The sequence below is a fragment of the Taudactylus pleione genome, unplaced genomic scaffold, assembly GCF_031769625.1.
Source record: "Taudactylus pleione unplaced genomic scaffold, aTauple2 ptg000145l, whole genome shotgun sequence".
In the NCBI taxonomy this organism is placed as follows: domain Eukaryota; kingdom Metazoa; phylum Chordata; class Amphibia; order Anura; family Myobatrachidae; genus Taudactylus; species Taudactylus pleione.
The window spans coordinates 3232010-3376188 of NW_028284547.1; the positions used below are offsets into that span (position 1 = coordinate 3232010).

Consider the following 144179-nt stretch of genomic DNA (forward strand, 5'->3'; position numbering starts at 1 on the left):
AGTAAAACTTCTAAGGATCCTGTGTTATCCTCACACACAGCTCTCAGAATCTGAGGTGTCATCTGAGGTGGCAGAAGATGATGATCTCTCCAACACTGACACCCCCCCTCTGGGGGAGGAAGAGAGTCAGTCAAAAATGAATATTCCTGCTTTGGTGCGAGCTATTAGATCTATCTTACTAATAGAAGATGACAAACCAGACCCTGAATCAAAGCTCCCACTGTTTAAACCAAAGAAAATGGCTTCAGCAGAATTCCCTCTATCGGATCAACTAGCTGAACTCATGGCAGCAGCCTGGTAATCGCCTGGTAAGAGGTTTCAGCCCCAAAAATGTCTGATCTCCTGTTATCCATTTCCTACGGCTCATTGTTCAAAATGGGAGACTTCTCCTGTGGTGGATTCCCATGTTACGCAATTAAGAGCGCTACATTGCCTATCCCTGCAGTACCCTCTCTGAAGGACCCTACGGATGGAAAGGTTGAAATTTGCCTTAAATCGATGTACTCTCTTTCAGGGGCTGTTGCTCATCCGACCATAGGTAGCTAAAGCAATAGAGAGCTGGGTTGATGCACTTGAAGACTCTTTTCCTTCAGACGCATCTAGGGATCAGATGTCTTTCATAGCTCACATATGAGATGCAGCTTCCTATATTGGAGAAGCAACAATGGATGCCAGTCTCCTAACTTCAAGAGTCTCAGCCACGGCGCTGTCTGCCCACCATACCCTGTGGCTACGCTCATGGAAGGCTGATGCGGATTCTAAGAAGGGCTTGGAGATCTTGTTTGGGCCAGATCTTGACAAGATTGTAACCACATTGGCGGCATCAAAAACTGCATTTCTGCCTTCAGCGACTGCTACTACAAAGCCTCGGACTACAAGGAAAACCTAAAGGTCAGTCCTTTCCTAGGAAGTCGGCTTCTACTAAGGCCCACCAAGCCCAGGACGAAGCAGGCCTGGACCACCAGACGCCATGCTTCAAAATCTGAGGACAAGCCCTCAGCCTGACGGGACGGGCCTCTCCCCTGGGGAACCCCAGAGTAGGAGGCTGACTTCTTCAGTTTGCCCAGTGCTGGTGTCAAACCATCACGGACGCTTGAGTAAGAGAAGTGGTCTCTCATGGGTAAGCCCTCTCATTTATAAGACTGCCATCCCACAAATTTTTCTACACAGGCTCTCTTTCAGACCCAAACAAGGCCCTGCAAATCCAAAAAGCCATACAGGCCTTGCTGCAAGCAGGAGTGATTGTGCCAGTCCCGCTATCTCAGCGAGGGACCAGTTATTATTCTATTCTCTTTCTGGTTCAGAAGCCGAATTGGTCTCATCAGCCGATCCTCAAATCCCTGAACAAATTCCTCAGGGTACCTAGGTTCAGGATGGAAACTCTACACTCTATCATCCTAGCTATAGAGCCTGGGGACTTTATGGTATCTCTGGATATACAGGACGCTTACCTACACGTGCCTATAGCGCCCTCATCAGCGATATCTCCGGTTTGCTATACAACAGCAACGCTTCCAAGTTCAGGCTCTGCCCTATGGACTATCCACAGCTCCACAGGTATTTACCAAATTATGGCTATCAAGGCGGCCCACCTGCGTGGTCAGGGTGTTCGACTGCTACCATATCTGGACGACCTCCTGCTCTTAGCAGGAAACCCAGAGGTGCTTCAACGCCATCTGCAGCTAACCATCGATTTCCTTCAAAGGCACGGATGGTTAATCAACTGGAAAAAGTCGTCCCTGAATCCTTCACAATAATGGTTCAGCTGGGAGCCCTGCTAGATTCTCAGGATCAGAGAATTTTTCTGACATCAGACAAGATCTCCACACTTCAACTACGAGTGCGCAGATTCCTCCACAGTCGCCGAGTGTAAGTCCACTCAGCAATGCAGGTTCTGGGATCCATGGTATCCACCTTCGACATGGTGGGGTCAGTTCCACTCCAGGCCTCTGCAAAGTCTAATCCTCTCCAGGTGGAACGGGTTACCCCACTGGATCAGAGCTCAGACGATAATGCTCTCTCCAGAGGTTCGTCTGTCCCTATCTTAGTGGCTCCAGACATCCCATCTAACCAAGGGTCGCCCCGTTTGGATCCCAGACTGGGTACTCCTAACAATGGACACCAGTCTCCCGGGCTGGGGTGCAGTGACCGGTCGCCACTCCTTCCAGGGCCGTTGGATATCGGTCGAATCAACCCTGCCAATCAACATATTGGAACTTTGAGCTGTCTACAGGGCCTTCATACTAGCCCAGGACATACTGCAAGGAAAACCTGTACAGGTACAGTCTGACAATGCCACAACAGTAGCTTACATCAACCATCAAGGAGGTACCTGAAGTCAGGCAGCAATGACAGAAGTGTCACGCATTCTGACATGGACCGAGGGTCACCTCCCGGCCATCTCTGCGGTGTTCATTCCGGGAGTTCTTGGAAAGCAGACTTCCTCAGCCGTCACAACATGCATACCGGGGAATAGTCTCTTCAACCAGAAGTTTTTCAACTCCTAATGAACAGATGGGGCCCTACCAACGGTGGACCTCATGGCCTGCCGACACAATCACAAATTACCGGTGTACAGGTCCAGAACAAGGGTTGCTGAGGCAACCTTCGTAGATGCATGGTCAGTGAAGTGGACCTTTCAGGTAGCGTACCTATTACCTTCAGTCTCCCTTCTTCCTCGAGTTCTTCAGAAGTTCAAACAAGATGGAGGCACTGGTCTGCTGGTGGTGGCTCCAGCTTTGCCCAGATATTTAGTTGATACTCAGATCTTTGGAGTCTCTCCATCGACACACTGTTACTGCTGCCTCAACGCCCCGACCTGTTGTTTCAGGGTCCTTGCCTTTACCCGGAACTGGGTCGTTTGTCTTTGACGGCGTGGCTCTTGCTACAGCCCTCCAAAGGATTCTCTAGCTCTGTAGTCCAGACTATGCTCAGAGTGCGTAAGCCAGCCTCTGCTCGGATCTACCACAGGAGTGTGGCATACATATTTCCAATGGTCTCGTACCAGAAGCTACGACCCTCAAGTGTTTAGGATTTCCAGAGTCCTGGCCTTGCCTCACTGAAAGTGCATGACTCTGCTCTATCCATTTGGTTCCATCGTAGACTTGCTCCACTACCGGATGTCCGCACCTTCATCCAGGGTGTCCACCATATACAACCTCCCTTTGTCCCTCCAGTGGCTCCATGGGATTTTTCAGTAGTTTTCTGTGCCATCCAGAGTCCTCCGTTTGAACCCCTGGAATCTGTGGAACTCAAGTGGCTCACAGAGACTCTTCTGACTATGGCGTCCTCCAGAAGGGTGTCAGATTTAGGGGCACACTCTCCTGTCTCTCCCCATTTCTGATATTCCCTCAGGACAGGGCTGTGCTTCGGACTCGCCCTGGTTTACTTCCAAAAGTTGTTACTCGTTTCCACATTAATGAGGAAATTGTAGTCCCAGCCTTTCAATCACCAGACCTATCGGCAGGTGAGGCCTCCTTGGTTGTGATCCGTGCCCTCAGGATCTACATGGACCGTACCAGTTCTCTCCTGAAATCAGACTCCTTATTTGAGCTCTATGCATTTCAAAAGAAGGGATGGCCAGCCAACAGGCATAGTCTAGATCAGTGGTTCTCAAACTCGGTCCTCAGGACCCCAAACAGTTCACGTTTTTCCAGGTCACCCAGCAGGTGCACAGATGTATTCATTACTCTTTGACACATTTTAAAACCTCCACAGGTGGCACTAATTATTTTACTTGCGATTCTGTGAGACCTGGAAAACAAGCACTGTTTGGGGTCCTGAGGACCGAGTTTGAGAACCTGTGGTCTAGATGGCTTCGCATGACTTTCTCACAGGCTTACACGCAGGCAGGCCTTCCTGTACCGGCTACTGTTACTGCTCATTCTACTTCCTCGTAGGAAGCCCGCCGTGGCGCCTCAGCTGAACAGTTTTGTAAGGTGGCCACGTGGTCCTCTGTCCATACCTTTCTGAGGTTCTATGCCTTCGATACATTTGCCTCTCAGGATGCTTAATTTGGACGCCGGATCTCCTCTCATCGCAGGAGCGTCCCCGCCCTTGAATAACTGCTTTGGGACATCCCCAAGGTCTCCCAGTGAGGTGCCTCGACTGAGCAGCTTTCGTAGAGAGGCCCTATGATCCTCCGCCCATATGCGTTTCGTGGTGTTTGGACCTGTATGCGTAGGTCGGTTTTATTCTCTTCTACCTCGCTCCTGCCTTGGGCTTGCTAACTTAACTGGCCTGCCTGAGACTGAGGTATGGGGGGGAGCAGGGGCTGCTCGGAGAAGAAGCTTAACTAGTTGGTGCCCATAGTCCTCCTGCTCACCCTATACCCATGGTCTCTGCCTGTGTCTCCTATGGAGTTGGAAGGAAAGTACTTAACCAGGTAAGACATAAGTACTCTTTTTATTAGTCAGTTGTCCTTCCCAAAATTTACTAAATACATTACTGCGGTAGTGTACTCTAATGTAATATAGCGCAAGCTGAGTGCAGTGGCGAGATTTAGGCGATGTAGCTGAGGCATTTAAAGCCTATTTTTTTTTCGAAAGGCAAAATCTGTATACTGAGGGAGAGAAATTAGCAGCCCACAGGTAATGTTTTAGCTAGAAACCTGGTCATTATATGCCATGTACATATACGAGGCTATATATCTGACCCACTGGTGTCTGTCGCCTGCAGGTGGCAGCAGACTAATTATTCAGTGAAGCCGAACATCATTTTATTAAATGTATTGCATTATACCTTTGTGCCTTTTTCAAAAAGAGGAAACATCAGTCAGACATTGAACACCTTAGCAACCCCCTGCTGTCACAGATGGAGCGTTTCAACCTAAGACATCAGGGGCTCTCCAGCTAACGAGCGAATTCGCAGAGGCTCACTAGGGCACGCCCAGAAACTGGTACCGACACGCCTACGTTTTTGTAGCCACCTCCCCAAAGTGCTGATGACCTGTCACTCACTTAGCAAATAAATCCTCACTGTGACCGCTGTCTCTAAGCCACCTCCACACATTGAGGTTTTGGTACACGCGCAGTAGCAAAGAGCAGAAACCACTATGGTTATACAATGGAGCAGGGGAGACCTGTTCCTGAAAACGTGAGGGCACAATCTACCAGATGAGTCAAGCTTGTAAGGATGTAGGAGACAACAGGATTTTTATAGTTATGGTAAATCCTCTCTCTTTGAATCCATTGGGCACACAGAGAGCACTCTAGGGCAGGCATGTCAAACTCAAGATCCCAACCAGGCTGAATATTCAAAGTCAAAAAGGTTCCCATCCACTAGACGATTAAGTTGAGCGACTGAACGTTAACGGTCGTTCAACCATTTGCAAAAAAGTCTAAAACGACCAGCGATGCACATGCCGCTGGTCGTTTAGATGTCTATCATCGTGCAAACATGGTGGTCAACCTGACGATAATGTCAGGTTGAGCATGTTTGCAGACCATTGATGAGCCTGCACTGAACAATTGCTCGTTCAGTGCAGGCTCATCACAGACTGACAAACTACTGCACGATTACAATGTCGTAATCATGCAGTCATTTTCATGTCTGCTAGTGGATGGGCACCTTACGAGTGTGTGGACCGCAAGAAAAAAAAAAAAAAGTCATATGTAATTTCGAAAGGTTTATTATTAAGAAAAAACAGCAAAGTTTAAGCAAAAAGATGTCAAGTATTGGGAAGAAAACAATAACTTTAATGTTTTATTCCCGCTATTTGACATCTTTCTGCTGTCAATCTTATTGGATGTGATGAAAGTCTGTCAATCTCGACCTAGCAGGAGACTTGTTTCTTTTCATTAGTGAGAATAATTGCTCACACTTGTAGGTACTTCTGAACGGGATGTAGTCGAGATCCCGGCACCAGTATCCCGAAGGTACAGTGCATCCGAAAAGTATTCACAACGCTTCACTTTTTCTACATTTTGTTATGTTACAACTTTATTCCAAAATGGGATAAATTAATTTTTGTTGTCAAAATTCTACACACAATACCCCATAATGACAACGTGTAAAAAGTTTTTTTTGCAAATTTAATAAATAAACTAAGAAATCACATGTACATAAGTATTCACAAACTTTGCTCAATACTTTGTTGATGCACCTTGGCAGCAATTACAGCCTCAAGTCTTTTTGAATATGATGCCACAAGCTTGGCACACCTATCTTTGGTCAGTTTCGCCCATTCCTCTTTGCAGCACCTCTCAAGCTCCAATCTGGTTGGATGGGAAGCGTCGGTGCACAGCCATTTTCAGATCTCTCCAGAGATGTTCAATCAGATTCAAGTCTGGGCTCTGGCTGGGCCACTCAAGGACATTGACAGAGTTGTCCTGAAGCCACTCCTTTGATATCTTGGCTGTGTGCTTAGGGCCCTTGTCCTGCTGAAAGATGAACCGTCGCCCCAGTCTGAAGTCGAGCGCTCTGGAGCAGGTTTTCATCCAGGATGTCTCGGTACATTGCTTAATTAATCTTTCTATCCGGACTAGTCTCCCAGTTCCTGCTGCTGAAAAACATCTCCACAGCATGATGCTGCCACCATACTTCACTGTATGGTTGGTATTGGCCTGGTGATGAACGGTGCCTGGTTTCCTCCAAACATAACGCCTGGCATTCATGCCAAAGAGTTCAATCTTTGTCTCAGACAAGAGAGTCCTTCAGGTGCATTTTGGCAAACCCCAGGTGGGCTGCCATGTGCTTTTTACTAAGGAGTGGCTTCTGTCTGGCCACTAATATACAGGCCTGATTGGTGGATTGCTGCAGAGATGGTTGTCCTTCTGGAAGGTTCTCCTCTCTCCACAGAAGAATGCTGTAGCTCTGACAGAGTGACCATCAGGTTCTTGGTCACCTCCCTGACTAGGGCCCTTCTCCCCCGATCGCTCAGTTTAGACGGCCGGCCAAGTCTAGGAAGAGTCCTGGTGGTTCCGAACTTCTTCCTTTTACGGATGATGGAGGCCACTGTGCTCATTGAGACCTTCAAAGCAGCAGATATTTTTCTATACCCTTCCCCAGATTTGTGCCTCGAGACAATCCTGTCTCGGAGGTCTACAGACAATTCCTTGGACTTCATGCTTGATTTGTGCTCTGACATGCACTGTCAAGTGTGGGACCTTAGATGGACAGGTGTATGCCTTTCAAAATCATGTCCAATCAACTGAATTTATCACAGGTGGACTCCAATTAAGCTGTAGGAACATCTCAAGGACAATCAGTGGAAACAGGATGCACCAGAGCTCAATTTTGAGCTTCATGGCAAAGGCCGTACATGTGATATCTTAGTGGGTTTTTTTTTTTTTTAATTAAATTTGCAAAAATCGCAAAAAAACTTTTTACACGTTGTCATTATGGGGTATTGTGTGTATAATTTTGAGGACAAAAATTAAAGTATTCCATTTTGGAATAAGGCTGTAACATAACAAAATGTGGAAAAAGTGAAGCGTTGTGAATACTTTCTGGATGCACTGTAAGTAACGGGGTGTTAGGGGGAGGTTAGGCACTAGGCACCAGGGAGGGGGTGTTAGGTTTAGGGTGTGGGGAGGTTAGGTTTAGGCACAAGGGGGGAGGGTTAGGTTTAGGGTGCGGGGAGGGGGAGCTTAGGCACCTGGGAGGGTTAAGGTAGGGGCTAGAAAAACACTTACCTGTCTTGCCTATTGCTGTCGGGGTGCCACTGTTGGTATTCTGACCAGCGGCATCTCGACAGCCAGGATTTCATACCCAACTCCTTCTGAACATGGAAATAATCTCATATGCGAATTTACGAGAGAACGAATATCCTCCTTCCGTTCCGGAACCCCCCTGCAGTGATGCAGCATCTGCGCCCACCGACATCACTGCCAGAATCAGTGTAATAAGGAGGCAAGAACCGGTATTCGGTGCAGCTCAAAAGGGGTGGGGGAAATGATGATCTGTTCCTCCTACACCACGCTCTGCATCAAAGAGGTTAGGGGGCAGGGCTAGGCACAGGGAGGGAGGGGGGACATCTATTGACACTAGGTGAGGGAGGGTGGTTATGATGAATGTTAAAAATATCTTTGTCTGGTATATAAATAAAATATATGACTATGTAAAGCAACCCATGGGGAGGGGAGAGTGCTAAACTGGGGCCCCATTGTCTCTAGGGGTAAGGGTGTGGGCTCTTAGAGCAGAACTACCACTAGGGGGGTGCCTATATACCTATCCTGTGCCTATATACCTGGTACTACAGTTATAAGAGCCAACAACCCCGGTCTCTGACCCTTAGGTTGTAGTTTATACCCAAGATATGGGCCATACTGCACCGGGGGGGGATTCCGTCCCACGCGATGTCCGGCTGCGCACATTACTGCCCATTACGGGTGACAATCGTTAATCATTTTCCTGAGCTTCTCAATGTGTAAAATTCCAGGCACTGCGACACCCGCAAACTGAATTGAAATTTATTTCCACAAAAGGGGACAGTTACACATAACATAAAGACAAGGGGTGCATTTTATATATTTACACATATACATACATACACATGCTGTTAAAAAAATAACTCTGTTCCCATACGGACGGACAGACGAAAAAAAAAAAAAAAAGTTAAAATGTCCGCCGTGGAGCGAAATCCCCCCGCAAGAGTCTCCGCAGACTATGGCGTGAGACGGCACAGCCCGCTTCCGGACACAGATTTTCTTCTCTACGCGGTGAAAGCAGCTCCGCTCCTGGCACAGTGTTGTTCTGCCAGGAATGGTCAATAATATGGCAGGCCGAAATTCAGAGCTCCCGCCATAGAGTCCATCCCCCCTGGTGCACAGAGACGCTTTGTGCTGAGGTAGATTTTCATGTCTCTGCAGGAGGCGGCAGATTACAGCACAATCCACGTGTAGCGCACGCTGTCTGCCAGCACCTTAAGGGAACAACCTGCAGGAAGAACAGGTGGTCAGATAAAGCAGATCCACATCATTGAGCCCCAACAATGGCTATTACAATAATCTGCTGCATGCACTAAAGGAGATGCAGCTATTGCAGAGGTTCCTTAACTCTGCGCCATTACAGGCCAGGTTTTAAGAATATCCATGCTCCAGTCCAGATGGTTAACTCAAATGGACTGAGGTTCTAAGTTACCTCTGCTCAAGCATGGATATCCTTAAAACCTGGACTGTAATGGCCGAGTTTGGGAACCTCTGGTCTAGACGACTGAATTTTATTTTCTGCAAAAACAGCTTTCATGTGACAGAGTAAAATTAATATTTTTATTTTACAGGTGAAAATAGTAAGAAATAAAACTGCGCCTGTCATCTGCATATAATGGAGACTGACATTTGTGGGGCTGACTTCTGTGCCTCAGTGATGTCCCTGGTTACCAGTGAACGGCTAGGCTTTATTTTATTAATTGTTAGTTGATCCCCCAAAATGGCTGCCTCCGCTGAGTATCACAGGGGCCCATGTTACTCATTAAAAAGCACAAATCTGCCATGTGCAACTCTAAAAGAATTACTTCTACAGCAGAATGATATCTGTACGTTTATCCTGTGCCTTCTGATACGGAATACAGGTTTTGTTGGGTCAATAGGTCAACAAACTACATGGAATGGCAGCGGCCAATGAACACCATCCTGTGTACACCTGGAATGGCAGCGGCCAATGAACACCATCCTGTGTACACATGGAATGGCAGCAGCCAATGAACACCATCCTGTGTACACATGGAATGGCAGCAGCCAATGAACACCATCCTGTGTACACATGGAACGGCAGCAGCCAATGAACACCATCCTGTGTACACATGGAATGGCAGCAGCCAATGAACACCATCCTGTGTACACATGGAATGGCAGCAGCCAATGAACACCATCCTGTGTACACATGGAACGGCAGCGGCCATGAACACCATCCTGTGTACACATGGATTGACAGCAGCCAATGAACACCATCCTTTGTATACATAGAATGACAGCAGCCAATGATCTAACAGTGGGAGCGGTCCTCAGATCAGTAGAACACTCTGTGCTTGGTGTCTTTGTAGCTAGGAAATAATACAGATCGTAGTCAGCTCTTAAGAGTAAGAAGAGATTCTGACAGTGCTGGGTAGAGGCAATATAAGCATGGCGGTTTAAGTACGCCCTCTGAGTATTTCCCCTACCTTTATGTAACGCTTCATTAGTCATACGGTTAACGTATCGTGCGCTGCTCTCCGGAACCAACCACTTCATGACTGTGTCCACGCAGCTTTTCCGGTATGAGCTCCATACGCTGCCACTGTGGAAACATGACATGTTAAACTGGGCGACAGGCAGGGGGGTAGATAGATGTACAGGAGGGTCAGTCTCATTGCTGCAATGACAGTGGTGGTGTTGGTGGTGATACTTGCCTGGTTTGGCCTTTGACCTCAGTCAGGTCACCCACGCTCAGGGTGCTGAAGACTCCGGTGTGCAGATCCCATGCAACTTTTAAGCTGGTGTGTTGAGTCTTCGGCCTACAAGAAAAAGGCAGAGCAGTCTCGGTGAGATCCAGCAAGGGACGGGGTGACATGGATAGCGCTGTGAGGTCACTCACCTGAGCTGCTGAGCATCCTCTTGTGGAGCTGGGAAAGCCAGGAGGAGAAGGCCAATGTTCATTATCACCTGGTTGGTCTCTGGACACATCTGAGGAAAAGAAGACATCTTTACAATCATGTATTTTCCATAACATTCCAGCAATCAAAAAAGAGTTATAAAAAACCATTCCCTTGTCAAAGCATAAAAGTACCCCAGCATCTCCACAGCAAACTAAACAACAAGCTGAATATATGCTATAAGTCATTTCACACAGAGCTGTGCTTCGGGGACCCTGCTCCTTATACTATATAACTCTCAGTCTGTGACTTCCTGCTGCCTCTATTCCCTTCCTCATATCACTACTCTGTGCTGCTGGGGACCCTGCTCCTTATACTATATAACTCTCAGTCTGTGGCTTCCTGCTGCCTCTATTCCCCTTCTCATATCACTACTCTGTGCTGCTGGGGACCCTGCTCCTTATACTATATAACTCTCAGTCTGTGGCTTCCTGCTGCCTCTATTCCCCTTCTCATATCACTACTCTGTGCTGCTGGGGACCCTGCTCCTTCTACTATATAACTCTCAGTCTGTGACTTCCTGCTGCCTCTATTCTCCTCCTCACATCATGACACTAGCCCAGTCCTCATTCATAACAACACGCATGGGTAGGTCACTGCCTCCCAGCAGATCTTCTCTTGCTGCTATTCCTATGATCGGATTAGCTACTAAATATTCTGCTCCACCCACTTCAAAATATGGAACACACAGAAGAGCCCAAGTGACCCTTAAGCGGATTCCGTACCTCGTCAAATGCACCATGAAAAATCACACCGGCAATGTTACATGGAGAAAACTTTGCATAAGTTAATAACGCCATCAATTTATGGGTAAAACATACAAACACGTCATCAGCCACACGCACTGCTCACCTCCAGTATGACAATATCGTAGTCACTGAACGAGCAGAACTGCTGTGACCACGAGGCGTCGTGTCTAATGACTTCATTTATCACATACTCAAAGTCTAGCGTGAGCTGCTCCACACTGAGGTGTTGGCCCTGTGCGGGATGCATAGAGGAGAAGATAAGAGAGTGTTGGAGGTAGCACAGCTAGAAGAAAAGAAAGGACAGCGAAGAACGACGAGTGGGGGGTCTGCACCTGGAAAGAGGCCTTCTCATTCAGTGGCTTCAGGTGTTGCCCCTTCAGGTCGGTGACCAGGAAAGGTAGCGAGATCTTGTCGTCTTCGTATTCTGCCAAGACTCAAAAGAATTAAGACGTGCCCACCCATTCTGGTATCAATTGTACAAAATGAGGCACCCCCCCACCCAAGTTGTTATCCTCCTAAAACCATAATTTACCCCAGCCCCCATTTTCCCTTAATCACCCTCTTCTCGAGGTCCACACCCCAACGCTCTCACCGCTCTCTTGGTCAGTCTCGTTCACCTCCCCTAGGACATATCGAAGTCTTGTGTAGTTGACATAGCTGGGTTCCTCGGTGCGACTGTTGGGCTTTACAGACCCCTCGCTGTTGGTACGGTGCCACGTGGGAGAGTCTGGGTCAGAGGGTTGCTGAGGACTCTGCTTGCTTGGACCAGGTCGCTCTCCCTTGTCTTGTAGCTCCATCCCAGATGCCTCTCGAGCTCTTCGGAATATGCCAGCCACAAACTCTCGTGCGCGAGTAACTGCTGGGGGGGTGCCGGGCGGAGTGGGGGAACAGGGGTCAGAAGAAGGGGGTGAGTGGCTGCTCGGCGAAGAGGCACACGGGCTGTATGAGGAGATGGTGCGAACATCGTGCTGGTTCTGTTTGCTGTACAGAATGCGGCTGGGTTCCGTGTCACCTAAAAAGATTGGACACCACAGTTACCGGTGAAGATGAAATGGAATCGGATAAGCGCGTCTGGACTACACGCAAGGGCGGCCGTGGGATGGGCCACTCGGAGAAGAAGCCCACGCCAAGGTTTACGACGATGCAGATGATGGTAACAATCGGTCACTGGGGTTTAAAAGGGTTCACTCTCTCATGGAAAAGTACCACAAGTACCTTACCTGCTGGATGCACAGATATGGCGCAGGCCACCAGGGAGAAGCTGGTATTCAGTAGGACCACGTGGTCCTTTTTCAGCTGGAACGCTGGCTGGAAGGTGGGGAAGGGATAGACCACCTGATACTTGGTGTGGAGCATGAAGCTGTGCAGCAGGCAGGGATCTAGGAACAGAGAATGGGCCAGCGGTTATAGGTTACAGGGCCCTCTCTGTAGAGCTACCAATATACTTACACCAGAACGTTACCAAACCTCTACCCAATATTAGCACTTTGGTGGTGAAAGATTTATTTCAAAGGGCTGTCCCTTTCTACAGTGTGCCGGCCAACCGCACTGTGCAGGCAGCCATTTATAGCGTTACCCAATGCTCATCTGATTGAGTCACCAGGAACAGGCAGCGTCAGTGGAAGATGAGGCACAAGGAGCCTCGTGCCTCAGTGATGTCACCAGCAACTAGTGATTTCATGGGCTTGGTACACCCTATAAATGGCGGCCTCTGCTGCGTGCAAGTGATTGGTTGTCTTTAATAAAATGCAGCCAAAAGTTTGAGATGGGGAATGTACGAGATCTCCAGAGTCACGATCTGAGGGCTACCAACCAAAAATGGTGCCCGTGACGCAAGCGCTGCTACACGCTCTGGTTGGTAACGGTGCCCTGTGATGTGCCAATGGGCGGTATACAGTATGCTGGTCACTACAGAAGAGGTGGAGGTACACACCTGTTGGTGACTCCCTGCAGTCGGTACAGGGAGATGTTGGGGGTGTAGACACTGTGCTGATATAAATATCCCGATGGTTTTCATCGCTCATCATGTTCATTAACATCGCATTTCCAGACGTGCTGCAAGAATGCAGAGAGAGAGTGCGTTACATGATGCTGAAAGGACAGTCCGGAGACATGAGGACAGGCCGTGCTGTAAATTTACAGATAGGAACCATGAAAGTCAGGCAGGTTTTTGAGCAGTAAGACTGCCTTCCCCTGAAGTAGTAAACAGTGACCTCCCCACTACATTGTAGTTAGGTGTCCTAAATGGATCGAAAACATGTATCAAAAAGGTGGAGCCTGCAGTCATGTGAGCTGCTGTGACATCATTGGTCCTGCCCCTGAAACTTCACAAGCATCATTTAGCTGTGCAATGCATATAGTTTGGTAAATACTCATAAGTAAAGAGAGCTTTACTTTAGGACTCACTTGAAGCCAAACACGATGACTTTGGAGCTATCACTCGGCCACTCGCAGACAGTCAGGAACAGGTCACTATAAATCTCCTCGTCCTGGAAGAGGCGGACTTGACGCACCTGAGAAGACAGGACAGCGGCGTTCCACAGGTGTGAGGGGATATATTGGGAGACCGTCACAAGGCAGATACACCAGCGCTTGTTTTGCATCTGTTCGTTGCCAGAATGCTTTCTAGGCTTTGGTCAGTGGGTAACTGCATCCCCGTTTCCTAAGCAGACCACAAGCTGCAGTGACAAAGTACCACAGGTGCAGAACCAGAGACCAGGTGTAGCTGCCAAGTGTCTCAGAGATGGACACACTAAAGACACGTGACATCAGCTACCAGGCACGCAGTCAGTACTAAAGGCAGGGAGGAAGCCAGGCATGATCGTGGAAAGCGTGAAGTCACTGTACTGCAGGTACATGTTATGCAGATTAACTGAGCAGACAGCACATAACTAAAATATGTTACATGTACTGTGTGCAAATGCTGTATAACTTCTTCTCTAGTCACCAGATTACATGTAGCTAGTCATCTTCTGGGCAGCTATGAATATTCATGGGTATTAATGAGGGAGTGAGCATCCCCTGTACTGGCAGGAGCATGCCCAGTGTGCCCTGAGAAGCATCCTGCGACATCACTCTGCCAGCTCTCGGTACACTGGCGGCCATGATCACATGAGATCAATGTTATGGTCATCTCCTGCCCACTTCTACAGATCTAAAGAAAAAAAAGTGACACCCAAACTAGCAGATCCGTGGTGGTGCCATGCCAGGGGCCCGCAATATGCTGGAGCTCCAACCGCAGCTTGTCCCCTTCAGAGAGGCCTCAGTTGCTACCACAGACACTACATAGAGCCGAAGCTGACTCATCCGCGCCTGGTGCTTGCATTTCAAGTTTCCTGGGTGGGAGAAGCTGGGGTGCTGGTGTAGGGGAGCTGGGAGGGGAACCCCGGGAGGGATGTTTGCCGAATAATAAATAACTGTAGGGTGGAATTAATCATTGTCTGACCCGTTACAGTAGGAAGCACAAGCCGGAGAGGGAGCATCTCCGCTCTACAGTGGATTCTATGGAGGGAACGGTGACTCCAGGACGGTAAGACAGTGTGACAGTGACGTGTGCGAGGCCTCACCAGGCGCAGCTTGCTGTGTACTTGGAACTGCCACCAGTACAGGTGATAGGAGTAGAAGGAGAAGTCGTCATCCAGGACATCGCTGGTGTAGGACAGCACAAAGCGGCCGCACTTGGAGAACCCCAGGAAGATGTGACTGGAGGGGGAGACAAGACACAGCATTCAGATGGGATAAGGGGGAGGGATCATTTATCTATATTATTCTGATCAAACTTTTATATTTTAAAATTACATCTCCAGTAGACAGTAATAGGATATGCATTGTGTTGTTATTCATTTTCTGTTGCCTTTGTCAGAGAAACAAGCCTAACTTAAAAAGTGGTTTCTAACCTATCCACTTGTGAGGTGCAGGTTTCGATTTGTGTGACAGAAGCCAGAACACTCACCCACCCGATAATAATGTATTACTCATTTGCTGTATGTGTATGTGCCTGTATACAGAGGCGATAGAATGAGCACAGGGCTCTCACTAATACCTGTAGGGGGGTCACAGACTATACCATCAGGGCTCTTGTAGCCGACACTCGGGTTTATGTACTAAGGGCCTGATTCAGAGCCGGACACTCTGACCAGAGCGCTCGCTCTGAATCAGGGCCCTCCTACATGAAAATGGAGCGACCTTATGGGTTACCACCCACAGCTTATGCGAGCGTCCATGATGATGGTCGCGATGGTCTTGACCATCGGGCTTGCGACGGAGACCCTGCGGTAGGGTCTCGCTGCCGCAAGCCCTGGAGTGATTTTGGCTCTATCAGAGCTAAAATCACTCCCACTGACATCACTACTGATGTCAGTGGGGCCGGCTTCAGACGGAAGGCGTTCCCATGGGAACGCCTCCGTCTGGCAGCAACGCCCCCGGCACGCCCACCAAAGGGGGCGTGCTGTTAATCAACATCGACAGCACGCCCCCTTTGGTGCGAGACCCGGAGCGACGGCTAACTTTTACTCGCCGTGTTTTGCAACTAAAATCATTGCCCTTTTACAGTTCGGCCATAAACACGATCGGGAGCGTCGGGTTTTAGAGCCCGACCACACACAGCGCCCAATGGTCGCTAGATGCAGTCGCCATCCAATGGGGTTCTACTGGTTCTTTCTTGCAGAACGAACCTGCAAAAAAATCAATCAAGGACCAATCACAAGCCACGACCTCTTGATTGATGCTTGCGATTGGTCCCCTGCTATCTGGAGACGTAAGAGAAGAGCAGCAGCCCCCATTAGAGAAGCGATCACGGTTTCTGACATAAGGTGGTAAACGCATAGAACGTACTGCTTATGCCTGGGACCATGTTATCCTACCGGCTACTTCTGTATTTTATCTATGCTCATCATTCCTATATACAGCATTTACCCCTTTTGCAGAAACTCCTCATCCACGATATTGCGCAGAGACACACAGAGGCGAGGCGGCAGCTTCCGAAACAGGCGCGGGGAAAGTTGCCCAGTGATCTGCAGGAAACAGAGGTCTTTAATAGACAGGGTGACAAAGAATAAACCTCAGGCTCCACAGCGGGATCTTACATTTTGTGGCTAGCATTCACCATATTTTGCTGGGAGCAATCACACTAACACAACACTGTAGGAACACAGGAGAGATACATTCAGAGATAGAGGCTCCTATAATTCTAGTGAGACCTGCCCGAGTGCCGTATGCCAGCGCTGATACCGCAGCACGTGGAGAACATTAGAGATGGCTGCCTGCCAAATGCTGCCGCGCAGTGATCAGGGACGGGGGATACGCAATGTGACTAGCATCTACTGACCGCCGAATACATACACCGCCTATAGTTCCTCCATCGTAACCCACATATTATTGGCATACGGACAATCCAACCACAAGTACAGGCGGTGAGGGGTACAAATCCATATAGAAGCCCATTGTAGATTTATAACCAGAAGGCCTCAAGGAGCTGATAGATTACAAAGTATAATCTTCCCCAAGTTCTTTTTTTTTTGGTTCGTGTGTATATTTATATACGCGAATTTAAAAAGGTTTTATGTATTTTTATATATATAGCGCACACACATTCTGCAGCAATATTGTACATTTTTATGCCCAACGCACTCAATTAAATGTAGTCCTCCACTGATGGTGTTTTTTATATACTGACACCTAAAACAGTTTAATTTTCACTTTTTGTATCTTATTTTGAACTGCTTACATTTAATAACATTATTATTTTAATGTATCTGATCTTCCGTGGTTTTTAGCCAGTAACTTGCTGTAAATAAACCAAAACTCATCATCTTAATATACTCTAATCAACCATAACATTATAGCCACCTTCCTAATATGGTCTAGATCCCCCTGGTGCCGTCAAAACACCTCTGACCAGTCGAGGCATGGACGTTAGCAGCAGATCCTGAAGGTAGCGTGGTGGGGCCTCCATGGTTCAGACTTGTTTTTCTAGCACATCCCACGCCGGGCAACGCTCTGGACCTAGAAAGGGGCACTCCTGCGCGTCTTTAAGACACACTCCCTTTTCATCACTCTTGGGAGCATGACTGGCACTTACGGACATGCCAAGCTGCCCCCAAGCTCTCCTTCTCTGTGAATAGATGCCAGGTTCATGTGCCCGTTATCTATTCACCTGCAGTGATCGCTGCACCGCTATTTTTCCCACCCGCGGGACACTGCGGCTCACAGGTGGGGATGGCACCCGGCAGGTTGTCTTAGCGGGGCGCTGCCACAGATTCTCGATCAGATTGAGATCTGGGGAATTTGGAGGCCAAGTCAACACCTTGAACTCTTGTTCCTCAAACCATCCCTGTACAATGTTTGCAGTGTGGGAGGGCGCATTATCCTGCAGAAAAATGCCACTGCCATCAGGGAATACCGCTACCATGAAGGGGTGAACTTGGTCTGCAACAATGTTTAGATAGCTGGTACGTGTCAAAGTAACATTCACATGAATGCTAGGACCCAAGGATCCCGAAGCATCACACTGCCTTCCTACCATAACGTATCCTGTGCCAGCTCTTACCCATGCACCTGGCTGTCCACATGTAAAATAAACTGATTTATCAGACCAGGCCTCCTCCTTCCATTGCTCCATGGTCCAGTTCTGACACACACACATTAACTTATACAGCAATCTGTGCTACATTAGCTCTTCTGTAGAATCGATCCGGGTGGGCTATAGCCTTCGCTCCCCACGCGCCTACATTTTGGAGATGCTCTGACCCAGTCGTCTAACCATCACAATTCGGCCCTTGGCGAAGTCGCTCAGATCCGTACATCTGCCCATTTTACCTGCTTCCAAAACATCAACTTCAAGAACTGAGTGTTCATTTGTTGCCTAATATATCCTTCTCCCCCCCCCCAGTCAGGTACCAGAGTAAAGAGATAATCAGTGTTATTCACTTCTCGTCAGTGGTTTTAGTTACGGCTAATGGATGTATTGCTTATTCATTACAAATGTGGTGCTATGAATAGATTTTCGTTTTGCCCAGGTGCACACATTGGGCTTGATTCTGAGTTGGGACTAAAGAAAAAACAAGCAGTAACTCTGCACCTGGACAAACCATGTTGCATGCAGGGTAAATACTGGCTGCTTCTGCATGTAGCCCACACATACTGGAGAGTTATTATTACACTATTAAGATTTGCGTTTAGACGCACCCCTCCCAAATCGAAGGCTCTCTGCACATGTTACATCTGCCCCCCACCCCCAACATAGAACTAGACTCCATGGGGAAAATTTACTAAGATGGGAGTTATATTAAGAAGTGATGTTGTCCATAGCAACCAATCAGATTCTACTTCTCATTTATCTAGCACCTTCTCTAGAAGATAATACCTGGAATCTGATTGGTTGCTATGGACAACATCACTTCTTAATAGAACTCCCATCTTAGTAAATTTACCGCCATATCTAGAGACCTTAATATTATAGCCTGCAGTAACTTGTATATATAAATTACGTTTTAGTTCATTTTTATTAATGGTACATGTAATATTGTTAAGGTGCATACGCACGGTCAGATTTGTCAGAGGAACGATTTTACCAAAAGATTGAATGATTTTTGACTGCATTAAAATTAATGGAATCGTCCAAGTCTGACTGCAAACACATCAGATGTCAGATATCGTTATCTGACCATCGGGAACGCGCATCGTTAAGGCATGTCAGATTTTCCTTCAGATATGAACGATTTTTTATATCGTTATCGTTCAGATCTGAAGAAAAATGTGACCGTGTGTATGCACCATTAGTAGTTCTTATTAAAGCAACATTTGTAATCTTTTTCAGAGCAAGATGGAAAAAGTCTCCTGGAGTTAGATAAGTCTGTACACAAGTTATTTCATTTGAATGGATTTGTGAAACATAATTAGAGGAGTGAATATTGGATTGATCTCAGATAGAAGCCCATAATGAATGTAAATTATTAGATTACTATTTTGAGCAGTATAATCTTCATTGAAGTGATCATCTAACACTGATATTATATTTAGTTTATATTACATAGCTGCATTGGGATATCAATTTGGTTATTAAAAGGACACCTCTCTCCCGCTCCATATAAGTACCCCCCAGTCACACCTCTCCCTCATACATGTCGTTACCCACCCACCTCTCTCCCCTCCATGTTATTCCCCCCAGTCACACCTCTCTCCCTACCCCTCCATGTTATTCCCCCCAGTCACACCTCTCCCTACCCCTCCATGTTATTCCCCCCAGTCACACCTCTCCCTACCCCTCCATGTTATTCCCCCCAGTCACACCTCTCCCTACCCCTCCATGTTATTCCCCCCAGTCACACCTCTCCCTACCCCTCCATGTTATTCCCTCCAGTCACACCTCTCCCTACCCCTCCATGTTATTCCCCCCAGTCACACCTCTCCCTACCCCTCCATGTTATTCCCCCCAGTCACACCTCTCCCTACCCCTCCATGTTATTCCCCCAGTCACACCTCTCCCTACCCCTCCATGTTATTCCCCCCAGTCACACCTCTCCCTACCCCTCCATGTTATTCCCCCCAGTCACACCTCTCCCTACCCCTCCATGTTATTCCTCCCAGTCACACCTCTCTCTACCCCATGTTATTACCCCCAGTCACACCTCTCTCTCTACCCCTCCATGTTATTACCCCCCCGGTCACACCTCTCTCCCCCTCCATGTTATTACCCCCCCAGTCACACCTCTCCCTACCCCTCCATGTTATTCCCCCCAGTCACACCTCTCCCTACCCCTCCATGTTATTCCCCCCAGTCACACCTCTCCCTACCCCTCCATGTTATTCCCCCCAGTCACACCTCTCCCTACCCCTCCATGTTATTCCCCCCAGTCACACCTCTCCCTACCCCTCCATGTTATTCCCCCCAGTCACACCTCTCCCTACCCCTCCATGTTATTACCCCCAGTCACACCTCTCCCTACCCCTCCATGTTATTCCTCCCAGTCACACCTCTCCCTACCCCTCCATGTTATTCCTCCCAGTCACACCTCTCTCTACCCCATGTTATTACCCCCAGTCACACCTCTCTCTCTATCCCTCCATGTTATTACCCCCCCGGTCACACCTCTCTCCCCCTCCATGTTATTACCCCCCCAGTCACACCTCTCCTCCATATTATGAGACAGCAGCCCTGATATCACCGCTGTGGGCCGGTACAAGCGGAGGGATTGCCCTTTGCCCATATTAGTTACCTTGACCCGGTCTAGCTGTCGGATCACATGGTCCCTCGGGCCCCACTTCCGGCTCCCGCTCCGGTCCGATTTCGAGCTCGGCGCCATTTCCCCGCCGGTGCCTTCGTTTCCGGCAACAAACCCCGCCCTCCTTTCCGGTGACGCCATGACCGGAGCTGACTGCGCAGCCATTGGTTACAGGCTCCCCTGTGATAGGCGGAGCGCTATATCCTGCAAACATCTGGACCAATCAGCGCGTCAGGGAGGTGGACCACTCCCCCATATCAGGATATTGGAGCCTGTAGTAGACTGAATATTAATCAGAGAGCGCTGCAGCAGCGTCAGTTTTGTCAGTCAGTCTATATATATATATATATTACCTATTACACAGAGAGGTCACACTGCTACCCCACACTCCTCTGTTACACAGAGAGGTCGCACTGCTACCCCACACTCCTCTGTTACACAGAGAGGTCACACTACTACCCCACACTCACCCATTGCACAGGTCACACTACTATACCACTTACCTACCTATTACACAGAGAGGTCGCACTGTTATACCACTTACCTACCTATTACACAGAGAGGTCACACTGCCACCCCACACTACTACCCCCCACTCACCCATTGCACAGGTCACACTGCTATACCACTTACCTACCTATTACACAGAGAGGTCGCACTGCTATACCACTTACCTACCTATTACACAGAGAGGTCACACTGCTATCGCACACTCACCTATTACACAGAGAGGTCACACTACTACCCCACACTCCTCTGTTACACAGAGAGGTCACACTACTATCCCACACTCACCTATTACACAGAGAGGTCACACTGCTATACCACTTACCTACCTATTACAAAGAGAGGTCACAATACTACCCCACACTCACCGATTACACAGAGGTCACACTACTATACCACTTACCTACCTATTACACAGAGAGGTCACGCTACTACCCCACACTCACCTATTACACAGAGAGGTAACACTACTACCCCACACTCACCCATTGCACAGGTCACACTACTATCCGACACTCACCTATTACACAGAGAGGTCACACTGCTATACCACTTACCTACCTATTACACAGAGAGGTCACACTGCTATACCACTTACCTACCTATTACACAGAGAGGTCACACTACTACCTCACACTCACCTATTACACAGAGAGGTCACACTACTACCCCACACTCACCCATTGCACAGGTCACACTGCTACCCCACACTCACCTATTACACAGAGAGGTCACACTACTACCCCACACTCACCCATTGCACAGGTCACACTACTATCCCACACTCACCTATTACACAGAGAGGTCACACTACTATCCCACACTCACCTATTACACAGAGGTCACACTAAACTCACCTACCGACCAGGTCACCCTGATACTATACACTGACCTACCTACCATCACCAAAGAGATTACACTACTACACACATTCACCTAACTATCCTACAAGGAAGTATGAATATATTTAAATTAGGAGGAAGAGTTATCCATGCTTGGAGAGAGATAAAGTACAAAGCAATCAGCTTCCAAAGCCCCGTAAACACCAGGTCAACTTGACGGCCGTCGCGCCGACCAAGCAGCTGATTCAGGTAAGTATACACACTTACCGTACGGGCACTCGACATTTGAATTTGCCCACCCAGCTGTGACATCGCCAGTCCCTGCAAGTGTATGATAGTCCACATACACAGCCAGATGCGCAGATTTATCTGCAGAAATGTCTGCAAATGACTTTGTTCACAGACATATCAGGAGTACATACCCGCCGAGGTCAACGCAATATATCGGCAGAGTGTGTGCCCAGCTTAACTGTCATGGTACAGGCTGTGTTTGACAAATTAGAGGAGCCGATTGGTTGGCACTTTACCTCTCGCCAAGCTTTGATAAATCTCCCCCATAACATGATAAAATGTAATGTAGGAATGTATATTAATAGTTGACATTAATATTGGTTATGTTGGATGTTCAAACTGAGAATTGTTTGTTTTGATAAAGTTGTTGTCTGAGGCTTTGGCTGTGTGTGCGAGAGGCTACGGCAACATCACAGTGTAGCGACTGTTGGAGTCAGAGGGAATATGCTGGCACTGTAGGTAGGAAGGGTTTGCAACCATCGATTGTTTACGACGGATGGCAAGTGTTTTGTTTTTCTTTCAATGGTGCTGCACCATCGATGGTGGCGAGAAAACCACGGCAGCAGCCTGATAGCTGAGGTCTGCGCATGCGGAGCACTTAGCCATCGATGGCTAAACAATCAGTGTTTTTCTGCTGATGGTTTAAACCCATCGATGGTACAGCCTTCGATGGCTATCGGTAATTGTAGGCCTCCGAGGTAACAGGACTGAGGGCCTGATTCAGCAAGCAACGCACGGTGCAATCTGCGCATTTATCGCATTGCGCGTGCGAGAACAAATCGCTGAGTACGGTAAGGGCTCTCTCAAGAGTACGCAGGGAGCCCGCAGAGACCTTCGATGTTGATTGACAGGAAGTGCCATTTGTGGGTGGTGACGGGGTGGTCGGCCGAACGCAGGCGTGCCTGTGCGTTCGCACGCCATAACAGGGGCGTGCATAAATTAATTTTAGTGGCGCCGCACGCAGCCGGGGCCTCTCTGCGTGCAGGAATCTCTGAAGTCCTGCAGCAGAGTCAGGTCTACCCTTAGCTTACACGCACCTTCGATGTTCCCGATGTTTATGCTGTCAATCACGGCATAGGTGGGCTGCTTCATGTTTTGCTGGGTGTCTGTCTGACAGTAGAGATGACCATCGAAGGGTTCAGATTAATGGTGCCATCTGTTCTTTACAGTGGTGGCATGACACCATTTGACTGAGAACTGATGCTGATGTCTACTGTCGGACATGGCAGGCCAGTCTGGGAAGAGGGTGGGGCTAAATGGAGGCCCAATCAGGGAAGGGGAGGAGCTAAGTGCTTTGCCCCACCCTGCGCCAGAGGAGAAAAAAAACATTTCCACATCTCTGCCATCGATGGTGGGGAACCGTCGGACCTCCGCCATTAATGGTCGATCTCCATCCCTAATTCCGAGAAGAAAAAATATAGGCCTGAGTGAGGTGTTGGTATGTGACAGATCAAAATGAAAAAAAAAAAAAAGGGAACTGCGTGCCTATCTTCACGCATTTGCGAACCGCTGTCAGAATTATCTATCGGCACACCACCAGTGGGCTCCCATCGATGGTAAAACTAGCTACACTAGATCTGTCTTTTTTCCATATACTTCCCATGGGTCTGAAATATAAAACGAAATCTAGGAGCAATTTACAGCCTATACCCCTACATGTTATCTTGGTGCTAACTATAGTGTGAACTATGGAACTGGGAAGGGGGCTGAGAAATCAGTCACAGGGCCTAAATATGTCACAAGCCATTGGCATGTTCATGAAGTTGAGCGATTGTTTGCAACTGAGCACGTGTGGAAACTTGTGAAATCTCTTACGGCGCATGCGTTTCACAGAGTGTAGGCAAATCCTTCCATCGGACTCTGCGCTGAATGACCCCGCTGGAAAGTCGGGATTTTTAACCAATGGTGTGAGAGGAATGTGAAGAAATAAATGTTAGTGTTTTCAGTTTAACCAATCAGAGAGTAGGTCTTGTCTGGGGAGATGTGGGGGGAAGCTTGGAGAGCCAAGGTGCGTTATTGGACGGAATACCCAGAACTTGTCCTACCGGATGCGACCCATTGAAACGGAGATAAAATCATCCCTAAACAGATGGGAGAGGTTACTTTGTTATTACGTAGGGAAAATCATGTTAGGTGATACTTAGTATTGTCTGAAGAAAAATGGATTCTGAAATTGGAGAACTTGACGATTTTTTTTTTTTTAAATTCCGTTCTCAAATTGATCAGTGAAAATACAGGAGGGAGCTGCTGATTTTGATTCCCCCTCTTCTAATGCTGGCCCTGGTTCACTATCAATTTCCTCTGCCCCTGGCACGCCCTTCCCTTATCTGTTGGGGCCTCACAAGGCGCGGTTATCGGCCCTCTGCATTTCTCTCTGTGCACCACCTTTCTTGGACCAAATATTCGCTCATTTAGCTCTCCGGACCAGAGAGACCCGTGATTCTCACACGCTGCCTCACCTGACTTCATGACATCACTAAACAGCGTTGAGGCAGCGTGCTCTGGTACCATACAAGCCATTCTGCCGCCCCCTTAGCCTTGCGCCCCGGGCACTGCTGGCACACCCCTCTCTACGGCCCGGATCCAGATTACTCATGTGTTGCGACATCTGGGAAATAAGTCATCTTAAAACAAGACCATCAAACTTGTGTAGAAATATTTTATTGTTGTCTTAACATAGCACTAAGTCAATTTTATCCGTATTGTGTGGATACCAATTTGCACAGGTCTTATTTTAATGATTTTCAGTCTGGTTATAAATAACTGAATGTCGGCAAATGCAAAACAGCGCCACCCGGTGGGCAAAAAAACAACAACAAAAGGTTTCAGAATGCTGGCCTTGGTCTACTGATCATAACGGAGTAAATCAATTCACAAGTAAATACCATAGATATCAAAATAAATATTATATCAGTATAAACTTTCATTAAAAAGGCCCACTAGAACCCCCAAACTGAAATGCTCAGATCTTCTCCCCTGACCCTGTATTGCATAATTACCTTCTGCGCTGAAGGGGGCTGAGATGTAGTGTGCTGGGCCTATCAGCTTATGTATTAACACTAGAGCGATTTCATGTATATTATTCGTCTCAGTAATACACAATGTTTGATATATAATATTAATTAATGCCTTTACTTATCCCTTTAAAAATATCTGTGTTGCAAACAGGTCGAGCTTATAATTTACTGTTGACACTTGCACAAATCATATTATAATCATTCAAGACTGAATGGCTCATATATAGTGTTTGTTTAATGCGTCTACAAGCTCATAGGCTGACACATAACGGATACAGTAGCTACACAATGCATAGTATTTATTAAAAGTGTCAGTCTCCTGCATACAGTGCGAGCGGCCATTTTGTGGTCTGAAACCAATACGCTTGAGAAAGCAGCCTGTGCTCAGGAACCAGTGATACCTGGGGAAAGAGGGAGCCATTTTGTAGGCCGAACCAATGTTGTTGTGAATGCAGCCTGTACTTTCACTAGGTACCAGAAGAAATATTCATAAAATGGAGACTATCCATTCCCTAGGTGCGGCCTCTTTACAAAGTGCCTCATACCTCAGTGATGTCACTGGTTCCAAGTGGCTGGCTACAAATAGCAGGCCACTGACAAAATGGCCGCCCGCACTGTGTGTAGATGACAGAGCTGCATAATGTTCGAGCACTATTTACACATAAACCTATATGTATGTACAATATTCAGCCGAGGTAGCTGGTGAACACAGTGCACACGTTACACGTCATTTGCATGTTAGATGAATCAGCCACACACATACGACATGCGCACAACATTTACACACAAGACTGGTGATGATGTGGATGAAATGATGGCTGCCCTATGGTTTCAGCTCTCTTTTATTGGTCACAGCAGCAGATGATTGCTTACAGCATCATGAATGTTATCCCCATGTAAACACCTGACCAAGTGAGAAGTAACACAGGACGGTCACAGACAATTACTTTGTAGTGTTAGGGTTTGGTGCAGAGACGCCACCTACAGCATGAGGAATGGATTGCAGGACAAGCGCACACTCACAGCCGGTCCTATTGCTAAGTGCATTATCGTAGCCGAGCGTCAGAATCACAGGAAGTGCTGTATAATGTCTGATTGTCAAAACCGATGGGACACTGGCGTACGGGAGCGTGTGGGTGTGAGCAGTAAGGCACGGTGCCCGTCTTCTAAAGGGGGCACGTAAACAAATTGACCCCAAATCTGGAGGCTTCTTCATCTAGACATTTTCAATTTCTGCAGCTGAAGAGAAAACAGGAGGGAGAAAGTGTTGGCAGAGAGGCCCCTAAATCCCCTAATCCCCCCCATCACCACAGCACCAGTCCCAGCTTACACACCTCATTGCCTACAAGGTTCCTCTTGAACAAGGCCTCCTTGGCTGCGTCCTGTGAGGTGAAATAAATGGGTAATGAGTACACCGACGGCGACATCGCATGTTCCGCTCAGTATTATCAGACGCGGCGACAATTCAGGATGTCATGGGAATATAAAGGGGGCTCAATTCAACAGCGCATTTATGCTGACCTATTAGAAGAGACCCATACTCCATATTCTTCAGCCACAAGAGAGACTACTCTTACTGTAAAGAACCCCAACCTATGCTAACAGCGAAGCCCGTCTTCCATTTATTCACAACGGATGACCCAATATTCTCTGTGTGGTTCTAGGTAACCAACAGAATGTCCGCAGTGTGAAGTTCTATTGGTCCCAGCATGAATACTACTGTTCGTATTAATACTTTGAGTTATATTTCCAGTGACTCCATTTAGATATGTTACATTTATAAAAAGCGCTACAATAATAGTTGCGTACAAAGGGCGTGATTCAGAGTCGGACGTAAAGACGATATTTTCGCAGAACAAGCGATTGCTACTGCGCACGTGCAGCGATTGCATTGAGATTAATCTCGCACACAGGAACCTCTCGCAAAGTGAGTGACGGGTGGTCAGTGTTTTTGGGGGGGGTAGAAAAACGCAGGCGTCTGACCGTTTGAACGCCATTTTGTGGGCGTGCATAAATTAGCCATTGCGTTCTCCAGCACACGCTCAGCGGCAAAACTAACAGAGGCTGTGTGACAGGTCTATGCTAGGAATGTCTCAGTGCCACGGCCGCCACCATAAACCACGGTACAACTGATCATCTCATGTCTGCGGGTGTCCAGATCCCAGACGATTTGGCCATTCCCCCCCCCCATCCACTTACCCGATTTCCCTCCTGACCCAGGCGCCGAGCAGAGTCTGAATAAAACTGCAGGTACCGTTCCAGCTGAGAAATGTATTCTGAAAAGGAGGAGGGCAAAGCAGAGCGTTACTGAGAACAGTAAGGAAGTAAATCAAGGATATCTGGAAATGAAGGAAGGATAAGGAAGATGTAGAACGTTAGGATGGCTGCCTCAACCAAGCGGGACATGGCTCAGAATTACTTCTGTAGAAAAAAACTCCCTCCTGCTTTAGCTGGGTACACACCTGTACAATCACACTTCTGAACGTAAGTGAACCGTAAGTAAAATCGCATTGAATGCCCGATCACAGTGCCAATAAGCGCACACACACCCATAAAATATAACTTGCGATCTTCTCCCCCCCATCTGTCCAAAATATCTGCTGAGAAAGACACAAAGATGGCGCTACTGCTGGAGAAGTAATGGGCAGAAGCATCAAACAGCATGGTCAGAAGGGGATCGGTATGAAATACCACCGGACGCTGGAAGACCGTTCTAATCCCGACAGGTAAGTATTTTCCTATTCACTAACCGCCGGACACTGGAAGACCATTCTAATCCCGACAGGTAAGTATTTTCCTATTCACTAACCAACCCCCCCCCCTAACCCTCCATTAGGGGTGCCTAACCCCCCCCCTGTAAGTGCCTAAACCTAATCCCACCCTGCCCCGCAGCCTAAACACAAGTCTCCCGAGGGTGCCTAACCCTCCCCTTCCCCTAGCCTAACCCTCCTGGGGGGTTGCCTAGCTCTAACTCCCGCCTGGGAGCCCCCCCCCCCCCCCTGCGGCTGTCCACGCCTGGCGTACCTTCGATTGGGATACCGGGCGTCGGGCCCCTGGCGTAGGTAAAATGACAGGCGTCAGCATTTCGACGCCTGTCATTACACCCTTGCCGGGATTAGACAGTCAGCATGCCGACGGCCGGCATTTAGACCCTTCCCGGGATTAGACAGCCCTGATGCCGATGGGCGGCATTTAGACCATCGGCATCCCGACTGCATACCGTCTAAGGGGGAGTACACACTTCACTCTTTTGTCCAATCGGATTCAAATTAAACTGCACATAAAACCTGATCATTCGATGCGAACAGTTTTCTTCCGAGAAACACACTCTTAAGATATGGCTTGAACGGGTGGGGAATGGAAAGAAGGGGCCGAGGATTGTACAGGTGTGTACCCATCATGGGTGGTAAGCATCCTGAATACATCTGACAAAAATTTAGTAGGTACTGTATTTTTCCCTACTTTATTATACTGCGGGCTTCCAGCAGGTGGCGCTGACCTTCCAGTTTTGTTAGACAAGTGATTGATAGAGTTAAAGTTTGGCGGAGACAGATGAGGGCAGAAGCACCAGGCACTTGCAGCTTCTGCCCACGGTAATTAGTAAGAGTCTGTGATGGCGTCTCACCAGCTCGGAGAGCAGGTCCTCCCTGGCGCAGCTGCTGTATCTGCTGCTGGCTACGCTGCGTGACATCGTTCATCAGGGTGACGAGGTCCCCGGGAGGTGCTCTGTGCTGCTGTCTGTACTCGTGAATCTGCGGGAAGCGGAGACGTATAAGAGCGGCGTTGGGGGGGTGAGGGGTGATCATGGGGCAGCACTCACAGCAGGACCCTTACCTTCTTCTCCAACTTCTCCTTCTCAAAGGCCAAAACGCTCAGGCTGTGCAGGGTAGTGGGGCTGGAAGAGAGAGGGAGCAGCATGGGGGTGAGAAGAGAGAAGACAGGGACTGTCACGTTACACCGATCGCCTGGTCTCTGTACCCACCTACTGGCTGCAGATTTACTTGGGGTCGGCTGTTTGGGTTTTGGAGCAGGTGCCTGTAAGACAGGAGGACAGAGGTATCAATTCAGGCAGGGGAGCAAATTTAACTTCTGTATGGTCCATGGAAGCAGGAATGTATCCTCTCCTCCTTTCCTGCCCGGATTACGCTAACTCAGGGGTGGGCAATACGTGGCCCTCCAGCTGTTGTTCAACTACAAATCCCAGCATACCTTGCAACAGTTTTAGCATGGCCAAATAGCAAAAATGTGACAGGGCATGCTGGGATGTGTAGTTCTGCAACAGCTGGGGGGCAGCTTATTGCCCACCCCTACTCTTAACCCCTCACAAGCTGCTATCCTATAAGCAGTCTATCATATACAAAGCAGCCAGACCTCTTTGTTTGCATACACAATACAAGATGTAACATCACTGGGGGAGTTACTCGGGGTACTACAGTGCCAGGTACGGGACAGGGTGCCAGTGAGGAGTATTACCGGAGGAAGAGCGGTGGGGTCTACAACCAGCCATTTCTCTGTGCTGCTGCTTAGCTGCTGAGACGTGAAGGGCTCCCTAATTCGTACGCACACCTCCAGTTTTCCCCCTGTGGGTCTGCGGCCCTCCATCACCTAGGAAAGAGATGCGGACTGTGACAAGGGAGGAACATTAGGAGTCCCTGATAGTGATGCTATGGGGTAAGTAGAGGAAAGATAGAGGTCAGCAGAGCTGCAGCCAGAGGGGGGCGGAGGCACAGTGCAGCCAGAGGGGGGCGGAGGCACAGTGCAGCCAGAGGGGGGCGGAGGCACAGTGCAGCCAGAGGGGGGCGGAGGCACAGTGCAGCCAGAGGGGGGCGGAGGCACAGTGCAGCCAGAGGGGGGCGGAGGCACAGTGCAGCCAGAGGGGCACACAGATGAGTGAGGGGAGGAGCGCAGAGCACACAGATTAGTGAGGGGAGGAGTGCAGAGCACACAGATTAGTGAGGGGAGGAGCGCAGAGCACACAGATTAGTAATGGAAGGGAGGAGCACAGAGCACACAGATTAGTAATGGAAGGGAGGAGCACAGAGCACACAGATTAGTAAGGGAGGGGAGGAGCACAGAGCACACAGATTAGTAAGGGGGGGAGGAGCACAGAGCACACAGATTAGTAAGGGAGGGGAGGAGCACAGAGCACACAGATTAGTAAGGGAGGGGAGGAGCGCAGAGCACACAGATTAGTAATGGAAGGGAGGAGCACAGAGCACACAGATTAGTAAGGGAGGGGAGGAGCACAGAGCACACAGATTAGTAAGGGGGGGAGGAGCACAGAGCACACAGATTAGTAAGGGAGGGGAGGAGCACAGAGCACACAGATTAGTAAGGGAGGGGAGGAGCGCAGAGCACACAGATTAGTAAGGGAGGGGAGGAGCGCAGAGCACACAGATTAGTAAGGGAGGGGAGGAGCGCAGAGCACACAGATTAGTGAGGGGAGGAGCGCAGAGCACACAGATTAGTAAGGGAGGGGAGGAGCGCAGAGCACACAGATTAGTAAGGGAGGGGAGGAGCGCAGAGCACACAGATTAGTGAGGGGAGGAGTGCAGAGCACACAGATTAGTGAGGGGAGGAGCGCAGAGCACACAGATTAGTAAGGGAGGGGAGGAGCGCAGAGCACACAGATTAGTGAGGGGAGGAGTGCAGAGCACACAGATTAGTAAGGGAGGGGAGGAGCGCAGAGCACACAGATTAGTGAGGGGAGGAGTGCAGAGCACACAGATTAGTAAGGGAGGGGAGGAGCGCAGAGCACACAGATTAGTGAGGGGAGGAGTGCAGAGCACACAGATTAGTGGGGGGGGAGCACAGAGCACACAGATTAGTAAGGGAGGAGAGGAGCGCAGAGCACACAGATTAGTAAGGGAGGAGAGGAGCGCAGAGCACACAGATTAGTGAGGGAGGGGAGGAGCGCAGAGCATACAGATTAGTAAGGGAGGGGAGGAGCGCAGAGCATACAGATTAGTAAGGGAGGGGAGGAGCGCAGAGCATACAGATTAGTAAGGGAGGGGAGGAGCGCAGAGCATACAGATTAGTAAGGGAGGGGAGGAGCGCAGAGCATACAGATTAGTAAGGGAGGGGAGGAGCGCAGAGCACACAGATTAGTAAGGGAGGGGAGGAGCGCAGAGCACACAGATTAGTAAGGGAGGGGAGGAGCGCAGAGCACATAGATTAGTAAGGGAGGGGAGGAGCGCAGAGCACACAGATTAGTAAGGGAGGGGAGGAGCGCAGAGCACACAGATTAGTGAGGGGAGGAGCGCAGAGCACACAGATTAGTGAGGGGAGGAGTGCAGAGCACACAGATTAGTGAGGGGAGGAGTGCAGAGCACACAGATTAGTAAGGGAGGGGAGGAGCGCAGAGCACACAGATTAGTGAGGGGAGGAGCGCAGAGCACACAGATTAGTGGGGGGGGGAGCACAGAGCACACAGATTAGTGAGGGAGGGGAGGAGCGCAGAGCATACAGATTAGTAAGGGAGGGGAGGAGCGCAGAGCATACAGATTAGTAAGGGAGGGGAGGAGCGCAGAGCATACAGATTAGTAAGGGAGGGGAGGAGCGCAGAGCATACAGATTAGTAAGGGAGGGGAGGAGCGCAGAGCATACAGATTAGTAAGGGAGGGGAGGAGCGCAGAGCATACAGATTAGTAAGGGAGGGGAGGAGCGCAGAGCACACAGATTAGTAAGGGAGGGGAGGAGCGCAGAGCATACAGATTAGTAAGGGAGGGGAGGAGCGCAGAGCACATAGATTAGTAAGGGAGGGGAGGAGCGCAGAGCACACAGATTAGTGAGGGGAGGAGCGCAGAGCACACAGATTAGTAAGGGAGGGGAGGAGCGCAGAGCACACAGATTAGTAAGGGAGGGGAGGAGCGCAGAGCACACAGATTAGTAAGGGAGGGGAGGAGCGCAGAGCACACAGATTAGTAAGGGAGGGGAGGAGCGCAGAGCACACAGATTAGTAAGGGAGGGGAGGAGCGCAGAGCACACAGATTAGTAAGGGAGGGGAGGAGCGCAGAGCATACAGATTAGTAAGGGAGGGGAGGAGCGCAGAGCACACAGATTAGTAAGGGAGGGGAGGAGTGCAGAGCACACAGATTAGTGAGGGAGGGGAGGAGCGCAGAGCACACAGATTAGAGCACACAGATTAGTGAGGGAGGGGAGGAGCGCAGAACAAAACAGAGTTCAGGGTGGATCACCTCTAGAATGTCCCGGATCTCACAGGTGTTCTCCAGAGACTCCAGCTTGAGGTGAGCGGTCCCAACCACACGGTCTGATTTGAAGAGCCCCCTATAAACACCAGGCAGAAAGTGATAATAATTATCATTTATTTATATGGCGCCACAAGTGTTCCGCAGCGCCTTACAAAGTACATAAACAAATAAGTAACCAGTGACTTACAATACTATACAAAGCAGTCCACGGGCATATATAATAAACATTGCTATATAAGCAACCATTACCCCCACATAAGAAGCCAGGTGTTAGTTGTCCTAGTGGGGAGTAAGAGATAAATTAAATTACAGTAAGGAGAAGCACAAGAGGGTAGAGGGCCCAGCTATGCCATGAGAGGAGACAGAAAAGGACCAGTCTGAGAGGTAGGAGGACAGCCAGAAGAGAGCAGTGTCACGTAGACCAAGGGAGTGAAGGATTTGCAGCAGTAGAGGGTGGTCCACAGTGTCAAAAGCAGCAGAGAGGTCAAGGAGCATGAGAAGAGAGTAGTGGCCTTTGGATTTGGCAGCAAGGAGGTCATTGCTGACTTTCGTGAGGGCAGTTTCATTGGAGTGGAGCGAACGGAAGCCACTGAAAAGGATCAAGGAGGGAGTGGGAGGAAAGAGATGTGGTGAGGCGGTTGTAAACAATACGCTCAAGGTGTTTGGAGCAAAAGGGAGGAGAGAGATGGGTTGGTAGTTAGAGAGAATGTTAGGATCAAGTTTAGGTTTTTTAAGAATGGGGGAGACAAGGGCATGCTTGAATGCAGAAGGAACAGTGCCAGAGGAGAGAGAGATTAAGGAGGTGGGCAAGATGGGAGCAGGCAGAAGGAGAGAGGTAGCGGAGGAGGCGGGAGGGGACAGTTACTCTGAGGTGTACTGGTTGGAAGAGGCATATAGCATGAACTTCAAATGAGGAGAATGTAAGGGATGGTTCTGAGGGTATGAGTAACCAGTGGATAGAAGGACCCCAACACCACTAATTACCTACTTATCTGCCATAGCTCATAATACCCCTCATTTACCCTTTCTGGATGACTTCGAATTTAATCCCCTTTGCCTGTATCGCCCTCTTCAGGCCGCGGTGATTGCGATTAATCTGTAGATTGAACTTCTCCTTATACACTGGGGACAGAGAGAGGGACAGTGCAGTGAGACCAAGGCCTACAGACATCTGGCATCACCACAACGCACCACTGAGGCCACCGCACCTGGAGAGTTGGTTCCCTTCAGCACACTGGTTTTATCTCTCTGAGCTTCCTCCTGCAACAGGTAAACAGGGTGATGTATATATATATATATATAGCCAGGACTAGGCCTAATAACGGGAGACGCTGAGCCCTTTGTGATGCCTAGAGGAGGGCCGGCTACAGACAGGGGACTGCGGACTCCCAGCTCCCTGAGGACAGAGCTGCAGTAAGGGTAGGTGCTGGATACATTCTATTGGAGAGTGTATCTAGCAAAGACAGAATAAGGGGACTAATCTCATTTTACCTTCCAGAGAGACCATGTTAACTCACACGCTGGGAGCAAAACATCCCAACTCACATTATGTGCGACGCTCATGTATTAAAACAAAAAGGAAGAATAAAGGTGAAGGGCGCCCCAGTTATGTGAATACACGGCAGCCACTCTCCTCTCCGTCTTACCAGACTGGGATAAGCGAATTCAAAGCGCACGAAGGTATCCATATCGCTGGGAGATGATCCTGCAAACACACAGCGCTGTATCAGAGGAGGTTACGGGAGAGACGAAGCACAGAGGGAATGACGGAAGAGACGATGGGGACTACCTGCGGGGGTGGGTAAATTCACCGCTTTGCTCACAAGCAGCACGAGATCCGTATTGGTCAGGTCTGGAAAGATCCTGCAGGAGACGGAGCAGAGTCAGGATGTGGCTGGGGGAGCCAGGTACAAACCAGCTCACCTTACAGACATACTCACTTCACAACGCTGATCGTCCGCTCCTCATAGTGGCCGCGAGGCACAGGGAGACCCCGTAAGTGAGCCTGCTTCACTATGTCGATGTACTGCATGCATTCCTCCGCTAACTTCTCATACCTATTCCGTTGGGAGAGACCGAAAGAAAGAAATGAAAATATGAATTGCAGTCCTCGGGGTCAGCATTGCAGGGGGGGCACCGGCTGGAGAGGCGCGCTTTCTGAGCGGCTTTACAGCCGTGGGGTGAACCGGGCGGCTGTGGACATAAATTGCATTTAAATCCAGGCGGATCTGCAGTCTGGCTGACGGGTGGTCCGGAGCCAGATCGCCGATCCGCCTGAATTTAAATGCAATTTATGTCCGTGGTCACCCGGTCAGGAACGGATCTCCTTGCCCGGCACTGCGCACCCCTGAGCGGGAGGTGCTGGTTCGTTCCCCTGCCTTGTTAAGTTGTTATAAGCAGTGCCAATGCCAGCAGTAGCACGTAGGCAGCACAGCGAGCACTCACTTTGTGGTCTCCGTGATATTTCCCAGGTGAGTAAATTGCTGAGAAGACGACATACACATCTGAGAAAAGAGGAGACAGGAGAAAGTCATTACACCAACAACGTGAATGTAACTAATAGGATGTTTGGCTATCAGCACACCCCCGGGAAGCACATGGGGTAATCAGATTAGGAGGACGGGTCACTGCAAACCATCAGGGTAGAGAGGTGTCTGAATGAACAGAAAATCTAGAACGAGTGATTGCCAAAGTGATGACGAAGAGGAAAAACATTCTCCAACACTGACCACTAATGAAAGCCACACGCCAAATCCACAAATCAGAGTAATGGGACAGTCATATAATGTTTGTCTTCATTACAGTTGGAGTTACATGTGCAGTACAGCAATATGATCAGCAGAGGGCAGGAGAGCTCTGTAAATCTGCAGATGTGTACCCTCCAAAGACAGATCCCAGCCAGGTCACTACTTTTCCCTAAGGATCATACAAAGTTGCTCTAATACACATGCACCATATTTTACCGATTAGAAATGTCAATGTAGATTAAAAATAACTAAAACAAATAACTTTTGATGGTCATAAAATGCATGCTACAAATAAAAATAAAAAATTACCACATGCAAACATATACAGTATAGTTATAGTATGATGGGAACCTTTACATGAAACTAAACAACAGACAAGATGGCTGCCTGAGCTCAGCTTCTTATTGATGCTGACCCTCCAACGTGACCCATTCCACCCAGTGCAAAATGCTCTGCTCCTGGACTTCCCACCTAATGTATGATTGCTGCCACCTGTGGTGAAACACCTGTCTCATCTATTAACTAGTTCAGCACCGGTGATTGCAATAATAAATTAGGTGGGAAATCCAGGAGCAGAGCAATTTGGAACGTGTCATGTTGGAGGTTAGGTTGTTGTGCGTCTGACACCACGGCCATCTTGCACTGCAAACCTCACACAGCTATTGAGTGTGCCTTCCACTATCTAGATCCCAGTGGCAGATCCAGACAGAGGAAAGATTTTGATTGAGCAGTAATGTGTTATGTGACTAGTCGCGGTAGGAGGGTTTTGGAAAATGCCCACCCCCCTTAAACACAAAGTGTAGTTCTGCCCGTGCTCAGTCTCAGACACTTCCCCGGCCACAAACAGCCCTGACCTCACCAACAAGACTTCAGGTCACTGCCTCACGCGAGATCACACCACTCCTATCCTGAAATATTCTGTGCTGCTGTGAGTATTCTCGTGATTTGATTATAGGCTACAAGCCTGTACTAAAACAGCCCATTTTAAATGGAGGGCAGTTTGTAAAAATGGGAAATGAAGACTGAATACAATAACATGCTCAGACTACTGAAACGCGTCAAAAAAAACAACATGTTTGGGCCTATGAAATAAATATGACTTTTATCCAGGAACCGGGACCAGCGTCCAATTTGATCACACGAGTATAAGAACTGGCCGGGAGGGACATGACAAATCCCAGGATGAAGAACTAGGAATTTTAGTGTAACTCGTTGAGCTGCATCTAAAATTACGTTTTAGGACTTGGGTATTTGGACATAGTTACCCTTTACAAATGATCATTTTTTCCCCACTCAGTGATGTCATTAGTTCCAGTGGAATTGACAGGCTGAGTATTGGTACAGCCCACAGAAAGACTGCCTTTACCAGAGCCGTAACTAGACTTTTTGGTGCCCTGTGCCAGAAAGAGCATTGGCGCCCCCTCATTTTTCAAAGGGACATAATGCACCCAAAAAAGGGCCATGGCTTCATGGGGAAGAGACAGGGGAGGTCAGGAGATGCTGGGGATGAAATAAGAGGAAGCTACAAGCAAGAATGATAAACAGAAATTTGACAGGTCCGAACAGCGCCCCTGACCTGTGGTGCCCTGTGCGATGGCACCGGCCGCACTACCTAGCTACGGCCCTGACCTTTACCATGTTTAGATGAGAAGTACATTTTGCGCCTTTCCCAATATGGCCCCCCTACCTCGTGCTGTTTCTTCAGCTGCTCCATCAGTTTGCTATACTTGTCACTGCTCTGGGCGGGGACGCTCCCTCTACGCTGCTGGTCCAGATTAAAATCCTCCTGGTTTACCGGGGCTGGTGGTACCTGTAAGGACAGTGTGAAGAGTCAGCTCGCGCGCGGAGAGGAGGTTACAGCTAACGTCACCAACGCTCAGCGGCCATGTTTACCTTGGTAATATCTACAGGCAGGCCTCCCCGCGCAGCCTCTATCATGGGGTCCAGGCCTTTGGACTGACGCAAGTACATTTTGGCTCCTTCCATGTCCCGGTGCTGTTTAGCGCGGAGGGCGGCAGCCATTAGCTGCTTCCTTCTCCCTTCCAGAAACTGAAGCTGCTGGGCGGCTGCACAAGATGGTGGATGACAAAGAGAAGGATTGTGGGGGAATAGGCCAGATCAGAGGGGTGGTGGTAGAAAAGAGAAAATATTGGACACAAACCTTTCCCGGACAGTTTGGGGCTCTTTGAGGGAGAGGTCTTGGGTGCTGCTGGCTGCGGCGTTAGTCCTGCGCGAGGGGCGGGCTGTAAGGAAACAGACACCATATAGAGCTTAAAAGCTGTTGTCTACAGACTACAATCAGCCATTTTGTAAGATGACACCTATTCATTTAGTGATGTTACCAGAGAATAGATAATCTACTATCACCAGTATCGGCTCGCCTCCACAAAATGGCTCCCACACAAAAATGTAATCCTACTGGGACATTAATGAAAAGTAATGCAAGGGAAATGGGGATGTGGTTAATATCCCGGACGATCGGGATGCCGGGTGCCAAAATCCCGGCGCATGAATCCTGATCACCGAGAGAACACCGGCGCCGGAATCCCGACATGACTGGGGATGCAGACGCCGAAATCCCGGCAGCCCGATCGTAAGGAGATCGGGGCAAGGTAAGTATCAGCAGCGGGGGAGGATTAGGTTTAGGCACCCCAGGTGAATTTAGGGTTAGGCTCTGGGAGAGGGGAGGTTAGGGTTAGGCTCCAGACAGGGGGGTTACGTTCAAGCACCAGCGGGGCGAGGTTAGGGTTAGGCACTAAGGGGGAGAGTTAGGTTTAGACACTTACCGGGAGGGTTAGGGTGCAGGGTAGAGCGGGTTAGTGTTAGGGTACAAAAAAGGAGGGTTAGGCGGTAAATAGGACAGGGGAACATTACTTACCGTTCCCCTGTCGGGATTTGAACCATCGGGATGTCACTGTCAGTGTACTGACAGCCGGCATCTCCTCCGTCGGTATTCCATACCGATTCCGGGAAATGGTTCTGTATTTCAAAACAATCAGATTAAAGAATACACTAAGCACAAATTATATGCTGGACATCCCTCAGTCCAGGCCACAAACACAGTTAGGGAGCGGTGTCTTTGGCCCCTTTGCCTGCTAGTGTACATGGATGAGAGCCCCTTTAAGGCAAATGTCTGCAGGTGCGAGGCATGGAAGTCAGGTTGCTTAATAGAAATCAGGGAGTTTGGGGTGACCAGCGAGCCGTACCTTCTGCAACCCTGCGGACATTTTCCCTTCATCATCATCGTCGTCATCATCATCGCCACCTCCATCCTGCTGATTGGCCAACTTCATGGCCGTCTCCAATACACCAACCAGGCTTTGCTCTTGCGGAACTTCGTTTGTTCCCTGGATGGGAGGAAAACCTATAAAGAGAGAAGTGGTGATGAGTGGTATGGGACTGCGGAGGGAGGGATAGGCCACTGAGCGCTCCTCCAAGCAATCCCGTTCTCCGATTTACCAGACCTTTCCCCAGTAGCGCCAGATCTTTTGTCCCTACTGACCTGGTGGCACAGGCAATTCTGCCAGATTGACTTGTCTCCCAGCCTTGTGGCTACGGATGGCATCCTGGTATTGCTGCGGGAAGGAGAACAAGCCTATTAAACGTACAGCGTATAACACAGCACAAAGCAACGTTCCAGCATCTGTGTGTAACTGGCAGTCACAGAGCTGTGTAAGCGCACAGTAACTGCGGGTGTGGTCCAGATTCCCGCCTCCCGCTCTCACCTTCACAATGCGTTCATGCATCCGCGCCTTGCGATCGTCTCCCTTCCCCTTCGCCTGCTCGGCGGCACTGCGGTACCTCTCCATCCGCTGCTGCAGAGCATCCAGGGTGTCTTTAGGAGGCGGGGGCGGACCTGCAGGCAGAAGACAACACACGGTTTATGGGAGAGGGAGTTAACGTAAATGCCGTGGTCCTGCTGTAATAATACATAACACAGATATGTGAGACTGACAGTACCACAGTATGGCCAGCAGAGGGGGCACAAAACTTACCTGGGGAAGAGGCAGGTTCCGTGCTCACGGGAGACTGGGGAACCAATGTCTTATTTGGAGTCAACTGATCTGTTGTAGAAATCACACGTGCATGTCGGAAATAAAGAAGATCATTCAAAGATCAATATACTGAACGTTGTCTGTTATACATCACTTCTGCACTAGACAGTGAGATTCCGGCCTAGCTACACAAGTTTCTACTGCCATAGTTTCCACAGGAGGCATTTATAGGATGAAGCTCTGTTCAAATACAATCCAACGAAGAACCTGTGACGCCAAACAGGGACGTCTCACCTGGCGATGGTGGGAGGCTGTTCAAATCCACGGTCTGCCCGGAATCCACAGTGGACAGCATGGGATCCAGAGACTGCAAGAGAGAGGACAGTGAGCGTATAAGCTCAGGGTGGTAGGTTGGAGAAGGGAGTCTGCAGGCCGGAGCCTGGTCATAGCGATAGCACTTGTGGTCACCTTGGCAATGCGGTAATACTTGCTGGCCAGCTCGGAGTCTCCTTGTTGCTTGGAATGCAGAGCTGCCAGCTTGTACTCCCTCTGCCGCTCCAGGACCTGAGCCTTGTTTCCGTCGGATCCTGCAATGACAGACATCACCCAGCTCATAGGCAAACAAGGAGGAGAGAGATGTCACGTTTCACCACTGCTGCGACACACGTGCACGGCTCCAGCTACCTGGGCTAGGAGTGGTTGGAGCAGAGGATCGGGCCGGTGCCGCCGAGGTCACAGCTTGTGGAAGACTCTGAGGCTTCACTGGCACCGGGGGAGGGGCTCTGGCCATTACAGGCGCCTGCTGGACTATGCCGTTCACTGCGGGTGTGGGATCCATGGGAGGACTGGGCGTAATGAGAATAGCAGGCTTGGGTACAGGAGTACTGGTGCCCACAGCTACCGGAGGGGGGATGTCCTCAGGAGACACAGACCCACCCTTCTTGACAGTACGCAACAAGTCCTCCAAAGTCTGGTGGATAGAGAGCAGAAGGTGAGACAAGGAAACTAGTGGTGGGAACATATAGTAGAGGCTGCGGCTCAGCCTACCTTCACGCCTCTCTCGTATCTCCTCACTTTGCTGGACTCTCCGGCCTGTTTGGCATTCGTCAAAGCTTGCTTATAGTTATCCAGACGCTCTGTCAGCGTGCTCTCCATGCCCGTTGCGGATGGGGTGGTCTGAGGGAAAATAGGGAGTTAAGTAAAGCACCATCTATACCCAGTGACAGAACAAGCTGAACCCTAGTTGTCCCATACACCATCCACAGTTCCACCCGGAAACCCGGAGCTGCTAAAAGCACAGAAATCAATAAAGATCACCATCTTTAAATGCCTGCACAGGGAAGGAGGGGGTGGGGCTTTGCGAATTGAGCTGGAGGACCAATCACAGGCCACATGCTCTTGATTGCATCTCCAGATTGGTCCCCATGCTCACGACCCCACCCTCAACTTCCGCCTGTAGCGGTGCTGTATTCAGCCATTACTTCCCGGGGCTCCTCCTGCTAGGCGGAGGGTGGAAATTAATATCTCAACGGTGGTGTCCTTTCACCATGTATGTGCAGTCGGGGATGATTTGTGTGAGCGGGGATGGGGTTTAAGTAAAGGTACAATACTGGATTCCTGGTCATATATGATAGAATGAAGATCTGGGAGAACAATTATACTGAATCTTATTAATGAAACAGTAATCATGAGAATGTATCCATCAATGTATTAGGGACTGGACCCACCACTGGACCCCCCCCCAACCTGTGACAGCAGGACCACATTTTGGAAAGTGTAAATGGAGTATAAGGACCCCAATTACCTGTGTAGGGGGTGATGTCATCTTTGGCTCTTTTTCCTCCCCCAAGACTTCGTCCAACTCTGCCTGTAACGTGGTAACAAGAGCTGACAATTAGTTCTTAGCTTATAGATCAACCCCCCGCCATGTTGGGATGGCCACCTACATAGAACGTCTTCATTACACCAATATCCTCTCTGTTACTTTTCATCTTTGGTACAGGGGGAAACACCTTGTAACTTCTGAAGCCCTTTCTCATAAAATGTGGACATTAAACCACACAATACTTCTTGTTAACCATGAATTTTAAAAACATTTTCATCCTGCATCTTCTACTAAACCAGCGTAATTTCTCTCGCCTCCTGTTTTCTAATTTTGTTTTAAAAAAATACAAATCTGTACCAGGATTGTAGTGGAGCTTTGGTGAAAGACACAGAAACCATCCCCCAAAAACATGCAGTATTTAGTAAACAGAACGGCAAGTACTGTACAAGCCAATAAATTAAGGTTGTCTAAAAGTGGACCCCCCTAATTACACAATAAAACTTTTACGTGGCCTCTCCCGAACATCGAGACCCCCTGTTCTTTCCATCTCTTACCAACAAATCTTCATCATCTTCCAGATTATCCTCATCATCCTCGTCCTCAACGTCTTGCATGCACAGAGCTGCCATCCGCTCCACGTGCTCCATGGGGAGAGGGGCTGAAACGCGTCAAAAAACATTATTAAGTGACAGAAACGCGGTCATCTAGAAATCTCACTGACAATGGCGACATAAGCATGGAGTTATTGTGGGTGACCCAACCATGCATAACACCACATGGAAATAATCAGGTCATCAAATGAGGTCTTCTACAGTGACTATATAATAACAAATAAGATATGGAGAGGACAACTCAGAAAGATAAAAATAACTGAAAAAGTAAAGTATGATATAAAGTTATGAACATACAGTATGTGCCGCCTGGGCAGAGGCTGGCAGGGCCTGTAAGGCTATAGCAACCGGAGGGGTGCACTTTAAAAGATACAATATACTTATAGCACCCACTTTTTCCTTTGGGGGTCCCCTTATTTGCTGCTCTGTTCCCCCCGGTGATAGCCAAGAGCTCTGCTTCCAAATTTCCATCGTCGTCCGAGTCGCCAGCTTCAGGGAAACCCCCCAGAAGGAACGGGGCCTGCGTGAGAGAGAGCACAACGTGAGAAACAAAGAAAGTGGCAATACATGGTGAAAAGGGTTTTGAGCAGGTTCCTCGGGAAAGGGACTGGAAGTGGAGACACCGGTCAAAAGCGTTTACGCACTGGGGCTTATTTCATAAAATGGTGCTAGAACCTGAAGCACCAGATGAGGACCGGATTGTATTCTGAGGTTTATGTGGGCCCCTAGCGGGTGGGCACGAAATGATCCGGATGCAATCCCAGCATGCCTGTGAATTCAGTCAGTAGAGGACCAACGTTACCGTGTGGTCATCTGCTGCTGCATGGACTGGCCGTCATGTGATCGGGCCACCTAGATCTGTGCCCCCTGGCTGACCACAAACTCTTGATACATCTGGGATATATAAATAAGACATCAATTGAAAGAGCCACTAAACAAAAAATAAAATAAACGTTTATTGAGATAACCCTGTATCAAACAACTTATCCTTCCAGCACTTCCCTCCATTGTGCAACCTTGCTGAGAAAACAATATAGGCCATTCCACGTTAGTTCAACCAGGTGTGTCCGTCACCAATCTCAGATTTTTATGAATTTTTTTTTACTTAAGGATGTAAAAAAAAAAAAACTATTTCTGCCATATATCTCGACTGTCTGACCGTTAGTTTCCGAAATATTGATTTACTAATCGCAGCTTATTTATTAATTTGAAGTATCATGGGTGTTTATTAAGGTATCACCATGAAATCTGGACCACTAAGGTTACTTTTCCTCCCGAATCCAAACCAAATTACTTTATCAGCCTTATGTTTTGAATTACATCAAAAATTCAAGATTTTGGAACAGAATTCAAAAACACTAGGTTAAATTAAAATTAGATATCCCAATTTTTTTTTTTTCTTAGGTGCTTGACAAAGGTATACCACCACAAAAAAAAAAAATCAGCATGGTACTCTGGGTCTCATTCAAACCCGCTCGCAAGCGGGTCGATGTAGAGGCCCTGCGCACGAGCAGCAGCCGCACTGCGTGTGCGCAAGCCCCGGAGCGAGAGAGAAATTCTCTCGCTCCGGGGCTTACTACAAAAGGGGCGGCTGTCGATGGTGATCGACAGCTCGCACCGTTTTATAGGCGGGGCGGGGGGGGGGGCTTGCCAAACAAAGGCATTCCTGACGGAATGCCTGCTGTTTGGGGGCGGTCCCACTGACATCACTCGTAATGTCAGTGGTGAGCTTCCGGCTCTAATAGAGCCGAAAGCTCACTGGGGCTTGCGGCAGACGAGACCATACCACAAGGGTCTCGTCGCAAGCCCCGATGGTCGCGACGGCCATCAACCTGGCCGCTCGCTAAAGCTGTGGGTGGCCACCCACAGCCTAGCAAGCGGCCAGGAGGCCGGCTTAGAAAATAGATGCGGCCGCCCTCATTCAGACCTCTGAATGAGGTCCTCTGTTTCATAGAGTAGGAAAAAAAATAATGAAGTTGACGTTCGATTACTGTTGTACCGCATACATCATTTACACGAGAAACCATGAAATTTAATAACTTAAAACATAACTGAAGTTAGGTAAACAATAACATTATTTTCCCCTTGTTTGGAACCTGTTGTAACAGTCTGTAATTGTCCTTAAAGTGTCAGCAGACAGTGTATACTGCCTTCCAGTGCCTCCTTGGATAGTAGGCACTTCCATAATACAGAGGAACTAGTGATTAAATGGAACAAAACACTTATCTCTTGAAGGCCAGAATAACATTTTTGTTGATTGGTTTGGTGCCAGAGTTAATATTTGATATATGATATGATAAGAGTTAATGGCCGCGATTCAATTCAGCGCGAGGGAGCTCCTGGGACGATTCAATTCAACACGCTGTTAAGTCAGAGAATGCCGGTTCTCGAGACTAATCAGTATTCAATTAGGCTATAAATATTTGGGTTCAGGCGTAAGCCTGCCCGTTTGTTTAGGTTGCATACAGAAACAAGTCCTACCATGGCCAAAATGTGCACCACCCACGCAATAGATGCTAATGACATCATAGTCTAGGGGGATATAGTTTATGGTACAGTCCCCAAATTCTCTTGGACAGCTAGACACATGTTACAACCCAATCTGACATTTTATTTTGCCTGTAACCATAATGCCTACCATAGCGGTATGGTATCTGATCTAGGTTGGCTGTTCCTGGATACCAGACGTACAGTATACGCTGCCTTTATTCTTCTATAAAACGTATCACCTATTTTCTACTTCTAGAGGCCGGGGCTAATGGGTCCTAAAGTCAATGGGGAATCTGGATGCTCTTCCTTCTCCATTTCTGGAACGGGAGTAGTAGGTATTACCGCTAGCCGCACTAACCTAATTCTACCCCCTAACCCTCCCTTAGGGGTACCTAAACCTAACCTCCCCGCCAAGTCCCTAACCCCCCCCTAAGTTCCTAAACCTAACCCCCCCTTCCTCGCAGCCTAAACCTAACCCTCCCGGGCGGGTGCCTAACCCTAACCCCGCCCCTTCCCCTAGCCTAGACCTAACCCTCCCGGGCGGGTGCCTAACCCCCAGGAGCCCTAAAACCTAAACTCCCCCCCCCCCGCCGCGGCTGTCTGTGCCCAGCTTATCTACATTCGGTATGCCGGGCGTCGGGCTCCCGGCGTATGGATAATGACAGGCGGCCGTCGGCTTCCTGACTACATCCCTCTGGAACAAGTCACTTAAATCTGCCACCTGCCGAGAAATGTCAAACTTCTGTAAGGTGGTTTATAAACATTTGTCACTGCAATGCTTAAGGATTTCTAATAATGTTTTTGAATAAGAGCATATATGACTGAATATAGGGATTAGTGGCATTAATGATCTTTTGGAATGGGCAACATAATCTATATCATCCACTCAAATGATTTCCAACTATATGCGGAGCTCTAATGCCGACAGATCCATATAATCATCTGGATAGCGGACCCCAAGTGGTTATATATATATATATATATATATATATTATTAGTATAGGTAATTCACAAGCTGCGGCTATCTGCGACTTCCGTGACTTCATTCTCGGTCAGCAGCTCACAGCTAAGAGTCTGATCATTTTTTTCTGTCCTGCAGCATTTGGTCCATTCTATGGCGAACATGTATTATTAGCCCTTCTAAGATCAGACGAGAAGCGCGCTCACTAATGCTCCTACGCTAGGACTGACTTAGGGCCTGATTCAGACCCACTCGCGAGCGGCTGTCCGCTCGCAAGTGGGTCGATGGCGTGCACTGCGCATGCGCACGACGGAGGGAGCTCCGTCATGCGCATGCGCCAGACGCGACGAGCGAAGGACTTTCCTTCGCTCGTTGTGTCTGATCAAAGGGGGCGTGCTGTCGATGTTGATTGACGGGGGCGTTCCCAAGGGAACGCCTCCCGTCAGAAGCCGGCCCACTGACATCACTAGTGATGTCAGTGGGAGTGATTTTGGCTCTGATAGAGCCAAAATCACTCCAGGGCCTTGCGGTTGAGAAACTCAACCGCAGGCTTCTGTACGCAGTGGCGATGGTCGCGATGGTCAAGACCATCGCGGCCATCAATCTGCACGCTCGTATAGGCTGTGGGTGGTGACCCACAGCTATACGAGCGTCCAGGACGACGCTCCATAGTTATGGAGGACGGCCCTCATTCAGAGCGTGCGCTCTGCTCAAAGCGTCCGGCTCTGAATGAGGGCCTTAATGTGCATTGGTTACTGAGAAAATAATACTACACAATGACGTGCTTGGGTTTCAATTTTGTTTTAATCTGTCACTACACCGGTGGGATTTAAAAAAAAAACAAAAGCCCCATTTATAATCTTAACTGTTTTTTTATTTTATTTTTTTACCTATCCTGTGTCACTTGCTCTCGAGAAGATATCCTGTGTTTATTAGCAGCTCCAATAGCTGATAGTTTACTTACTGTGGCTCACTTAGGGCCTGATACAGAGGTGAATGTACCCGCAACTGCGTCGCACCACCGGACATTACAGCAGCCCTAATACCCCTTTTCCACTGGCCAAAATACCCGGGTTATTGCCTTGTCAACCCAGGTAGTGGCTCAGTGTGAAAGGCTCCAAGGAAAAGATCCCGGGATTTGTTCCTGGGTATCGAGCAGGGTATTTAGCGGGTAAAACCCTTATCAGGCTCAGTAGAAATAGGTTACCCGGGTCTTCCGACCAGAGACCCGTTTCCAGCACGGTGATTGGGTGGTATGGGGTAGTGGTCTGTGAGAGAGAGATTACCGCCTCCCTGTATGGTCCGGACCGTTCCGGTTTTTACCCCATCCCCAATTCATATGGGGGGGCTGTAATCTCTCCCTGCCCGTCTCCCTGAAAGAACACCCCCTCCCCTGGTTGCCGGTCCACTCCGGTCTGGCGTTCAGGGGAGAGCTGGAGTTTCCACTTTCCAGCGCTTGGTGATGACATCATCTCCAAGCGCCGGCACCGCACCCGTGTGCAGTGTGAATGGTGTCGACCCGGGATATTTCCAGGTCAGCGCTGCAGTGGAAATGGGGTAAATCCCGGGTCTGACCCGGCTTGGAAACGTGTTGCAAATCCTGGGTCGGACCCAGGATTTTGGTGGAAAAGGGGTATGAGACTGCTCAGAATGTCCGTCGGAAACATGGCCGCCAGTGTAAATGAAAAAAAAGATGCAGTCGCTGTCTGCGGCGCCCCCGCGTTTGGCTAGCCGACCCCTGTTACCACCCAGAAGCGCTCACTGAAATTGTCTCTCTCTGCGTCCAAATTCATTCTGTGGCCCCCGCGGTCACCATCGGGACACGCGCAATGTGGCTTGGACAAAAGCTGACTGAAAACATTGGCGGCTGCACCCACGTCCGAATCAGGCCCTTAGTCCCAAGGAGATCAGACTGCCATGCATCCATCCTACAACACACAGTTCACGATCGGTAACAGCAACAGGCTTTATATAAGCAATGTTTATGAAGTTCCATTTCTATGAGCAAGGGTTACTATTTTTTCTCATGTGGGTACAGGACACAACTCACAGCAAAAGGTGACACAATATATTTATTCCTGGTCAAAGACTTTATAAACACACACTGGGGATGCAATCATGTGGATACACACAATAACACACAGAAAGTCAGATACAAGTGACACATAGGAGACACACAGGTAAATAGACACAATGACTGGTAGGTACAGGATAACAGTGACAAGCAGGTACAGGGTGGCACCGTGACAGGTACAGGGTGGCACAGTGACAAGGCGGGTTCAGGGTGGCACAGTGACAAGGCGGGTTCAGGGTGGCACAGTGACAAGGCGGGTACAGGGTGAGACATGGGCAGGTAGGCACAGTGACAGGCAGGTACAGGGTGACACAGTCACAGGCAGGTACAGAAACAGGTAGGTACAGGGTCAGCCAGTGACACGTAGGTACAGGGTGAGACCTGGGCAGGTAGGTACAGGATAGGACAGTGACAGGTAAGTATAGGGGGAGATCTGGGCTGGTAGGGACAGGACAGTGACAGGTAGGGGTGAGAACTGGGCAGGTAGGTACAGGATAGGACAGTGACAAGTAGGTACAGTGTGAGACCTGGGCAGGTAGGGACAGGATAGTGACAGGTAGGGGTGAGAACTGGGCAGGTAGGTACAGGATAGGACAGTGACAAGTAGGTACAGGGTGATCTCAGGGCAGGTAGGTACAGGAGTGACAGGTATGTACCTGGTGAGACCTGTGTACGTAGGGCCAGGACAGTGACAGGTAGGTGCAGGTTGAGACCTGGGCAGGTAGGTACAGGATAGGGCAGTGACCTGGGCAGGTAGGTACATGGTGAGACCTGGGCAAGTAGGGACAATACAGGTGACAGGTACAGGGTGAGACCTGGGCAGGTAGGTACAGGACAGGTGACAGGTAGGGGTGAGACCTAGGCAGGTAGGTACAGGATGAGATCTGAGCAGGTAGGTACAGGGTAGGACAGTGACAGGTAGGTACAGGGTGATACCTGGGAAAGTAGGTACAGGGTGATACCAGGGTAGGTAGTTACAGAATAGGACAGTGACAGATAGGTACAGGGCAATACCTGGGCAGGTAGGGACGGGACAGTGACAGATAGGTACAGGTTGGACCTGGGCAGGTGTGTACAGGACAGTTACAGGTAGGGGTGAGACCTGGACAGGTAGGTACAGGACAGGATAGTGACAGGTAGGTATAGGGTGAGACCTGGGCAGGTAGGGACAGGACAGTGACGACAGGGACAGGTAAGGGTGAGACCTGGACAGGTAGGTAGAGGATAGGATAGGGACAGGTGAGACTTGTGCAGGTAGGTACAGGATAAGAGTGACAGGTAGGCTCAAGGTGAGATCTGGGCAGGTATGTACAGGATAGGTAGGTACATGGTGAGACCTGGGCAGGTAGGGACAGGACAGTGAAAGGTTGGTACAAGGTGAGACCTGGGCAGGTAGGGACAGGATAGGACAGTAACCTGGGCAGTAGGTACAGGACAGTGACAGGTAGGTACAGGGTGAGACCTGGGCAGTAGGTACAGGACAGTGACAGGTAGGTACAGGGTGAGACCTGGGCAGTAGGTACAGGACAGTGACAGGTAGGTACAGGGTGAGACCTGGGCAAGTAGGGACAGGACAGTGACAGGTAGGGGCGAGACCTGGGCAGGTAGGTACAGGATAGGACAGTGACAGGTAAGTACAGGGTGAGATCTGGGCAGGTAGGTACAGGATAGGCCAGTGACAGGTAGGTACAGGGTGAGATCTGGGCAGGTAGGTACAGGATAGGACAGAGTCAGGCAACACACAGTGTGACTCTCACCCCCTTAGCCGCCGGTCTCCCTCCGCCTCGACCCTCTCTCCGACCGCTCATCCTCAGAACCGAATAACCCGAGAGAAATCACCGGCTACTTCCGCGTCCAGAGTCACGTGACAGGTGCGGGACTACATCTCCCGGCAACCCCCGCGCCGCCTTCTCCCTGTCTCAGCCATTCTGTCGTCATGTGACTGTGACAGGTGACAGGTGACGCGCCGCCGCCCAGGGCGGGAGAGGGAGGATCAGGGATCTGCGCTGACTGGAGGAGAGAGAGAGTGATGTGAGGGTTGGGGGGTTTTGTGTATATATATATATATATATATATATATATTATACCGGGGAGCATACTGCTGCCTGTACTACTGCACGGTCACTGGCAGCTGCCTGATGTCATCACATAGGTGTCTTATTACGTCACACAGGTGTCCTACTACGTCACGTGTCCTGTTATATAACACGCTTCTGATATGGCTTCACACAGGTGTCTTATTACATCGTACGCGTCTTGTAACATCAAACGTGTCATCATGCACATTATGACATCACATGTCATAGCAGCATACACATTATGTCATTCTTATGACATCACATGTGGCATTTAGCAGATCCCCTTACATATCGTCATTCATTCAGGAAGGGGTAATTGGTGTACCCGCATAGAGTATTGGGATCTGAGAATGTAATCTGCACCTCACCCATCAGCACCTCCATTACATTATCCAGGGCCAGGCTGGCAAATGCCAGAAGGGCTGATGGCCTCCGGGCCGGCTTGAGCCGTCACCTTCCGGTTTTTGGAGGTACCCCTGCCGGAGTTCATGGTATGAGCTCAGGGGAAGGGGTGGCGGCAGTGATGGGCAGGTGCGCTCTGCTCGGCCCGGGAAGAGACGGGGGCGCGCAGCGAGGCCAGGCCCCTTTGACTTGTGGCACGCCCACTTTCACACTTAATCACACCCCCTTTGCAAGCACACCTAAGGCGTGCGCACAGGGCGGACTGCCAGGGCTGATCCTCAGCGCCAGTCCCTCCCTGCCCAGTACCCATCACAAAAATGCAGCACTCATTTACACAGCAAGCACTGCACAATGCTTCGGCTCTGCACCCATTCCCCCAATTAGTCAGGCCCACACTACGGTGCTCACCCATCCCTCCGCTTCCAGGAGACCCCTCTGCAGACTAAGCAGTGCGATGAGCTGGGAAAATCAGAAGATGTGCAATAATAACACGTCATGGCGGATGCCAATGCTGCAGCTGTGAACGTGTGGCGAGCCGCTGTGCGAAAAGATGCAGTTGTCGCTGCCGCTGCCCCGAATTTTCACTCTGACATCCACCGGCGGCTTCGGAAATCCAAGCTGCTGCACACAAAGACGCAGATCAGCCGATTATTGGACTTCTGAGTAACCCTATGGTCGTGTGGAATGGCTGCCGGAAGTGAGACGCCGGAGCCATTTTCACTGCGTATGGGATCGCGGATGCAGGAAGAGACACTCAAACCAAAAACGGTTGTGACACGTCTGCGTCTGGGTCTCCGCCTCCCCGGTGCCGGCCATAACCGGTCCCTGCCTGTCAATTTTGCAAATAAGGCCTCACTGCGAGGGACATCGGTAATGTCACATGCTCAGACCACCGATAATCGCTCAACTGTGCAAACACCGGAATTGTGTCCATCTTTGATTCAAGCCCAAAGTCTTATTGCGCTAAATCTCTTTCCTAATATAATTGCTCCTACGTATCTTCATTTATGGATTAAATGCTAGTGAGAGAGGATATTCAGAGTCTATTTTATTACATGTGTGTATGCAGTTTGCTCGAAGTGCGCGTTAAATACTCTTCCCCGCCAAAGTGCAACATGGTAGCGCAAAACTTGTCCCAATAAATATACAGGAACAAACCAGAAGGTCCCCAGCTCTGACCTGGTTCAAAATACATGTGATTTTGTGGTGTGGAAATGGCCACGTGCCCTCCTCGCTGCACGGAACAACCCTTTATATCTCAGGTCAAAGTGCTTAGGTACCCCTATTCCGGGAAGCTGATGGAGGCGACTGTCTAATCCCGGCAAGGGTTAAATGACAGGCATCGAAATCTCGACGCCTGTCATATTACCTACGCTGTGCGCCCGGCATTCCGATCGAAGCTAAACCGGGTGCGGACAGCCACGGGGGGGAGGGTTAGGTTCAGGGCTCCCGGGAGGGTTAGGTTTAGGGAAGGGGGGGTTAGGCGCCCCCCTGGGAGACAGGTTTAGGAGGGGGGGGTCAGGGTTAGGCACTTGAGGGGGAGGTTAGGATTAGGCACCCTAAAGGAGGGTTAGGGGGGGTATTAGGTTATGCGGCCGGCGGTGAATCATACTAATTCCCCTATTCCTCCTGGCTGATAAACTTTTCCACAATCTAGCTCCGTAAACCAATGCTCCTCATCAGAAACCTAGATCCTTCTGCTCAAATCAAGAGACGTGGTAAAGACCTAGTTTTGCAATTGATAAATTGCTTCCTCTGTGGCTGGATGTCTGCGATAAATCACTGAATGCGACAATATCAGTCCTGTATCAGCACTGACTTCCAATGCCAGATTGTATTTTAGTCTGTGATGTCAGCGCTAACAACTGGTGGATGGTTATCTTATCACTGCATAGTTTTATAGGCAGAAATTCTTACCTTCCATTATGAAATACGAATACAAATACTGCCCTAACATCAGGATGTCCGCTGGCCTTTTCTAGCAATGCTGGCAAATGTACATCTATATCGTCCATGAAATGACCTGGAAATTATACAAATACAGACACCGGCTGTCGGTGGGTGTCAGGACTCGTATGTTTATGTTAGGACTAGATTCCACAACTCGGGGGCCACCAGCTGACTAACTTGGGTATAAGGGGCAACTTATCAATTCAAGTTTCTCATTTTTTTCTAGATCTATAAAGCAATGAAGAAGAAAAAGAGGGCGTCAGGTGAGGACATGGATTGCGCAGTGTCACAGCTGTAACCCTGCTTCCTGATTTGTGAATGCAGAGTGACGATATCCTGGCACAGTCCCCCCTCATATAGTTTATTCACAGCAGCTTTTATTCAGAGCATAGGTTACAGAAGCCCTTCCCTCACCTTTACATCTATTTTTTTTTATTCCCTTCAAAACAGCTTTATTTAAAGCTGCAAATGTAGGTCTCATTCCACAATTCTATAGTATGCATGAAAAATCTATATATAGTATAAAGTAAAGTCCCTATTAGGCATCTGGCTGTTTGCACTGTTCTATAGAGCATTTGTGGAGGAAGGTTTAGGTGCATGACATATTAATGTATGACAAAAGGGAGCTGAGCAGTGACGATTTTAGTGAAGCAAGTCAATGAAAAGACGGATATCCGAGCGCTTTCTTGGTTTACGCTGCTTAAACCGTAGAACACCAAACAAGAGAAAGAAAGAAGGGCTTGTTGCTGGGGCACTGTTGACAAAGATATACATAGAATTCATATAAAATATAACTTTTAATATATATAATTAAAATTGGGGGTCAACCACACTACAGATGAATATCAGACATACATTAATAAAATTGCCTAAATATTCTTCCCGGTGTTAAATTTAACACCTATGGGGAGTATGGCGAAAATATTTGTAATCCTGGTATCACTTTGTGATGGTAATACGCTGATGATCTTATCCGATAGATACGCGGAAACAAATTATACAAATGATATGCTGTGTACCACTCTGTCCCAAAAATTCTCCTGCGTGTCTTAACCTACAGCACCTGGTACTTGGATGGGAGACCACCTGGGAATACCAGTTGCTGTACGTTAAGACACGCAGGAGAATTTTTGGGACAGAGTGGTACACAGCGTATAATTTGTTTCCACGTATCTATCAGATAAGATCACCAGCCTATTACCATCAAGAAAGTGATGCAGGGATTACTAATATTTTCGCCATACTCCCCATAGGTGTTAAATTTAACACCTGGAATAATTAATATTTAGGTAATTTTATTCATTTTATTAATGTCTGTCTGATATTCATGTGTAGTGTGGGTGCCCCCCAAATTTTAATCATATATATATATATATATATATATATAAAAAAAATGTAAAAGTGTACTTGGTGTACAGCGACAATAGTGCTTAGATATATAAGGGAGAAAGTAAATAAAATAATATAATAATACAATAGTGGGTATCAATCTAGAAGTGTGCAGTCATCTAATGGAATATAAACAATGATAAGATCAATAAAAACAGGAAAAGGGGGGTTGGAGATAAAGCTGTAATACAAAAATTGTATATATATATTTTTTTTAATATAGAATATTTGTCTTTCTGGTCCATTATACTATTAACGTAAGGCAGCACAGACGGTGTAATGGTTAGCATTACTGCCTCAGCCCTGAGGTCATGGGTTCGATTCCCACCACGGCCCTACCTGTGCGTAGTTTGTATATTCTCCCTGTGCTTGCGTGGGTTTCCTCCCACACTCCAAAAAATATACTGGTAGGTTAATTGGCTCCCAACAAAAATTAACACTAGTGTGTATGTGTGTGTGCATGTGATAGGGAACATAGGGCCGGATTCAGAGCCGGACGCTCTGAACAAGCGCCCGCTCTGAATCAGGGCGTGTTTTTTTTTTTTCCGTCCGGCCTTTTGGACGCTCGCATAGCTGTGGGTTACTACCGCTAGTGATGTCAGTGGGGCCGGACCCAGACGGTAGGCGTTCCCATGGGAACGCCTCCGTCTGGGCAGACACGCCCACGACACGCCCACCAAAGGGGGCTTGCTGTCACTCACCATCGACAGCACGCCCCCTTTGGTGCTAGACCCATAACGACGGCTACCCCGTCGCTATTCGGGTCTCACGCATGCGCACGATGGAGGCGCCTCCGTCGTGCGCATTTGGGCACCATTGACCCGCTTGCGAGCGTACAGCGCTCGCGAGCGGGTCTGAATGAGACCCATAGATTGTAAGCTCCACTGGGGCAGGGACTGATGTGAATGGCCAACTATTCTCTGTAAAGCGCTGCGGAATATGTGTGCGCTATATAAATAACGTAATAAATACTGTCTAGATTGTGTTTGATCCTAAAATACGCATTTTATGTGCATGCACAGAAATTCATGTTTTAAATAACCTTTTTGCACTACTGCACTGACACTTTAGTACACCATTTAACTTTTAGTAATATTTCTACTTCAGGGTCCATAGGGGGTCCACAGGGTTGACCTTGGGGTATAGCTGGATCTGGATCCACGGGCACCACGCAGTTAAAGCTTTGCTGCTCCCAGGATGCACTTGGGTCCGTCCTCCTCTATACCCCGCCCCGGCCACAGGCACCTCAGTTTTAGTTGGTGCCCGGCCGGAGTCGGGTCACCCTGTCGCAGTGGGGCTGCAGGAGCAGCCCCTAAGCTTTATTTTAAAAGAGAAATTTTTTATTTTTTTCTTCTTTTTTTACACTGTTAGAGCGGCAGCATCAGACTGTCCTTTAGGACGTCCACGCTGCCGCTCCTTCTCCCCGCTGGCGCCGCGACGCCAGTACAGCTCTGGGGATCGCGGCGGGACCCCAGAGCCTGTACTAGCCGGGCTCTGGGGACTCCCTTGACTGCTGCCGGACGCGACGGGGATCAGGTAAGCTGCGGGTCGCCGCGTGCGGCGGCCCGCGGATACTTCAATGCAGTCAGGAGCCTCCGGTCTCTGGGGACAGACCGGAGGCGCTAGCGGCGGCGGCGGCGGGCTCCCCCTCAATTGAGGAATACCCCGCGTGTCCGCTAGACCACCAGGGTATCAGGCTGGTAGCGGGACCGGCAACCCGGGGGTTAATTGCTAGCCAGGGGAGGCAGCCTTCCCTGTCTAGCGGCTCCTCCCCTCAGCTCAGCGCGCCTTTCAACTAGGAGTCTGGCGTCGCTGAGCTGCTCTTATCTCTCGGCCACTCCTCCTCTGAGGTCTCCGGCGGCCATCTTTACTGGCACATCGCAGACTCCCAGGCGGTATCAAGTGGACCGGTCCCCCTGTGTACCTCTCCCCTGCTAAAGGACAGTGTACACAGCGCTATAGCCCTCCCAGACACTGAATCTGGGCGGTTGATTGTAGCGGAAGGTGCAGTGAGTATAACTTTTCTGCATTGTATGTGACTATTGCTAGTGCTGCCTGTCTGTGACTTATTCTCCTTTACTGTCAGCTTATACCTATCCCTTTCCTTCTCCTACGGCCCGGCAGGTGTGTGGGGGAAGGGCGTTTTTCTGAGACCCTCACTTATATAAAACACGTATTTGTGGGGTCAGTCACATACTGTTGTGTGCTACACAGTACCATATCTGGGCTGTTGTGTCGCATACTGGTGAGTGCGCGGGTGTTAAAACCGTAATTCCTCTGGTGATACCTGTTTCTTGTGATTTACGGTATCATGTCTGATGAGGAGACTGAGCGCTCTGTGGCTCCTGTGCTATTTTCCTGCAGACGCTGTGCTGCTGGAGTTGATGGGGAGGACTTATCTCAGGATGGTCTGTGCGGGCGGTGCCAGCTGGTACCGGGCCCCTCCAACCCCCCTGTATCACAGGATCCTCCTTGGGCGATGTTTTCACAGGTGCTGGCGTCTATTGCGGATCGGTTATCGGTCCCATCAGCGGTCCCTTCTAGGGCGTTACCGCAGCCCACCATCCCCCATTCCCCGAGGGTTCCACAAATGTTGCGGTCTTCCCCCGGGGCCCAGACTGTGGGTCCTTACTCGGGACTGCCTGTGTATGTGCAGTCTTCCCCAGGGACGTGTCAGTCTGTAGTGCCTTTGCAGCCTCCGCCTTGGGTGGATGTTCTATCCAGCTCCGTACAGAGTCTGGCGGCTTCATCCTCGGCGTTTCAGTCCATGTTGCAAGGTGATGTGCCACCAAGGGTGTCTAAACGTCCGGTTGTGAGTTCACTAGCTGTGCAGTTGTCGGACTCGGAAGTGTCCTCAGATGATGGAGAAATCCATGAGGACTCTGACTCTGATGTCATGGGGCAGGAGGTGGAAGCTAAGTCCTCCATTAATGTTCCAGCCTTAGTTAGGGCGGTGCGGGCTATCCTACATGTTGAGGATGAGGCGCCGGCTCCTAGGTTGAAGTTTCCTAATTTTAAAAAGGCCAAGGTGACCTCAACTGTGTTCCCCCTGTCTGATCAATTATCGGATCATATGGCGGCGGCCTGGCAATTACCTAGTAAGAGGTTCCATCCACAGAAGAGGTTGGCGGCGAACTATCCTTTTCCTGAAGCTCATTGCAGGAAATGGGAAACTCCGCCGGCGGTGGATTCCCACGTTACCCGCTTGATCAAAAGCGCGACGTTGCCATTGCCGTCTATCTCCTCTTTGAAGGATCCCACGGACAGGAAGGTGGAGACTTGTTTAAAGTCCATTTATTCTCTTTCCGGGGCGGTGGCTCGCCCGTCCATGGCTATCTCCTGGGTGGCTAAAGCCATTGAGGCATGGGCCAATGCCTTGGAGGATACCTTTCCTGATGAGGCTCCGGAAATCCAGAGAGCGTTAGTGGGACAGATGCGGGATGCAGCTTCCTATATTGGGGAAGCGTCTTTGGATGCCAGCCTGCTCACTTCTAGGGTGTCGGCTGCAGCGGTATCTGCTCGGCGCTCCCTGTGGCTGAGGTCCTGGAGGGCTGATGCAGATTCAAAAAAGGGTCTGGAGGCCTTGCCTTTTAATGGTGATTTACTATTTGGTCCGGATTTGGACAGAATAGTGGATACTTTGGCTAAGTCCAAGTCGGCTTTTCTCCCTTCGGCCTCTGCGCCGGCTAAAGTGAGGAGCTCTGCCTTTCGGGTTCAGGGTAAGGCCAAGGGCCAGTCCTTCCCGAGACATTCGGCGACCAAGGCCGCACCCAAGCCCAAGAAGCAAGCATGGAGTGCTCGACGCCCTTCTTCCAAGCAGGAGGATAAGCCTGCTGCCTGATGGGACGGGCCTCTCTCTGGGGGACCCCAGAGTGGGAGGCCGACTTCTCCAATTCGCCCAGTGTTGGCACAATACCACCACGGATGCCTGGGTTCGAGAAGTAGTCTCTCAGGGGTACGCCCTGTCTTTTCGGTTCAGGCCGCCCCACCAGTTTTTCTGTACGAGTCCTTCTCTGGACAAGACCAAAGCTGGTCAGATTCAGGTAGCTATAGAATCCTTGCTACAAGCAGGGGTCATTGTTCCCGTTCCGCAGTCTCAGCGCGGGACGGGGTACTATTCTACTCTGTTTCTGGTACAGAAACCCAATGGTTCTCATCGCCCTATCCTGAATTTGAAGTCTCTGAACAGATACCTCAGAGTTCCCAGGTTCAGGATGGAAACGTTACGTTCCATCATTCTGGCGATGGAACCCGGGGATTATATGGTCTCCCTCGATATCCAGGACGCCTATCTCCATGTGCCCATAGCACCGGCACATCAGCGGTATCTGAGGTTTGCTATCCTGAACCATCACTACCAATTTCGGGCGTTGCCTTTTGGCCTTTCCATGGCTCCGAGGGTGTTCACCAAGGTGATGGCGGTTATGGCTGCCCACCTTCGGGGTCAGGGTCTACGTCTGTTGCCGTACCTGGACGATCTTCTGCTGCTGGCGAGCTCCCCGGAGGTGCTTCTTCGACATCTCCACCTGACCATTGCTTGTCTTCAAGCACACGGGTGGTTGATAAACTGGAAGAAGTCCTCCCTGATTCCATCACAGCGGATGGTTCATTTGGGAGCCCTGCTGGATTCTCGTCAGCAGCGGATTTTCCTGACTCCAGAGAAGGTCTCCTCCCTGCAGCTGCGGATACACAGTTGCCTGAGCAGTTGCCGCCTGTCGGTCCATTCAGCTATGAGAGTTCTGGGGTCCATGGTGTCGACATTCGACATGGTGGAATTTGCCCAGTTCCATTCCCGGCCCCTGCAGGCGCTGATTCTATCGGAATGGAACGGGTTACCTCACCGGATCCGCTCTCAGATGCTGGTGTTGTCCGCGGAGGTTCGGCAGTCTTTGGCTTGGTGGCTTCAGACGGTGCATCTGGTCGAGGGGCGCCCCTTTTGGATCCCGGACTGGGTCCTGCTCACGACGGATGCCAGTCTTCGGGGTTGGGGGGCAGTGACCGGCTCATTATCGCTTCAGGGTCGTTGGTCCGCGGAAGAAGCACTTCTCCCCATCAACATCCTGGAACTGCGGGCTGTGTACAGGGCCCTGCAGTCGTCCGGCCCCGCTCTTCACGGAAGGGCGGTTCAGGTGCAGTCCGACAACGCTACCACGGTGGCGTACATCAACCACCAAGGGGGAACTCGCAGTCGGGCAGCAATGTCGGAGGTGTCTCGCATTCTTGCTTGGGCGGAGTGTCACGTTCCAGCGATCTCGGCAGTCTTCATTCCCGGAGTCCTCAATTGGGAGGCGGACTTCCTCAGCCGTCACGATGTGCATCCCGGGGAATGGTCGCTTCACCCAGAGGTGTTTCAGCTACTCGTGGACAGGTGGGGGCTGCCGGAGCTGGACTTGATGGCCTCCCGTCACAATCACAAGTTGCCCGTTTACGGGTCAAGGACAAGAGACGCAGGTGCAAGTCTGGTGGACGCGCTGTCGGTGACATGGACGTTTCACCTGGCGTATCTGTTTCCTCCGATATCCTTACTTCCTCGGGTTCTGCGGAAATTCAAGCAGGACGGCGGCACGCTCGTGCTGGTGGCTCCGGCGTGGCCCAGACGTCCTTGGTACTCCGATCTGAGGTGCCTCTCCATCGACGCTCCGTACCTTCTTCCTCAGCGTCGGGACCTGTTGTCTCAGGGGCCCTGCCTTTACCCGGATCTGGGTCGGCTGTCTTTGACGGCGTGGCTCTTGAGACAGCCGTCTTGAGGTCTAGGGGTTTCTCCAGTTCAGTGATTGGTACCATGCTTAGGGCACGCAAGCCTGCCTCCGCGCGGATTTACCACAGGGTGTGGTGCACTTATTTTCAGTGGTGTGAATCCAGAAACTATGATCCGCAGGTGTTCCGGGTTTCCAGAATCTTGGAATTTCTTCAATCGGGTTTGGACCTCGGCTTACGCCTGGCCTCTCTGAAGGTTCATGTGTCTGCTTTGTCCGTGTGGTTTCAGCGATGGATTGCTACACTGCCAGATGTTTACACCTTTTTCCATGGTGTTCTCAGGATCCAGCCTCCCTTCGTGCCTCCGGTGGCTCCGTGGGACTTGACGGTGGTACTGAGGGTCTTGCAGGGTCCTCCTTTTGAGCAGCTTGAGTCGATGGAGCTCAAGTGGCTGACATTTAAGACCATTTTTCTCCTGGCAATTGCTTCGGCCAGGAGGGTTTCAGAATTGGGGGCGCTTTCCTTTCGCCCTCCTTTTCTGATTTTTCACCAGGACAGGGCAGTGCTCCGCACGCGTCCTGAGTTTTTGCCCAAAGTGGTTTCAAAGTTCCACATTAATCAGGAACTTGTTGTGCCAGCTTTTCAGTCACCTGATCTTTCTGCTGGTGAGGCTTCCTTGGATGTGGTCCGGGCACTTAGAATCTATGTGGACCGGACTGCTTCGGTTAGGAAGTCGGATTCTTTGTTTGTCCTCTTCGGTTTTCACAAGAGGGGTTGGCCTGCCAACAAGCAAACGTTAGCCCGTTGGCTTCGTTCAGTTATTTGTGAGGCTTATGCGCAGGAGGGTTTACCTGTGCCAGCCTCTGTTAAGGCTCATTCCACTCGTTCTGTGGGTCCCTCTTGGGCTGCTAGACGTGGCGCCTCTGCTGTTCAGCTGTGTAAGGCGGCTACTTGGTCTTCAATTCAGACGTTTTTGAGGTTTTATGCGTTTGACACCTTCGCCTCTCAGGATGCATCCTTTGGGCGCCGGGTACTCCTTTCAGCACAGGAGCGTCCCCGCCCTTAGTTGAACTGCTTTGGGACATCCCCAAGGTCAACCCTGTGGACCCCCTATGGACCCTGAAGTAGAAAACAAGAGATATGGTAAGAACTTACCTTTGTTATCTCTGTTTCTACGAAGTCCATAGGGTCCACAGGGCGCCCGCCCTGACGCACCTGGCTTCAAATGGGCTGTGTGGCTGGTCACCGGTTTTCCGTCTCCCATTTCTGTGAGTATGGTTTCTTGTGTGTTCCAGTCTTCCTTCTCTCTGTTTAGTCTCCTCCTCCGGCCTTAGCTGCTTACCAACTGAGGTGCCTGTGGCCGGGGCGGGGTATAGAGGAGGACGGACCCAAGTGCATCCTGGGAGCAGCAAAGCTTTAACTGCGTGGTGCCCGTGGATCCAGATCCAGCTATACCCCAAGGTCAACCCTGTGGACCCTATGGACTTCGTAGAAACAGAGATAACAAAGGTAAGTTCTTACCATATCTCTTGTTTTATTTCTTTGATCTACATTATTAATATGACACATCCTAGATACGAGTAGTTAGTGACTCTTCACAGCTACACTCCTCACTTTTGTATCAATTAAAATACTTTATATATTATTTATGGTTACATGAATTGCACTGACACTTTTATTACACGACTTTATCTCCAACCCCCTTTTCCCATTTTTATTGATCTTATCATTGTTTATATTCCATTAGATGACTGCACACTTGTAGATTGATATCCACTATTGTGTTATTATTTTATTTGATTTACTTTCTACCTTATAATTATATACACTACCATTCAAAAGTTTGGGGTCACTTAGAAATTTCCTTATTTTTGAAAGAAAAGCACTGTCTTTTTCAATGAAGATAACATTAAATGAATCAGAAATACACTCTATACATTGTTAATGTGGTAAATGACTAGCTGCAAACATTTGGTTTTTAAAGCAATATCTACATAGGTGTATAGAGGCCCATTTCCAGCAACCATCACTCCAGTGTTCTAATGGTACATTGTGTTTGCTAAGCGCGTTTGACGACTAATGGATGATTTGAAAACCCTTTTGCAATTATGTTAGCACAGCTGAAAACGGGTTTGCTCGGTAGAGAAGCTATAAAACTGGCCTTCCTTTGAGCTAGTTGAGTACCTGGAGCATCACATTTGTGGGTTCGATTATACTCTCCAAATGGCCAGAAAAAGAGAACTTTCATGTGAAACTCGACAGTCTATTCTTGTTCTTAGAAATGAAGGCTATTCTATGCGAGAAATTGCCAAGAAACTGAACATTTCCTACAATGGTGTGTACTACTCCCTTCAGAGAACAGCACAATCAGGCTCTAACCAGAGTAGAAAGAAAAGAGGGAGGCCCCAGTACACAACTGTGCAAGAAGACAAGTACATTAGATGCCTCACAAGTCCTCAACTGGCAGCTTCATTAAATGGTACCCGCAAAACGCCAGTGTCAACGTCTACAGTGAAGAGGTGACTCCGGGATGCTGGCCTTCTAGGCAGAGTGGCAAAGAAAAAGCCATATCTGAGACTGGCCAATAAAAGGAAGAGATTAATATGGGCAAAAGAACACAGACATTGGACAGAGGAAGATAGGAAAAAAGTGTTATGGATATACGAATCGAAGTTTGAGGTGTTTGGATCACACAGAAGAACATTTGTGAGATGCAGAACAAGTGAAAAGATGCTGGAAGAGTGCCTGACGCCATCTGTCAAGCATGGTGGAGGTAATGTGATGGTCTGGGGCTGCTTTGGTGCTGGTAAAGTGGAAGATTTGTACAAGGTAAAAGGGATTTTGAATAAGGAAGGCTATCACTCCATTTTGCAACGCCATACCCTGTGGACAGTGCTTGATTGGAGCCAATTTCCACTTTCAACAGGACAATGACCCAAAGTACCCCTCAAATTATGCAAGAACTATTTAGGGAAGAAGCAGGCAGCTGGTATTCTGGCTGTAAGGAGTGGCCAGCGCAGTCACCAGCTCTCAACCCCATTGAGCAGTTGTGGGAGCAGCTTGACCGTATGGTACGCAAGAAGTGCCCATCAAGCCAATCGCAGAGACAGAGAGGTGGCCAGAACTCAGACGTTTACCATCTCGGAACCAGATTAGGCTCGTTCATTAGCCAGATCTGTAGAGGGGCTCACAAAAGTTATGTCGATCCAGGTCCCTCCTGCTGCCTCGTCTTCTAATGTCCCTACTAAGAGACTGATTCATAATCCCTTCAGGTTGGATGAATCTGATGAAGACGACATGCAGGAGCCAGAGGAAGGCGAGGTTCAAGAACCAGAGGAGGAACAGACTCCAGAGGAGTCGGAACCTGCAACTCAGGGCGCAGAGGCGCTGATTGCGGCGGTACGCCAGTTGTTACATGTTGAAGACATAGATCCAGTGGCTGCTAGACCGTCTATCTTTAATAAAAGTCAAAGACAGGCTGACACTTTTCCAGCATCTGAGGAATTGGATGAGATCCTAACCTCGGCGTGGAAACACCCAGATAAAAAGTTCCAAATATCACGGAAACTCTTATCTTATTATCCATTTCCCTCAGAAAGCAGAAAATTATGCGAGACTCCTCCTGCAGTCTAAAAGTAACTTCAGACAGAAAGTTAGAAAACACCTTGAAGTCTATATATACAGTTGCAGGGGTGTCCCTTCGTCCCGTGCTAGTCAGCTGCTGGGTCAACAAGGCTGTAGAAGCATGGGCTACACAGCTTTCAGAGGGCCTTAAGACTGGGGTCCAAGCGGAGGAGCTGATTCAGAGCCGGACGCACTGAACGAGTGCCCGCTCTGAATCGGCGTTTTTTTGTTTTTTTTTGGTGCGTCCTCCTGGGCACTCGCATAGCTGTGGGTTACCACCCACAGCTTATGCGAGTGTCCATGATGATGGTCGCGATGGTCAAGACCATCGCGACCATCAGGCTTGCTACGAGACCCTGCAGTAGGGTCTCGGTGACCGCAAGCCATGGAGTGATTTTGGCTCTATCAGAGCCAAAATCACTCCCACTGACATCACTAGTGATGTCAGTGGGGCCGGACCCAGACGGTAGGCGCTCCCATGGGAACGCCTCCGTCTGGGCAGCCATGCCCCGGCACGCCCACCAAAGGGGGCGTGCTGTCACTCACCATCGACAGCACGCCCCCTTTGGTGCGAGACCCTGAGCGACGGCTTCCCCGTCGCTCGCCGGGTCTCGCGCGTGCGCACGACGGAGCAGCATCCGTCGTGCGCATGCACATTTGGGTACCATCGACCCGCTTGCGAGCGTCCTGCGCTCGCGAGCGGGTCTGAATGAGACCCTCAGTTGGCAGAACAGATTGCAGAATCAGCCACTTTCCTTGGGGAAGCTTCAAAGGACATATGTAACCTTTCCGATAGATCCTCCTGGCTGCGACAATGGCAGGCTGCTGAGCAGAGGAGGCCCTTCCTTACACAGCGGACGTTCTGTTCGGATCCGAATTGGATAAGTGGATTTCACAGGCCACAGGTGATAAATCCACTTATCTCCCATCGGCCGCTCCTCCTCCTAGGAAACCTGTTGCAGGACCGTCTTTTCGGTCCTTTCGTATTCCAGGGAGATTTAGAGGTCGTTCCAGAGGAGCTCCAGCTATTTCCTGTGGTTCCAGAGGCCGAGGTAGATCCACTGCATCCTCGTCCCAACAGGACAAGCCTGCGGTTAAACCCTCTGCTTGACGCACTCCCTTCTCACTTGGGGGACCCCAAGGTGGGAGCTCGCCTTCAGCACTTCAAAGAAGTATGGATCCGGTCTTGCCAGGACGCCTGGGTCCAGGACATCATTACTCAGGGGTTGAAGTTGGATTTCAAGATTCAACCACCTCCCCGCTTTTTCACGGCTGGTTTGTCACAGTCAGTGGAAAAACGGGTTGTGATTCAGGGAGCAATAGAGAGGCTTCTGTTGTCTCGAGTGGTAGTGAATGTCCCAACCCATCAGCGAGGTCAGGGTTTTTATTCCAGCTTGTTTGTAGTTCCCAAGCCGGACGGTTCGGTGAGACCCATTCTGAACCTGAAGATCTCAATCCTTATCTGCGTGCTTTCAAGTTCAAAATGGAGTCCCTCCAGTCTGTAATTGCAGGCCTCAAGAAGGAAGAGTTTCTCGTGTCCTTGGATATAAAGGATGCCTACCTCCACATTTCCATCTGGCCTCATTAGGCATTCCTTTGGTTTGCAGTACAAAACTCTCATTTTCAATTTCAGGCCTTACCTTTCGGTCTTTCCTCAGCACCGAGAGTTTTCACGAAGGTCATGGCCATGGCCCTGCTTCGGATTCATGGTGTTGCTACCGTCCCGTATTTGGACGATCTTCTTATCAAAGCCCCTTGCAACACGGTTGGATCCTCAATTTCCAAAAATCTTATCTACAACTAACACAGCGCCTGCCATTCCTCGGGATGATTTTGGACATGGTGGAACAGAGGGTATTCATTCCTCAAGACAAGGTCTCCTCCATTCAACACATCGCAGAGTGTCAGTACATCTGTGTATTCGCCTATTGGGAAAAATGATGGCGACCTTCAAAGCCATCCAGTACACGAGAGTTCATGCCTGTCCATTTCAATTGGACCTTCTTTCCCAGTGGTCGGGGTCTCACCTCTTTCTTCACCAGCGAGTTCTATTATCTCCCAGAACTCGAACATCTCGCCTTTGGTGGCTGAATTCCTTTCACCTGTTAGCAGGCAAGCGGTTCGCAGTGTGGGAATGGATTCTCCTCACCACGGATGCAAGTCTGAGAGGGTGGGGGGCAGTGATTCTGGGAAGACACTTTCAGGGCCGCTGGACTCAGCGGGAGGCAGAACTGCCTATAAACATTCTTCAATTAAGGGCAGTGTTCTATGTGCTTCAGCTAGCACATCCTCTGTTGCAGGGTCAAGCAATCAGAGTACAGTTGGACAATGCCACGGCTGTGGCGTATATAAACAGACAAGGCGGCACCAAAAGTCGTGCCACCATGAGGGAGGTAAGCAGCACTCTGCTTTGGGCAGAGGAATTTGCAATAGCAATTTCAGCAATTTTCATCCCAGGAGTAGAGAATTGGGAGGCCGACTACCTTAGTCGACAGAGAATGGTCGCTCAATCCGAAGGTGTTTCAACAGCTGATTCAGCGTTGGGGTCGACCTCAGGCGGATCTCATGGCGTCAAGGTTGAACCATCGATTGCCACTTTACTGCTCACGAAACGAACAAGGGATCCACAAGCAGTGGCAGTGGATGCACTGACAGCGCCTTGGCAGTTTCAGTACGTGTACCTGTTCCCAGCAATTCTGCTTCTTCCTCGTCTGCTTCAAAGAATCAAAAGAGAAAGGGCCAAGGTGTTACTGGTGGCTCCAAATTGGCCCAGACGAGCGTGGTACTCAAACCTACGACGTCTGTTGATAGACGATCCGTAGCCTTAAAGCGGCTTTGTTTGACGGCATGGCTGTTGAAAGGGCCATCCTAAGAAAAAAGGGTATCCCTTCAAGTGTGATTCCTACTATGATTCTGGCTCGGAAGGAAGTTACGTCAAAACATTATTATCGTTTCTGGACATAGCTTGGTGTGAACGCCGCAGTTCACCTCCGTAAGAGTTCAAGGTGTCCCGTCCTCTTTTTCTGCAGGCCGGTTTATCAGCAGGCCTTTGTCTAGGATCTTTGAAGGGAAGGTTCAGGTGTCGGCACTGTCCATTTTCTTTCAGAGAAAATTAGCATTATTGCTGGATGTCCAAACCTTTCTACAAGGAGTAATCAGGATACAACCCCCATTTGTGCCTCCAACGGATCCTATGGGATTTGGATTTAGTACTTTCTTTTCTTCAGTCTGCTATGTTTGAGCCTTTATAGACGGTGGAGATTAAGTTTTTAACTTGGAAGGTGGTTCTCCTTTTGGCGCTCACCTCGGCTAGACGTGTGTCGGAGCTTGGGGCTCTCCTGTCGACCGCCCTACCTCATTTTTCATGAAGATAGGGCTGAGCTTCGTACGCAGATGTCTTTCCTTCCTAAAGTGATGTCTGCGTTTCACATAAACCAACCAATTGTGGTTCCGGTGTTTAAGGAAGATTCTCCGGCTTCCAAATCATTACATGTTGTTAGAGCTCTTCGCATCTATGTTGAGAGGACGGCATCTATCCGTAAATCGGATGTGCTTTTTGTTCGGTTTGATCTGGCACGACCAGGTTGGCCGGCTTCCAAACAAACTATTTCTCGTTGGATTCGTCTGACAATTAGACAGGCTTATCTAGCCGCTTCAAGACAACTGCCTGTTTCTATTATGGCGCATTCAACGCGCTCGGTAGGTCCTTCATGGGCGGCTGCCCGTGGTGTGTCTTTGACTCATCTTTGTCGATCGGCCACTTGGTCAGGCAGGCATACTTTTATAAAGTTTTACCATTTTGACACCTTTGTGACCTCTGCTTCGCAGTATGGCCGTGCTGTTTTGCAGGGTTCTCAGTGCTCTCCTGCCCGGGATGGGAGCTCTGGGACGTCCCCACTGTACTGAGACTCCAGTGTCCCCTAGTGGATGAAGGAGAAAACAGGATTTTGGTACTTACCGATAAATCCCTTTCTCCGATTCCACAGGGGACACTGGACGCCCACCCTGCGCTGTTCCACCTGCATAAGTTGTTGTTTTCTAAGTTCAGACGGTTGTTTTTCTTCATAGTCTGCCTAGAATTTTGTGTTTTATTTCATAACACCTTTTTTTCTTTGTTCGTGTTTGTTGTAGCTTTTCTTCTCCTTTCTCCTTATATTCCAGCTCTCAGGCACAGTTTAGACTGACCTGTAGGGGGGTATAGAGGGGGAGGAGCTAGCTACCATTCAAAATTATTAAAGTGCCAGCTCCCAGTTAACCCACATCTATACCCACTGTACTGAGACTCCAGTGTCCCCTGTGGAATCGGAGAAAGGGATTTATTGGTAAGTACCAAAATCCTGTTTTTGCTATACTACAGCAACATTACTAATTTCAGGCTCTGCCTTTTGGCCTTTCAACTGCTCCTTGGGTCTTTACCAAAATCATGGCAGTTATGGTGGCCTATCTTCGTCACAAATATCAGACTGCTCCCATACTTAGACGATCTCTTGCTGTTGGCCAGCTCCCCAGAAATTCTTCACAGCCATCTACAGTTAACCATTGCCTTTTTACAAATGCACGGTTGGCTGATCAACTGGAAAATGTCTTCCTTGACACCTCAAAGAATGGTAAATCTGGGAGCCCTCCTGGACTCTCGAGTTCAGAGAATCTTCCTGACAGCAGACAAGATTTTAGCACTACAGTACAGACTATGCAGACTGCTTCACAATCGCAGAGTGTCGATTCACTCTGCAATGTAGGCCTTGGGATCAATGGTGTCCACCTTCGACATGGTGGAGTTTGTCCAGTTTCATTCCAGACCCCTACAACACCTGATCCTCTCCAGATGGAGCGGGCTACTCCATCTGCTGAAATCCCAGAAGATGAGCCTCCCCCCCAGAAGTACGCCTGTTCCTAGCCTGGTGGCTACAGATTCCCCATTTGAACCAGGGTCGTCCCTTTTGGATCCCGGACTGGGCTCTCCTCACCATGGATGCAAGCCTCCAAGGGTGGGGCGCAGTAACCAGCCAACACTCCTTCCAGGGCCGATGGTCCCCAGTTGAGACTATGTTGCCAATCAACATCCTGGAACTTGAGCCATCTACAGAGCTCTCACTCTGGCTCAGAATATTTAGAAAAACAGGCCAGTACAAGTACAGTCCGACAACGCCACGGCTGTGGCCTACCTCATTCATCAAGGGGGCACACGAAGTCAATCCGCAATGACAGAAGTGTCCCGCATTCTGGCATGGGCCAAACGCAATCTCCCAGCCATCTCCGCAGTGTTCATCCCAGGGATTCTCAATTGGGAAGCGGATTTCCTCAGCCGTCATGACATGCATGCAGGAGAATGGTCTCTACACCCAGAAGTCTTTCAGCTTCTGGTGGACAAATGGGTCTTCCAGAAGTGGATCTCATGGCCTCAAGACACAACAACAAACTTCCAGTTTATGAAGCAAGAACAAAGTACCCCGACGCGGCCTTCAGAGATGCCTTGTCGGTGACATGGACCTCCCAGTTGGCATATCTCTTCCCTCCAATTTCCCTGCTTCCTCGAGTGCTGCGGAAATTCAGACAGGAGAGAGGCACAGTTCTGTTAATAGCTCCGGCTTGGCCCATATACGTTATTGGTACTCAGATCTTCTAAGACTCTCTATAGACGTTCCTCTTCAACTTCCTCTACGAGTAGACCTGTTGTCTCAGGGTTGTCTACATCCGGACCTAGCCCGTCTGTCTTTAGTGGCTTGGCTCTTGAGACATCCCTCCTAACGGCTAAGAGATTCTCCAGCTCTGTGGTCCAGACCATGCTCAGAGCACGTAAACCGGCCTCAGCCAGGATTTACCACAGAATTTGACATTAATATTTCCAATGGTGTGCTCCACGAAACTATGACCCTCAGGTCTTTAGAGTCTCTCAAATTCTTGCCTTTCCTTAGGTTAGACTAGATCTAGGCCTCCGCCTAGCATCTCTCAAAGTGCAAGCTTCTGCTTTGTCTATCTGGTTTCAGTGCAAGATTGCTTCTATACCGGATGTTCACACCTTCATTTAAGGTGTTCTACAGATACAACCTCCCTTTGTCCCTCCTGTGGCTCCATGGGATTTGTCAGTGGTGCTCAATGCACTTCAGGAACCTCCATTTGAACCTCTGGAATCGGTGGATATCTACTGGCTCACTGTGAAGAATGTTTTGTCTGGCTGTAGCATCTGCCCATAGGGTATCGGATTTAGGGGCGCTTTCATGCCGCTCCCCCTTTTTGATATTTCATCAGGATAGGGCTGTTTTTCGAACACGCCCAGGTTTCCTTCCCAAGGTGGTTTCTCGCTTCCACCTGAATGCAAAAATTGTGGTTCCGGCCTTTAATTCACCAGACCTCTCAGCAGGTGAGTCATCTTTGGATGTGGTCCGTGCTCTAAAGATCTACGTGGACCGTACTACTTCCATCAGGAAATCGGACTTCCTCTGTCCTATATGGATTCCACAAGAAGGGATGGCCAGCTAACAGACTCTGGCCAGATGGATCGTATGACTATCTCACAGGCTTACACGCAGGCGGACCTTCCTGTGCTGACTACAGTCTCTGCTCATTCTACTTGCAATGTGGGTCCCTCGTGGGCAACCCGGCATGGCGCCTCAGCTGAACAGCTGTGCAAGGCAGGCCACCTGGTCTTCTGTCCACACCTTTCTTAGGTGTTATGCCTTTGTAATCATTTGCCTCTCAGGATGCTTCCTTCGGAGTGCAGGGTTCTCCTCTCAGCTCAGGAGCGTCCCGGCCCTTGAACAACTGCTTTGTTCCCTCAGTTTCCCTCAGAAAGCAGAAAATTATGCGAGACTCCTCCTGCAGTCTAAAAGTAACTTCAGACAGAAAGTTAGAAAACACCTTGAAGTCTATATATACAGTTGCAGGGGTGTCCCTTCGTCCCGTGCTAGTCAGCTGCTGGGTCAACAAGGCTGTAGAAGCATGGGCTACACAGCTTTCAGAGGGCCTTAAGACTGGGGTCCAAGCGGAGGAGCTGATTCAGAGCCGGACGCACTGAACGAGTGCCCGCTCTGAATCGGCGTTTTTTTTTTTTTTTTTTGGTGCGTCCTCCTGGACACTCGCATAGCTGTGGGTTACTACCCACAGCTTATGCGAGTGTCCATGATGATGGTCGTGATGGTCAAGACCATCGCGACCATCAGGCTTGCTACGAGACCCTGCAGTAGGGTCTCGGTGACCGCAAGCCATGGAGTGATTTTGGCTCTATCAGAGCCAAAATCACTCCCACTGACATCACTAGTGATGTCAGTGGGGCCGGACCCAGACGGTAGGCGCTCCCATGGGAACGCCTCCGTCTGGGCAGCCATGCCCCGGCACGCCCACCAAAGGGGGCGTGCTGTCACTCACCATCGACAGCACGCCCCCTTTGGTGCGAGACCCTGAGCGACGGCTTCCCCGTCGCTCGCCGGGTCTCGCGCATGCGCACGACGGAGCAGCATCCGTCGTGCGCATGCACATTTGGGTACCATCGACCCGCTTGCGAGCGTCCTGCGCTCGCGAGCGGGTCTGAATGAGACCCTCAGTTGGCAGAACAGATTGCAGAATCAGCCACTTTCCTTGGGGAAGCTTCAAAGGACATATGTAACCTTTCCGATAGATCCTCCTGGCTGCGACAATGGCAGGCTGCTGAGCAGAGGAGGCCCTTCCTTACACAGCGGACGTTCTGTTCGGATCCGAATTGGATAAGTGGATTTCACAGGCCACAGGTGATAAATCCACTTATCCCCCATCGGCCGCTCCTCCTCCTAGGAAATCTGTTGCAGGACCGTCTTTTCGGTCCTTTCGTATTCCAGGGAGATTTAGAGGTCGTTCCAGAGGAGCTCCAGCTATTTCCTGTGGTTCCAGAGGCCGAGGTAGATCCACTGCATCCTCGTCCCAACAGGACAAGCCTGCGGTTAAACCCTCTGCTTGACGCACTCCCTTCTCACTTGGGGGACCCCAAGGTGGGAGCTCGCCTTCAGCACTTCAAAGAAGTATGGATCCGGTCTTGCCAGGACGCCTGGGTCCAGGACATCATTACTCAGGGGTTGAAGTTGGATTTCAAGATTCAACCACCTCCCCGCTTTTTCACGGCTGGTTTGTCACAGTCAGTGGAAAAACGGGTTGTGATTCAGGGAGCAATAGAGAGGCTTCTGTTGTCTCGAGTGGTAGTGAATGTCCCAACCCATCAGCGAGGTCAGGGTTTTTATTCCAGCTTGTTTGTAGTTCCCAAGCCGGACGGTTCGGTGAGACCCATTCTGAACCTGAAGATCTCAATCCTTATCTGCGTGCTTTCAAGTTCAAAATGGAGTCCCTCCAGTCTGTAATTGCAGGCCTCAAGAAGGAAGAGTTTCTCGTGTCCTTGGATATAAAGGATGCCTACCTCCACATTTCCATCTGGCCTCATTAGGCATTCCTTTGGTTTGCAGTACAAAACTCTCATTTTCAATTTCAGGCCTTACCTTTCGGTCTTTCCTCAGCACCGAGAGTTTTCACGAAGGTCATGGCCATGGCCCTGCTTCGGATTCATGGTGTTGCTACCGTCCCGTATTTGGACGATCTTCTTATCAAAGCCCCTTGCAACACGGTTGGATCCTCAATTTCCAAAAATCTTATCTACAACTAACACAGCGCCTGCCATTCCTCGGGATGATTTTGGACATGGTGGAACAGAGGGTATTCATTCCTCAAGACAAGGTCTCCTCCATTCAACACATCGCAGAGTGTCAGTACATCTGTGTATTCGCCTATTGGGAAAAATGATGGCGACCTTCAAAGCCATCCAGTACACGAGAGTTCATGCCTGTCCATTTCAATTGGACCTTCTTTCCCAGTGGTCGGGGTCTCACCTCTTTCTTCACCAGCGAGTTCTATTATCTCCCAGAACTCGAACATCTCGCCTTTGGTGGCTGAATTCCTTTCACCTGTTAGCAGGCAAGCGGTTCGCAGTGTGGGAATGGATTCTCCTCACCACGGATGCAAGTCTGAGAGGGTGGGGGGCAGTGATTCTGGGAAGACACTTTCAGGGCCGCTGGACTCAGCGGGAGGCAGAACTGCCTATAAACATTCTTCAATTAAGGGCAGTGTTCTATGTGCTTCAGCTAGCACATCCTCTGTTGCAGGGTCAAGCAATCAGAGTACAGTTGGACAATGCCACGGCTGTGGCGTATATAAACAGACAAGGCGGCACCAAAAGTCGTGCCACCATGAGGGAGGTAAGCAGCACTCTGCTTTGGGCAGAGGAATTTGCAATAGCAATTTCAGCAATTTTCATCCCAGGAGTAGAGAATTGGGAGGCCGACTACCTTAGTCGACAGAGAATGGTCGCTCAATCCGAAGGTGTTTCAACAGCTGATTCAGCGTTGGGGTCGACCTCAGGCGGATCTCATGGCGTCAAGGTTGAACCATCGATTGCCACTTTACTGCTCACGAAACGAACAAGGGATCCACAAGCAGTGGCAGTGGATGCACTGACAGCGCCTTGGCAGTTTCAGTACGTGTACCTGTTCCCAGCAATTCTGCTTCTTCCTCGTCTGCTTCAAAGAATCAAAAGAGAAAGGGCCAAGGTGTTACTGGTGGCTCCAAATTGGCCCAGACGAGCGTGGTACTCAAACCTACGACGTCTGTTGATAGACGATCCGTAGCCTTAAAGCGGCTTTGTTTGACGGCATGGCTGTTGAAAGGGCCATCCTAAGAAAAAAGGGTATCCCTTCAAGTGTGATTCCTACTATGATTCGGGCTCGGAAGGAAGTTACGTCAAAACATTATTATCATTTCTGGACATAGCTTGGTGTGAACGCCGCAGTTCACCTCCGTAAGAGTTCAAGGTGTCCCGTCCTCTTTTTCTGCAGGCCGGTTTATCAGCAGGCCTTTGTCTAGGATCTTTGAAGGGAAGGTTCAGGTGTCGGCACTGTCCATTTTCTTTCAGAGAAAATTAGCATTATTGCTGGATGTCCAAACCTTTCTACAAGGAGTAATCAGGATACAACCCCCATTTGTGCCTCCAACGGATCCTATGGGATTTGGATTTAGTACTTTCTTTTCTTCAGTCTGCTATGTTTGAGCCTTTATAGACGGTGGAGATTAAGTTTTTAACTTGGAAGGTGGTTCTCCTTTTGGCGCTCACCTCGGCTAGACGTGTGTCGGAGCTTGGGGCTCTCCTGTCGACCGCCCTACCTCATTTTTCATGAAGATAGGGCTGAGCTTCGTACGCAGATGTCTTTCCTTCCTAAAGTGATGTCTGCGTTTCACATAAACCAACCAATTGTGGTTCCGGTGTTTAAGGAAGATTCTCCGGCTTCCAAATCATTACATGTTGTTAGAGCTCTTCGCATCTATGTTGAGAGGACGGCATCTATCCGTAAATCGGATGTGCTTTTTGTTCGGTTTGATCTGGCACGACCAGGTTGGCCGGCTTCCAAACAAACTATTTCTCGTTGGATTCGTCTGACAATTAGACAGGCTTATCTAGCCGCTTCAAGACAACTGCCTGTTTCTATTATGGCGCATTCAACGCGCTCGGTAGGTCCTTCATGGGCGGCTGCCCGTGGTGTGTCTTTGACTCATCTTTGTCGATCGGCCACTTGGTCAGGCAGGCATACTTTTATAAAGTTTTACCATTTTGACACCTTTGTGACCTCTGCTTCGCAGTATGGCCGTGCTGTTTTGCAGGGTTCTCAGTGCTCTCCTGCCCGGGATGGGAGCTCTGGGACGTCCCCACTGTACTGAGACTCCAGTGTCCCCTAGTGGATGAAGGAGAAAACAGGATTTTGGTACTTACCGATAAATCCCTTTCTCCGATTCCACAGGGGACACTGGACGCCCACCCTGCGCTGTTCCACCTGCATAAGTTGTTGTTTTCTAAGTTCAGACGGTTGTTTTTCTCCATAGTCTGCCTAGAATTTTGTGTTTTATTTCATAACACCTTTTTTTCTTTGTTCGTGTTTGTTGTAGCTTTTCTTCTCCTTTCTCCTTATATTCCAGCTCTCAGGCACAGTTTAGACTGACCTGTAGGGGGGTATAGAGGGGGAGGAGCTAGCTACCATTCAAAATTATTAAAGTGCCAGCTCCCAGTTAACTCACATCTATACCCACTGTACTGAGACTCCAGTGTCCCCTGTGGAATCGGAGAAAGGGATTTATTGGTAAGTACCAAAATCCTGTTTTTGCTATACTACAGCAACATTACTAATTTCAGGCTCTGCCTTTTGGCCTTTCAACTGCTCCTTGGGTCTTTACCAAAATCATGGCAGTTATGGTGGCCTATCTTCGTCACAAATATCAGACTGCTCCCATACTTAGACGATCTCTTGCTGTTGGCCAGCTCCCCAGAAATTCTTCACAGCCATCTACAGTTAACCATTGCCTTTTTACAAATGCACGGTTGGCTGATCAACTGGAAAATGTCTTCCTTGACACCTCAAAGAATGGTAAATCTGGGAGCCCTCCTGGACTCTCGAGTTCAGAGAATCTTCCTGACAGCAGACAAGATTTTAGCACTACAGTACAGACTATGCAGACTGCTTCACAATCGCAGAGTGTCGATTCACTCTGCAATGTAGGCCTTGGGATCAATGGTGTCCACCTCGACATGGTGGAGTTTGTCCAGTTTCATTCCAGACCCCTACAACACCTGATCCTCTCCAGATGGAGCGGGCTACTCCATCTGCTGAAATCCCAGAAGATGAGCCTCCCCCCCAGAAGTACGCCTGTTCCTAGCCTGGTGGCTACAGATTCCCCATTTGAACCAGGGTCGTCCCTTTTGGATCCCGGACTGGGCTCTCCTCACCATGGATGCAAGCCTCCAAGGGTGGGGCGCAGTAACCAGCCAACACTCCTTCCAGGGCCGATGGTCCCCAGTTGAGACTATGTTGCCAATCAACATCCTGGAACTTGAGCCATCTACAGAGCTCTCACTCTGGCTCAGAATATTTAGAAAAACAGGCCAGTACAAGTACAGTCCGACAACGCCACGGCTGTGGCCTACCTCATTCATCAAGGGGGCACACGAAGTCAATCCGCAATGACAGAAGTGTCCCGCATTCTGGCATGGGCCAAACGCAATCTCCCAGCCATCTCCGCAGTGTTCATCCCAGGGATTCTCAATTGGGAAGCGGATTTCCTCAGCCGTCATGACATGCATGCAGGAGAATGGTCTCTACACCCAGAAGTCTTTCAGCTTCTGGTGGACAAATGGGTCTTCCAGAAGTGGATCTCATGGCCTCAAGACACAACAACAAACTTCCAGTTTATGAAGCAAGAACAAAGTACCCCGACGCGGCCTTCAGAGATGCCTTGTCGGTGACATGGACCTCCCAGTTGGCATATCTCTTCCCTCCAATTTCCCTGCTTCCTCGAGTGCTGCGGAAATTCAGACAGGAGAGAGGCACAGTTCTGTTAATAGCTCCGGCTTGGCCCATATACGTTATTGGTACTCAGATCTTCTAAGACTCTCTATAGACGTTCCTCTTCAACTTCCTCTACGAGTAGACCTGTTGTCTCAGGGTTGTCTACATCCGGACCTAGCCCGTCTGTCTTTAGTGGCTTGGCTCTTGAGACATCCCTCCTAACGGCTAAGAGATTCTCCAGCTCTGTGGTCCAGACCATGCTCAGAGCACGTTAACCGGCCTCAGCCAGGATTTACCACAGAATTTGACATTAATATTTCCAATGGTGTGCTCCACGAAACTATGACCCTCAGGTCTTTAGAGTCTCTCAAATTCTTGCCTTTCCTTAGGTTAGACTAGATCTAGGCCTCCGCCTAGCATCTCTCAAAGTGCAAGCTTCTGCTTTGTCTATCTGGTTTCAGTGCAAGATTGCTTCTATACCGGATGTTCACACCTTCATTTAAGGTGTTCTACAGATACAACCTCCCTTTGTCCCTCCTGTGGCTCCATGGGATTTGTCAGTGGTGCTCAATGCACTTCAGGAACCTCCATTTGAACCTCTGGAATCGGTGGATATCTACTGGCTCACTGTGAAGAATGTTTTGTCTGGCTGTAGCATCTGCCCATAGGGTATCGGATTTAGGGGCGCTTTCATGCCGCTCCCCCTTTTTGATATTTCATCAGGATAGGGCTGTTTTTCGAACACGCCCAGGTTTCCTTCCCAAGGTGGTTTCTCGCTTCCACCTGAATGCAAAAATTGTGGTTCCGGCCTTTAATTCACCAGACCTCTCAGCAGGTGAGTCATCTTTGGATGTGGTCCGTGCTCTAAAGATCTACGTGGACCGTACTACTTCCATCAGGAAATCGGACTTCCTCTGTCCTATATGGATTCCACAAGAAGGGATGGCCAGCTAACAGACTCTGGCCAGATGGATCGTATGACTATCTCACAGGCTTACACGCAGGCGGACCTTCCTGTGCTGACTACAGTCTCTGCTCATTCTACTTGCAATGTGGGTCCCTCGTGGGCAACCCGGCATGGCGCCTCAGCTGAACAGCTGTGCAAGGCAGGCCACCTGGTCTTCTGTCCACACCTTTCTTAGGTGTTATGCCTTTGTAATCATTTGCCTCTCAGGATGCTTCCTTCGGAGTGCAGGGTTCTCCTCTCAGCTCAGGAGCGTCCCGGCCCTTGAACAACTGCTTTGGGACATCCCCATTGTCTCCCTGTGGAGCCCTATGAACCCTGAAGAAGAAAAGGAGTTATGGTAAAACTTACCCTTTTTAACTCTCTTTCATCGAAGTCCATAGGGTCCACAGGGCACCCGCCCTGATGCACCTGGCTTCTAAGGGAATCTTCTCTTGGTCGCTTGTTTCCTTCTTTGTGTGATAGTGTGATTCTTCAGTGTACTCATCTTCCTTCTCTCCTGTCCTGCTCCTGCCTTGGGTTTGTTAACAAAACTGAAGTGCACTCAGGCTGTGGGCGGGGTATAGGGGGAAGGACCAGAACATCCTGGGATTGAAATGCTTTGCTGTTGGTGTCCGGTCCTCCAGGTCCAATCTACACCCCATTGTCTCCCTGTGGACCCTATGGACCTCGAAGAAAGATAGTTAACAAGGGTAAGTTGTACCCATACATGCCTACCCTCCCGTAAGTCGCGGACGGCTCCTGATTTTTTGGGTAACCCCCCACACCCCCAGAAGGGTATGATCAGAATAAGGAGTATTTTCTTGTGGACCGGCGGGTCTGCGAGTAGGGGGCGTGACCTAATGACGCGATTCTATGAGAATCGCGTCATTTTGGCCCTGTCCCTTTTTAAAATATGCGAGTGGGGGCGGGGCTTAATGACACAACCCGTCCGGCCCAGTGCCCAACACCTCCCACCTGCTTCTCCCCGGGCTTCTCCCGGGGAGGAAAACTTAAATGACGGCAAGTATGGTTTTACCATAACTCTCCTTTTTGTAGTTCCATGAGGACCGAGTTGCCCTTCAGCCTTCTCATTCAGAGCACACTGTGTTTTGTTGCATCGGGGTGCAGACTAACCAGAGGCCTGTACAGACCATTTAGCCCCTTTTTGTGCAGCCCTTATTTAATGCTGCTTATCTGCATTTGGGTTTTTGTCACTCATTCTTTTATTGCTGGCAGTCTTCTATATTAAAAAAGTTGTGTTTTTGAATGTTCTTATCTGTGATAAGTGCTTAATCCAGTCTTTCCACATCTTATGACTGCGCTTTACTATATTTGGGGTCTGTATATTGTTCAGTCCATTCAAACACCTTTTTTGTAATCACTCAATTGATAGAGGTATAAAGTGAGTACATTTTTAGGATAAAATACAGCCACTTATGTACTATAGGTAAGACCACAGTACATACCCAATTTATAAGCAAACATTCACTTTTTCACAAACTTTCCTATTGCTTGCTAGGTGCCAGGAAAAGACTGGGAACGACAACTCCAGAATCAGAATGCTCTGAACAAAGTTTTCCGTATCAGGAGCCTACAGCAAAGGGTTTAATGCATACTGGCACTTCTCAGGAGAACAGCATGAAACAGGATATTCCATTGCTGAGCTTGTCTCGGGCTGACGGCCTACAGCCTGGATTCTTGGTGTGTTTCTCTAAAATGGTGACTCTTAATTCATCAACATCATTCATAATTAGCCTATCGCAGTGCATTTCCTCCTACAGTGACAGTATGGGGAGAGCATCAGTGACTGTCAGTGTGGTTGAAGAGGAAAACAGGGGAAGGATTGTAAATTATCTGTGCCGAGAGTCAGTCACTGGCATGTTCCCCAAGTCACTGCTGGATGAAATATCACTGTGCGCTTCCTCCTGCAGTGATTGTATAGGGGAGGACGTCAGTGACTGACAGTGGGAATAAGGAGACACCCTGAAGGATTGGACCTTATCTAGACTGGCAGTCAGTCACTGGCATCTTCCCCAAGTCACTGCTGGAGGAAATGCACAATGATCTATCACTGTGCGCTTCCTCCTGCAGTGACTGTATAGGGGAGAGCATTGGTGACTGACAGTGGGAATAAGGAGACACACAGGCAGATTGTATCTTATCTATACTGGCATGTTCCCCAAGTCACTGCTGGAGGAAATGCACAATGACTGGTCTGTATCACTGCATGCTTCCTCCTGCAGTGACTGTATAGGGGAGGGCATCGGTGACTGACAGTGGGAATAAGGAGACACACAAGAGGATTATACCTTATTTATATCGGCAGTAAGTCTCTGGCATGTTCCCCAAGTCACTGCTGGAGGAAATGCACAATTATTGGTCTGTATCACTGTGCGCTTCCTCCAGTGACTGTATAGGTGAATACAAGAGTGGAGGGAGAGATCAGATTCTCAACTCGCCTCATGATGGGAACTGCACTACTTGCATGAAGGAAGACAGAGAAACATATAGAAAGAGGGAGGGTCTAGGATGTATAATAACTTTGTTGTAGAGATTCATTAAGTCTATTAAATACTTATTTTGTCAAAGAGCACCTGCCATGACATGAAATGACTCAATGGAGAATGTTTTTATTTATTGTTCAGACTCCCATCGAAGGTCCGCTGCACCCCAGTAATCTGAAAGAGTCTCCTTCGTGTCCGCTCTCTGCAATGCTCTCAACCTGCCACCGGGGGGATCCCAATGGAACTGATAGTGAAGGCAGCTCATCCCTGCATGTGACAACCTTTGCGGATATCACCCAGACCCCTTCTGTAGACCAAATCCGAGATAGGTATATGGAGTGTAGCCCCTGTATTACGTTACTCAATCTGCCTGAAAGTGGCATCTGTGAGACGTGCCCTGCGCCCATCCACAAATGTCAGACAACAGACAGCAGCAGACTAGTGGGTAGAAGTTTAATGGAGCATCCGACAAGTGAAACCTCTGATGGCAACTTCCTTTGTGTGAATGGGATGAGCATTGAAGATGATGGGAGAGACTGCTGTCAGTCAGGGTACGTTAGGGAAGTCATTGGCACGTGCAGCGAATGGACAGCAGCCGTAACTTCCTTATCCCGCTCACATACTAAACATTCCTGCTTAGAAGGCGACAACTCACCGGCACAGGATCTGAGCCCCGATTTATCAGCCGTGCCCGATGTACAGGTCCAGGTCCCCCGGATCACAGAACTGAACAAGTGTACTCCAGAAACAATTTCCCCCATACAGACTGATAAATCACAGCCCGATACACAGGGCATCAAAAGCACATCCTGCTTTTCGGACTGGGGAGACAATTTACCAGAGCAGGATTTGGGCTGTTCCCAAGATCAAAAGTCAGAGTCGGCGGTCTTACTGTCACCGAAAGGTGAGCGAAACGCCATCAAAGACCCTGCTCGCATTTGTAAAGGAGACACTACTTCCATATATGAAGGAGACCCTGCCCCCCCTTGTGAAGGAGACCCTGCTCCCATTTGTAAAGGAGACACTACTCCCATATATGAAGGAGACCCTGCTCCCATTTGTAAAGGAGACACTACTTCCATATATGAAGGAGACCCTGCCCCCCCTTGTGAAGGAGACCCTGCTCCCATTTGTAAAGGAGACACTACTCCCATATATGAAGGAGACTCTGCTCCCATTTGTAAAGGAGACACTATTCCCATATATGAAGGAGACCCTGCCCCCCGTTGTGAAGGAGATCCTGCTCCCATTTGTAAAGGAGACACTACTCCCATATATGAAGGACGCCCTACTCCACCATGTGAAGGAGACCCTGCCCCCCCTTGTGAAGGTGAGGGAGACCCTGCCCCTCCATGTGAAAGAGACCCTTCTCTCCCTTGTGAAGGTGAGGGAGACCCTGCCCCCCCATGTGAAAGAGACCCTGCTTCCCCTTGTGAAGGAGATCCTGATCCCCCTTGTAAAGGTGAAAGAGACTCACCACATGGAGACCCTACATCCCCACGTAAAGAAGACTCTGCTCACCCATGTGACAGAGACCCTGCTCCCCTATGGGACGGAGACCCTGCTCCCCCTTGTGAAGGACGCCCTGTCCCCCCATGTGACAGAGACCCTGCTCCCCCATGTGAAGGAGACTCCATTCTGGCACAAGGAATAGACTCTGTTTTGGAAGATTCAAGAGGACCAGCGACAGACCTAGATGTGCCTGACAGTCAGCTACTGGGAGCCCTGGAGGAGAGCTTCTTTGAACCTGGCCAGGTATTGTATTATATAGCACTAATATGTTACACAGTTACAGTGCAGCTTCCAGACTAATTTTGTTATCACACGTACGTAAGCACAGGGAGTACGTACAATATTCGTGCAGATAACACCATGGTCAACATTGAGCCAGGACCCCAGCGAGACGTCAATGATAACCACTGTGAAACTGTGCCGCCCATGGTACAATACAGCTCCTTGTCCCTTGTGTCTACAAAATACTTCTATAAACATGGATGCTTGCTTGTCATGGGACAGTAGTGCTGATTCGTTGGGGCTGTACACATATGACTAAGCGCTAGGTGGCAGAACCATGTAGTGGTCATTCTGGCACCCTGTACCTGTTAAAACTGTGCAGTTGCTGTTTCCTGCCTGGGGTGTCGCTCTCTGCTGGTGCTTCTAGTACACAAACTGCTTAATCTCAGCAGTATGCTGCATCAGCTGAGTGTGCTAGATGCACCAGAGCAGAGAGCGACACCCCAGGCAGGAAAGAGGAACTGCACGGGTTTTGACAGTGTGCTAGAATGAACACTAACCATGGCCCTCATTCAGAGCCACTCGCTAGCGGCAGTACGCTCGTTCCGAGCGATGTTCGCACATCCGCGCATGCGTACGGTTTTTAGTACGCATGCGCTAACCAGTCAGTGCGGCCGAAAATCGTTGGTACGCAATATAGCGAGGGCCTGCTATTTTGAGTGACAGAATGAGGCGTATGTGGGTGGTAACAGGGGAAGGTGCTTGAAAACGGGGAGTGGAGATCCGAACGCAGGCGTGCTTAAAGGTCATAACGGGCGTTTTAAGGGAGTGCATAATTAACAAAGCAGCGTCATTGACCACGTCACTTGGTTTTTTTTAACTCAGAACTGCTCACAAAATAGCGGTTGAAAACACCAACCACAAGAATAGCGAGCAGTTCATACGCTGTACGATGTACTCGATTAATCTAATAAATAGCGGACATGACGTATGGTGCGTGCGGCCAGGGGGCGTTTTTATCAAATAAACGAGCGTATGTTTTGCTCGCTCGTTCAGACTTAGAGGTGGGAACAGACTGCAATTTGCGAACGGATCATTTGAATAGCCACCCCTTGTTTTTGAACGAACGACCGCAAATAGCGAACGGCTCTGAATCAGGCCCCATGTCTTTACTCTGCCACTGGCAGCTCAAGAATTATACATTTTATTAAAAGGCCAAGTAGAGAGTATTGCCGAACAACAGGGGTCCAATGCATGGCATTCCTGCTGTTGTGATAGCTGGGTTTAATATAAAAAAATGAGCATACAACGGCGGTTCTTATAATGGCGGCTTGACCCTGCAGCCACTTACAGTATATTGCTGCCATATTGTGGTGTCTTGCTAGCTGCCGTCGTCTTATGTCCCATGTGAAGCCGTGTCAAAGGCAAAGGGAAAATTTCTCCCAAAGTGATGTAAGTCTACAATGATCTTATGAAACCGCCAAACATGCCTCATACATTAATTCTAAGGGGCATATTCACTAAAGGTCAAGTTTGGTATTTTTGTAGTTTTTTTTGGTCAGTTTTGCAAAACCGACCATTTACTAAAGGAAAATCCAACGGAAAAATATCCAAAATACCGACCTTAGAACATCAGACCAACTATTGATTTTTTAGAAGCTGTACATTTACTAAGAATCAGTTTGCAAACTGTTCCCACGCACTGACCAATCCAATTAATTTCTATGGAGGGTGACCGGGAGTGACCTGTTATTCACGATGGGGCTCTAGAGCAGTAGCGTCATTGTTTTTGTTTTGCCAAGTGTCGGGATGCCTACATGGACTGAAGAGGACGTGACCCCCTTCATCTTTTAAGTAATAGATTGGTGAACATTGGCTGTGTGGGGGTGTGTTTATTTAATAAAGGACTTCCCCTTCGTTGGGACTGCTATGTCTTATGTATTTTTTTTTTTTTACAGGTGCCAGCGGGCCCTTAATGTCTGGGCATGCTGGGACTTGTGTTTCGATAAGTGCCATCATGTCGGGGCAGGCTTCCTGGGACCTGTAGGCCACCTGTAAAAAAACACATTTAGTTAACTCATTCATTACTATTACCTCTGCACCCAAAGTCCAGGGTGCAGAGAAGGAAGCCAGGGCTGGCTGTCCTTGGGGGGGGGGGGGGTCCCTACTTCCCTATAGACTCCAGCCCTAGGATGGGTAGCTTGGGGCTGGTTGCCGTAATGGCAGGAGAACCACACACTGGTTCAGCCTAGTGCTGGTTATTGGAAAATAGGTGAACCTCGCGCCATTTTTTTTCTTCCTATTTTCCAGTCCCAGGCTAAGCTCAGAGGCACGGGGCTGCCCTGATATCGCTTCTAGATTTTCATCCATACCCGGGGCTCTGTATTGGGGAGCGACTTGGCCGCAGACAGGAGCTCTATGGCGATCTGGCAACATATTAATGCCAGACAAGAGCCCCAGCTACATAGTTGTTTCAGATGTATAGTCTAACATCCATACATATCTTTTCTGTATTGACCAGCAGCACACCACAGCTCAACAAAAGTGTAAGATATAGATTTGGGTGGCATTCACGATGTAATGATACCTGATTGGGTGGGTTCCTCTTACGGCTCCATCTGTCCATCTAACTTTGATCTTTTTTCCTCTACTGCAGTAGCCTGTCATAAACATAATGCACTGGCCCCCTTTCTTGTAAACTGGTATGAATGGGAAGCTCATTGCGGCGTTGAACGCAGGCCGGCCATATTTGTCCTACATTCCGTTCACAGAACTTAATGCGTCTCAGCGGCCGGACCACCCCTATCCGGGGCCGCAGTCCCAGGAATTTCGACCCGGTTGACTCTTTCACACAGAAAAAAAGACCCGTGTTGATCAGCAAATTACTGGGTAAAAGTGCGCTACCTGCTAATTTGCTTTTCTGTGTAAAAGGGGCATCACTGTCATCTCCTGCTGATGACCTCATAAGAAGCTGCCTCAAGCTTCCCTGGACGGCCAATCAGACTCTTCTATGTCATTCAGACATAAGCGGGGGCTTCTATCCTGGTCGCAAGTCCAGGGGACAACCTAGGCCGACTGCAAGGGCGCAGGACCCGGAACTGTGCACCCGGGTAGACCCTTTCAGACATAACGCCATACCCGAGTTGATGCTCGTTCATGTGCAAAAATTCCGGGTTCTTCGTGTATGTCTGAAAGGAGTATTAGAATGGAGCATTATGAAAACAGGCAAACAGTATCAAATATGGGTAAGAACTCAGGTGTACTGAAGGTAATCAGGGTGGATCATCCCAGTCCAGAGCCCGCAGTCCAAGTCCAATAGATGACCTTACAGGGACTCCCGACGGAAGAGGCAATGCGAATATATAACAAGCCCACTCAACATTAAAGTAGAGGAAATTAAATTGGTCTTTAACAAGGCATCCTGCAACAGCGACAAATATTCACAGATACGCCTAATCCTGAGACTCCAAAGGGATTAGCCCACCAGTGACAGGAGTAGCACCGTCCTCCAGGGTGAAAACCAAATCTCAATCACAGTACTCCCAACCCGTGATTGCTGCATATCTTGATATAGAAAAGACAACTCGGCATTGCATTCCCATCACCCGAGCTGCCACCCTCCGTCCCAAGTCAGTAATAACCTGAAGAAGTCGTTCCATAGTGCCTGCAGAAGATACAGCCACAGCAGGAGTGAATCATAGCAATAGGTAAGTATCAGCAACCAAATAAGCATTCAGCGGGGGAGCGACAGGAGATGGCATCTCAGTCAGCCGACCGCCCAAACACTTGCCGCAGGGACCGCCAGTGACTGACAGTTCAATTGGGCTGGCATTTGGAATCAAATGCCTGCCCAGTTGTGATGTCCAGTGGCTGATCAGTAAGTCTGTATAGCTTACCTGAGCGGCCACTGAGTCGGCAGAGTGTGCACCCAGCTTAAGATTTAGGGCTGTCTCAGTGATGTATGTTAATCCGATGATTCACGTACATCTCCGATGTTGAGGAGTCTGTGCCACTCGCAGCCCCCCCCCCCCTCCAAGCCACAGCATGATCTACATCCTGCGGCGTTTGGGGGCGGAGCAGGGGCGTGCCTGGCCACCGTTTTCCGGGAGTGACAAGGCCACGATCTGCGTTGGTGGATGCGGATTCCTGGCCTCTTCAGTGATCAGTCACCGACCAGGCTGTGAGAAGCTTCAGCTCCAGCAGTCTGTACAAAGGAGCAACTATCACGGCCATCGGTCACTCTGGTGATGCCAGCCTGAGGCGTCTGACACCACCTTCTGCACTTGCATCTGGGATGGACGGATTTGCACAGCCGCTTGTGTGTGGCTCTGCAGATCCGTCCATCTGATATTTTGAATTAACATAGGACACCCCCCCCACCCCGATTCTAAATAGCTCTGAGCACTTTAAATCGGTGTCATCAGCATATGGTTTTGCCAATGTGCAATTTGCTCCTTTTCGTGATGTGCTCCTAACTCTGAATTAGGCCTGCTCTGTTAAATAGGATTTATAATTTAGAAGGCGACGTAAGGAAACAAATTGGCTTTGGTTTTACCCAGAATCCCTGGCTGCTGTCGAAGCTCTGAGTATTACAGTCCTGCAGATTTGTACTACTTATTACAGCACGGTGGCACAGTGGTTACAGGTGCTTTCTCACATCACTGCCGTCATGTGTTTGATTATAACCAGGGTCCTATCTGTGTGTATAGTTTGTATGTTTCCCTCCTGCATATATGAGTTTCGTCCACGTGCTCCGGTTGTCTCTCACATACATGGTAGGTTAGTTGGCTTCTGTCAGAATGAACCCTAATGTCTCTGTGTGGTTTGGATTATAGATGGTAAACTCCACTGGGGCAGGGACTGATGGGGATGATTAGTCCATGTAAATACCTGCTAATAACAATAAATAAATTGCACAGAGGGGAGTAACCATGTCAGGTTTTATTAGCAGCGTAAGTCACAGCGCAGGACACATATATATCTAGGGAATGTCTGCTCCATGCTCCTAAATAGCTACAAATCACAGCAGTAATTACACAGGCCCTGCCAGGGGGCTGGGGATTTACTGCCTGGCCTGGCTGGGATTAGCTGTCTCACGTGGTCCTCTGATGTGCACAGGACTGCCTTACTGCAGAGTATGTGGTTGATCAGCACCTTTTATTTTATATGATTGCTCAGGTTTGTTCCTCCAGCGCGTAATAAGATGCACGTCCTCTTCCTCGTCTGGAAACTAAGGCATAGTGCAACCTTTTCGGGCTAGGAGAGAGATGTGCAGACTGAAAATATACAATTGTGTACTGCACCATCGTATCACCTATACACTGCACCATCGTATCACCTATACACTGCACCATCGTATCACCTATACACTGCACCATCGTATCACTTTTACACTGCACCATCGTATCACTTTTACACTGCTCCATCGTATCACTTTTACACTGCGCCATCGTATCACTTTTACACTGCACCATCGTATCACTTTTACACTGCACCATCGTATCACCTTTACACTGCACCATCGTATCACTTTTACACTGCACCATCGTATCACTTTTACACTGCTCCATCGTATCACTTTTACACTGCTCCATCGTATCACTTTTACACTGCACCATCGTATCACTTTTACACTGCACCATCGTATCACCTTTACACTGCACCATCGTATCACTTTTACACTGCACCATCATATCACCTATACACTGCACCATCGTATCACCTATACACTGCACCATCGTATCACCTATACACTGCACCATCGTATCACTTTTACACTGCACCATCGTATCACTTTTACACTGCTCCATCGTATCACTTTTACACTGCGCCATCGTATCACTTTTACACTGCGCCATCGTATCACTTTTACACTGCACCATCGTATCACTTTTACACTGCACCATCGTATCACCTTTACACTGCACCATCGTATCACTTTTACACTGCACCATCATATCACCTATACACTGCACCATCGTATCACTTTTACACTGCACCATCGTATCACTTTTACACTGCTCCATCATATCACTTTTACACTGCTCCATCGTATCACTTTTACACTGCACCATCGTATCACTTTTACACTGCGGCCTCTTGTCATTATTACACTGCGGTCTCTTATCATTATTACACTGCGGCCTCTTATCATTCTTACACTTCGGCCTCTTATCATTATTACACTGCGGCCTCTTATCATTCTTACACTTCGGCCTCTAGGCATTCTTACACTGCGGCCTCTAGGCATTCTTACACTGCGGCCTCTAGTCATTCTTACACTGCGGCCTCTAGTCATTCTTACACTGCGACCTCTTCTCATTCTTACACTGCGGCCTCTAGGCATTCTTACACTGCGGCCTCTAGTCATTCTTACACTGCGGCCTCTAGTCATTCTTACACTGCGGCCTCTTGTCACCTTTACACTGCGGCCTCTTGTCACCTTTACACTGCGGCCTCTTGTCACCTTTACACTGCGGCCTCTTGTCACTTTTACACTGCGGCCTCTTGTCACTTTTACACTGCGGCCTCTTATCATTCTTACACTGCGGCCTCTTATCATTCTTACACTGCGGCCTCTTATCATTCTTACACTGCGGCCTCTAGTCATTCTTACACTACGGCCTCTTATCATTATTACACTGCGGCCTCTTGTCATTATTACACTGCGGCCTCTAGGCTTTCTTACACTGCGGCCTCTAGTCATTCTTACACTGCGGCCTCTAGTCATTCTTACACTGCGGCCTCTAGTCATTCTTACACTGCGGCCTCTAGTCATTCTTACACTGCGGCCTCTTGTCACTTTTACACTGCGGCCTCTTGTCACTTTTACACTGCGGCCTCTTATCATTATTACACTGCGGCCTCTTATCATTATACTGCGGCCTCTTATCATTCTTACACTTCGGCCTCTTATCATTCTTACACTGCGGCCTCTTATCATTCTTACACTGCGGCCTCTTATCATTCTTACGCTGCGGCCTCTTATCATTATTACGCTGCGGCCTCTTATCATTCTTACGCTGCGGCCTCATCATTCTTACACTGCGGCCTCTAGTCATTCTTACACTGCGGCCTCTTATCATTATTACACTGCGGCCTCTTATCATTCTTACACTGCGGTCTCTTATCATTCTTACACTGCGGCCTCTAGTCATTCTTACACTGCGGCCTCTTGTCATTCTTACACTGCAGCCTCTAGTCACTCTTACACTGCAGCCTCTAGTCACTCTTACACTGCAGCCTCTTATCATTCTTACACTGCGGCCTCTTATCATTATTACACTGCGGCCTCTTATCATTATTACACTGTGGCCTCTAGTCATTCTTACACTGCGGCCTCTTATCATTATTACACTGTGGCCTCTAGTCACTCTTACACTGCAGCTTCTTATCATTATTACACTGTGGCCTCTAGTCATTCTTACACTGCGGCCTCTTATCATTATTACACTGTGGCCTCTAGTCACTCTTACACTGCAGCTTCTTATCATTATTACACTGCGGCCTCTTATCATTCTTACACTGCGGCCTCTTATCATTATTACACTGCGGCCTCTTATCATTATTACACTGTGGCCTCTTATCATTCTTACACTGCGGCCTCTAGTCATTCTTACACTGCGGCCTCTTATCATTCTTACACTGCGGCCTCTAGTCACTCTTACACTGCAGCCTCTTATCATTCTTACACTGCGGCCTCTAGGCATTCTTACACTGCAACCTCTTATCATTTTTACACTGCGGCCTCTTATCATTATTACACTGCGGCCTCTTATCATTATTACACTGCGGCCTCTAGTCATTCTTACACTGCGGCCTCTTATCATTATTACACTGTGGCCTCTAGTCACTCTTACACTGCAGCCTCTTATCATTCTTACACTGCAGCCTCTTATCATTCTTACACTGCGGTCTCTTATCATTATTACACTGCGGCCTTTTATCATTCTTACACTGCACCATCGTATCACCTTTACACTGCACCATCGTATCACTTTTACACTGCACCATCGTATCACTTTTACACTGCACCATCGTATCACTTTTACACTGCACCATTGTATCACTTTTACACAGCGCCATCTTATTATTTTTACACAGCAACATCTTGTCACTTTTACACTGCGGCCTCTTGTCACTTTTACACTGCGGCCTCTAGTCATTCTTACACTGCAGCCTCTTGTCACTTTTATACTGCAGCCTCTTGTCACTTTTACACTGCGGCCTCTTGTCACTTTTACACTGCGGCCTCTTATCACTTTTACACTGCGGCCTCTTATCATTCTTACACTGCGGCCTCTTATCATTATTGCACTGTGGCCTCTAGTCACTCTTACACTGCGGCCTCTTATCATTCTTACACTGCGGCCTCTAATCATTCTTACACTGCGGCCTCTTACCATTCTTACACTACGGCCTCTTATCATTATTACACTGTGGCCTCTAGTTATTCTTACACTGCGGCCTCTTATCATTATTACACTGCGGCCTCTTATCATTATTACACTGTGGCCTCTTATCATTATTACACTGTGGCCTCTAGTCACTCTTACACTGCAGCCTCTTAACATTCTTACACTGCGGCCTCTTATCATTCTTACACTGCGGCCTCTAGTCACTCTTACACTGCAGCCTCTTATCATTCTTACACTGCAGCCTCTAGTCACTCTTACACTACAGCCTCTTATCATTCTTACACTGCAGCCTCTTATCATTATTGCACTGTGGCCTCTAGTCACTCTTACACTGCGGCCTCTTATCATTCTTACACTGCGGCCTCTAATCATTCTTACACTGCGGCCTCTTACCATTCTTACACTACGGCCTCTTATCATTATTACACTGTGGCCTCTAGTTATTCTTACACTGCGGCCTCTTATCATTATTACACTGCGGCCTCTTATCATTATTACACTGTGGCCTCTTATCATTATTACACTGTGGCCTCTAGTCACTCTTACACTGCAGCCTCTTAACATTCTTACACTGCGGCCTCTTATCATTCTTACACTGCGGCCTCTAGTCACTCTTACACTGCAGCCTCTTATCATTCTTACACTGCAGCCTCTAGTCACTCTTACACTGCAGCCTCTTATCATTCTTACATTGCAGCCTCTTGTCACTTTTACACTGCAGCCTCTTGTCACTTTTACACTGCGGCCTCTTGTCACTTTTACACTGCGGCCTCTTATCACTTTTACACTGCGGCCTCTTGTCACTTTTACACTGCGGCCTCTTGTCATTATTACACTGCGGCCTCTAGTCACTCTTACACTGCGGCCTCTTATCATTCTTACACTGCGGCCTCTAATCATTCTTACACTGCGGCCTCTTACCATTCTTACACTGCGGCCTCTTATCATTATTACACTACGGCCTCTTATCATTATTACACTGTGGCCTCTAGTTATTCTTACACTGCGGCCTCTTATCATTATTACACTGCGGCCTCTTATCATTATTACACTGCGGCCTCTTATCATTATTACACTGTGGCCTCTAGTCACTCTTACACTGCAGCCTCTTAACATTCTTACATTGCGGCCTCTTATCATTCTTACACTGCGGCCTCTTATCATTCTTACACTGCGGCCTCTTATCATTATTACACTGCGGCCTCTTATCATTATTACACTGTGGCCTCTAGTCATTCTTACACTGCGGCCTCTTGTCATTATTACACTGTGGCCTCTAGTCACTCTTACACTGCGGCCTCTTATCATTATTACACTGTGGCCTCTAGTCACTCTTACACTGCAGCCTCTTATCATTCTTACACTGCAGCCTCTTATCATTCTTACACTGCGGTCTCTTATCATTATTACACTGCGGCCTTTTATCATTCTTACACTGCACCATCGTATCACCTTTACACTGCACCATCGTATCACTTTTACACTGCACCATCGTATCACTTTTACACTGCACCATCGTATCACTTTTACACTGCACCATTGTATCACTTTTACACAGCGCCATCTTATTATTTTTACACAGCAACATCTTGTCACTTTTACACTGCGGCCTCTTGTCACTTTTACACTGCGGCCTCTAGTCATTCTTACACTGCAGCCTCTTGTCACTTTTATACTGCAGCCTCTTGTCACTTTTACACTGCGGCCTCTTGTCACTTTTACACTGCGGCCTCTTATCACTTTTACACTGCGGCCTCTTATCATTCTTACACTGCGGCCTCTTATCATTATTGCACTGTGGCCTCTAGTCACTCTTACACTGCGGCCTCTTATCATTCTTACACTGCGGCCTCTAATCATTCTTACACTGCGGCCTCTTACCATTCTTACACTACGGCCTCTTATCATTATTACACTGTGGCCTCTAGTTATTCTTACACTGCGGCCTCTTATCATTATTACACTGCGGCCTCTTATCATTATTACACTGTGGCCTCTTATCATTATTACACTGTGGCCTCTAGTCACTCTTACACTGCAGCCTCTTAACATTCTTACACTGCGGCCTCTTATCATTCTTACACTGCGGCCTCTAGTCACTCTTACACTGCAGCCTCTTATCATTCTTACACTGCAGCCTCTAGTCACTCTTACACTACAGCCTCTTATCATTATTGCACTGTGGCCTCTAGTCACTCTTACACTGCGGCCTCTTATCATTCTTACACTGCGGCCTCTAATCATTCTTACACTGCGGCCTCTTACCATTCTTACACTACGGCCTCTTATCATTATTACACTGTGGCCTCTAGTTATTCTTACACTGCGGCCTCTTATCATTATTACACTGCGGCCTCTTATCATTATTACACTGTGGCCTCTTATCATTATTACACTGTGGCCTCTAGTCACTCTTACACTGCAGCCTCTTAACATTCTTACACTGCGGCCTCTTATCATTCTTACACTGCGGCCTCTAGTCACTCTTACACTGCAGCCTCTTATCATTCTTACACTGCAGCCTCTAGTCACTCTTACACTGCAGCCTCTTATCATTCTTACATTGCAGCCTCTTGTCACTTTTACACTGCAGCCTCTTGTCACTTTTACACTGCGGCCTCTTGTCACTTTTACACTGCGGCCTCTTATCACTTTTACACTGCGGCCTCTTGTCACTTTTACACTGCGGCCTCTTGTCATTATTACACTGCGGCCTCTAGTCACTCTTACACTGCGGCCTCTTATCATTCTTACACTGCGGCCTCTAATCATTCTTACACTGCGGCCTCTTACCATTCTTACACTGCGGCCTCTTATCATTATTACACTACGGCCTCTTATCATTATTACACTGTGGCCTCTAGTTATTCTTACACTGCGGCCTCTTATCATTATTACACTGCGGCCTCTTATCATTATTACACTGCGGCCTCTTATCATTATTACACTGTGGCCTCTAGTCACTCTTACACTGCAGCCTCTTAACATTCTTACATTGCGGCCTCTTATCATTCTTACACTGCGGCCTCTTATCATTCTTACACTGCGGCCTCTTATCATTATTACACTGCGGCCTCTTATCATTATTACACTGTGGCCTCTAGTCATTCTTACACTGCGGCCTCTTGTCATTATTACACTGTGGCCTCTAGTCACTCTTACACTGCGGCCTCTTATCATTATTACACTGTGGCCTCTAGTCATTCTTACACTGCGGCCTCTAGTCACTCTTACACTGCAGCCTCTTATCATTCTTACACTGCGGCCTCTAGGCATTCTTACACCGCAGCCTCTTATCATTCTTACACCGCGGCCTCTTATCATTATTACACTGCGGCCTCTTATCATTATTACACTGTGGCCTCTAGTAATTCTTACACTGCGGCCTCTTATCATTATTACACTGTGGCCTCTAGTCACTCTTACACTGCAGCCTCTTATCATTCTTACACTGCGGCCTCTTATCATTATTACACTGCGGCCTCTTATCATTATTACACTGCGGCCTCTTATCATGATTACATTGCGGCCTCTAGTCATTCTTACACTGCAGCCTCTAGTCACTCTTACACTGCGGCCTCTTATCATTATTACACTGTGGCCTCTAGTCATTCTTACACTGCTGCCTCTAGTCACTCTTACACTGCAGCCTCTTATCATTATTACACTGTGGCCTCTAGTCACTCTTACACTGCAGCCTCTAGTCATTCTTACACTGCGGCCTCTTGTCATTCTTACACTGCGGCCTCTTATCATTATTACACTGTGGCCTCTAGTCATTCTTACACTGCTGCCTCTAGTCACTCTTACACTGCAGCCTCTTATCATTCTTACACTGCAGCCTCTAGGCATTCTTACACTGCAGCCTCTTATCATTCTTACACTGCAGCCTCTTATCATTATTACACTGCGGCCTCTTATCATTATTACACTGTGGCCTCTAGTAATTCTTACACTGCGGCCTCTTATCATTATTACACTGTGGCCTCTAGTCACTCTTACACTGCAGCCTCTTATCATTATTACACTGCGGCCTCTTATCATTATTACACTGCAGCCTCTTATCATTCTTACACTGCGGCCTCTAGTCACTCTTACACTGCAGCCTCTTATCATTCTTACACTGCGGCCTCTTATCATTATGACACTGCGGCCTCTTATCATTATTACACTGCGGCCTCTTATCATGATTACATTGCGGCCTCTAGTCATTCTTACACTGCAGCCTCTTATCATTCTTACACTGCGGCCTCTTGTCACTTTTACACTGCAGCTTGTCACTTATTAATTACAACTTTCTTCTTCAGGGTCCAAGGGCTCTACAGGGAGACAATGGGGTGGTGGTTAGGAGGAGAAACAGCAAAAGCTTTTCTGTCCTTCCCCCCATACCCCGCCCACAGTCTGAGGCAATTCAGTTTGTCGTTGGTGTCCGGCAGGAGCTGGATCACCGTTTACACAGTGGGGCTGCTTTTTAGCAGCCAAAGCTTTACTTTATGTTTTCTTTTATTTGGTTTTACTGAAGAGCAGGCAGTCCTCTGAATGCCAGCATTACTGCTCCATCACCCCTCCGCAGAGCCGCAACTACAGCCCTAGGCTTGGTACTTACGTTGGGGCACAGGGGGGGCCTGGCTACCGTGGTCCCACAGGAGAACCTCAGACTGCAGCCGGGAGACAGGGGACAGGTAAAGCGGTTCTATGCACAGTATTACCTCCGGACTCAGGATACAAATCGGAGGTGCTGATGTAGACACTGGTTCGTCCGACACTCCAGTAGACCACCAGGGCATAAAATAATACTGGCGCAGGGTATAAACTGAGGTCAGGGACCCGGTGTTTGATGGCAGCATAGAGGAGGTCAGCCCTCTCCCTGTGGCCCCTCCCCCAGCTCAGGGCACGATTCCACTGCGGTCTTGCCGCCCCTGAGCTGCTCCTCCTTCACCCTCCGCCCCCTCAGAGACTCAGGTTTCCGGGAACACTGGGTCCGGTATACCTGTATACCTCTCCTAGGAGCCAGGTTATACAGCGCTATTTCTTTCCAGCCACTGCGGTCTGTGTAGTTGAATCTAGTGCCCATTGCAGTTCAATTTTCTACTCTACATGGTATGCGACTTGTGCTAGTGCTGCTGTCTGTATTTTCTCTCTACTGTCAGCTTATACCTTTGCCTTTCTTTCACAATAACCCTGGGATACTGGGGTATAGGGGTTTCACTGTACTTCACATCTACCTGTATTTGTGAAGACTGTCACATACTGCGTGCGTTGCACGCTGCTCAGTGCCATATCATGTGTTATACTGTGTTTGCAGCTATGTATAGCAAAGGCAAGGGTAACAAGCAGGCTGCTGCTGCTCCTATACTGGTCTCTTGCTGGTCCTGTTCAGCAGGATTAACCCAGGAGGACTTGATTCAAGATGGTCTGTGCAACTTGTTATACTGCCCCAGGCCAGTCAGCCCCTCCACCCCCTGCTCAGGAAGCCCCCTGGGCTTCCTTTTCACAGGTGTTGGCAAAAATTGCGGACCGCCTAGCAGTCCCTGCGGTAGCTCCCCCTATGGGATTGCCACAACAGGTACACCCACCGATACCAGTAACTCCTATTCCTCCGTTGTCACAGCAAGGGACCGGTTATTACTCTATTCTTTTCTTGGTTCAGAAGCCCAATGGGTCTCATCAGCCTATCCTCAATCTCAAGTCTCTGAACAAGTTTATCAAAGTGCCCAGGTTTCTTATGGAAACCCTGCGCTCTATTGTCCTAGCTATGGAATCTGGGGACTTTACGGTATCGCTGGACATTCAGGATGCTTACCTACATGTACCTATAGCGCCCTCTCATCAGCGATATGTCCTGTTTGCTGTCGTACAGCAACATTTCCAATTTCAATGCTGCCTTTTGGGCTTTCTACAGCTATGCGGGTTTTTACCAAGATCATGGCAGTTATGGCGGCCCACCTTTGTCGTCAGGGGGTCAGACTACTCCCAAACTTGGACAACCTCTTGCTGTTAGCACACTCTCCAGAGGTCCTTCACCGCCATCTTCAGATAACCATGGCCTTTCTACAAAAACACGGGTGGTTGATCAACTGGAAAAAGTCTTCAATGACCCCTTCTCAAAGGATGGTAGATCTGGAAGCTCTTCTGGATTCTCAAGTTCAGAAAATCTTCCTGACAGCAGACAAAATCTCTGCACTGCAGCAACGAGTGCGCAGGTTACTCCACAGTCATCGAGTGTCCATTCACTCAGCAATGCAGACCATGGGATCCATGGTATCTACCTTCGACATGGTGGAGTTCGCTCAGTTCCACTCCAGGCCCCTACAACACCTATTCCTCTCCAGGTGGAATGAGCTGTCCCATCTGATCAGATCCCAGATGATGGTCCTATCTCCAGAAGTTCGTCTATTCCTCTCCTGGTGGTTACAGACATCCCACCTAAACAAGGGTCGCCCCTTCTGGATCCCGGATTGGATGCTCCTCACCATGGATGCAAGCCAACGCAGGTGGGGCGCTGTGATCAGCCAGCACTCCTTTCACGGTCGTTGGACTCCCATCGAGGGGTCCTACCAATCAACGTCCTGGAGCTCCGAGCCATTTACAGAGCCATCACTCTGGCCCAGGACATTCTTCAGGGCAGGCCAGTACAAGTTTAGTCTGACAACGCCATGGCGGTGGCCTACCTCAATCACCAGGGAGGCACTTGCAGTCGGGCGGCAATGGCAGAAGTGGCACGCATTCTCAAGTGGGCCGAACGTCGTCTCCCAGCCATCTCCGTGGTGTTCATCCCGGGATTCTCAATTGGGAAGCGGATTTCCTCAGCCATCACGACGTGCACGCCAGGGAGTGGTCTCTACACCCAGAGGTCTTTCAGCTCGTGGTGGACAAATGGGGTCTACCAGATGAGGACCTCATGGCCTCACGACACAACCACAAACTTCCAGTGTACTGGTCCAGGACAAGGGACCCCGAAGCAGCCTTCGTGGATGCCTTGTCAGTGAAGTGGACCTTCCATTTGGCGTACCTCTTTCCCCCAGTCTCCTTCTTCCTCAGGGCCATTGGAAATTCAAGCAAGAAAGGGGCATGGTTCTGTTGGTAGCTCCGGCTTGACCCAGACACCATTGGTACTCCGATCTTCAAAGTCTCTACATAGACGCTCCTCTCCAACTTCTTCAACGGCCAGACCTGTTGTCTCTTAGGGTCCTTGTCTACATCCAGAACTGGCCCGTCTGTCTTGGACAGCGTGGCTCTTGAGACATCCCTTCTAAGGTCCAAAGGGTCTTCTCGCTCCATGGTTCAGACCATGCTCAGAGCGCATAAGCCGGCCTTCGTCCGGATCTATCACCGGGTGTGGCATACTTACTTACAGTGGTGTGCTACCAGAAGCTATGACCCTCCAGATTTTTTGTGTTCTCGTATCCTTGCCTTCCTTCAAGCTGGATTGGATCTCGAACTCCGCCTGGCCTCTCTGAAAGTGCACATCTCGGCTCTGTCCATCTGGTTCCAGCACAGAATTGCTCCATTGCCGGATGTTCACACCTTCCTTCAGGGTGTACTCCGTATACAACCTCCCTTTGACCCTCCTGTTACTCCGTGGGATATGTCAGTGGTTCTCCATACACTTCAGGGGCCTCCGTTTGAACCCCTGGACTCAGTCGACGTCAAATGGCTCACTGCAAAGATTCTTTTTCTTCTGGCTATCGCGTCTGCCCGTAGGGTGCCAGATTTGGGGGCGCTCTCCTGTCGCTCTCCATTTCTGATCTTTCATCAGGACAGGGCTGTTCTTCGAACTCACCCTGGCTTCCTTCTCAAGGTGGTCTCTGCCGAACAACTATGCAAGGCGGCCACGTGGTCTTCTGTCCACACCTTTCTTAGATTCTATGTCTATGATACCTTTGCCTCTCAGGATGCTTCCTTTGGGAGTCGGATTCTCTTATCAGCTCAGGAGCGTCCCTGTCCTTGAACAACTGCTTTGGGAAATCCCCATTGTCTCCCCTGTGGAGAAGGAGAGTTATGGTAAAACTTAACCTTTTTAACTCTCTTTCTTCGTAGTTCATAGGGTCCACAGGGTGCCCGCCCTGACGCACCTGGCTTCTTTAGGTTTCTTCTCTTGGTCACCGGTTTCCTTCTCTGTTGTGTGAGAGTGTGATTCTTAAGTGTACCAGTATTCCTTCTCTCATATCCTGCTCCTGCCTTGGGCTTGTTGACAAAACTGAATTGCCTGAGGCTGCGGGCGGAGTATAGGGGGAAGGACCGGAGCACCCTGGGACAGAAAAGCTTTGGCTCTTGGTGTCCGGTCCTCCTAACCACCACTTACACCCCATTGTCTCCCCTATGGCATACTTGTCTACTCTCCCGGGACTGTCGGGAGCCTCCCGAAAATCGGGTGCCGCTCCCGACACCCCGCAAGACTAGGCAAATCCCCCGGAATGGATGCCGGCTCCCCGCTAACCCCCGCGCCAGCCGCAAAAGTGGGCGGTGCGGGGGTGTGATGACGCGATTCAGCGCGAATTGCGTCATCGTAGCCCCGCCCCCTGCCTTATAACGCCAGTAATTATGGCATTATAAAGCGGGGGGCGGGGCCACTATGACGCGATCGCGTCGGCACGCCCCCGCTCCGCCTCTTTGACCCGTCCCCATCCTCCCTGCTGGACGGACCTGCCAGCCCCCTCCCGGATTCCCCCGCCGAGATGTCGGCAAATATGCCCTATGGACTTCGAAGAAAGAGTGTTAACAAAGGTAAGTCTCCCATAACTCTCCTTTTCTCATTTGATTTCCCCTACAAAATACATTGTGATCCTCATTCCACCATGAGAGTAAGGGGACACTAGTACTTGTTTCTTACCTTGTGCTCATGGACTGCTGCTAGGGTGAGTGTGTCTGATGCAACTGGGGTGAAGATACTGTAGGTTGTTAGTGTGATGATGGGGATGGGCAGCGTCCCCTGCCTGCGTGTCAGCCACTGTAATACAGGGTTCACCTGCAGAGGCACGCAGATATGCAGATCACCCCATCTAGGGCTGCAACTGGCTAAATATCATTGGCCAAGTTCATTTTTTTGAAGTGAGAAAATCATTGAGTACATTTGTGGAACTACAATTCTCAGCAAGTCCTGGCAGCCATTGACTTCTGGTGTCTGTGGAAAAACTAGATCCAGCATGCCATGGCAGGCAGCTGGCTCCCGCTGGAACATGTAGTTCCTCTAAAGTATCTAGGGAAAGAAAAACCACGTACACCCGATGCCCAATGTTTGAAATAAAGACTCCCCCAAACCTTGGTTTATCACCTAATTAACCTGCTGAATCCATTCCGATAGGGCGACGCTTGCTTGTTCCTGGCAGAGCCGCGACACAGATGTATGACAGAGGTCAGTACACGAGCAGCCAATCAGAGGAGCTTTCCCACATTTGCATCTGATTGGCTGTTTGCCACTGGTGACAACTGGCTTGCCGCCGCTTTTAGTTCTGTAGGTGTCAGCATGCCAAAGCAGATAGTGGCTGCCAGGGCTTTCTGGGACTTTTAGGTCCACACATGGGCTTAATGATTATCTCACTCATTGGCAAAACGATGTCAGATTGAGCCCTAGGGCTGTTCAGAATGTTCCAAGTGCTCAATGTGATGCCCAGAATTGTTCTCCATGCCCAGCTTTATACCCAGCGCAGGTGTTTTTCTTGTTACAGAACGTTTATGATACTGTCACTTACCGAGGGCCCTCCGCATCCGGCAACCCGGCAAAACTGCAGGATGACACCGCACAGCCGACTCTCCGAATGACTCCAGCTTTGGCAGAGGCGCCACGAGGGTGAGTAAAAGCTCCCATTCCCATGGTTACTCAGTTTTCTGCCAAAAAAAAAAAGACCTACTGCCAATCTGCCATGTTTTACAAATGTCCTGGGCAGTGCGTTTCCCGCGTGTAACATCCCTAACAGCAGTGCTATGGATTACATAGGTGACTATATAAATTAATTCTAAGTGGCATATCCAATTGCAGGCAAAGTTTTGAAAAACCCTGCGGCCGCCAGGTTCTTCATACTTCATTGCCGGGTAGAAAATTAGTTGCGGTAATTTTTGTAGAAATTACCGCGGCTATTTTCTCACAGGCGCAGAACAGATCTAAAAAAAAATTCTAAATCCCTATTATAAGCTTAAAATGTCTGGGACCCCTTCAGAACCCGGCATGACTAATTAGGCAATTGAAAGTTTTTTATTAGCCTAATTGGTCCAATAATTGCATGTCATTATTGGTTGTCAAATCCAATAATGACTTAAAATTACCCCAAAATTATTTTTTTTGTTAATTTATGCACCCCAGATATAATTAGAGCAATTATTTAAACAAAAAAAATAATTGCTTTATTTATTTTTTTCTATTTATTTATTTTTTTCATATATTTTTTTTCTTCTTAATTGGCCTGAAATTACAACGAAAATCACCTTTATTTAACAATTTATTTCTTTTTGGGACAGTAATAACCATTATTACTGTTACACAATTTTTTTTAATTTTATTGGGGTACAGGCTGTTCCCGCGGGTGTGGATTATTAGGTCTACATTGTCTAGATCAGTGATTTTTTCAACTTGAGGCACACTACACAAGATTTTAAAATTGCCAAGGTGATGCGGTGTGCGTGGACTATGAAAAAACACACTACATTGGTTCCCACAGGAACAAAACACACTACATTGGTTCCCACAAGAATAAAAAACACACTACATTGGCCCCCACAAGAATAAAACAATCCCATTGGCTGGCCTCCACAGAAAAAAAAACCCACATTGCGCCCCACAGAAATAAACAACCATACCACATTGCACTCCACAGAAATAAACAACCATACCACATTGCGCCCCACAGAAATAAACAACCATACCACATTACGCCCCACAGAAATAAACAACCATACCACATTGCGCCCCACAGAAATAAACAACCATACCACATTACACCCCACAGAAATAAACAACCATACCACATTACGCCCCACAGAAATAAACAACCATACCACATTACGCCCCACAGAAATAAACAACCATACCACATTGCACCCCACAGAAATAAACAACCATACCACATTGCGCTCCACAGAAATAAACAACCATACCACATTGCGCCCCACAGAAATAAACAACCATACCACATTGCGCCCCACAGAATTAAACAACCATACCACATTGCGCTCCACAGAAATAAACAACCATACCACATTGCGCTCCACAGAAATAAACAACCATACCACATTGCGCCCCACAGAAATAAACAACCATACCACATTACGCCACACAGAAATAAACAACCATACCACATTACGCCACACAGAAATATACAACCATACCACATTATGCCCCACAGAAATAAACAACCATACCACATTGCGCTCCACAGAAATAAACAACCATACCACATTGCGCCCCACAGAAATAAACAACCATACCACATTGCGCCCCACAGAAATAAACAACCATACCACATTGCGCTCCACAGAAATAAACAACCATACCACATTGCGCTCCACAGAAATAAACAACCATACCACATTGCGCCCCACAGAAATAAACAACCATACCACATTACGCCACACAGAAATAAACAACCATACCACATTGCGCCCCACAGAAATAAACAACCATACCACATTGCGCTCCACAGAAATAAACAACCATACCACATTGCTCTCCACAGAAATAAACAACCATACCACATTGCTCTCCACAGAAAAAAACAACCATACCACATTGCTCTCCACAGAAAAAAACAACCATACCACATTACGCCCCATAGAAATAAACAACCATACCACATTGCTCTCCACAGAAATAAACAACCATACCACATTGCTCTCCACAGAAAAAGAAACCCATGGCTGGCCCCACAAAAACAAAAAAAAACAATAACACATTGTTCCCCACTAAATAGGCAAATATATGGCTGGATAACATATGGCTGGTCCTCACTAAAATAAATGACATGACTGGTCCCCACTAAAAAATAAACTATGGCTGGTACCCACTAAGAAGAAAAAAATCTGTCTGGTCCCCACCGACACAAACAAAACCCACATTTCTTCCGCCCTTGTCACTCACACTGCAGCAGGATCGCGTACGGGCGGGCTTCCATGCAGGCTGCCGGGCGGGAGAGAAAGAGAGAGTGCGGGCTGGCTAATTGGCGCAGGGCATTGGCTGGCGGAGCGGGCTGGAGGGCAGTGGACAACACGGGGTGCGTGACCTGTGATGTCATGCCGCCGCGTCTTTGCAGGTCACTGCCCGGGCGCGCCTGAGTCTCCCAGAGGAGCTCAGCGGCCCGGGATGCTGAAGTACAGTAAAATGTGCCCGGTGGCTCTGACAGCCCCGCGGCACACTTCACAACCGGCCACGGCACACTAGTTGAAAACCGCTGGTCTAGATAGACAATGTTTGGGTAGACAATGGAAGATAGACAGGCAATAGATAGACAGGGACTGGAGGTCGGCAGGGTCTGAAGGTCGACACACTAAAGGTCGGCTGGTGACAATGACGACAGATACTGAAGGTCGACAGGCAAAAGGTCGTTAGGTACTGAAGGTCGACAGGCAATATGTCGACTGGGACTGAAGGTTGACAGGGTCAAAAGGTCGACACACTAAATGTCGACTGGTAACAAGGTCGACAGGTATGAAGGTCGACAGGGTCAGAAGGTCGACACACTAAAGGTCGACTGGTAACAAGGTCGACAGGTATGAAGGCCGACAGGCAGTAGGTCGACACTCATATAGTCAAATGGTCGACATATTATTTTTTTTATTTTAGGGTTAGTGTCAGGGTTAGGCACTTACTCCGACGGGTCGACTAGTAACAATGTCGACAGCTATGAAGGTCGACAGGCAGTAGGTCGACACTCATAGTCAAATGGTCGCACATTTTTTATTTATTTATTTTTTTAGGGTTAGTGTCAGGGTTAGGCACTTAGGGTTAGGCACTTACTCCGACGTTTAGGGTTAGGCACTTACTCCAATGGGTCGACTAGTAACAAGGTCGACAGGCAGTAGGTCGACACTCATATAGTCAAATGGTCGACACTTTTTTTTTTTTTTTTTTAAGGGTTAGTGTCAGGGTTAGGGTTAGGCACTTACTCCGACGGTTAGGGTTAGGCACTTACTCCGATGGATAGGGTTAGGCACTTACTCCGACGGTTAGGGTTAGACACTTACCCCGACGGTTAGGGTTAGACACTTACCCCGACGGTTAGGGCTAGGCACTTACTCCGACGGTTAGGGTTAGGCACTTACTCCGATGGATAGGGTTAGGCACTTACTCCGACGGTTAGGGTTAGACACTTACCCCGACGGTTAGGGTTAGACACTTACCCCGACGATTAGGGTTAGGCACTTACCCTGATGGTTAGAGTTAGGCACCAGGAGGGAGGGTTAGGGTTAGGCACCAAGAGTAGGGTTAGGGTAAAGATTAGGGCTAAAAAAAAACAAAAAAAACATGTGTCGACAATTTGCATGTCGATCATATGAGTGTTGTCCTAATGACCATGTTGACCACCAGTACATGTCGACCTTGTTACCAGTCGACCTTTAGTGTCGACCTTCAGACCCTGTCAACCTTCAGTCCCTGTCGACCTACTGCCTGTCGACCTTCATACCTGTCGACCTTGTTACCAGTTGACCTTTAGTGTGTCGACCTTCTGACCCTGTCGACCTTCAGTCCCTATCGACCTTCATACCTGTTCACCTTGTTACCAGTCGACCTTTAGTGTGTCGACCTTCTGACCCTGTCGACCTTCAGTCCCTGTCGACCTACTGCCTGTCGACCTACTGCCTATCGACCTTCTGTACCTGTCGACCTTGTTAATAGTTGACCTTCAGACCCTGTCTATCTATTGCCTGTCTATCTTCCATTGTCTACCCAAACATTGTCTATCTAGACAATGTAGACCTAATTACCGGATACCGTTCTCTCACGGTTTTGCCTGAAAAAAATGATGTGACCATTTTCTTTCTATTGAATATCGCGGGTATCGGGAGTGCGCATACCTGCTGTAATAGAATATTGGTCGTGATGCCCGCAAAAAAATGTTGTGGATATAACCTTGCGGACAATTAAATATGCTCCTAATAACAAGTTATACCCCTTACACACTAGCAGCAAAATCCCTGGTTGCTGCTAGGTGTAAATTGGGCAAGGGCTGGATTCCCAGGTTCAGTGACCCAGCAGTCCAACCCTGGTAGCTTGCAAGGTGTCTGTGCCCGCTCCCGATAAGGGTGTGTGGCCGGGGAGGGGGCGTGTCCTTGGGACATGCCTACAATTTGGGGACAAAGGGGAGCCTCACAGCATCTATTTACCCGGCGGAGATCGGTCACCACAACTTTTACCTCCCGCAGCACACAGCAGCCTGCGGGTGGGGAAGGCTGAAGACATGCTGTTTTAGCGGGACGCCGCTAAAAGGGCAGGGCACATTTTGCCCTTTTAAAACAAGTTAGCGGGAACACTAGACAGGTCGGATGCAACCAGTGGGTATTGTGTAGGCATGTTCCCACCCGGTGTCATGGTGAAAGAAAGATCTGTATTATAGAGAATTGGATTGTAAGCTCTCCTGGGCCTGGGAACGGAAGAAACAAATGCTCTGTGTACAACGCTGCGTAACAGGCGCTTATGAGAATAATATCTTAACAAGCGTTGATAGACTGACACCCTAAAGCTGGGTACACACTGGAAATATATATCTGCATATCAACTGATCTGCAGATATATCAGCAGATGATGGGTGTTCATACACACTGAACTACCATCACTGTCTCTGCCCGCGGGTCCCGCTGGACGGGGATCGCGTCACAACGCCCTCCCTGCCGGCCTGTGCAGTAAGTGTACAGGCCGTCAGCTGACCGCCCATATACACAGCACGATGAGCAGATATATCTGCCATCAGACCTGCTGCACAGCCGACGCAATATGCCTATGAACTACGTCGTTCACAGACATATCGCTGGTACACCCTGGCACACGATATATATAGGCCGTTCAAATAAAGTGTGTACCCAGCATTAGAAATGGTCCTGAAATTTGTTCAACCTTGGCCATACACACAGGTTTAATGCCCAATTTGGCCACACATGTAGAACGAGATCCCATCCAGAGGCGTTTGGGGGTCACTTCGTATTTACCATCTTTCCCATAAATGGTCCAATCAAAATAGACATAGGGGGTCTGCGCTACACGCTGCCATATCGCGCCTGTCACCGTATTTGCGACATTGAAGCATGTGTGTATAGCAATACCCATTCCTTTCACTACATCTGTTTCAGATCATGGATTGTGTCAAGTGCACGCTCAGCTTGTCTCCATGTGCCCGGTCAGGTGCGGAGGGACAGTGCGTCTGCTATTTGCAGGATTCACCTTTGTCCCTCTGATTGTTTTCCCTAAACAACCCCTGAGGGGGCTGAGAAGGATTTATGAGTCCTCCATCTCCCCCTCCCCAGCCTGTACTGTAGACTCTTATCTGACTTATGTTGTGTTTCTAAACCCCCCTCTCCCCCTGATTACACACCCAGGTGTCATTTATCAGGCTGCGGCTTCATCACCATCTCATGGTGTATTACAGGATTATATCCTACCCTGGTGACTCTGGTACAGGGGGGGCAGCCAATAGGTGTAGCAGAAAACAGCAAACATTGAGGGTTTATTTGTGTGTGTGTATATATATTATATATATATATATGCGCTGAAATAAGAATAAGATATATGCTGTGACGCTGTCTAATAAAATTTTGAACGCAGCGTGAACATTTCAGAGCACGGGCGTAATGACAAATCCATAAGAGACCGATCATCCTATTTTAAAGGAGCTAGGGCCTGAGATGTACGCTAATCGCAGCTGGATTCTCTCACGGATCGCAGTTGATAAAATACGCTAATGCCTTCCAAAGCACAGCCAACCATAGGGGCGCCCACTGCTGCCTTCTCATATCCGTGTGGCAACGTGCACTAGCGTAAACGTCGGTACCATTGACGCACAGCAGACAGTCACGCCGCATGTAATTCATGTCTGACCAGCCGCAAACACTGCGGCTCTCCCGACACACACGGGGGCTCTCATGCTGCTAAGGAGATCGCAGTGGCTAATTTATGCACGCCCATGAAACGGCGTTTACACGGTCAGATGCGCCTGCGTTTGCCTAACCACCCCCCCATTACCTCCCCCGAATGCTGACTACCTGTCACTCACTTTGCGCATGGATCCTTTGTGGGGGCGTAATCGCAAAGCAATTGCTGTGTGTGCGCAGTACAGATTACACGCATGCGCAATGGCAAACAATCACTCCATCTGCGTAAAATTCTGCATTGTGTACTAAAACTACTCAACCGATTTTCATGAAAACTGCATTATTGTGTAGTGGAAACTCCTATAAATACCCTGTACTTTGTATCATCTCCATCCGTCAAGTTCAAGCTGAACAAGTTGAAATAATAAAAACAAAATTGATGAGGCAGCATGCGCATGGCCGGTAAGGGGTGGGGGGGAGAGGTGCTTTGGTCCCGCCCTCACTGGAATAGGATAAGACTACATAGCAGTCTGTGCACAGGGCACACAGTGACATTGGTGTGAGTGGTGGTTGAATAGGAGAGGTTACATAGCAGTCTGTGCACAGGGCACACAGTGACATTGGTGTGAGTGGTGGGTGAATAGGAGAGGCTACATAGCAGTCTGTGCACAGGGCACACAGTGACATTGGTGTGAGTGGTGGGTGAATAGGAGAGGTTACATAGCAGTATGTGCACAGGGCACACAGTGACATTGGTGTGAGTGGTGGGTGAATAGGAGAGGCTACATAGCAGTCTGTGCACAGGGCACACAGTGACATTGGTGTGAGTGGTGGTTGAATAGGAGAGGTTACATAGCAGTCTGTGCACAGGGCACACAGTGACATTGGTGTGAGTGGTGGGTGAATAGGAGAGGCTACATAGCAGTCTGTGCACAGGGCACACAGTGACATTGGTGTGAGTGGTGGGTGAATAGGAGAGGCTACATAGCAGTCTGTGCACAGGGCACACAGTGACATTGGTGTGAGTGGTGGGTGAATAGGAGAGGCTACATAGTAGTCTGTACACAGGGCCTCATTCAGAGGCGGTCATTATATGCAAGCGGTCGCTCTGAATCAGGGCGGCCGCTTGCATCCTGAACGGCCGCCTCCATGACGGTCGTTAGGCTGTGGGTTAACACCCACAGCTCTAACGACCAACAAGGGTGATGGTCGCGATGGTCAAGACCATCGCGACCATCGGGGCTTAAGACGAGACCCTAAGGTAGGGTCTCGTCAACCTTAAGCCCCAGGGAGCTTCCTGCTCTGATCGAGCAGGAAGCTCCCCACTGACATCACTGACGATGTCAGTGGGGCCGCCCCCAAACGGCAAGTGTTCCTACTGGAATGCCTCCGTTTGGCCAGGCACGCCCCCTGCCCGCCCAGCAAACGGGGCGAGCTGTTACTCAACATCGACAGCTCGCCCCGTCTGCAACGAGACCCCTAACAACGGAGCAACCGTCGTTAGCCGGGTCCCGCGCATGTGCACGACGGAGCATGCGCTGTGGGGCAACATCGAGTCGGTCGTGAGCGCTCAGCGTGCACGACCGACTCTGAATGAGCTCCACAGTGACATTGGTGTTAGTTGTGGGTGAAGGCGCTGCTGCTCTAGTCTGTATAGCGCTGCTTGTCACGTGGGCCACTTCCACCACAGGGCCCCTATATATATATATATATATACGTGTGTGTATGGGTGTATATATATACCCTCCTGAGGTGCGATCAGAAATCCGACTTAAAGTGCCGGCCGTGATGCTGTTTTCTGGCTTAGTGCGGCGCTAACAGCCTCGCGGCCGGCATTGTTGGAGAATGCTGGTTACAGCGGCCAAACACCCAGCTTGAGGCGCGGTAACCGCCATTCTCCGACTTAAGTGGTTCTTGTCAGACTTAACAGCGCAGTGAATTGAATAACTCCTTCCCGGGGCTTTTCCACATCGCGCTAAATTGAATCGCCCCCACTGAGCAAGCTGCACGCCCCAGATGGAAGCGATATGCTCATTGCTTTCTGTTGCTCTGCGCAGATCTGTGGTGCTAAGAAACGTGGTCAGTTGTACCAATAACATTTCTGTTCTTGTGTCCTCGGCAGAGAGCCGGAGCGCAGAGGGGAAGATGCCTCATCCACTGTCCAAGGACTGATCACGGAGCTGTCAAATCTCAAGTGAGGCTTGGGGAGAGTATGTGCGTGTGTAGTGTGGGGTCCGTCTCACGCAGGGTGCCCCAATACTGTCATGTGTCACATTGCTGTTGTTTTACTTTGGTCAGCCATTACCCTGTGGATTCTCAGTCTGTTGGAGGGTTAGGTGATAATATACACGCAGTGTTCTCTTTATTAGATACACCTTTCTAGTACTGGCTAGGACCCCTCCCTCCCCTTCCTCCATGCTCCAGGACAGCCTGAGGTCTTTGTAGCTTGGATTCAGCAAGGTGGAACCGTACATCCCGGCATGCCCTGCCATAGGTTTGCTAAAATCGTGGCAGGGCATGCTGACATGTGTAATTATACAACAGCTGGAGGGGCGCATGGTGAATACCCCTAACTTAGAGACTCTGATGGCATCAGGCAGCTGCTGCAGATTTTCCCACCTGCACGTCCACGCTGCGAATTTCCTGTCCCCCCACATCCCAGGGGTGCTGTACTGTACTGAGATCTGGTGACCGTGGAGGCCATTAGGGTACACTGAGCTCATTGTCATGTTCAGGGTACCGGAATGAGGGAACGTGCGCTCTGTGACATGACACATATGTTGGAAGTAGCCATTAGAAGATGGGTAGACTCTGGCCATAAAGGGATGCACCTGGTCAGCAACAATAGTCAGGTAGGATATGGCATGTATACGATGATCAGGGGCCTAATGTGTTCCACGAAGACATTCCCCACACCAGTACACCACCATCACCTGCCTGAGCCATCGGCAAAAGGCAGAATAGATCCATGGATTCATGTTGTCCTGGCCCTACCGAACTCATGTCCAGTGTTGGGTGATCCTGTGCCCGCTGTGGCCCCAGTTTCCTGTGAATAGCAGACTGTTACTGTCACCTCCCTGCCAGCCTGTACCAGTCTGGCTTTTCCCCTCTGACCTCTTTCATTCACAAGGTATTTTTGCCCACAGCACTGCCGCTCACTGTTTTGGGGGTATGCAGTCGGGAAGCCAACGGACCTAATCCTGACAGCCGGCTTCCTGACTATCATATACTGGCAAGGGTCTAAAGACAAGCGTCGATATGCCGACGCCTGTCATTAGACATACGCCGGGAGACCGACGCCCGGTATCCCGATCGAAGGGACGCCGAGCGCGGATAGCCACGGGGGGGGGGGGGAGGGTTAGGTTTAGGGCTCCCGGGGGGGACTTAGGGTTAGGCACCCCCCCGGGAGGTTAGGGTTAAGCTAGGGAAAGGGGGGCTTAGGCACCCCCGGGGGAGAGGTTAGGGTTAGGCTACCCCCCCGGGGGACTTAGGTTTAGGCAGCGGGGAAGGGGGGGTTAGGTTTAGGCACTTAGAGGGGGGATTAGGGTTAGGTACTGGGGGGGAGGTTAGGGTTAGGCACCCCTAAGGGAGGGCTAGGGTTAGGGGGTAGAATTAGGTTAGCTATACTTACCTGAGGACGATCGGGATTTCCACTGCTGCCGGGATGTTGGTGTCGGGATCCCAACCGCCGGACATGCGTCCGGCGGTAAATCATACCGATTCCATTTTGGGCACCATTGTCTGTGGACTGTAGAGACTCTTATGTGTGAAAATCCCAGATCAGCAGTTTCTAATATACTCAAACTGGTTCCATCTGGCACCAGCGATCATGTAGATGAAATTCCTTCCCCATTCTGGGTTTTACTCTGAACAGCAACTGAACCTCTTGACCATGCAGGCATGCACGCTTTTATGCATGGAGTTGCTGCCACATGATTGGCTGATTAGACAGTTGCATTAACGAGCAGATGTACCTAATAAAGGGGCCACTGACTGTATACACATTGTGTGACTGGTTGTGTTGCTTATAGTGCAGATTTACATAGGGAAGGAGGGGAGGGGGGCATTGGGGTGTCAGCACTTGAGGCAGGAGCAAGGCCCCTAGGGTATTTTACCTGATGAGAATTAAGAGGTCATTTTAAATGCCCAAATTGTTTCCACAGGGGGTTGCGTAAAGCTGCATACACACACAACGATTTTGTTACCAACGATTTTATGAACAATTTTTATGAACGATTTTCTGTCAGATTATCTGTCAGATTTTTTAAAGTGTAATGAACGATTTTTATGAACTACAAGCGATTTTTGCATATTCCCTTAATGAAAATCATTCAGTTGACAAGTCTGACTGAACTACAAACGTGAATGCGCATGAACGATAATCGTTCATCATTTGACTCAGAAAGTCAACAATTTTTTCAAACGATTATCGTTAAACGATATCGTTTAACGATAATCGTTCAAAAAATCGTTGTGTGTGTATGCAGCTTAATGGAGCATACACACGGTCAGATTTGTCAGACTTGTCAGATTTGTCAGATGAACGATTGAACGATTAAACGATTTGAAAGATTTGACCAAAGTTTTGAACGATTTGAACGATTGAACGATTTTTGACTGCATTAAAATGAATGGAATCGTCCAAGTCTGACTGCAAACACATCAGATGTCAGAAATCGTTATCTGACCATCGGGAACGCGCATCGTTGATCGTCCATCGTTCAGGCATGTCAGATATGAACGATTTTCCTTCAGATATGAACGACTGAACGATTTTTAAATCGTTATCGTTCATATCTGAAGGAAAAATCTGACCGTGTGTATGCACCATAAGTCTTTCTATATCTGGACTACAGCGCCTAACGCCCTCTCTCTGTCTCACAGCCGTCTCATCATGACCACTTACCGAGAACTCCGGCAGAAGAGGGTCAGGTTCCCCCCCGGAAGAGGGGCAGCGAGTGGGAAGAGACGCCGGGAGATGTGACGCCCCATGTCTACCTGTCCTTTCTACGTTGTTGAACAAATAAAATATACATTGTTGTTTTATCCGTCAAGTAAGTGAACCCCTCGCCTACACTCGGCGGTGACAGACATGCTGCGGGCTAGATCAACATTCAGCCTGTCAATTTACTAGGAACTTGTGACACCTGTGAGGCATAAGGTATGAGGTGCCTCATGCCTCGATGCTGTCACCAGCTCCTAGTGAATTGATAAGTGACTTTTGTCATGGATACTGACGGGATCAGAGAAGCAGTTTCCCTCATTTATGTTGGGTTATATCGCCTGTAAAGGGGAGAATTTCCTGACTGCTTTTTGTATTCCTGTAGTTTTTTCATTTTTAATTTACTGATGTTTTCTTGTGTAATAAACCGGTTAATCCCATGTAACAGGTCTTCTTGGCGGGGTCACCGTCTGTCCTATGTGTCTGACAGGTTCATTGAATTAAACTAACACTATGGATCTTTATGGAGACCTTCTGACTCAGGTCTTATTACAGAAAATCTCCAGCTCATTGCTATGTAACCCTTGTCCCCCTGGACGGTACCATGGGGCGATCCTGTATTTGTGCTGCGGTTGGTTCAGACCCCTGGATGAAGACATCCAGCATGTATTTGTAGGTGTGACACAGCGTGTGACTTTCATATGCGAGCACGGAACAGGTGCTCTGTACATCACACGCAAAAAACACTTCTGGCTTGTGGTAAATCAGTCATTAAATTTATATATATGTAGATGTTCAGATTTTCATCAAATCCAGTAACCATGAATGTTACGCAGAGGTGTGGCAGCCATTTTGTCTCATCAGTTCCAAGGGTCATTCATCCTGCCCACGGAGCATCCAGACGAGGCAGCCATATTAGGCGCACTACATAGGACTACACTGGGCAGGATAGACAGTGCCTGGAAGAGATGACTCTTGGCTTCGAGCCACAGTTGCACGCAATGCCGATATTCCTGCAGGCGTCTAAGTCGATTAAAAGACACCAAAAGAAAAAAAAAATGCACAGTGCATGCGTTCCGCGGTGTGTTCATACAGAGGCGTACAGTGCATGCGTTCCGCGGTGTCTTCATACAGAGGCGCACTAGTGATTGAGATGCACGGTATCCAAAGTATATACAGGAAATGTGCTGGGCAGGGGCTAGTCAGACACACGGAGATGCCCCGGCTAATGGGCGTGTTACGGTAGTGTCCCGGGCGTGTTGCATAACTGGTTGGGAACTCCGATGCCTTAATCACCCACATTGGAAGCCACACTCTGGCAGAGATTCTGCGTATGACATCGACCGAATTTGTGCGTAATCGCATTTGCCAGTGGCGTAACTATAACCCCTGCCAAAAATGTTTATGACGCCCCCGCCCCCCACCCCCATGGCATTTTGGTAAAATAATTACAGGGCCATTTATATGCAATTTGGCTCCCAAAAGTTAAAAATGTGCCTCCTCCCCCCTAGACAGTTTACAGTATTTTTCCTCCTTGTAGTAATGCCCCTTACACATTATACCACACACTGTAATGCCCCTTACACATTATTCCACACACCATGATGCCCATTACACATTATGCCACACACTGTAATGCCTATTACCAACGTACCACTTACATATTTGCCCCCTGACACCATTTTATGCCCCACAGTAAGGCTTCTAATTTCTTTTAAATTACCTGCTCGTTATCAGGGGTCTTATACAGTGCCCCCAGTAGTGCCCCTTATACAGTGCCCCCAGTAGTAGTCCCTCTATGCAGTGTCCCTTATATAGTGCCCCAGGTAGTGGTCCCCCTATGCAGTGCCGCTTATATAATGCCCCCAGTAGTAGTCCCCCTTATATAGTGCCCACAGTAGCATTCCCCCGCGGGCAGAGCCTCCAGTAGTAGTCCTCCCCTAGCAGTGCCCCCAGTAGTAGTCCTCCCCCAGCAATGCCCCCAGTAGTAGTCCCCCACCTATGCAGTGCCCCCAGTAGTAGTCCACCTATGCAGTACCCCCAGCAGTAATCCCCACCTATGCAGTGCCTCCAGTAGTGGTCCCACCAGTGCAGTGCCCCCAGTAGTGGTCCCACCCCAGCAATGCCCCCAGTAGTTGTCCCCCCAGCAATGCCCCCAGTAGTAATTCCCCCAGCAGTGCCCCCAGTAGTAATCTCCCCCAGTAGTAACCCCCCCAGTAGTAGTGCCCCCAGTAATAGTCCCCCCCAGCAGTGACCCCAGTAGTAGTCCCCCCCCAGCAGTGCCCCCAGTAGTCCCCCCCAGCAGCCCCTCCCCCAGCAGTGCCCCCAGTAGTAGCCCCCCAGCAGTGCCCCCTGTAGTAGTCCCCCCCCCCCAGCAGTACCCACAGTAGTAGTCCTCCCCGGCAGTGCCCACAGTAGTAGTCCCACCCATCAGTGCCCCCAATAGTAGGCCCCCCCAGCAGTGCCCCCAGCAGTAGCCCCCCTCAGCCGTGCCCCCAGCAGTACCCCAAGTAGCAGTGCCCCCAGTAGTGCGCCCAGTAGTAGTCCCCCTCAGCATTGCCCCCAGTAGTAGTCACCCCCCCAGCAATGCCCCCCAGCAGTAGGCCCCCCCCAACAGTGCCCCCAGTAATAGTCCCCTCAGCAGTACCAGCAAACCCTCCCCCCCCCCTGGCCAGACACACACATACACAAAAATAAAAAAAACCCTCCTCTCACCTTGATCCCAGCTCTGCTCCTCCACCCGGCGTCCTCCCGGGCCGGCCCGCTCTGCATGATGGGAGAGACATCATGACGTCTCTCCCATCACTCACTGCAGGAGCCGGAAGCCCGGCTCCCGCAGTGGGCGCAGCAGCCGATGAGAGTCTGACTGACTCTCATCGGCTGCTTAAACAAACACACAGCTGCCGGCGCCGGCGGCTGTGTGTTTGTTATACTGTGTACTAGTGCGGACGGCACTTATGTGCCGTCCACACTACCACCCTGCCTGGGTGAGTAACAGATGCTAGAGGTCCAGTAGGACCTCTAGCATGTCTCCTCCTAGGCGGCGGCCATTTTTGGAGGGCCGTTTACTCCAGATTTCATGCGGACGGCTAGTCCGCATGGAATTTGCAGCCACCTCGCCTCACAAGCCTCCGCGCCCCCAAGCCACCGCGGGGGCTGTAGTTACGCCACTGGCATTTGCGATCGGTAATGAATCAGGCCCTCTATCTGTAAAACACGGCTGAACACACAAGTAGAAGTCAATACACCATCGAACGAACTCGCAAGTACTTTCCATAGACATCAATACAACACGGGGAATCACCAAGAGTTGGGTTTGCAAACACGATCGTACAGGGAGCAGACTCGGGGCAAAGTAGAAGTTTGACATAAACCACCTCCTCTGCAGCGTGTTCAGCAGAAGCACTGCACAGATCAGTGTGATCTCTGCAGGCTTCTTTGTGTTAAAACATAACCAGCCCTGGACCTCTGTCTGGTCTGGGACAAGAAACTCGGGGGAAAAACTGACGTGGTCTTCCCCCTACTTTGCTATAGCCAGCACCGGGCTTAGGGCCTGATTCAGCAAGGAACGCAACTGCGAATGCAATAGCGATTACGCACGCAGTTCAACTGCGATAGTATGCTAATCCATTGCGATCGCAATGCCGCCGCTGGACTAAACAAGGATGGCCACTTTACTTAGCAGGACTGCAAAACCATCGGTACAATAGAGTACCATCGCAGCCTCACGCACACTTGCACGCACGCTATCAGGACTCGGGCATCGCAGTGGATAATTTATGCGCGCACCTGCAATGTCGTTGACAAACACTGGCACGCCGTGACCACTCCCCCGTCACCACCCACATACGGCACTTCCTGTCTATCACTCTGCGATGGGCATGCACAGCCACTGCGATTGCAGTCACGATCGTACTGGCTAGATCGCGCACTTTGATGCATGCGCAGTACTCAACAATCGTCACATTGCGTGTGTAATAGCCACCGCGTTCCTTGCTGAATCAGGCCCTTAATCAGCTGAGGGGCTCACACTATAGCAGGGAGACACAGAGCGTGAGGGTCAGCCCGGGGCTGGCAATCCACAAAAAGTGGTTACCCCAAAAATAAAATGGGGTCCCCCCTCCCGAGGATCAACCAGCCCCAGCAGAAAGCCCAGGGCTCTTCTCTGCTCCCCTGGTGTCGGTGGGAGCAGTGGTAATGGGTGAAATATAGTACTAATGTTGTTCTTCACAGTGGGACTACAGGTCCCAGCAAGCCTGCCCTACAGGGGTTATGTGCAAGCACAAATTTTGCTGCCAGCTTTAATGTGCTTGTAGTGCCTGCAGCCGGTGCAGTGCCGGGTCTCTGTTTTCTTTTTCTCCCTGCACTTTTTGTTACAGACTGTAATTGATAGTGCTGCTTAGGCGGTCTGCGGGCAGCCCCAACCCCCCTGAGAGGGGTAGGAGCCGCCACTTGATAAATATGCGACTGTGGACCTCATTCAGAGGCGGTCGCAAGAAGCGATCGCTCTCTCTGAATGAGGGCGGACGCTTCTTTTTTTTTTAGTGCGGCCTCCCAGTCGCTAGCTAAGCTGTGGGTTACCACCCACAGCTTTAGCGACCGACCAGGGTGATGGTCGCGATGGTCAAGACCATCGCGACCATCGGGGCTTGCGACGAGACCCTAAGCTCGGGTCTCGGCAACCGCAAGCCCCAGGGAGCTTCCTGCTCTGATCGAGCAGGAAGCTCCCCACTGACATCACTGCTGATGTCAGTGCGGCCGCCCACAAAACGGCAGGCGTTCCTTAAGGAACGCCTCCGTTTGGCCTGCCACCCCCCCTGCCCGCCTCCCAAACGGGGCGAGCTGTCAATCACCATCGACAGCTCGCCCCCTTTGGTGCAAGACCCGTAGCGACGGAGCGCCCGTCGCTAGCCAGGTCTCGCGCATACGCACATCGGAGCCGGCTCCGACGTGCGCATGCCCAGTGGGCAAACATCGACCCGGTTGCGAGCGCTCAGCGCTTGCGACCGGGTCTGAATAAGGCCCTGTGTCCACAGTGAGCCCATAGTGAGCAGTCCATTACACCAAAGAGAAACTTGTAATATAAAGCTCTATTTATCAAAGCTAGGAAACCCTCATCTCCTGCAGAGACAGGTGATTTTGCTGGAGATGGGGGTCTCATCCTCTAGATTAAGAGCTAACACCAGCTGTGGCTAAATGCCGAATATATCGCCCCTGGCAGCAGTCGCTGAGACTCTCCGGTGATGGAAGGACACAAGTACCGGTACTCTCTTCCAATCTTGTAGCTGGCCCCCGGAAACAAAAAAAAATATTTGTTAAAGCATTTTTATTTTTTATTTTTTTTGTATTGTAAAATATTTTTCTTTTCTATATTTTTTTTTTTTATACTTATTTTATTCTTTGACCCTACTTTTTCCTACAGAGACTCCCGGCACTGGCCGATGAGGGGTAACAGTACTCTTTACCTCTACCACCCAGCACCACCAGTGAGCCGGACGTCACTCAGATGCCCCAGCTGCATTTTGTTTTTTTGCAGATATCAGGAAATCTACTTTCTCACTTCAGCCTAATAAACAGACCCCATAGTTTGCACGATGATCAAATAACTTAATTGCTGGCTTATCTGATCTGTTTAGCAAAACGTATTAAGGTGTAACCAGAAGCTAGTTCATCAATTGCACCATAGACACTTCCAAGGAGGATATTAGCCAGTGTAAAGGACAGTGTATTATATCGAGGAGGGGGACGCAGGAACTAAGATGGTCAGAAACGTATTGCCGACTGGAGCTTGCTAAATAATGTCTTTCACCTAAAGAAAGACCATTATTTTTTTCTATGACTAATTACTGTGACGGTATTTGTTCTGGGGATAAAATATAGGGACAGGGAGCAAAAGATTAGTGGGGAGTTTAACCACGAACATCCCTACAAGAGTTTGGGGAGGCGTCAGTAGTAGATAAGGGATGGGACAAGATTCGTCAAAAAACGCCCCCCACCCCCAAGGGACATCAGTAACATCATTAAATTATAGCTCTGTGTGAAATAACCAGCACACACAGAGCATTTATTTACCCATCACACCCATTTGCACCTGTAGAAGCGATACAGCTGGCACAGGACTCTGCGACTGATTGCGAGGTGTACGCAGTGCCGATATTTACGCAGATTGAGCGATTATTCGCCATTGCTCATGTGTGAAATCCGCACTGCGCACGTGCAGCGATTGAATTGTGATTACACTCGCACAGAGTATTCACTCACAAAGTGAGTGACAGGTAGTCAGCGTTTGGGGGAGGGTTACGGGGGGTGGCTAGGCAAACGCAAGCATGTCTGTCTATTTACACGCCGTTTCGTGGGCGTGCATAAATTAGCCACTGCGATCTCCACAGCATGAGAGCTCTTTGCGTGTCAGGAGAGACGCAGTATTTGAGGCAGGTCAGACTTCACTTACAAGCTGCGTGGCTGCCCGATATGCATCGATGTTACCGATGGTTACGCCCTTGAATTACATCTGACGGATATGAGAATGCAGCAGTGGGCATCCCTATGCTTGAGTAAGCTTAGACATTAGCGTATTTTGGGCCTGATTCAGACCCGCTCACTAGATGCGTACGCTCACATCCAGCGTATGCAAATTTGGGAAGGCAGGCGATCGCATGGCAAGGCATTAGCACGCCCACTATGTCTTGGCGTGCGATCGCTTTGTGTATGCAGACGCCCACCAGCCTGTCTTATGACGCCCACTTGCGCATGTCATCTCCAGGAAGTGTATGCAACCATCGGTACATCAGGTACCATCGGATGCGATCGCAGAGCTTGAGATTGACCATACCCTGCCGCAAGCACTGCAATCACTTCAGTATAAAAACAAGCCAGGTGACGTTTACTATGAGGCTGCCTCTACATTATGCACGCCTCTGAAACTGCGTTGAGACGCTCAGGCACGCCTGCGTTCGCACCTCCACCCCCCCCCCCCGTTTCTACCAGCCAGTCCCTGTCACCACCCACAAGCGGCTTCTCCTGTCACTCACTCTGCTGGGCAGTCTATGCGCAGCGAGCGAGCGCCTCCCGATCTCTCGCACTGGTACGCGCACTGCGAAGCGTACGCATGCGCATAATGTGAAAATCGCACCAGCTACGAGCGAGCGGGTCGGAATCAGGTCCTTTGTCTTTTGTGGTCCGTAGGAGATTGCAGCTGCGATTGCATTAGTATAAATCTCAGAAACATGTCCTAAGAAGCCTTCTGCTGTGTGATGTCTGTCCTGGGAGCTGTAGTATCATCCTGGCAATTTACTTACTGTATGTATGAACATTTATTTATATAGCACACACATAGTCCGCAGCCTGTTGCAGTCATCCGCCCCAGTCCTCCTGCACACAGATAGGGCCTCATAGTTGTGAGGCAGCACAGTAACCATTGCGCCAGGGGTAATGTCAGTTCAGACTGCCGTGTTATCATCCTGCCAATCCATCTCTCCTGTGATACTGGACTACAGCACCCACCTTCTGGGCACCATCACTGGAAGCTATTTACAGAGTGCAAAACAGGCTTTTTGGCCGTTATACTGCGCTATTAGACCTAGGGGTAAATTTACTAAAGTTAGAGATTTTAGAAGTGATGTTGCCCATAGCAACCAATCAGATTCTACTTAACATTTATCTAGCACCTTCTAGAAGATAATAGCTAGAATCTGATTGGTTGCTATGGGCAACATCACTTCTAAAACTCACTTCTAAAAACTCTCACTTTAGTAAATTTACCCCCTAGTGTCAGTGTTCACAGGGGCGGAGGGTAGAAGTGGGGTGTAGTGACGGGGTTCTCACATGCAGAGGGTGGGAGTGGGCGGACTGGTGCGCCACGTTATGTGGAACAGTGCAGTATTGGGAATTTATTTTACAAAGCAAAATTAATGTAATGAGATTAAAGTGGGAGAGTTTGCATTAGTCCAGCCAAGGACTGGCAGAGGTAGTTAGGACTAAACACAGTATGCCTAAAAAAAATTATTTATATATATATAAAATGAAGGGTAAAAGGAGCAGTATTCCCTCCTAATCCCAAATCCACAACCAGCCCCAGTGCTAGACAGCAGGGCCCGTCTTCACTATAACAAGGACTCCAAGAACATGGTCCTATCAGCCCCAGGCTGATCAGTGCAGGGGCTCTTCCCTACACTCAGTTCTGTGGGTGAAGGGACCACCAAATGGTCACAGAATAAGCTACTATCAGACTTCCCAGACCCTTATTCATCACTTTATTAAAAAAAAAAATTGCATTTTATTTTGAGGCACTGTAGCCCTGATAGAAAAGACAACATTTTGGGGATGAGAACCATTTTCTGTGCACACCTCCATCTATAGAGGCAACACTGAATTTGGCGGCTATACTTCAACTGCGACCACCTGCACATATGGTCCCAGTTAGAAGTATAGCCGCCAAATTCAGGGTTGCATAAAAATCTGAATTTTTTATTTTTTTTTAAATCAAAAAGATTTATTTGATTTAAATCAGATTTTTTTTTTATTATTATTAAATAGGATTTTTTTTATTAATATTTTTTTTAAGTTAACGCTTAAAATTTTTAAACATTTATTTTAAAAAAATGTACTTAAAAAATCCTATTTAAATCAAATAAATCCATTTTTTATTTATTTTTTATTTATTTATTTTTTTAAATCCAATTTTATGCAACCCTGCTGCCAATAGAGGAGATGTATGTGTAGATGCCAACCAAGCATTGTAATTAAAGCGTCACGGACATATACGTCAAACATAATAAGCACTGAGCCAGGGTTCCCTCACTTATAAATACTCTTGAGGAACTCAATAATATTTTATTACTGCATCATCAACATTACATTATTGCTCAGGAGAAAGAGTGACTGCTACAAATTCTGTTTTCCGCTTGTCAGGACAGTTGTCTATAACCGAAATCCTTGTTGCCTGTCTCTGCATCTATCCTAGACTTCCTTGTGTGCCTCTCATTAATCCTCTCTCTATGCTGAGCCCACCATGCCTTTTTTTTCATTTAATGGTTTAGATTTAGGTTTTTTTATTTTATTAACCTTTGGATTACCAGAGAGAAGACGATGAAGAAGAGTACAGCAGACCAGCCCCCAGGATTTAGCAGTATAATAATGTGGAGGGAGAAGGGGGGGATTTGGAGACTGTCTCTTTAAATTAAATAACTTTTACTATAGTGTACAGTATGTGTTTGGTTTTGAAGTATTTAACAATGAGCCCCTGGAGGTCTGAGTGGTCCAGCATGGCGGCATTTAATGTCTAATTTGTAACTCTTCCACTGTGTGGGCATGGATGAATGGGAGCATGGTGAATGCAGCTAGCATCATTACATGATATTTAGCAGATGAATGAGTATTACTGGTCTACTGAATGTGGTTTCAGCTTATAAATAGCTGCTTCGTGTAGGCATTGCGTACATCAAGATATATTACATATTATTCAGCATTACCTAGCTCCCTGTTATTGTCCTCTGTTATCAGTTGCCTTGCTGACTGTAAGCCTGGCATGCCTATACTGGGCCTAAAAGCCATTTGTTGCAACCCCATAAATATTTGTCCAGGACACAAAATAGCTGCCCTCACTGTACATAGTTGCGATGTCATTGTAATGGGGGGTCCAGAAGTCTGTGTATTTGTGAAATTAGTGCAACTTTCAGCATTTTAATTAATAACAAACAACAATAAAACCACAAATAGCCCTCTGTCAGGATCATTCTGGAGACCCCCCACTCAAACCTCCATCCGAAAGTGATAATTATACCCCTGGGTTATTGCTGGGTCTACCCCGGTCGCAGCTCAGTGTAAAAGGGTCCCTGAATAATAACATGGGTCAAGTGACCCTGCAATCCCACCCAGGTAGTTACCAGGGTTGGATCCAAGATGAACCTGGGTAATGGTGCAGTGTAAACGGCGTAACCCGGGTTATCCGACCTGGGTCATGCCTAAAATGAGCTGATTGGTGGTTGTGGAGTAGTCACCTCCCTCTTTTTAAGACATCACAAGTTTAGCAGGGCAGACTCAGGTTCAGTGTGAACGGGGCTGACCTGAGAATAACCCAGATCGATGGTGCTATGTAAATGGTGTCTGACCTGGTTTGGAACCATGTCTGAAAACCCAGGTCGGACCTGGGTTTTTGGTGGAAAGGAGGTATAATACCCCTTTTCCACCAAAATTCCGGGTCTGACCCGGAGTTGGAACAGAGGCCGATTCACAGCCGGACGCTCTGACAGAGCGCTCGCTCTGAACCTGGGCCGGCCTGGTTTTTTAGAACGGCCTCCTGGCCTCTCACATAGCTGTGGGTGACCACTCACAGCTATAGAGAGCGGCCAGGAAGATGGTCGCGATGGTCAAGACCATCGCGACCATCGGGCTTGCAACGAGACCCTTGTGGTAGGGTCTCGTGGCCGCAAGCCCCAGAGAGATTTCGGCTCTAACAGAGCCGAAATCTCTCCCACTGACATCACTCGTGATGTCAGTGGGGCCGCCCCCAAACGGAGGCGTTCACATGGGAATGCCTCCGTTTGGGCAGCCACTCCCCCGGCCCGCCCACCAAAGGGGGCGAGCTGTCACTCAACATCGACAGCTCGCCCCCTTTTTTGCGAGACCCGGAGCAACGGAGTGCCCGTCGCTATCCGGGTCTCACGCATGCGCACGACGGAGCCGGCTCCGTTGTGTGCATGCGCAGCGCACTGGCCCACCATCGACCCGGTTGCGAGCGTACAGCGCTTGCGACCGGGTCTGAATCAGGCCCGAAGTTCCTATCCGGATCAGACCCGGAATTTAGCCAGCACCGACTCTGGATATTCCCGAGTCGGCGCCGCTCACACCGGAGACGGGTCTGCATAGACCCGGCTTTCCTGGCGTGAAAGTGGACGCTTGGAGATTACGTCATTTCCAAGCGCCACTGAAGCCGTCATAGTGACCCGGAGTGGGCTGTTCTCACAGCAGGGTTTCACAGGCTGTTAAACCCTGCTATTTACCTCGGTTGGATTGCCGGGTCACTCGACCCGGCGATCCAACCCTCTCCCCTTTTACACCAGGGAGCTGCCCGGGTTAACCCTGCAATAACCCGGGATTTAGCTCCGGTGTAAAAGGGGTATTAGTGACCTAGGTTTGCAAATTCCCAACACAACATGGCAGTTCTTTAACTACACTGGTAGCAATCAGGGCTGTCTTTAGCATACAGTACCCTTATTATATTTCTATTGCTCTCTGAATTGATTTGTGGCCACATGGATGTTCCCTGGGTACAGAGACCCCACCACTCCTCCCCTCCCCTTTTAGACAGGATTACCAAAATTTCCTTACAGAATGTGGTTGTTCTACTCCCAATTTGAACAACTGGTGTATAAGTCACCAGGACTAATGTTGTGTGCCTAGGACAATTAAGGAGCTCTGGCACATATAGGCAACCTATGATTCTAGCAGCCCTTGTGGCACTACAAATCCCAGCAGGCAAAGGCTGGCAGAGCTTGCTGGCTCAGCAACTGTCGATTCACAGATCGCCTAATGGTGCACACACGGTCAGACTTTGTAGGACCATATAAACGATAACGATATCGTTCATATCGTCCATTTTTTGGCCCCTTCCACCCCCAAACGATGGACGATGTGCGGGAACGGATGGTCGATAACGACCATCGCCCGTGCATGCAGTCCAACCTGGTCAATATCGACCAGGTTACTATAGGGATCGTGGGTCGTTATAGTCGTTTGGGAGTTGGTGGTGTGCTGGATGACCGATATCGATCATCCAGCACATGCAGGACGATCAGACAATGATATAGTTATCGTTGACTGATCTGACCGTGTGTATGCACATTAAGCCTGACATAAAAGCCACTGAGGCTGTACACGGGAGACTGGAGAGAAAGCTGTGTGCTCTGTATCCCGAGGAATAAGTGACAGTACAATGATAGTACATACTGGGGCTGATCAGATCCTACGTGACTGCCTCAGATTCCTTATAATAAATTATGTGTAATTGAACTGACGCAATTACACTATTTTAGCAATCATACAAGGCACAAGTTCAGCGTTAATAATAAAAGTGCTTTTACTGTAAAATCAGTGGTCATATACCACCATAATAGCAATGTGTGTCTACAATCAACCCAGATAAACACGAGTATAAAAATGCAAAACACAAAAATAAAACAGGCACAGCATGTGTAACAGTGCGTAATGTGGCTGCGTCGTGCGTAACGAGGAGGGTTGCGCCATCTGCGCCCCTAGGTGCCCTTCCTGCCATTGCCCTCTGTGGCCTGGTAGACAGAGGTGTAGAGCTCATGGGTCCTGGGGCAGAAGCGGCGGGTGTGAGCCCTCTTCCCCGTGGCTCCGCACTGCGGGCAGGTGTACTGGCTGAGGACTGGGCACATCACATTTCCCTGCAGGTCCTTCAGGCTGTGCTGGGTGTAGACGCGCTTGGGCTCACCATTGTGTTTGCAGAAGGAGCACTCCGAGAGATCAGGGTCCGCCTGTGCGGCGACAGCAGGGGAAGGGTTCCATACATGGGATGGAGGAGCTCCAGATTCGGGGGGCTCCAGGCTTCTCCTCGGCCTCTTTCCTCCGCTCCTTGGCACATTTGCTGTGGTTTCTGTAGGTCCTGGACCCTGTGCCTGGGCCACCCCAGAGCGCAGAGGTCCTGGAAGTCCGCTCTTTCCTCTGTTCATACTCAGTGGACCCCTATGTGTCCGTGTTGTATGCATCTGGGAGGAGGTCCCCATGGTCTGTAGTGCCTTCATCTCTGAAGTATGTGGACAGAATTGTGCAGATCCTCCTGGGTTACTTGTTGGCATGCTGGCTGTCATAGCTGCTCTCAGCTTGGCGTTTAGCCCGAGGTAGTCTCTCCAAATACTGAACTCCATCTCTTCTGCACTATGCTCAAGTCGTCTGGGGGTCTGCATTCTTGTCCAGTGTGGGGTCCGCACTCTGCTCCAGTCCAGTCTGGGGGGTTTCAATCTGCTCTAGTCCAGTCTCGGGGGCTGCACTCTGCTCCAGTCCAGTCTCGGGGGCTGCACTCTGCATTAGTGAAAGTAATTTTCTTACAGGTCCATTCATCGTCCCCTTCCAGACACCATCCTCCCCCACCCCACAGACACCCTCTGATAACGTTTAACCATATCATTGCTAAATTCCCGTCTCAATTCACTGGCTGCATCATTTTGTCATGTACAATTGTGAGGACTGCATCGCGCAACAGAGAACAATTGGGAAAGTACTGTATGGGGCAGAATTTCTGAAAAATAGGAATACGTCTTACCTGAAAGAAAAGCATTTGAAAAGTGTCACTTTCACGACAGAACTGCAGTACCGCAAATCGCACGCAAGATGGCAGTGTTGCCTCCCTGTCAGAATGAAAATATCCTGTTCATTGATACAATGTAGCAATATGCTTATCCGGTCAGAGTCAGAGACTGTATGGGGCAGGATGAGGGCAAGACGCATCACTGTTTGTATTAATTAACCCTTCCATATAGGGCCGCCTAGGAGGACAATATGTTGGGGAAATACACTTGTTGGAATGGGCACGTATTTCCTACAAAACTTTTTTTTTTCCCCGATTGTGCAGTTTGCTTGTACAATAAATATTCCATCTTTATACTGCAGCGTGGGATTCACCCAAAATCATATGATCCCCTTGCAATAGTTACAGCCGACCCCAGGCCATTCAACATGGGGGCTGTATTCTTTAGGGGCACTGCCAAAAAACAAACTGTACGAAATGTATAACTCCCCCCCCCAGTACTAGAGCTCTTCAGAAACTCCCCTGGTGTAGTGAGTGTAATTTAGTAAACTAAATGAAAGTTAGATACAGTATAATTATTTCTACTTCAGGGTCCATAGGGTATCCACAGGATACCTTGGGGTATAGGTGTGACGTCAGTCGCTGGGCACCATAGAGTTAAGCTTTTCAGCCTCCCAGGATGCACTAGGGTCCCCCTCCTATACCCCGCCCCCGAGCCAAGGCACCTCAGTTTCGTTTGGTGCCCGGCCGGAGTCGGAGGCACCTGCTAGAGGGGGGCTTAGAAGAGCCCCTGAAGCTTTTTCTTCATGCAGCTGTGGCTGCACATCTGGATGAACAGCATGGACAGTCAGTCCTGACGTCCATGCTGTCTTCCCTACACCCCGCCGGTACCAGAACGCCGGTACTGATCTGGGGATGCTGGTGGGCATCTGGGGTCACAGCTAGCGGTGACCCCAGATGTTCCGGACCATGGCCGGATTCAAGGGGGACAGAGGTAAGCAGCGGGGTCCCGCAGTGGGTCCCCGCTGATCACATGGTCCTAAGTCCCCAGGCAGGGGGCTCCCTGGGGACTGGCTGCAGCGTGGAGCCAGGCGCCCAACCTGCGCTTCCACTACCCCCTGGGACAGCGGACCGCAGCAGTGCGGTAGCGCTGCGGCGTCCCAGGGGTTAAATGCATGCCAGGGGGCGCGCCTTCCCTGTCTCACAGCCGGCGCCTCCCCCGCTGCACACAGCCCTCTCTGCACTGTGCTGACTGGCCCTGTGTCAGCGCTCCTCCCCCAGGCCAGCCTTCTCTCTGCTCCTCGGCGGCCATCTTTTCTGAAGCATGGTGAACGCTGCTGGAAGCCTGCATTGGAAGCATCGTGGTCTGGGTCCCCCCGCATACCTCTCCTCCGATTGGGTCTGGTCTGTGTATGCAGCGCTGTGTCCTACCAGGCCCTGTGTCTGTGTAGTTGAGTGATCAGCGCTGTTAGTGCCGGAATTGATTTTCTTTGCATTGTATGTGACTGTGCTAGCGCTGCTGCCTGTAACTTTTCTTCCAAACTGTCAGCTTTATACTGTCCCTGTTTTTTTCTGCTAAGCCCTTGCGGTGCGGTGCTGCAGGGTGGTCTCTCGCCTCTTAAATATATAATTGGTGAGAGAGGTCACATACGTGGTGCCATCATGTCTGAAAGTGATTTTCCCCTCCGGCTACAGTGTACTACGTGTAAAGTACCGTTAGCGGAGGGGGAGGGTAGCGCGGAGGGCCTCTGCCGGCAGTGTTTGTCTATGGCGCGGCCTCTTACGGTTACTGCACCGGTACAGGAGCCGCCCTGGGCTTGTTTCGCTCAAGCGCTTACAGCCTTAGTGGGCCAGTTAGCTCCGCAGCCCGCGTTTACACCGATGGGTTTGTCCCAGCAGTCAGTGGTGTCGTCACCCATGCAGGGTTTCCCACGACAATTGGTGGTACCCCACAGTCTCCCTATTTCCCCGCTCCCGGTTTCTCAGGAGCCAGCGTGGGTTAACTCCCTGACGAGTTCTGTACAGCACTTGTCGGATGTGTTGCAAGGGGAGTCTGTGATGCGGCCGCATAAACGGCCGGTGGCGTCTCTGTCGGCTCCTTATGAGCATGACGAGGGGACGTCTGATGATGGGGAGATTCTGGATCCTTACGATCAGGAACCTCTCCATACAAAGGAAGCTGATGCTAAGTCCAAAGTATATATTCCTGGACTTATTCGGGCAGTCCGCACAGCCTTGGTGATTGAGGACGAAGTTCCCCCAGCGGCTAAATCTAAGTATGCCTTTTTCAAAGATGTGAAGGGCGATGCCACAGTCTTTCCTCTTTCGGGTCAGTTGGTGGACCATTTAGAGGAGGCGTGGAAACAGCCTGGCAAAAGATACCAGCCGCAGAGACGCCTGGCGGTGGCTTATCCGTTCACGGATAATTATTTTGCAAAGTGGGAATCCCCTCCACAGGTGGATTCTCACGTGACCCGTCTTGTCCGTAGTGCCACATTGCTGATGCCATCTATGTCCTCCCTTAAGGATGCTACGGACCGCAAGGTGGAGATCTGCCTGAAGTCCGCTTATTCGCTTGCGGGGGGGGGGGGGGGCAGCACGGCCGGCTATGGCCATTTGCTGGGTTGCCAGAGCGATGGAGCGCTGGGCGGATTCATTAGAGGCTTTTGATTCCGACTGTCCGGCCGAACAGGCGGAGTTGATTGGTAATCTCCGTGATTCGGCCACTTATATCAACGAGGCGACCCTAGACATTAGTACTCTGGTGTCTAGAATTTCTTTGGCATCGGTGGCTGCTCGTCGCACCTTGTGGCTGCGATCCTGGAAGGCGGACGCAGATTCCAAAAAGGGTCTGGAGGCATTGCCGTTTACCGGAGAAGTTCTCTTCGGTCCGGATCTGGATAAGATTGTGGCCACGCTGGCGGCAGCCAAATCGGCTTGTCTCCCGTCGGCCGCTGCTCCTTCTGGTTCTGGACCATCGTCCTTTCGGTCATCTAGGGCCCAGGGCAGGCCCAAACCACAGTCGTTTCCTCGACAGGCTGGCCCTAAGAAATCGGCCAAGCCCCGGAAGCAGGCATGGAGTACCAGACGTCCAGCCCCCAAGCCAGATGACAAGCCTGCGGCCTGACGGTCTGGGCCTCCCTTTGGGGGATCCCAGGGTGGCCTGCTGCAGTTCGCCCAGTGTTGGTCGGCCACTACGACAGACACTTGGGTTCTGGAGGTGGTTTCCCACGGGTACGCCCTCTCCTTCCGGCACAGACCCCCGGCTCGATTCTTCACCACGGGTCTACCATCAGACCGGAACAAGGCTACGGAGCTGCGGAAGGTATTGCACACTATGCTCCAGGCTGGAGTTATAGTGCCTGTTCCATTCTCCCAGAGGGACCAGGGTTTCTATTCAAATCTTTTTTTGGTACAGAAACCCAATGGGTCGTATCATCCGATTCTCAACCTCAAAGCACTCAACAAGTCTTTGCGGGTTCCGAAGTTTCGGATGGAGACCCTACGGTCCATCATTCTGGCGCTGGAACCTGGGGACTACATGGTGTCATTGGACATACAGGACGCTTACCTGCATGTCCCTATTCTTTTGCACCATCAACAGTTCCTCAGGTTAGCAATCCGCAGCGACCACTTCCAGTTTCGGGCGTTACCTTTGGCCTGGCGACAGCACCACGTGTTTTCACCAAGGTGATGGCGGTCATGGCGGCTTCTCTGCGGCTGCAGGGAGTCCGCATGTTGCCGTACTTGGACGACCTGTTATTGGTGGCAGGATCTCCAGAGCTCCTGTTACGCCACTTGGACCTGACCATTGCACTGCTGCAACGGCATGGCTGGCTAATCAACTGGCAGAAGTCCACTCTAATCCCGTCTCGGAGGATTCTGCATCTTGGAGCCTTATTGGACTCGGGACAGCAAAGGATCTTCGTGACGGAGGACAAGATCTCTGCTTTACAGTCAAGGGTGCGCAGTTGTCTGCACAGCCGCCGGGTGTCCCTACACACGGTGATGAGGTTACTGGGCTCCATGGTGTCGGTGTTCGACATGGTGGAATACGCCCAGTTTCACTCCAGACCTCTGCAGCACCTGATCCTGTCCAAGTGGAACGGGCTGCCTCAGTCTCTGAAGTCCCAGTCGATTGTGCTCACCCTGGAGGTTCGCCTGTCCCTTGCTTGGTGGTTACAGACGACCCACCTCAACAAGGGACGTCCGTTCTGGGTTCCAAATTGGGTCCTGTTGACAACGGACGCCAGTCTTCGGGGCTGGGGAGCAGTTTCGGGTCCACACTTGTTCCAGGGCAGGTGGACGCCGACAGAAGCGGAGCTTCCAATAAATATCTTGGAACTCCGTGCAGTCTTCAATGCTCTCCAGCAGGCGCATCGGTTTCTCCAGGGTCACCCGGTGCAGGTCCAGTCGGACAACGCTACCACCGTGGCCTACATAAACAGGCAAGGAGGAACCCGCAGTCGGGCGGCTCTCGTAGAGGTCTCTCGGATCCTGTTTTGGGCGGAGCACAATCTTCCGGCCATATCAGCGGTCTTCATCCCGGGAGTGCTAAATTGGGAGGCAGACTTTTCTAAGTCGCCAGGACGTTCATCCGGGGGAATGGTCCCTGCACCCGGACGTTTTTCAACTGCTGGTGGACAGGTGGGGTCTTCCAGAGATCGACCTCATGGCATCCTGGCACAACAACAAGTTGCCGGTGTACGGGTCTCGCACAAGAGACGAAGGGGCGTCTCTGGTGGATGCTCTGTCCGTCCAGTGGACGTTCTGGTTCGCATACCTGTTCCCTCCGGTCTCCCTTCTTCCACGGGTAATCTGGAAATTCAAACAGGAAGGAGGGACACTCCTGTTGATAGCTCCCGCGTGGCCCAGACGGCACTGGTTCTCAGACCTTCAGGGTCTGTCCGTGGACAGTCCTCTGCGGTTGCCGCTACGACCGGACCTTCTGTCTCAGGGTCCTTGTCTGCACCCGGACCTGACTCGGCTGTCTTTGACGGCCTGGCTGTTGAGACGGCCATGCTGAGGTCCTGGGGGTTTTCCAGCTCTGTGGTGCATACCATGTTGCGAGCTCGGAAACCGTCTTCCGCGAGGATATACCATCGCGTGTGGCATATGTTCTTCCAGTGGTGTCGACCGAGAGGTTATGCACCGCGGGAGTTTCGTCTGTCTCGAATTCTCGCCTTCCTGCAAGCGGGACTAGATCATGGGCTTCGCCTTGCTTCTTTGAAGGTACAGGTTTCGGCCCTGTCTGTCTAGTTTCACCGTAGGATTGCTACAATCCCGGATGTGCGCACCTTTATGCAAGGTGTTGTCCGCATTCAGCCGCCCTTTGTTCCACCTGTGGCGCCTTGGGATTTGGCTGTGGTCCTGAGGGCTCTCCAAGGACCGCCGTTTGAACCACTGGGCTCAGTGGATCTTAAATGGCTAACAGCTAAGACTGTTTTCCTTATGGCTATTGCTTCGGCCAGACGTGTTTCTGAGTTAATGGCTCTTTCTTGTAGACCCCCTTTCTTGGTTTTTCATGGGAACAGGGCAGTGCTCCGCAGTCGGCCCGAGTTTCTTCCCAGAGTTGTTTCCCAGTTTCATGTTAACGAGGAAATCGTTGTTCCGGCCTTTAACTCACCGGGTCTTTCCGTGGGTGAGGCCTCTTTGGATATTGTGCGGGCCTTAAGGACTTATGTTGACCGCACTTCTTCGTTTAGGAAGTCGGACGCTTTGTTTGTCCTCTATGGCTTCCGTAAAAAGGGTTGGCCTGCTTCAAAGCAAACTTTGGCAGCCTGGATCCGTTTGGCTATTTCTGAAGCTTATCTTCATGAAGGCCTACTGGTTCCTCCTTCTCTGAAGGCTCATTCCACTAGGTCTGTGGGTCCTTCGTGGGCAGCTCGACGTGGTGCCTCTGCAGTCCAGATCTGCAAGGCTGCTACATGGTCCTCTGTCCATACCTTCGTGAGGTATTACAGGTTTGACACCTTCGCCTCTCAGGATGCTTCCTTCGGGTGGCGGATTCTCCTTTCTGCACAGGAGCGTCCCCACCCTTAAAGGATACTGCTTTGGGACATCCCCAAGGTATCCTGTGGATACCCTATGGACCCTGAAGTAGAAAATATGAGATATGGACTTACCCTTGTTATCTCTATTTCTACGAAGTCCATAGGGTTCCACAGGACTCCCGCCCTGTCGCACCTGTGCTGCAGATGGGCTTTGCTCTGGTCACCGGTTTTCCGTCTCCCTCTGGTGAGAATGTGATTCTTGTATGTGTCCAGATCTTTTTTCTCTCTCTACCTTCTCCTCCTCCGGCCTATGGCTTGATAACTAACTGAGGTGCCTTGGCTCGGGGGCGGGGTATAGGAGGGGGACCCTAGTGCATCCTGGGAGGCTGAAAAGCTTAACTCTATGGTGCCCAGCGACTGACGTCACACCTATACCCCAAGGTATCCTGTGGAACCCTATGGACTTCATAGAAATAGAGATAACAAGGGTAAGTTCTTACCATATCTCATATTTTTGGCGTGATGCACTACAGGTCCAAGCAATCCCTGGTCGTCTTAAAATGTTAAACTGGTGCTTGTATTACAAGTTCCAGAATATCCATGGATGCCAGTGTATGCTGCCACTTGTAACACTAAAGTGCCAGCATGTAAAACTACAAGTGCCAGCATAAGCTAGCAGGGACTGCTGATACTTGTAGTGCAGCATAGAAAAATGTTGGGGGGGAAAAAATACACCAAGAACTTATTTTTCTATTAAACATAAATACACCCCCATACACAACCCTCATTCACCAATTTATTGCTCATCTGTTTCCTGGGGTGCAGTGGGGACTCTTATTTGGTCCTTAATGGAAATCATATGGTTATGAATAAAAATGCCAGAGCCGGCCCTAAGCAATTTGATGCCCCAGGCAAGATTTTTGTTGGTGCCCCCTAGCAGATAATCCCACCACCAAGCTTAGTGTGTATATACGCACACAAAAAAATAACACATTGGTTTATGGTTTATTTTTTATTGATAAAGAAACACTAGCTAAACGCACAAAACATACAATTATCCAGGCATCCTCCTAAAGCTGGGTACACACTGACAGATATATTGGCCGGTCAATTAATCGGCCAATATATCTGCTGCCCGCCGGAAAGTGTGTACCCACGATATGTCTGTGAACGGTGTAGTTCACAGACATATCGCATTGGCTGCGCTGCACAGCTGATGGACAGATATGTCTGCAGACCGCCCGTACAAACACAACGGCAGCCGTGGGGAGGGGGGAGTACACGCCCCTGATACGCCGATGGGACCCGGGGGCACAAGCAAATGATAGCCGGTCAGTGTGTATGAACGACCATCATCTGCAGATATATCTGTCGGGTATTTACCCACCATAAGTTACGGCCCGCGGCGCAGAGATGAACGGCGTAAAATTAGTCGGACTCATTATACTGCTGCTGGCTCCTTAATTGCGGCAGGACCTGGTTGGTGCAATGTAACAGCTGTACTGCCTCTCCCACACAGCAAACCTCATCCAACACAGAACTCCGCTGCTCTCTCCCAGCACAGCACCCCTCACCCAGCACAGCACCCCTCACCCAGCAGCACTGATCACACCTAACACCCATCACCAGGGCCGCCATCAGGGGGGGACTGTCGGGACTGGAGTCCCGGGTCTGAACACTCGGGGGGCCCGTCCGGCATCTGCTGCTGCCCGCGCGCCCACCTGCCACTACCCCCCTGCAGTGAAAGGCCCGGAGGGGGGGTTCCGGCTGCTCCTACTGGTATGCTGCAGGCCTGCAGCCACCCGTGCAAGTGCCCATCACTATCCCCCCGGCCAGGCCTCGTTTTGATTCACTTCTCACCCAGCCGCGCCGCCCTCCCGCATTGGCCGCTGTGCCCACTATCTTGCCATTTCTGATGGCAGCCCTGCCCATCACCTCTTACCCGACCAGCACACAGCACCCCTCACAGCAGTCAGCGCTGCACCCCGGGCCCTCACTACATACTGAGCTGACTTTAATGAAAACAGTTATATAACACAGGGTCTGATCCAGCAAGCAAGGCAAAGGAGAGAACGCACGCACTTGGCCGATGTTTTCCCACTGCCCATGTGTAAGCATCGGACTGCTTGTGCGCAAACTAGCCAGTGCGATCAGGTAAGCGTACGCAGACTACACGCTGCCTGCATGCAAACCCATTTCGATATTGATTGACAGGAAGTGCCGTTGGGTGGTGACGGAGGTTGGTCAGGCAAAAGCAGGCGTGCCTGTGCGTTGGGACGCCATTTTAAGGGCGTGCATAATTAAACCAGTGCGGCGACGGACGCAGTGTTGAGACTCCGTGCACACAGGACGTTGCCAAGATCCTCCGCGAGGTCTGGTCAACCACTATTATGCAAATGTGGTTGATGGTTCTCGATGTTACCGATGTTTTCGTTATATTGCGTACTGATCAGGCTTTAAATAAAGGGAGATGGGCGGCTTAATATAGGGCTGGGCGTCTGCATCTTGTGCTGCGGTCTCTGTGCGTGTGCATTGATTAGCATATTCTCGCAGCGGACAGGTGCGTGCGTCTTCTAGCGTGCGTTCCTTGCTGAATCAGGCCCACAGTCATTTACTTTTTAAAAATGGCTGCCTGTGCGTCTGCTCCTGCTGAATCCTCACTGCGCATTGTGGGGGTGGTGCTGGCAGGCTGCACGGAGTCCGTGCTGGATTCCGCAAAGGCCCATGGGAGAAGGAGCTTCTGTGGCTGGGCATACGCAGCATGGACGTAGCATAGAACTGCAATGCTATTACGGCTTTATGCATAAGGCGTGTCTTACACTATGGTGTATCTTGCTGAAAACTTACTATGCAGAGTCGCCAGTAACCTGGCTCAAATTGTTATATTTAATGAGAGGAAGCAATTTTACCTGCTCAGGTGAGATTTTCAGATGTGTGTTCAAGGTGTTGTCCCTAATTGCACAAAAAGCCATATATCTCCCCCAGACTAATGCAAGCCCTGATATTCCATAGGACAGATGGTGTTTGAACATAAATGACCAACAAGTGCTACATATGTGGTGTTATAACAGGGCTCAAAGTCAGGAGGTAATATAACTTTATAACTTGTACATCAGCGCCGACCCACTACTGTCCATGGGGAGTGACTGAGCTCTTTCATTTAACTCCATAACTGAATATATCTCTGGATTAGGAAACCTTTTGCTTTACATATGACCACACAAGCTCTGCCCTCCTTTTGCTTTACATATGACCACACAAGCTCTGCCCTCCTTGCGTTTGGATGTTAGCAAGCATTATGGGACTTGTAGTTTTGCAACAGCTTCAGAGCCTCTGGTCCCCTGTGAATAATAGGGACACATATGAAAGATTACTAATGCAGGGCGTACACTATACAATTATCGGGCGGATCTGCCCAATATCGGTAATTGTACTGTGTGTGCGGCCGACCGGTGCTAAAATATCGATCGGTCGGGTATGCCGGATCGTCCAGCATGTCCGTCTGATGCGATATTTTGTAAATTAAAAGTCGGCCGCCTCAGGCAGTGTATGCCCAGCCGACCACAGGGAAGGAACGGGGAAATGTCTCCTCCCCAGGGGCGGAAACCATATATCGGGGCCAATACACTGTGAGATACCTCACAGTCTATGCCAGTGATATCTGCTGGGTGTCGGGCTGACAGAAAAAATGTCTGTCGGTTTGACAGGCATTTTATCTGGCAGTGTATGCCCAGCGTTAGAATAGTAACTGGGCACACCCAAGATGGCTGCCTCACCCACTGCAAATATGTAAAGTGCTTTGAGTCCTACTGAGGGAAAGGCACTATATAAATAAATAATAATTATAATAATTATTATTATTATTATACTCTACTCATTAGATTAGGTTTCTGCTGTCTACACTATTTAGCCATATGGGCTCTGTTTTGTAGACTAGACCCGGTTAGGATTGGGAGGAGGTTCAGCTGGGGGTCGTAAGCGGCCGCTTGTTCGTTCCAAGCGATGTTCGCACATCTGCGCATGCGTATGGGTTGTAATGCGCATGCGCGAACCAGTCAGTGCGGTCGGAAATCGCGTGCTCGCAAAATAACGAATGCCTGCTAATTTGAGTGACAGAATGAGGTCTTTGTGGGTGGTAACAGGGGAAGGTGCTTGAAAACGGGGAGTGGAGATCCGAACGCAGGCGTGCCAAACGGTCAAAACGGGTGTTTTAAGGGTGTGCATAATTAACAAAGCAGCGTCATTGACCACGTCACTTGGTTGTCTTTTAGCCTGAACTGCTCGCATGATTGCGGTAGGAAAATGCTACCACAAGAATAGCGAGCAGTTCATACGCCTTTCGATGTACTCGATTAATCAAATAAATAGCGGAGATGACGTATGATGCGAGCGGCCAGGGGGCGTTTTTTTTTCAAAATAGCGAGCGCATGTTTCGTTCGCTCGTTCAGACATAGAGGCATCAACAGACCGCAAAGAGCAAGCGTTTAATTTAAATTAGGGATGTGCAGGCTCGGATAGGTTCGAGTTTGCACGTGGAGTTCGGATTTTTCCCTCCAAAAAAACGGAACTCAGAACGAGGCAAAACGTCATCTTACATGGACGAACATCATCATTCCTGGTCTTTTGTCCAGGAATGATGATGTTCGTCCATGTAAGATGACGTTTTGCCTCGTTCTGAGTTCCGTTTTTTTGGAGGGAAAAATCCGAACTCCACGTGCAAACTCGAACCTATCCGAGCCTGCACATCCCTAATTTAAATATCCGGCCCCTTTTTCAGAACGACCGTCCGCAAATAGCGTCCGGCTCTGAATCAGGCCCTCTGTTGTCAGGTTGAACAGGGAACGCCAGGAAATCTGATGGGGCGACAACAACAGTGGTTTCCCTACAGGTGGCAGCACCTCTGGGCAATAAGCCACAGCTGAACGCAAGTGGCGAGATGGATTGTAACTACTAATTTGCGACAAGTCAAGAATTAATTATCGATAAGGAAAGACACTGACAATGTATTAGCTTCTGCATGGACTCTTACATTTAGATTTGAACTGGAGGCCATATCCGCCTTGGTCAATCATTTACAAAGGCATTATATAGAGAAAACTCCTCTCTTCCTTTTTAAAAAAGAATTAGTTAGCAATGTAGAATGTTCTCTTACATGTCCTCTAAAGTAACTGCCTAAAATAAATACTTATAGGTGTGAACAAATGCGTATATATTGTATATGTGGACAAAATACTATGTTATTTATTATTTCTGTCACTGGTCGGTGTCTGTAACTAAGGAGCTTATTCAGACCCGCTCGCTAGATGCGTTCTTTCGCTATCAGCGTATGCAATTTCGGCTAAGTGACGACACGGTAGGTGATCGCACGGCAAGCCATAATCACGCCCACTATGTCTTGGCGTGCGATCACTTTGTGTATGCCGACGCCCACCAGCCTGTCTTAAGACGCCCACTAATGCACGTAATCTCCAGGAAGTGTATGCTAGCATCGGTACATCGAGTACCATAGGAAGTGAACGCAGCGCTTGAGGTAGACTATACCCTACTTCAAGCACTGCGATCACTTCAGTGTGAAATGCAACCAGGTGACGTGTACAATGACGCTGCCTGTTAATTATGCACGCCTCTGAAACGGCGTTGGGACACTCAGGCACGCCTGCGTTCACACCTCTACTCCCCCGTTTCTAGTGGCCAGTCCCTGTCACCACCCACAAACAGCTTCTCCTGTCACTCACTGCTGGGCTGTCTATGCTGGGCGAGCGTACGCTTCCCGATCTTTCGCTGCGGTTCCCGCACACGCACTGCAATGCATACGCATGCGCACAATGCAAACCATCGGCAGCTACGAGCGAACGCTTAGCGTCCAGGTCTGGATCAGCTCCTTAGACCCCTATGTATCAAGCTGTTTGATATATGAAATTATGCAGAAACTGCTCCTATGTACTAAAAGCACAATGCAGCAGATTTCACATAAATCTCCGGCTAAGTGTTTATTAGCGCTGCAGATCGCAGTCCCCATTATTATTATTATCAGTGGGGACTACGAACTGACCCCTTATGTACTAAACTCCAAAAAGCTGACGGTGCAGGAGAGAGATCTTTCTATCTCTCCCCCGCAGCCCCTGGCCGGCTCCGGAAGCTGACACAGTATTCATCACTTCTGCGAAACACTTCCACAATTTGCCAGGGATATAACTCGCGGGGACAGCGGTTACGGCAACCACTGTCCCTGCGAGTTCCCCTTTGTAAATAGTGGGGATATTTTCATTAAAAATGAAAATATCCCCTGCGAGTTGGACCAATAATAATTGTGGCAGTACCGCGATTATAGATACATAGATCCCTTGGAGCTATTACGGCCACATGTTTTCAACTGACCTGAACTATTCGTGTCCAGTCCCACACGAGATATCAGAGATAACGCCTGCGTTTGGCAAAGTAACGCTGAAGCCTGCGGTCCCTTGGTTCTGAATGGGGGCTGCGATCGGGAGCAAGTTTTCAAACTACGCAAAGCTCAGCATTTCGGAGCTTGACCCCGGTAACCTGTCCAACCTACCGGTAATACGTCACCAGAGCGGGATCTTCAGACCCCTCCCCAGTGCTGACCAATGGCCCTGCCTGCACACTGAGGACTATGGGTCTGGAACCGGAAGATAAATATTTTGTCTCTGTGATTAGCAAGAGGCGAAATAACTCTCTCTAGGATTCAGTCATCACCAGGACAGCTTCCTATTAAATGATTGATAAATTGGGGTGTGGTATATTATTCAGACATTCAAAATATAGACAAAAATAATATAGACACTATAATGTCGACAGGTACATTACATTTTGACTGTGTCTACAATTTAACTGTTGACCTAATGTCCATTACAACCTTTTGGTTGACATTTTGACCTTGACGATATTATGACAGACGACATCTCAGTGTCGACCTTATGATAGCATGCTTGCCTACATTCCCGCAATGGCCGGAAGGCTCCCGGAAATCGTGTGGCGCTCTCGCTTGATCCCCGTGGGAGAGGGCAAGTCTCCCAGACTGATAGCCACTCTGGCACCCCCCCCCCCCTCACCTGTGAAAAGTGGGTGCAGGGGTCCGATGACGCAATTGGCACCACCACGCCTCCGAGCCAACCCTCAATTGTCGCCACCACGCCCCCTGCAACACTGACTCGGAGGGGGCAGCAAGAAAGTCAGCAAGCCTGTATGATTGTCTGGATTTTCACTAAATTGGTCCCTAAATTAATCTTATCAAATAGCGACGATAAGAGATGATGCTTAAGGTCAGGAAATTGAATGGGTCATAAATAGACCCCACTAGTCACTGACCAGCTACTTCTGCAGTCACTATGAGGAGCACGTCTACGAGGCAGTGTGGGGAAAGACAGGGGTAATATTAATCTGTATATTGCTCATAATAACAGAAAAAATGCTTAATGTATGCTGATAATTATATGCAGAACCGTGTTGGTTTTAAGCCCATTTGGGGCAATGTGAAAAGTACGTGGTTTAAACATAATTAAATCAGTCTTCAACTATTTCAACTAGAGGTGAGCGATTCGACTTTGGTTCGGCACAGATGTCCGAGAAAGATGATCGGAACTTGGCAGGGAAGATTCGAACCCAAACCGAACCGCTCATCTCTAATTTCTACTTCAGGGTCCATAGGGGTCCACAGGGTGACCTTGGGGGTATAGCTGGATCCTGGATCCTCGGGCACCACGGAGTTAAAGCTATTAGCTGCTCCCAGGATGCACTTGGGTCCAACCTCCCCTATACCCCGCCCCCGAGCCACAGGCACCTCAGTTTAAGATGGTGCCCGGCCGGAGTTGGGTCACCCTGCGGGGGGGGGCTGCAGGAGCAGCCCCCTAAAGCTTTTTATTTTAACTTAGTTTAATTTTTACTATAAGTTTTTTCTCTAGAGCAGCAGCGATGGGCTGTCTGTACAGACGCCCACGCTGCCGCTCCTTCTCCCTGCTGGCGCCGCGATGCCAGCACTGAACTGGGGATTGCGGCGGGGGAAGCCAGAGTCTGTACTAGCCGGACTCTGGTTTCCCCCGGGACTGCTGCCGGAAGACGCCGGGGAGATCAAGGTAAGCCACGCACCGCTGATTAGCGGCGGTGCGCGGGTTCCTTTTAAATGCAGTCCCATGCCCCCAGTCTAGGGGACAGACCGGGGGCGCTAGCGGTGGCGGTGGGCCCCCCCTCCAGCGGAGGCATACCCCGCCAGACCACTAGACCCCCAGGGTTAATTAAGCGGCAAGCGGGATGCCGGCAACCCGGGGGTTAAATATGCTAGCCAGGGGAGGCCTTCCCTGTCTAGCGGCTCCTCTCCTCAGCTCAGCGCGCCTTTCAGCACGTAGTCTGGCGTCGCTGAGCTGCAGATACTCGGGCCACTCCTCCTCTGAGGTCTCCATCGGCCATTTTCTTCAAGTGGCAGCGCAGATCTTCAGGGAGCACGCGGACCGGTCCCCCTGTGTACCTCTCCCCCGACAAGGACAGTGTACACAGCACTATAGCCCTCCCAGACACTGAATCTGGGCAGGTTGATTGTAGTGGAAAGGTGCAGTGAGTATATCTTCCTGCATGGTATGTGACTTTTGCTAGTGCTGCCTGTCTGTGTCTTTTTCTACTTACTGTCAGCCTATACCTATCCCTTTCCTTCTCCTACAAGCCCTACAGGTGTGCGGGGGAAGGGTGTTTCTACAGACCTCACCTATATAAATCACGTATTTGTGAGGTCCGTCACATACAGTTGTGTGCTACACAGTACCATATTGTGGGCTGTTGTTCAGCACACGGGTGAGTGTGCACGTTTTCTTCCTAAGTCATGTCTGAGGAGGAGATTGAGCACTCTGGGGCTCCGGTATTGTTCTCCTGCAGGCGCTGTTCGGCAGGAGTGGATAGGGAGGATTGGTCACAGGACGGCCTGTGCGGACGGTGCCAGGCACTCCCTGGTATGTCTAAACCTCCCATGTCGCAGGAGCCACCATGGGCGATGTTTTCCCAGGTGCTGGTGTCCATTGCGGACCGTCTGTCGGTCCCGACTGCCGCCCCTACTCTGGCGTTGCCCCAGCCTGCCATCCCCCATTCCCCGGGTGTCCCACAATTATTGCAGACTCCCCCGGGGTCTCAGCCTGTTGGTCCCTATGCGGGGTTGCCAATGTATATTCAGTCCACCCCTGTGGCACAGCAGGCTGTGGTGCCGTTTCAGGCTCCTGTGGCAGCTCCTCCACCCTGGGTGGATGCGCTTTCCCACACTGTCCAAGATTTGGCGGCAGCATCTTCGGCTTTTCAGTCGATGTTGCGCAGTGACGTGCCCTCCAGGGCGTCTAAACGCTCAGTCATGGCGCAGGCTGCGCATCTTTCGGATTCTGAGGGGTCCTCGGATGATGGTGAGGTGCAGGATGACTCAGATGCCTCAGTCCAGGAGGTAGACACTAAGTCTTCCATCAATGTGCGGGCTCTGGTTAAGGCGGTGCGGGCCATTCTTCTGATTGAGGATGAGGCACCCGCTCCCAAGTCGAGGTATGCTAGTTTTAAAAAAGCTAAGGTTACTTCTGCAGCGTTCCCCTTGTCTGATCAGTTGACTGATCACATGGCGGTGGCCTGGCAGACACCCAGTAAGCGTTTCCTGCCACAGAAACGCTTGGCGTCCAATTATCCATTCCTGGAAGCGCATTGTAAGAAATGGGAAACTCCGCATGCAGTCGATTCCCATGTAACACGCCTCATCAGGAGTGCTACTTTGCCATTGCCGTCTATATCCTCGCTGAAGGATCCTACGGACAGGAAGGTGGAGACTTGTCTAAAGTCTATTTATTCCCTCTCAGGGGCTGTAGCCCGGCCGTCCATGGCCATCTCCTGGGTGGCCAAGGCCATTGAGGGGTGGGCCAACGCCTTGGAGGACACGTTTACGGATGAAGCTCCGGACGTCCAGAGGACGTTGTTAGGACAGATGAGAGATGCCGCCTCCTACATTGGAGAAGCATCGTTGGATGCTAGCCTGTTGACCTCTAGGGTTTCGGCGGCAGCAGTGTCTGCTCGTAGATCCTTGTGGTTGCGGTCTTGGAGAGCAGACGCGGATTCAAAGAAAGGCTTGGAGGCCTTACCTTTTAATGGAGAATTACTATTTGGTCCGGACCTGGACAAAATAGTAGATACCCTGGCAAAATCCAAGTCAGCCTTCCTCCCTTCAGCTACTACACCTGCTAAGGTCCGGAGCTCGGCCTTTCGTTCCTTTCGGGTTCAGGGCAAGGCAAAGGGTCAGTCCTTCCTGAGGCAGTCCGCACCCAACACCGCCTCAAAGCCAAAGAAACAAGCCTGGAGTGCTAGGCGCCCTTCTTCCAAGCAAGAAGATAAGTCTTCTGCGTGATGGGACGGGCCTCCCTCTGGGGGACCCCAGAGTGGGAGGCCGACTTCTTCAATTCGCCCAGTGCTGGCACAATACCACCACGGATGCCTGGGTGCGAGAAGTGGTCTCCCAGGGGTATGCCCTGTCTTTTCGGCACAGGCCGCCTTGCCAGTTTTTTTGCACAAGTCCTTCTCAGGACAAAACCAAGGCCTTGCAGGTTCAGGAAGCCGTAGAGGCCTTGCTGACGGCGGGGGTCATTATACCCGTACCACAGTCTCAACGTGGGATGGGGTATTACTCTACACTGTTTCTGGTGCAGAAACCCAATGGCTCTCATCGCCCCATCCTCAATTTGAAGTCCCTGAACAGGTTTCTCAGGGTTCCCAAATTCAGGATGGAAACTTTGCGTTCCATCATTCTGGCGATGGAACCGGGGGATTATATGGTCTCCCTGGATATCCAGGACGCCTACCTCCATGTGCCTATAGCAACATCGCACCAACAGTTTCTGCGGTTTGCTATTCTCCACAACCACTACCAATTCAGGGCTCTACCCTTTGGTCTCTCCATGGCACCAAGGGTATTTACCAAGGTGATGGCGGTCATGGCGGCTCACCTTCGGAGCCAGGGAATATGGTTGCTACCGCATCTAGACGACCTCCTCTTGCTGGCAAGCTCCCCGGAGGTACTGATCCAGCATCTCCACCTGACGGTCGCTTGTCTACAGGCGCACGGCTGGTTGATCAACTGGAAGAAGTCCTCCCTCATCCCATCACAGCGGATGGTTCATTTGGGGGCCCTGCTGGACTCTCGTCAGCAACGGATTTTTCTGACTCCAGAGAAGGTCTCCTCCTTACGGCTGCGGATTCACAGTTGTCTGAGCAGTGGCAGAGTGTCGGTGCACTCAGCGATGAGAGTTTTGGGGTCCATGGTGTCGGCATTCGACATGGTGGAGTTTGCCCAGTTCCATTCCAGGCCCCTGCAGGGGCTGATTCTTTCGGAATGGAACGGATTGCCACACAGGATCCGCTCTCAGATGCTGGTGTTGTCCTCGGAGGTGCGTCTGTCCCTAGCCTGGTGGCTGCAGACGGCTCATCTCCTAGAGGGGCGCCCCTTTTGGATCCCGGAATGGGTTCTGCTCACGACAGATGCCAGTCTCCGGGGTTGGGGGGCGGCGACAGGCTCCTTGTCACTTCAGGGTCGTTGGTCGGCGGAGGAAGCGATTCTTCCCATCAACATCCTGGAACTGCGGGCAGTATACAGAGCCCTGCAGTCGTCCAGCACCGCTCTTCACGGAAGGGCCAGCACCGCTCTTCACGGAAGGGCCGTTCAGGTGCAGTCAGACAACGCCACCACGGTGGCGTACATCAATCACCAGGGAGGGACTCGCAGTTGAGCTGCGATGTCGGAGGTGTCCCGCGTCCTGGCTTGGGCGGAGCGCTATCTTCCAGCTCTCTCTGCAGTTTTCATCCCAGGATTCCTCAATTGGGAGGCAGACTTCCTCAGTCGTTACGACGTGCATCCCGGGGAATGGTCGCTTCATCCAGAGGTATTCCAACTACTCGTGGACAAGTGGGGGCCGCCAGAGCTGGACCTGATGGCATCCCATCACAAGCACAAGCTGCCTGTGTACGGGTCAAGGACAAGGGACGCAGGCGCAAGTCTGATAGACGCGCTGTCGGTGAAATGGCTGTTTCAACTGGCTTACTTGTACCCTCCGATATCTCTGCTGCCTCGGGTCCTGCGCAAGTTCAAACAGGACGGAGGCACACTGATCCTGGTGGCTGTCCATCGACGCTCCGTACCTCCTACCTCAACGGCGGGACCTGTTGTCTCAGGGGCCCTGTCTTCACCCGGATCTGGGTCGACTATCTTTGACGACGTGGCTCTTGAGACAGCCGTCCTGAGGTCTCGGGGCTTTTCTAGCTCCGTTATTGCCACCATGCTGAGGGCGCGCAAGCCTGCTTCCGCGAGGATCTATCACAGAGTGTGGCACACTTACTTTCAGTGGTGCAAATTTTTCAAATTTACGTATTTTTCAAATTTATGTTCGCATGTTTTGCTCGCTTGTTCAGACTTAGAGGCGTGAACAGACCGCAAAGTGCGAATGGTTCATTTGAATAGCCACCCCTTTTTAGAAAACGAACGACCGCAAATAGCGAGTGGCTCTGAATGAGGGCCAATGATCCCCAGGTGTTCCGGGTTTCGCGTATTCTGGCTTTCCTTCAGTCGGGTTTGGACTTAGGATTACGTCTTTCTTCGCTGAGGGTGCACGTGTCTGCTCTGTCGGTGTGGTTCCAGCGCAGGATCGCTGCTATGCCGGACGTACACACCTTTTTCCAGGGAGTTTTGAGAATCCAGCCTCCCTTTGTGCCACCTGTGGCCCCGTGGGATTTGGCGGTGGTTCTTCGGGCCTTACAGGGTCCGCCTTTTGAGCCCTTGGAGTCAGTGGAGCTCAAGTGGCTACCTTTTAAAACTGTTTTCCTCTTGGCAATTGCTTCTGCCAGGAGGGTTTCAGATTTGGGGGCGCTTTCTTGTCGTCCCCCTTTTCTAATTTTTCATCAGGACAGAGCGGTGCTTCGCACTCGTCCTGATTTCCTGCCTAAGGTGGTTTCCAGGTTCCACATTAATCAGGAAATTGTTGTACCAGCCTTTCAGTCGCCTGATCTTTCGGCTGGGGAGACTTCCTTAGACGTTGTCCGTGCACTCCAGGTTTATGTGGACCGGACTAGTTCTGTGAGGAAGTCGGATTCTTTGTTTATCCTCTTTGGTTTTCACAAGAGGGGTTGGCCTGCCAACAAACAGACTCTAGCCCGTTGGCTTCGTTCTGTTATTATTGAGGCTTATATGCAGGAGGGTTTACCTGTTCCAGCCTCTGTTAAGGCTCATTCCACTCGGTCTGTGGGCCCTTCTTGGGCTGCTAGACGTGGCGCCTCTGCTGTTCAGCTCTGTAAGGCGGCCACCTGGTCTTCCATTCAGACCTTTTTGAGGTTCTATGCGTTTGACACCTTTGCCTCTCAGGATGCATCCTTTGGGCACCGGGTTCTCCTATCAGCACAGGAGCGTCCCCGCCTTTAGTTGGACTGCTTTGAGACATCCCCAAGGTCACCCTGTGGACCCCTATGGACCCTGAAGTAGAAAACAAGAGATATGGTAAGAACTTACCTTTGTTATCTCTGTTTCTACGAAGTCCATAGGGTCCACAGGGCACCCGCCCTGACGCACCTGGCTTCATATGGGCTCTGTGACTGGTCACCGGTTTTCCGTCTCCCATTTATGTGAGTATGGTTCTTGTGTGTTCCAGTCTTCCTTCTCTCTGTTTCGTCTCCTCCTCCGGCCTGGGCTGCTTACCAACTGAGGTGCCTGTGGCTCGGGGGCGGGGTATAGGGGAGGTTGGACCCAAGTGCATCCTGGGAGCAGCTAAAAGCTTTAACTCCGTGGTGCCCGAGGATCCAGGATCCAGCTATACCCCCAAGGTCACCCTGTGGACCCTATGGACTTCGTAGAAACAGAGATAACAAAGGTAAGTTCTTACCATATCTCTTGTTTTCAACCACCCTACTGATACTGAACCACAATGAAATATGGCTGCCACATAAATGGCTCCCTGGTGTCATACAGGGGCGAGGTCACTACACTTGTGAGGCGCGTGGGTCCTTTTCACAGCCTATAATAGTGACAAATGTGCACTTTTTATTTTCATGAAGCCAGAGGGGAGTTTTGGGCTGTGCGGAGTGAAACATGGAACATTCAGCAGGTCCCTGACTTGCTGCAACCATGAAACAAACTGACTTTACTTTAACAACGCTGCTTACGACAATACATACAGTAGTGGAGCATCATGCCAGCACAGTGACGTCGGTCACGGGTAAGTGTAAACGTGTCCCAGCCCGGCCCGTGTAGCATGTAATCGGTAATTACTGGTGTGATGAAATGTTGCACTACTTTTAAAAGAGATGCAAATCCCCATAGGAATGTTTACATCTTTATTTCCCTACTGCGCAAACAGAAGGACTCTCGCCTTGTTCCCAGCTACGCCATCTAGGTGCCACCGCAGGACCGCTCTTAATGGCCCCATCTATCGTGTGTCACTGGGGCAGAGAAGGGTGATGCTTCCAAGTGTTTTTATTTTCCTCACTACAGATACAATCTGAAGGTTCCTCTTCCTGGTACAGAACACAGAACCGGATCATGAGTGGATTCAGCCGCGTTGGCATTTTGGGCCATGCGTGTCCTTGTTAGGACAATGGGTCTGATTCAGCACGGATCGCAATGGCTACTGCGTACGCAGATCGAGCGATTGTTAGCATGCGTATAAGCATCACTGCGCATGTTTATAAGTATTCCTATGCATGCATGGCGATCGCACTGGGATTACGCACGCAGATAGGAATCCATCGCAGAGCAAGTGACAGGCAGTGAGCGTTTGGCGGTGGTGACGGATGAGTGGTCGGAGAAACGCCGGCGTGCCTGACCGTTAGAATGTCGTTTCATGGGCGTGCATAAATTAGACACTGCGATTGCCTACGTAGGTTGCATGCAACAAGACTTGCAATTTCTGCGACGGGTCAGAGCTGCTGTAATTGTGCGTGACCGGCCGATGTGCCTCGATGTTACCGATGTATACGCAGGACTGCGAGGTATTACGTATGTAAGAAAGGAGCAGTGGGCGTCTCTATGCTGGCTGAGCGGTGGCAGGCATTAGCATATATCCGCATCTTCATTGCGTGCGATTACGTAGCTGCGATCACAATTACGATCCGCGTTAAATCAGGCCCAATGTCCTAAAGATGTAAGGCGATCGGTGGCATTGTCGAAGCCGGTTAATCGTAAGTGCTGGAAACGCGCACACATAAATCAGGCATGGCACGGTCACACTGGGGAACGCCTAGCTCTTTAGAAGTGTTATGCTGGGTACACACTATGCGATATGTCATTCGTTCTGTCCACTAACAACATATCGCATAGTGCATCTGTAGATGTTATGTCTGTGAATGATGTTGTTCACAGACATATCTCGTTGGCCCTGCAGCACAGCTGATACCGATATATCTTACAGATATATCTGAACATCCCGCTGTGTGTACGGGTGACCCGCTGACAGCCCATACACTGGTTACAGGGAACAGCGACACTGACATCTCAAATTCCAGCCCAGACATATCGAGTGGCAAATTGGTATGTGTGTATCGTTTTCCCAATCAGCCGGTCGGTGGGCAGATCCGTGGTTCGGTGGACAAGTCGGCCAGATGTGTGCCCAGCAATAGGCTGCTCCCCAATCCCCTACCCCTTGCAGTGTCAGTCACACCATGGTTCGGCTGCGTGGAGTTACGAGGAACGGAACTCACCTCCCAACAGTTACAGCTGGGTTGGGTACGGGATACCGGGGCTCGGGAACCCTACGTTCAAAATCCTG

At 49.6% G+C, this 144179-nt stretch overlaps 4 protein-coding genes across 4 annotated transcripts; 1 reads left to right on the top strand and 3 right to left on the bottom strand.

The window, feature by feature from the left end:
• Window positions 1-8407: 8407 nt before the first annotated feature.
• DCAF15 (DDB1 and CUL4 associated factor 15) lies at window positions 8408-20709 on the bottom strand. The gene is made up of 13 exons (XM_088473974.1): window positions 20535-20709; window positions 16234-16331; window positions 14886-15021; window positions 13726-13832; window positions 13253-13374; window positions 12540-12698; window positions 11912-12331; window positions 11652-11743; window positions 11423-11551; window positions 10513-10601; window positions 10328-10432; window positions 10100-10215; window positions 8408-8877 (listed from the first exon to the last, which is right to left on the bottom strand). The coding sequence occupies exons 1-13, from the start codon at window positions 20703-20705 to the stop codon at window positions 8822-8824; spliced, it is 1800 nt and encodes a 599-aa protein (XP_088330100.1). The 5' UTR covers window positions 20706-20709; the 3' UTR covers window positions 8408-8821.
• A 5312-nt stretch (window positions 20710-26021) lies between these two features.
• On the bottom strand, window positions 26022-49056 carry CC2D1A (coiled-coil and C2 domain containing 1A). Its single transcript, XM_088473975.1, has 29 exons — window positions 48869-49056; window positions 41980-42106; window positions 41530-41633; window positions 40955-41017; window positions 40198-40326; window positions 39835-40120; window positions 39619-39737; window positions 39445-39517; window positions 39151-39219; window positions 38881-39011; window positions 38658-38730; window positions 38362-38519; window positions 37317-37398; window positions 37049-37221; window positions 36843-36965; window positions 34854-34912; window positions 34349-34465; window positions 34198-34271; window positions 34055-34113; window positions 33617-33668; window positions 33431-33530; window positions 32394-32484; window positions 29671-29802; window positions 29180-29232; window positions 29032-29092; window positions 28823-28949; window positions 27397-27473; window positions 26532-26579; window positions 26022-26436 (listed from the first exon to the last, which is right to left on the bottom strand). The coding sequence occupies exons 1-29, from the start codon at window positions 48917-48919 to the stop codon at window positions 26410-26412; spliced, it is 2838 nt and encodes a 945-aa protein (XP_088330101.1). The 5' UTR covers window positions 48920-49056; the 3' UTR covers window positions 26022-26409.
• BRME1 (break repair meiotic recombinase recruitment factor 1) lies at window positions 49040-109574 on the top strand. Its single transcript, XM_088473976.1, has 7 exons — window positions 49040-49142; window positions 51768-51804; window positions 77061-77242; window positions 78187-79800; window positions 97865-97986; window positions 106330-106401; window positions 109092-109574. The coding sequence occupies exons 2-7, from the start codon at window positions 51780-51782 to the stop codon at window positions 109189-109191; spliced, it is 2115 nt and encodes a 704-aa protein (XP_088330102.1). The 5' UTR covers window positions 49040-49142; window positions 51768-51779; the 3' UTR covers window positions 109192-109574.
• An 11826-nt stretch (window positions 109575-121400) lies between these two features.
• On the bottom strand, window positions 121401-122075 carry NANOS3 (nanos C2HC-type zinc finger 3). The gene has a single exon (XM_088474001.1). It carries the CDS (start codon window positions 122073-122075, stop codon window positions 121401-121403), a length of 675 nt encoding a protein of 224 aa, XP_088330127.1.
• Between the last annotated feature and the right edge of the window lie 22104 nt (window positions 122076-144179).

Bases quoted from the DNA above. Each gene is read 5' to 3' on its own strand.
- DCAF15 (XM_088473974.1), bottom strand. From the start codon at position 20,705: ATGGCTGCGCAGTCAGCTCCGGTCATGGCGTCACCGGAAAGGAGGGCG. The intron at 12,332-12,539 runs GTAAGGTACTTG...CAATCTTTTTAG, and splicing joins CATATCTGTGCATCCAGCAG to GTGACACGGAACCCAGCCGC. The intron at 10,433-10,512 runs GTGAGTGACCTC...TTTTTCTTGTAG, and splicing joins GAGGATGCTCAGCAGCTCAG to GCCGAAGACTCAACACACCA.
- NANOS3 (XM_088474001.1), bottom strand. From the start codon at position 122,075: ATGCAGACCCCCAGACGACTTGAGCATAGTGCAGAAGAGATGGAGTTC.
- CC2D1A (XM_088473975.1), bottom strand. From the start codon at position 48,919: ATGAGCGGTCGGAGAGAGGGTCGAGGCGGAGGGAGACCGGCGGCTAAG. The intron at 39,518-39,618 runs GTGACCACAAGT...TCTCTCTTGCAG, and splicing joins AGTATTACCGCATTGCCAAG to TCTCTGGATCCCATGCTGTC. The intron at 32,485-33,430 runs GTAAATGAGGGG...TGGTGTTTATAG, and splicing joins TTCGAAGTCATCCAGAAAGG to GGGGCTCTTCAAATCAGACC.
- BRME1 (XM_088473976.1), top strand. From the start codon at position 51,780: ATGAAGAAGAAAAAGAGGGCGTCAG. The intron at 77,243-78,186 runs GTGTGTTTCTCT...TTTATTGTTCAG, and splicing joins GCCTACAGCCTGGATTCTTG to ACTCCCATCGAAGGTCCGCT. The intron at 79,801-97,864 runs GTATTGTATTAT...TTCTTGTTACAG, and splicing joins GCTTCTTTGAACCTGGCCAG to AACGTTTATGATACTGTCAC.